This window comes from Pimephales promelas, chromosome 24 (genome assembly GCF_988280905.1).
Source record: "Pimephales promelas chromosome 24, fPimPro1.hap1.1, whole genome shotgun sequence".
Lineage (NCBI taxonomy): Eukaryota > Metazoa > Chordata > Actinopteri > Cypriniformes > Leuciscidae > Pimephales > Pimephales promelas.
In genome coordinates, this window is record NC_142792.1 from 19614505 (window position 1) to 19758683 (window position 144179).

The window sequence follows — 144179 nt, forward strand, 5'->3', positions numbered from 1 at the left end:
TTTGTGTTATTAGTGAAAGTCGACTATTTCTCTTGTTAAAACAAGCACACTGACAAGATAAATGACTACGGTCTAATCTTACCACAAAAAAAAATCTGTATTGACAATATGATACGTTTAGAAAAGCATCAGAAAACGCAGCTAAATGACCATTGATGAAACTCAAGAACAATAATACTGCAGACGTGTAACGTTACTTCAAAACAAAAACTAGGAAAGACAAAGGTACTGCTAAACCATGACCACCATGTGTTTTAAAAAAGTAAAGTACTTTATTTTTATTAACGATATTTACAGCTTATCGAAATGCTCTGTTCGTCGTCTCCAAAGATAGAAGGAATTTACCTCTCATTCAGACGAAGTCAATCGGCAAACCCTTCTTTATACTGGCGGAGGTTGTTGAAGTGGGAATCCTTGAAGTGCTTCACGTCACTAACGTACATCCACCACAACCGAACATTTTGACTTGCCCTCTCGTAACTTCTGCATCATTGAGCTCGGACTACAAAATCGGAGCGAGAAATAATAATGGCGGATTGCTCGAAGTTTTGGATCAGTAGTCAATGTCTTTATTTGGCAGTTCCGCTGCAAATACGGTGACGCACTTGCTCAAAAGACGTCATAGACAACAGAAAAATCTGAACAGGTTGAAAAATATGACCAAAACAGAATATAAAGATATAAACGAAGCACCTGAAGAGAATAATTTCATCTTTTCTGTACTTATAAACACTCCAAATATACAACAAAATGCATTTAAGGGCTAAAAAAGTGGATTTTGCATGATATGTCCCCTTTAAGATCACTAAATTCAAGGCTTCTGGTCATTCCTAGGATATCGAAGTCCAGTAAAGGAGGGAGGGCGTTCTCGCATTTAGCTCCAAAACTCTGGAATAGCCTTCCCAATACGGTCCGAGGCTCTGACTCGCTGACACAGTTTAAAACTAGATTAAAGACGCATCTCTTTAGTCAAGCATTCACATAATGCTTACCTTTTAGTCCTCTGTTATGCCATACGGAACCGTTTGCCTCTGAAACTGCTTAACGCACCAGTGGGGCTCGACAGCCTTTTAGACAAACGGGTCGGCGCGACGGCGCGTATGGTTGGGGGTCGGAGAGTTTGGGTTGCGGAGAGTTTGTGAGATACTGGTTTTCTAACACCGAGTCCCGTATAGTGGAAATCATTATGAACATCAGCTATGCTAATTATTTCCCATCTGCCAAAAATGGCGTTCGTCAGGTCTAGTTTTGTATCCAGCCTCTCACGGGGATTTCGGATGCCCCAACGCCTGTGATGAGAGGACCAGCGCCTGTGAAGAGACGACTCAACGTCTGCGATATGTTATGGCGCTGTTTTATACATAAACAATATTTATATTTAATATTTATATATAAACAATATAAATGTAAGCCAGAGGAGAACTGGCCCCTGACTGAGCCTGGGTTCTCCCAAGGTTTTTTCTCCATCCAATCTGATGGAGTTTTGGTTCCTTGCCACTGTCGCCTTGCTTTTGGCTTGCTTTTAGCTTGCTCAGTTGGGGTTATTTAATATTTAACAATATTATTGATCTGTGTTGTATTACTTTCATGGTATCACTGTGAAGCTGCTTTGATACAATCTGTATTGTGAAAAGCGCTATATGAATAAATGTGACTTGACTTGACTTGACTTTACCACTACATTGATGTAAATTGACAGTCACAGTTTAAAACTATCTGATCCATCCCTACGGATTGTAAAACAGTGCACACAATGCTTGTTTTCACCGGCCTGGTTTCTTATTTGTCTCTGCTCTGCTCTGCTTATTTGAACACTCTGTGAATATACAAATTACAACATGTAAATAGGAAAATGTTTGCATTATTTTGTCACTTATTATGGGATTAGTATGCTAGCTGTATCCATTTACATCCAGTCTTTGTGCGAGGCTAGGCTAGCGGTGGGTGCGTCAGACAGAGGTACAGCATGCACAGAGATGAAAGGTATGTATAGACTTATCTAACTCTGGGGGATATGGCGAATAAACTAATGTTTAAAAGGTCGGAGTGTTCCTTTAAAGCCACTTAATATAAAGTGGGACCGAACGAATTGCAGTTTAAAATTATTCAGTAGGACCCAGCAGACTGCTTTCGGACAATGTATCAATAATTTTGGGGCTGCTTTTACACCCGAATGTTAGGTCAATCAAAAGGTCAGATCACATCGCCTTTTCTATTTCTTTCCCCAGCAGTTCATCTACTGTTTGTGGGTCTTTGATAGCCGACTGAAGGTGAAGGATTGACAGGTGAAGGAAAATGTCGGCAGGTAGGAAAGACCAGCTAGAAAACCTTGCATGAGCCATAAAATAAGGTATGATCCGAAACAGCGGTTTGGTTTTGCTTTGACAGAGCTTCCCCTCTTTAGTGTTCACCGGGGTGTTTATTTCTTTTTTGGGGGAATTTTGCGTGGCTTGGACATAAAAACTTTGGGGGACTGTTCCTGCAATAGCTGCAAGCATGAAAGAATTTACAATTATTACGAGTACAGACATTCTCATTAAAATTAAAACAAAGGGGAGTTTCAGGCTTCAACTTAAGTGACATCATGTGATCAAAAATCACTACATCATCTGTGAATTGAGTGACATTGGGTTGGTCAATTGAAAGTCAAATTTCAATAACAAAGTCAATTGAAAAAGAAATTAATTTTAAAGGTGGAGCAAGTTGTCAGATTTTGAAGAAAGATGAAAACATTTTTATTTAGAATAATGTTCACTGGTAACGAATAAAATAGGATTGCTTTCATTTCATGTTGACTTTAAGCTTAGCGAATTTTCAGTCATTGACCCCCAATAACTTCCATTAGGCTATCTACAAACCTAAAAAATTCTGATAATCTTAGCACTCTCTTAGCTTTCCCAATTCCAATCCTCTACTGGCACTGTATTGATCAGTCATGTCTCAATCCTCTAAATCATGACTTTCTATATTCATTGAACAATATAAGCCAGAAATGGCAGGTAAGATGGTGCCTTAAGCTTTACCAGGGGATCTAAAAGACTATAAAATCCGCAAAGACCAAAATCTTCAACAATCCTCAGGCAAGGGGATTATGGAAGGAGAAAGAAACCAGGATCCATAGAGGTGTCAGGCAGGATCACTAATGTCAATAAAATGATGATAATTCATCTGCTGATAAACAGGATATTTGCGTGTCATGTTTCAGCTTGTGACTGGTTTTGTGCCACAGTCACAAATTCAGCAGAAAGAAATAATTGCATCCATGAGGGTGCATAAATTAGCTATTATTACTGCATATCCCAAGGAGAATCGCTCAGGCTTTGGTTTTGAATAAGTTTCTTCAGTCCTAAATTTGAGTAGAAGTCTCAGATGTGCAAGACTGATGATCAATCCAGGGATAAACTATCCTTTCCTTTTTATTCCTGTCAATGACCATATGATTATAATCGATAAAATTTCTGGATCTTACATGTTCATGATTGTTTTATTGAGTGTGAAAATTTTGTCTTCGGCATTAAATTAGTATTTTTTTAAGTCATATATATATATATACTCTTAGAAATCATGAGGGGTCTGAAATTGTCATCATAGGTGCATGTCATAGGTGCACTGTGAGAGACATAATCTAATAAAAAAAATTCAGAAATCACAATATATAATTTTTTTAACTATTTATTTCTATGATACAGCTGCAAATAAGTATTTAAACACCTGTCTATCAGCATTCTGTCTGTCAGAATTCTGACCCTCAAATACCTCAACAAGTATTTGTTGTAAACAAGTTAGGCCCTGTTTACACGAGAACGCTCGCGGGTGAAAACGTAAAAATATTTTATTGGATGTGCCTTTCATTTACACGGCAACGGCGTTTTTGAGGCTCAAAAACGCACAAAAAGTGAAACCACCCTCCAGAGTGGAAATCTTAAAAACGTTCCACCGCCACGTTCCCGTGTAAACGGTAAAAACGCAAAAGTCTGCTTGACGGTGAAAGTTGTACGCAGGCGCGTGGACTTGGTGTTGTTGTAGTATGCACTCCTAGCCGCCTGAAGTGCATACTACATTGAATTTCACACTTGTGCGTCTCCATTTGCACGCGGATTTCCCAACGCTCGTCTAAACGCAGAAAAAAAAATAAGATGACGCAACGCCACTTTTGCGTTTTCTCTTCAGAATCGTTTCCGTGTAAACATAGCCTTAGTCTACCTTTAAAATGTCCACCTCCACTCCATTTATTATCCTAAATTAGATGCACCTGTTTGAGTATGTTATCTGCATAAAGACACTGTCCAAAAAGAGCTGTCCAAAGACACTACAGACAAAATTGTACACCTCCACAAGGCTGGAAAGGGCTACGGGGAAATTGCCAAGCAGCTTGGTGAAAAAAGGTCCACTGTTGGACAGAAATCATTAGAAAATGGAAGAAGCTAAACATGACTGCCAATCTCCCTCGGACTGGGGCTCCATGCAAGATCTCACTTCGTGGGGTCTCAATGATCCTAAGAAAGGTGAGAAATCAGCCCAGAACTACACAGGAGAATGACCTGAAAAGAGCTGGGACCACCATTTCCATGGTTACTGTTGGTAATACACTAAGACATCATGGTTAGAAATCATGCATGTCACGGAAGGTTCCCCTGCTTAAACCAGCACATGTCAAGGCCGTTTTAAGTTTGCCAATGACCATTTGGATAATCCAGAGGAGTCATGGGAGAAAATCATGTGGTCAGATGAGACCAAGATGTAACTTTTTGGTCATAATTCCATTAACTGTGTTTGGAGGAAGAAGAATGATGAGTACCATCCCAAGAACACCATTCCTACTGTGAAGCATGTGAGTGGTAGCATCATGCTTTGGGGTTGTGCACATAGTAAAGGGTGACTGCACTGTATTAAGGAGAGGATGACCGGGGCCATGTATTGCAAGATTTTGGGGAAAAACCTCCTTCCCTCAGTTAGAGCAAGATGTGTCAAAGAGTGGCTACTAGCATATCAAGGTTCTGGCGTGGCCTAGCCAGTCTCCAGACCTAAACCCAATAGAGAATCTTTGGAGGGAGCTCAAACTCTCTGTTTCTCAGCAATAGCCCAGAAACCTGACTGATCTAGAGAAGATCTGTGTGAAGGAGAGGGCCAAAATCCCTCCTGCAGTGTGTGCAAACCTGGTGAAAAAGTACAGGAAACGTTTGACCTCTGTAATTGCAAACAAATGCTACTGTACCAAATATTAACATTGATTTTCTCAGGTGTTCACATACTTATTTGCAGCTGTATCATACAAAAAAATAGTTTAAAAAACATACATTGTGATTTCTGGATTTTCCCTCACAGTGGACATGCACCTATGATGACAATTGGCTTTATGCACAGCTGCACTACTTCCTGAACTTAAGCCAGCTCCTTGTTTCCTGTCTGCCATTATTGGACAAATTGATTAATTCAGGTGGGCCTGACCTCAGTAGTCAGGGCAACAAAAATCAGACACACCTGAATTAATCAAGTTCGGCCAATAATTGCAGACAGGAAACAAGCAGCTGGCTTAAGTTCAGGAAGTGAACTGTGCATAAAGCCAATTTCTGACCCCTCCATGATTTCTAAGTGGGAGAACTTGCAAAATAACAGGGTGTTCAAATACTTATTTTCCTCACTGTATATATAATTATTTTTATTTTATTTTTTACCTTCATTACAGAGGCATTTGGAATAAAATCTCAAAATAAGAAATTGTATTATCTGAGATAATTGCATATCCTTGGAGTTAGGCACCCCTCAGTAGTAAATTGTGGTGCATTATTCAACACGTTGTTATATAAATGATAGGCCAAAAGGAGTTTTTTTGTTTAGTTTAGTTATTTGTTGTTGTTTTTTTTTTTTTTTTTTTAAGGTGTGCTACCACTGTAACTGCCATTAAGAAACTAGATTTCACTTAATAGACAATAAACCCAAGCCATATCCAAGAATCAAAACTTCATAGAGATTTGGGTGTGGGCTCTTTTGACTCGAATCAATAAGCAACCACTCACCCTGGCATTGTAGCAGCAACTTTTGCTCACAAAAATCTATCACATTAGATAAGAGTAAAATCTACTTTGCAACTGTCTTCTACTGCCCAGCATTTGGCATCCATTCAGTAAAAATGTATTCAGTAGGATTTCATTTGCTGTGAGTTGCTTGCAGTCTTCCCTCTTAAGATAAAAACAAGCTTTATCCCGTGGCTTGCATGCCATTATCAGTAATCAGTGCATATTGACTGGTTTGTCCTTTCACATTTCTTAGTTAATCCACATTTCCCAAAGTAACTCTGCTTTGAGCCAACCATGCAGACAAAATCATTTTGGAATAAGAACAGTGCACAAAAGGCTCGCTATTCTTTAACATTTCACCAATGAATATGTTAAAAAAAAATTCGTTAGGGTGGCTCAGTGGGTAGCTGTAATGATGTTGTAGGAAGGAGCTAGGCGGGAACAGTCATCAACTTTAATAATAAATAAAACAAAACATTACCCACACAATAAAACAAAACATTAAATAAAATAGTCCAATGAGGCAGACCCTCACTGCCTTCAATCTCGTCCTGCTCGCCACATTAGCACTGTTGCCTCACAGCAAGGTCACCGGTTCAAGTTTGTATGTTCTCCTGGAGTCTTCATGGTTTTTGGTGCCATGATTCCCCCACAATTCAAAAACATGCAGTATGGGTGAATTGGAAAAGCTTAATTGGTCGTTGGTGTGTGAATGATATAATTTTATCAATCTGCACATCAAGCGATCAGTTTCTGATGGTTGCCTGGCACAAGTGACAATAGTATTTGGGATTATAAATTTAACAAAAATCCTTTACTGGAATAGTTGCAGTTAACCATTTGCTTTCAGCTTTCCTTGCCAGGCAACAGAGTTGCTTATTCCCTAGAAGTCATTCAAATAAGTCATTCATTTTCTCCTTTTCCGCTGATCCAACATTTGCTTGACAAAGGGCCTCATTTTCAGGTAATAATTTTAAATGAGAATAGGGTCTTTACTACCCAGTAGCCACCTTCACTTCTTTTAAATCAGGTATTTTGTACAAAAACAGCTTTCTTTCCTAATCCAACTCCCTCTCAATCCTAAATTCACACAATCAACTTTAGGGCATTGACGCATCGACGTAATCGGTTATGTCAATTATGCACTGTATTTGTTCATCCCTAATCCCCTTTATGTTTCACACAAAACAAAAGTAATTTTCATCCCTAATCTATACTCAATGGACACCAGCACATTTTCAGGAGGGGGGTGGGAGGGATTTATAATGTCGCACAAAATATTTGAACTACTTTACCAGAAGAACATGGCCATCTGGACCAATAATCTAGTGAAATGTCAGCAATCACATAGAAGAAGAGGAAGTGTGCCTATAGAAGAATCTTTACTAGAAGAAAAGTGCAACTTGGCTGTCCTCTGGCCAGCAAATAATTGCCTGCAAGTAGCAATACTGAGCCTTCTCCTAATTACCATTATTTTAATTGAGGTTGACAGATAGTGCTAATAATGCCAAGATAATCTTCTTCATCTGACTAATTCTAATTCCCATTAGCTGGTGATAATTCTCATTAAATTAACTTTCTACTGGAGAAATTTCAAATAATGGGAATGAGACAAGTTTGTGTTGTTCTCATGTCAGTGGGTCTGTTCTATGCTCAGATGTGTTGCAGAATTTTTTTTTTAAATAACTAGTGCAGTAGTAATCCAGTTTATGAGAGTGCGGAGCAAGCTGTAGGGCAACTAATGCAGTGCCCCCTTAAAAAGAATGGTAAATGGACTGCATTTATGTAACGCTTTCACAGGATGGCCAACAAAGCGCTTTACATTTTGCCTCACATTCACCCATTCATACACCAATGGCAGTGTCTGCCATATGTCACCAGGTGACAAATTGAGGCGGAGTCTGTCGCCATGGCAGCGGCCGCTGATTCAGCAACAGGTGTGGAGGATCTGCAGACAAATGGAGCACATAAAAGGGAAGTAAAGAGACAATTGTGGGGCGGCACTTCCCCCCGGAGCCGTCGTTTCTTGGCAGTGGCATGGAGTCGTGGAGATATCTGGAGAAGGCCGTGAGGATCTGGCTGGATTAAGGGGCAACGGTGATCGTGTGAATACAAGCTGGAAACGTGAACTGGAGGGGAAGTGAGTGAATTGTGGTGATCAAGTCAAGACTGGAGAACGCCATCATTCTTGGGAGGAAAATAAGTAGTGAAACACCGGATCTGTGTGAATGCATGTCCTACACTGAGTTGAATACGAAAGTGTGAAGTGTATTGATACAAGTGTAACTGTCACTTAAGAGTGTGGACTAAGTCATCATTGAAATCCTGATCTTCTTCTGAGTGTGAGAGAGAGTATTGAAGACGCTGTTTTCCGCGCTGTGAGAAGTCATCTGCATCTCTTCATCTTCTCATTGCTGATTCAGCGTAAACGTGTAAGGATTGATCATTGGGTGAGTGCTGGCCTTATTGCACTGAGAGTGGATATGCAGTGCCCGAGTTGAAGTGTCACACAGTAATGGACTTGATGTGAAGTGCCGTGTGTGGAAGTATATGTATATTTACCTGCCAGTATTCCCCAGTTCATATTCTAGCCCAGTGTTTGCTGGACCCAAAATCTCAGTGTTGAACGTGCATGTTCCAATCCAGCCACAAGCCCCTGTTTCGAGACTGAAGAGAAGTGTGCTTGCCCTGTATAACTTGTCTGTCTATTCAAAGGGAAGATTCTCCTGCTACTGTCTTCTGGTGTGATGCCCGTCTGAAGGAGGAACACACCCTAGCCTTAGTGTTGCTTGCTTGGAGCAACCCAGTCCAGCCGTAAGCCCGATTCTCCATCTCAAAGAGAGTGTGCCTGTACCTGTATAAATTGCTCTGTCTGTTTAAATAGATGATTATCCTGCTGCTGCCTTCTTGTGTGCTGCCTGCCTAAAGGAGAGACACACCCGGTAACATTGTTCTATGAACTGAGAGACTATAAGTTGTTGCTGACCCTCTGTTATGCAGAACATGGTAGAACCATTGAGCTGAGCTGGAGAACCCTGGAGCCGGTGAGCGAATGAGAAACTGTGAGCTGTTGCCGACCCTCTGTTATGCAGAGCATGGAGGAACCATTGAGCTGAGCTGGAGAACCCTGGAGCCGGTGAGCGAATGAGAAACTGTGAGCTGTTGCCGACCCTCTGTTATGCAGAGCATGGAGGAACCATTGAGCTGAGCTGGAGAACCCTGGAGCCGGTGAGCGAATGAGAAACTGTGAGCTGCTGACCCTCTGTTATGCAGAGCATGGAAGAACCACTGAGCCGAGCTGGAGAACCCTTGAGCCGATGAGCGAATGAGAAACTATGAGCTGTTGCTGACCCTCTGTTATGCAGAGCATGGAGGAACTGATGTTCAGAGCTGGAGGAGCCGCTGAGCCGGCAAGTGAGGAGCTGGGAGCGTTGCTGGTCCTGTGATGTCCAGAACTTTTATTTGGAACTTTCAAGTGACTTTTTATTAATAAAGTCTGTTAACTTTTTAATCTTGTCTGGTCTCTGGGTCCTCGGGGTGGTCCTGGGTGTTAGGGGTGGGTGCAGTCTGGCCATGACACACCCCGACCTGTGACGCATAAAAGGCACTGTCTGCCATACAAGGCACCATCCAGCTTGTCGGGAGCAGCTGGGGTTAGGTGTCTTGCTCATACCTCAACACTTGGTCAGGAGGAACCGGGAATTGAACCAGCAACCTTCTGGTTTGTAGACAACCTGCATGAACCACTTAGCCACTTGCCCCAAGAAGGCATTGATAGACAAATTTATTAAGACTGCAAAACAATTATTACAAACATGTGGAAAAAAAGGTTTATAAAGTATTGAAGTGACATGAAGACCAATTATGGTAACCCATACCCCAACTCTAAATTTGTCCTCTGCATCTAAATTTATATATTATATTTATAATTAATTTACAATGGCTATCAATATAAATTTATCCTACACAGACATCCACTACGCTGCACGGGGAGCAATTGGTCATTACCTGTCGGTACTGAGAATTGAACCAGCGTCCGTGGGTTACCAGTCTTGAATTTGATTAAATTATTTGATTGAATTACAGTATACATTTTAGTTTCTACCATTTTTTTTCTCATTACTGTAATTCCGTAAATTTCTACAGACTATTGAAGCAAACTGCTAATATTCATTTACCTTAAAGATTTTTTTTTTTTCTTTGATGAAAATAGTCACATTGTTCAAACTGTAAAGATGAAAAGTTTGTATTTTCTGTATTGTTGTTTGATGCTAGTGATTTTACTTTCAGGGAGTTATGAGTGAGAGTGTGTGTTATCTCAGTGAGGGTTGTGCCATGTTTGGCTGTTTTGAGCCATGTGTTATGAGTTGTGATGCTTGGAATGAGTTTTGCAGGTGATGTGAACTGTCATAGGTGATGTGAAATGTCATAGTGCACACTGTTGTAGAGTTTTGCACATCTGTGTTTTATTATTTGAACATTTGGATTTCATTGAAAAGGCTAAAAAATATTATGCTGTACAAGGCCAGTGCTGCTATAATTAACATAGTAAATCTAACTAAGAAATTGGGCTCTATGAGTTCAGTGATTCAGGTCAAATAATTGAGAAATAATGATTATGTTACAGTAAAAGATAACCAACACACATTTTATTGTTTGTTCATCTGGTTGTTATAACTCAGGTACAGTAGCCAAACAAAACTTAAAGTTACGGACCTATGGGTCAAGGGCTCTAAAACAAACACCTATCACCATAATGGTGACTTAAAATCGCGGTTTTCTCCTTCAGTGATTCTGCTTGTTTCTGCATCAGGTATCTTCAATATTAGCAATATAAAATAAAGCGTTCTTAATTCATCTTTGACATCTGTCTGTTATTCCGATATTTTTAAGTTTTAAAATTATTTTTAATTTAAAAACTGCTGTTTTGTGTTGTAAATTTTAAACTTTTAAGAAATTAATTTGATTAATTATTCCTCAATAATTAATGAATAATATCGCTTGTAATCTGTTGCCACAATTCTATTACAGTTTTTTTCAATTGCTAAACTACAGTGGAGCACAACTGGAGCTACATGTGCAAAACTCTAACTCCAGTCTGCACAGCAGCAGTTCATGCGGACCAAACTCTAGTTTGTTTTTCATTGCTTGAACACAGTTTTCTACACTCTACACACTTATCCCATGACTTTAAACACAACCTGCACAGCACTGTGGATTTATAGCACTTTTTTCAAATGCTAACACACTGCTGTCAAAACTGTGAACCACAAATTCAAAACAGAATAAATTTCAGCCTTGTGCCTTTCACACACTGCTGATTTTCAAACTATTTCAGCTAAACGGCTGAAAACTTGTGGCCTGATGCTTGAGAGAGGCAGAGTATTACAGTATGTACTTTTAGTTTCTACCTTTTTTCTCATTACTGTAATCGCTACTACAGACTATTGAAGCAAACTGCTAATTTTCAATTGTTATGTTCTAAAAATGTAAATATATCAAATGAAAGAATGTCACTCTTTTCTTTGAAGAAAATATTACTTTGTATGAAGTCACATAAATTGTTGAAACTGTAAAGATGAAAAGTTTGTATTTTCTGTATTGGTGTTTGATGCTAGTGTTTTTCCTCTCAGTGTGTTCTGAGAGACAGTGTGTGTTATCTCAGTGAGGCTTGTGCATAGTATTGTGCACACTGAGCCTGTTTTGAGCCATGTGTTAAGAGTTGTGCTCAGGTGACTATTCGTAGTGCAGACTGTAGTTAGAGTTTTGCACATTTAGCTCCAGTTGTACTCACTGTCATTTAGCAATCGAAAAAAAACTGTAATTAGATATAGCATATTCATTTTTACTGTGAAGAAGAAGGTGAATAATAATAAGAAGAATTTGGATAAAAGTCTTTAAATATTTTAAGGTAAAAAAAAAATTAAAAAAAAATAATTCTCTGACCACTCTAATCCGGTGAGAATTTTGTATGGACAAGGAGTCCTACAACAGAAGATATAGTCCACACAGAGATCTGATCTCAGCATCATTGAGTCAGAAAACGTCTCGGTTACGTATGTAACCCTCGTTCCCTGAGTACAGGGAACGGAGACGTGTCATCTCAATTCATCAGGGAACTCCCCGACGACACGTTGGAGTTCCCAGGACGAAAGAGAACTGAAGAGACTTGAAATTATGTCCTAAATCTCAATGGATAATATTTGCCAATTAAGGGATTTTAAACACTAAAGGGAACACTATCTTACTAACTAAACACTAACTGAAACAAAAGTTGTTGTGAAGCATCTAAATATTTTGTTTAACATGTTTCTATAAAATTCACTCTTCACACTCATATTCTATATTATATGTGGCACACATGTACACCTGAGCAGAATTTGTTATTTTTTCTTTTGCGTTGCCAGCCTCTTTTAACAGTAATACATCTAAATTATACTCAATCCACACTGTAGGCGATTGTTAAAATATATGAATGAATCAAGCTGTAAATTTATATCCACACAATTTGTTTACCCTGCTTTGCGGTGAAAAGACATGATTCTTCTTAGGACATGATTTAGTTACGTGAGCAAATTGACAAGTAATCCACCGTGGTTTTCCTTGTTGTCACCTTTAGGGTCGTGTTTGATTTCTGGAGAGCAAATGGACATTTTCACCCTGAAAACTACCCTCCATGGATGACTACAATACTCTACATCATAAAATTTTCGAATCAGGTTAACCAACATCAAGTGCTGCTGGAGCATCCAAAGGGTCTCTAGATTCAAGATGTCAAGCGTCTTCTCATGGTCGACAAAGTTGATATACAAGGAGGAATTCCACTCCAGCGACTGTTCTACTATTATGTGGAGCATTGTGATCTGGCCTGTGCCTGTTCTATTCTGCTGGAAATGTGCTTGTTAATCTCGGAGCTGTGGGTTGACAATGTCCCACTCATTCATTCATTCAAGATGAAAATTAAGTTGTTTGTCTCATCCTTATCCTGATTTATTGGATTAAATAGTTTGATTGGTTTCTTAGTTGGAAACATTTAATATTCAACAATATTATTGATCTGACTGCATTAACACTATAAGAAAGGGAACTGAACTGAGCTGAATTGACAATCTTTACAATGGGACTGAATCAACACTGAACTGACTTCAGCTGAACAATGACATTATTTTCTACTTTAGAGCTGTTTTACACCATAATTGAACTGCATCATTGAATCCTCCTGTTCATCACTGTACAGCTGCTTTGACGCAATCTGTATTGTATAAAGCACAATAAAAAATAAATGGGGGGGGGGGGGGGTTATGCATGTTTTTGCATGTTGGTTGCACCATATGACTTTGATTTGGCAAATATTTTAACAAAACTGCTTTTCTGTCTTTTTTCAAGAAATAATAATAAAAATACTATGCCAACTTAACTTTCACGCATTTATCACAGTGTACATTTTATAAGGTCATATACATTCCTGATGGTCAGTGAAACCAGGGGCCAGTTGCATAAACATAGCTATTATGTTAAGACAGTGTCTTAAGAACTATTTTGACCAACTAGCAGTTTAGTTAGGGGTAATCAGTCTTGCTGTTCGGTATCAAATTAGACCAGTTATGAACAGTCTTAAAGAAAAAAATTGGATGACTAACTTGTAAGACTAGTCTTGGCAGTTTATGCAACTCGCCCCAGTTATGATTTTGACACATAATATCTACATAAAACATAATCTCCATGCTTAAGTAAGTGACAACCCTGCATATGCAGAATAATGCATTATTCAGACCCAAGTGCACATGTTGATATCCATTAGTACATCTCAGAGACCTGTGCCATCAGAGGACGGCCACTGGGGGCCAGTAGCTTATTAGGGCACTTCAACTCTGTAAAAGTAATTTGATGACACTGATGTGAGAGATTGATATTCACGCTTCACCTCTCTCTCCATCCACTCTAGCGTGTTGTTTACCTCCCGAAGCAATTAAATACCAAACAAAGACAGCAACTTATTTGCATTGAAGATAAAATGCACCACCGTCAGTCTATCAGCACAATCAACAGCTTTCTAAACACATTCAACACATCAATAAAGGAGTTTGAATTCGCCATAGTTTCCTCTGAGCAGTGTTTATCTGGTGTTTTAGGGGAAACTCCATATGTAAAAGCTCTGTAAGTTATAAAAATCAGAAAATGGAAGTGTCATGATGACATTGTAACAGTGAAAATGTAGACTTGCTTTCTTTTTCTATTTTTCTTTCATAGAGTTACAGTGTCCTCTAGTGACAGAATAGGCTTTGGAACATTGGAAAGACATGACAATGTGTTTATATTAGACATCAAATAATCTGTTAGGTTATAAGTACTTCAAACAAAGTAGAAGTGCCATTGGTAACAGACAGTATAATGGTACTTTGCTCATACCATGTCATTACATGCTTATACCAGTGCATATTTACACTTAGAAAATGCATTACAAAAATGTAATATAAGCTTCTATACAGTATTGAAATTCATGTTCCATGGTTTTTAGAAGATACATACACGAATACAAAACATGTCCACCAAATCATGATACTACCTACTACAGAACATTTTAGTATTTTTCCGAAGCAATGAAATGCGATAGAGCATAAGCACCATAAGATTACTACCATAGTACCATCAAACCAACAATCTTTTTTTTTTAGGGTAAAAAAAATGCTGACCAACTCACTTTTTAAATTTGTTTAATGAATCAAGATCTGAAAATGCATTTATAAAATAATAAATAAATAAAAAACACTACCAAATACCATGATGGTAGTCAGTTGACAAAACCGAACTAATCCAATCAGGCTTTGTTGGAACTATGATGCTGATAATCAATTTACTCTGTCAACTCAGGCTTTGATCCTGAGTTTTGAAATAACATCAGTAGCGAAAAGCCAATCACATGTTGTGGAACAGTGAAACTGCCATTCACTTCTGAGAGAAGCAGCACTTCTCTCCTCTGCAGAATATTATGAGATTGAAAAAATAAATAAGAATTTAAACAAATTTACACAGCAAAATTATGTGTGTGTGTGTGTGTGTGTGTGTGTGTGTGTATATATATATATATGTCTATGAAACTAAAAAGGACATGACAACTAAAATATGAAAAAAAAAAATCAGTAAAATTTATAAAATTTTAGTCAAGTAAATCAAGTAAAATTTGTGAAGTTAGTTTATATAGTTTATATAGAGCGTATCGGACATTTAAAGGTGCTCTAAGCAATGTCGGGTGACGTGACTTCTTGTTGACGTTTAAAGTATTTTCAAACAAAACAGAGGCTAGATAGACCCTCCCTCCTCCTCATCTGCACTGACTGGGCCTTCTTGTCAGTTATTGGCTGGAACAGTTAGTTATGTTTCGAGGAAGAGGGTTGCCACAGTTTGGTTTTGTTGTCATTATAGGGGGAGCCGGCCTTTGTGGTGCCTGGGTTGTCTGCATAAACCGCGTTTTTTTACAGTGTGTTTAGGGGACAGGCAGCTAATGGATAGTGAGAAGATGTTTGCTGTATATGACAAAAAATGTTTGGGCCTAAAAAACGCGTGACAACGCTTAGAGCACCTTTAAGCTCACATGTAGTCATTTTCCTAGCTTTATTGATTCTAATGCTTATTACCTTCCAAGAGGATCAAAAATAAGAAGATCTACTCATCTTTATGGCCTTTCTGTATGCAATAGTGCAGTTTTTCCACAAAATGTAACAAAAAAAACCCTGTAAAAAATCTGACCATATCTCTCCTATCCTTCACTCTCTCCACTGTATTCCCATCTCATACAGGATTGACTATACAATCATGCTACTTACCCACCAATGCATCCACAGCAACGCACCACCCTACTCACTACTCACAGAACAAAACTCTTCACACAATCTCCACTCTGGAAACAAAGCCCTTACAACACGTTTTTAAAGTTTGTGTAGAGAGAACTTAAGAGTTTTGTGTTAAAAGGGTAAATAACTTATGATCGTTGCAAAGATCTGCCATAAAGCCAAAACAATCTGTTACTTTAATTTCATATTATCACTGTAAAGCCACTTTGGAACAATCTACATTTATAAAAGTGCTTTATAAATGAAGATGACAAAAAAAAATGGCTTATTTATGAATTTATTAGCAAAAAATAAAAAGGACAATATCATTAACAGTTCTATTACCAAGTAAATGATGTGGTATAGAAAAAAAAAAGATTTAAAAATCTAACCACTACAACCCAGAATAAACAAATAAATGAAGTCACTGTAAACAGTCATATGTACTAGGAGTGCCTTAAAAAAAAGTAAGAATCATAAAAAAAAGAATAATTCCTGAAGTTCTGTAAAAGAAATTAAAAAAAAATAATAATAATTCACTAGCGAATAGAATTCACAGATTTCTATTCCCCCCACCCCCAATAAATTAACACATCCTACAAGTACAACATCCTACAGAAATTATAGTTCCCACAAACAAAAAATACAAAACTTAAAAAAATAAAAACATACAGTTGAAACAAAGAAGTCGGGGCAGCATTTCTTTTGGTTTCATTAGAATTTTAGAATAACGCACTTGTGGCTTCAAAACAACAAGACCCTCTAATGTGAAAAACAGACAAATACAGTTATATAAATACATCAAAATATGTTAAAACTGTTGTAAAAACATTCTTAGATTATAAAAAAAATGAATGCCAAATAAAAGTCTGTGTAAAAACTTCAATAATTTAAACATAAAAAAGCAAGCATACTCACATTATGTTTCAGCCCTGATCACACAATTTTTCTCTATTTTTTCCTACAATTGATTCATTTTGTTCATTTGTTCCAGCATCGATGAGTAATTATGTAATTACACGGTATAATTCACTAAAAAGTATAAATACTATAAAAATGTATGTACAGTACCCATTATTGTAAATCTTCAGCTTTAAGTTAGTGTTAAGTAATTTACAATATTTACAGAATTGACTTCTGTGGAAATGAGACTGGAGTGGAAGATATAGAGTAGCAGAAACCACAGAAGTCACACAGCAGGTGCCAGTCAGGAATAACAGTTACTAAGGCTTTGAAATGTGCATGCATTTGCCAGTCTTAATCAATGTCACTGAGGTCACTAACAGGTTCATCTTGGACATGGGTCAGATGGTTCATGGCACGGTTGAATGCGGTCTGAACAGCTTTGCGGATGGCTGAGGTGCGTCCCTCCATCATCTTAATCTTGTCGATGGTTTTGTCAATACCGAGAGGAAACATCTTGGATTTAGAAAGCCACTGCCTGGAAAAAGGAAACAGCACACACCATCCTATTTTATAAAACTTCCCCAGACACAAGTTATTTCCTTGCCTTTTTATTATTTTTGTGCTTTAATGAAGTTGCATGTTCAGCCAAGTGGCGTAGGCAGAAATTGTATTTTGTGTGGGCCAGTGAAAATGTGAGTGGGCCTATAGGTTTTCATAGAAAAAAAAAATACTTCAATAATAATTAACTTTAGAAAGTAGAAAAATTAATAGACAAACTGCAAAAACAGTAACACCTTTATATTCGGCAAATCATCATGTTCAACCAACAGAGCTCAATAAAGGCTGGACAAACCAGTGTGTAGACAATAACTTGTCTATTTTATTCAGGCTAGTCAGTAGTGCAAAGACAGTCCACCCGAAAATAAAGTAAGCTAAAATAATAATATCGCAGTTAGATCGGCGGGTAAACCCGCGTCAGGCAGACCGGGAGAGAGAAGCGGCCGCCACCAGCACCTGACTAGTCTTCTTGTGGGTTAATGAGTCTGAAGAACTGGCTGGGTGGACTCGATAGTTGAAGGCAGTGGCGTGTCTTCTTCCTCAACTCTCGCTTTTTCCAAATAGCACATTAAAGAAAGTTGTTTAGCCATTATTATGGCACCGCCGAGAGTTTTCCTATCGGAACTCCCAGCAACCATAGCAACCAATAACGTTCCGGAGGGAGGCTTTCTACAACTTGCTTCGACAGTTGCATTTTATTCGGCAAAACGAATTAAAAATACACAGCAGTCAACAATAAATCAGGTATATATTAATATATTTTCTTAAATACATTTGAATTATAAAAATAAACTAAAAATGTATTTTTATCAAACTTGCCTGGGCGGGCCAGTGAGTAGTGTGGGTGGGCCAGTGCCGCCCTTGCCCAATACTGGCTACGCCCCTGGTTCAGCCTTTTAGGTTTTTTTTTAAAATTCTGTACAAATTATGAAAAAAGCTAACAACTCAGTGATTGGATCACTCTACCACAGTAAAAGCTAGATATATGAACTGTGACACACTGTTGTCCGATAATGATTAAGTAACTGAAACCACTTTAAGAGTTAAGGCCATTGCACACAGAGTCCGAAATTCGCATCCGAAATTTTCGCACGTTAAAGAAAATTAGACCTTACGTTATGTCAATCACGCTTGCACACTGCCTCCGAAACTTTCGTTCGTCATTAAAAAAATCGGATCGGGTTCAATTTTCTGCGTTTTCCGCATCCACAGCCAGCATTTTGACAATTCAGGGCCGGGGGTAGCTCATTCCGCACATCATTCCACATGCTTTCAGTTTTGGTTTTCAATTCGATCAAGTGTTTATATGTTCTCTCGAAAGGAATAAACCTCCCCTTTCAATCAGATTGAAATTTCAAATCGATTAAGGTGTGATTGAGCAGCCAATTCGATAACTAAAGTGGGTACAATATATAACCTGTAGCCTATAACGTACAACTGTTCTGTCTGCCCAGCGCATCGCCGGGCCGTGTGTGTGTGTGTGTGTAAATTTTGAATCGCTATAATTTTGAAATCGTATAAATTCGCAATTCCTTGATAAGGAGGTGCTTCCTCTCGACGCAATTTCGGGATTGGATGGACCCAATATATTCCCTTTCGCTTACACTTTATTTTGATAGTCACTTTAGACATTCTACTAATTATAAGTAACTTTTCAACTACATGCCAACTAACTCTCATTAAAGTATTAGCATATTATAGTAGACTGTCAGGTTAAGGTTATGTGTTAGGCTTTGGGTTAGGAGGATAAGTTTACTTGTAGTCGCCAAGTTACTTATAGTCAGTTGAATGTCTGTTGGGGGACCAACAAAATAAAGTGTTAGCAGATATTAAGCTGACAATCTACTAATACTCTAATGACAGTTAGTTGACATGTAGTTGAAAAGTTACTTATAGTAAGTAGAATGTATAAAGTGGACTATCGAAATAAAGTGTTACCTCTCTTTATCTCTTTTCAATAAGAGAGAGGGCAACAAAATCATCCTCACTGCTTGACGAATCCATTTAGTAATTTTGCGGGGGGGTTTCCGCAAAGGTTTAATAAATGCGCATCGCACTCATTGTGCAAGGTTTCTGTGCGTGACAAATTTTTAGGCTGACGAACACGAAAACACATACGAAAATTTCGTACTCAGTGTGCAATGGCCAAACACTAATAATGTGTTACTTTTCATAATGAATAATTTCAAATAACCTCTAAAAATCTTACCAGCTACGTTTGTTGTCAAAGAAGAGAACAAGGTAAAGTTTCTCTTCGGACTTGTACTGCAACTGTTCTCCGATCCGTAGCACATTCAGCGGGGGCATTGGGATAGAGACTCCATTGTGCTGGCACCCCACACGTGGCATATGAGGGTCTATGATCTGTAATGAAACCGTAACGTTAAAGAACATGATGACAATCCTGGAAACAGTAAAATGACTATGACTGTACCCTTAATGGTTGAACAAGCGTTACTTTGATGAGAAAAGGCTTGGTCGGCAAAATTTCAATTAGTCGATTGATCATAGAACAGAAAAGGCTCCACAGGAAGTGACAAAGTCATGCACGGATAAATCGTTCACACGGTTGTCCATGTAGTAATTATATCGGGTAGGAAATCTAAATTGTAGTAGTTTAACTACTTTAACCACTTGACATGGCCGCTCACTTTAATAATAGTGCACATTTATCTAGATCAATGTTAGACACATAAACAATTGCACCATCTATTGTAGTCATGGAGTTTCAGATTTAAAATTTGTTTAATATGTATTTATATGTACGTTGATAGGGGGCAGCAAAACAAAATAAGAACAATAGGTTACTTAGTTTATTGCGTAAGTAAGATTACAGGGAAAACTAAATGATTGGACAAAATGGATTAGCGCCTCAATACGTTGGATTAGCACTTCTTATCCAACATATTGAACGTAAAAAACAAAAAAACAGAAATTGCAGATGGAGGCCAGGTAACTGAGCAGACAAGTGTCACTCATTCAGAAGAAGATAATTCCTGATGTGAGCTGTCAGCTTCGCTGCAATTTGGAGAGAGATCCACGTGAATCCCATTGTTCAATGGTGCAAGCAAAATAAAATCACTGTTCAGAGGGTCAAAGCTAGTCAATGGTCTAGAAAATGTAGAGGATTTGGCATTTTCCAATTAATGCATTAAATTATTATTAGGCTACTTTTTAAATTAAATTAATATTATACTTAATTTAATGTGCTGCAAGGATAAATATAGCTGCGAGCAGCGATTGCGGGCCCAAGCCGGTGGCACCGCAACACCGGGATGGCGGTACCGCAGGCTTTGGCCCTTCATCGATATATATATATATATATAAATATATTTATATTTTTATATATATATATATATATATATATATATTTGTGTGCCTTTAGGGTTATTCTGCAAGACGTGCAAAAATGTAACCTCGCTTTAACTGAGAATGAGGTTAGTGTTTTAAAATTAAGGAAAACATATATATTGAAAAATATAGCACATGAATTTTTAATTCTTTCAGATTCAATTTCCAATTTGTAGTTTACAAATTTATCTTACTTTTATTTAAAGCAAACTATACATTTAAAAGATGGGGGTTATATGCATATTTTGTCATTTTAAAAAAATACAAAATTGTTATGCAAAAAGACAAGGACTTGCAGGAAAAATCTACAGCCAGCCACACACACACACACACACACACACACACACATAAACACAGACACCAGCAACAAAAGCATTCTCACTCTAATAGACACATCCCCCTCCTCCACAGACACAGAGGCACGCAGAGAGAGGGAAAGAAGGAAGAGAGATTAATCCAAAACATCCACATTCAACCTGAAATATCTGACTTCCTTTTGTTCGGAGCTAATGACATTACAGTCAATAGAAAGTTGCCCAGCTTGATCCGAACATTTTACGTACCTAGTTTTATGATTGCAGGGAAAACTATGAAACCAACCCTCTCACTTTTGTCAATAGGTGGCGCTACTTAGCCACACACCACGCCCATTTCTGAAACTTAGCACGTCTACTGGCTGATAAATGTGATGTGTCTGACGAGTTTCATGCAATGTTAAGGGCCCCAAAAGTGCCCAAAAGTTAGCAGAATAATAATAATACGTAAGAAGAAGAAGAAGAAGAAGAAGAAATAATCCTAAGGAAAACAATAGGGCCTTCGCCCTTTCAGGGCTTGGGCCCTAATAATAAATAATCCCAAGGAAAACAATAGGGCCTTCGCCCTTTCAGGGCTTGGGCCCTAAAAATAATCGGAAGGAAAACAATAGGGCCTTTGCCCTTTCAGGGCTTGGGCCCTAATAATCCCAAGGAAAACAATAGCGCTCTGCCCCCTTTCAGGGCTTGGGCCCTAATAAGAACCCTTAGGAAAACAATAGGGCCTTCGCCCTTTCAGGGCTTGGGCCCTAATAAGAATCTTAAGGAAAACAATAGGGCCTTCGCCCTTTCAGGGCTTGGGCCCTAAAAATAATCGGAAGGAAAACAATAGGGCCTTTGCCCTTTCAGGGCTTGGGCCCTAATAATCCCAAGGAAAACAATAGCGCTCTGCCCCCTTTCAGGGCTTGGGCCCTAATAAGAACCCTTAGGAAAACAATAGGGCCTTCGCCCTTTCAGGGCTTGGGCCCTAATAAGCAATCTCTGATGCTCTAACAGCAGAGATTTTATCCATAAAAAAAACTGCAAAAAAATTGTCACAAGTTCTGTCTGAATAATCGAAACCAATAGGGCATGCAGGATTTAAAACTGTATTAAATCACACAAAATAATATTTTAGGACTGTACTGATTCTTAGAGATTAAATCGGAGAAATGTCGCGCCTTAGCCGCTTTGACAAATTATTGACAAGACACCATACACTCTCTAAGCATCTCAGACCTGTAGTCTATCTATCTTCCATATCCTCTGTGCCTGCCTCTGTTTTTGTCTAAGCAGTCGACTCTCATCATTGCACCTGGGCAGAGATACAGTTTTTTTATTTTACCCGTTTCCAGGAGGCAATCCAATCCAAAATATGATTATAGCCCAAATTGAAATCAGATAACAGCTCCTCTAAACCCCGAATAGATGGATTGCACTCAATAACTGGCATAAGGGCAGAGTACTGGTCAGAAAACTTAAAGGGGTCATGAACTGGCTTTTTAAAAATTTTTATATTGTGGTCTAACTTATGACGTTCCGTGTCTGGCCGTGTTGAAGTAGGCGTTGATCATCTTCTGCGGGGGGTGGTGTTTTATCCTCTTTGACGTCATAGTTCCCCACTTTGAAAAACGAGTCGTTTGCTGAGCCTGGTGTCGATAAAAGCTTTTATTGGACTAACAGGGACGTTTTCAGTTCTGAAAATTACAGGATATTCTTATAATATGATGACCTCTTAGATGTCAAAAGCTCAAGGAAAATTTGATTTCTCAGTTCATCACCCCTTTAAGAGGCAGAACAAGCATTAATAGCTCGAGCTCGACGGTCAACTGACACAGGGTCAATAGGGAGCCCAGCAAATGTGACATTAGATATAATAACAAAATGATCTGAGAGCCCCATGTTCTTAATAGTCAGCTCACCACCCGGTACACCCCAGGACAAAACCAAATCAACAGTATGCTCCTGCTGTTATAAAAAGAAAAAAATCTTGTACCAAGTACTTCTCAGGGCAGCAAATACGAATATTAAAATCACCTAATAACAAAGCTATCACAACGAGTAATCGTAGAAGATAAAATCTCTAGATAAAAGACAAAATCTTGCACCTCAAAACTAACAAACTTATCCTCTGTAAACAGCCTGCATTTAAAACAATTCTTAATTTCCATAATCCCACTCCGCCCCCCATTCCTTGGAGAGTTCAGATAATTATAGTCTCTAGGTGATGCTTCAGAGAGGGAGATCCAGTTACAATCACTGTAAAATTCAGTCATTAAAAAAAAGTCTAAATCTCATGAAGAGATAAGATCATTCATTAAAAATGCTTTGTTACTAATAGATCTTGTATTGAAAAGGGCCATCTTCACATTAGTACAGGCCGATTTCTGTAACAATGGCACATACTCCAAAAAAACTAAGATTTAAGAAGGTTTAACCCCCCTCTTCTTAACACGACATAGAGAAACTTTGTAGTGACAAGAATGTCTCAAAAGCAACTCAGGTGTTTTGTTGTTGGATGTAAGAGTGAACAAAACATGTCTTAATTTACTCCCAACATCAGAGCCACTGAAGACACAGTGGATTCGTTTTAGTTTTTAAGGGAATGCACCCCCATATACCTAAATTTGTTTCTGTCTGCGCAAATCATTTTACACCAGACTGCTTTGTGAACGAGGGTCAATACAATGGGACAATACAAAACCGGTTTTGCTTAGTTGGAAGTTGTTACTCGAGGATGGATCAGTACCAACTGTTGGTGTTACAGATTAAAGTTTCTGGATAGATACTGGTCACGGCAGTAAAAAAGGGAGAGCAAGGACTTTATTACAGTTCATTGGAGGTGTTGGATATAAAGTTTACCAGTTTATTACGCATCAAAACGCATAAGGTTTGTATATATTTGTCTACTTTTAGTTGTAACGAGTTTTTATGTGTAATTCGCTGCGTATGTTGACAATAAAGCAAGAGAGAAAGAATGTGGATAGAATGTGGATAAGACTTTGTTGTGCACTTCTTGTATGGTGTATTCAGCTCTATGGTGATTTGCTGGAATGAAAATGGACACTTCATCTTTTATGTACTTCAAACTTCAACTCATCAGTTTAAGTTTTGCACATCATTCGGCCGGTGTCCACTAAAACAGGCTTGTACTAATAGTGGATTAAAGCAAGATGACCACAGTCAATAACTAATTAAACTAAATACCTGTTCTATCTCCATATATTCTCTGGTTCTGTAGGCATCTTTGTCTAAATCCGGTTTGAACTGAACACCGCTAATGACAGTTTCTGACATTTTCAGTGCACGATATTGTCCTGTTTTAATGAGCTCTCGAAGCTCCGCCCACTTCTTGAAAGGGGGCCGGGAGCACCAGCTCATTTGCATTTAAAAAAAATACAAGACAAAAGAATGGTGTGTTTTTTGCTCACCCCCAAAAAGTGACAATTTTAACATGCTGTAAAAAAAGACTTTTTAGCTAAAGAGTCCAGCCAAATTGGCATGTAATCCAGAACTAATAAGAACTGCAGGGCTCCAGACTAACTTTTCCACTGGTTGCACTGGTGCTGCCAACTTTCTCAGTTGGTCGCACCAGCATATGATTTGGTCGCATGCCATGGTATTAATCAATGCATGCTGATGAATAGTGGTTTTAATGGACCAAAGCTAGCAAAAGCTTTCTGGGTTGCAACATAAATACCTGTAATATATTAATTATCATTGCCAAATTTCAGGATTTTCATGGATTTTGGCCAGTAATTTTAATCTGGAATTTTAAGCATTTTACATTTTAATTATATACATTTTATATCTATTTACATTTAAATCATATTCAAACTATCTATCTATCTATCTATCTATCTATCTATCTATCTATCTATCTATCTATCTATCTATCTATCTATCTATCTATCTATCTATCTATCTATCTATCTATCTATCTATCTATCTATCTATCTATCTATCTATCAGCATCATCTTTCTATCTTTTAAAAATCATTAAAGAGCCCCTATCATAGCATTTAAAATTTTCCTATTTTTGTTTCACGAGTTCCCAAAAACAGTTTAACATGCATGCAAGGATAAAAAACACTTTATTTGTCTTATAATATGCATTTATTTTTAACTGATTTGCTCACCGACTCCCAAATGATTCGTACAACGACTCATTTTTCCAAACCACTCCTTTGCGTGACGCTAATCGGCGGTGATTGGTCAAATGACAGACTCAGTCAGTTATTGTTTGTTAGCATAACGCACAAACATATTGATAAAGCACATATTGGAAAACGGCACTCTTACTGATGTGAGATTCTAATATAACATGATATAAATATAAGGCAAAAACTAATTTTGGGGCATACCTATAACCATAGACATAATAAATACATGCCTATAACTGCTAACATCACGCAGTGAAAAACGAGAGACAAATGCGATGTCAGCTCACACTCACAGTGCCTCGTCCATCGTTAAAACAATAGAATATCATAATAGACAATACACATCGCACACCGACGCACATAAAGAATTAACTTACGACTGAACTGACATTTGCCAACTTTCTTCTCACCTCCTCTCCTCTCTCGCGTGCAGGAGACGGACGTTATTCTGCCGCTAATGTGACGCGAATTGTCACGTGAACAAGCAAATCCACAAAGATAGATAAAAGTTAATACGTACGCAAATTAGATGGTTTTAATTTGGAAAACATTAAGATATGACTGTCGAAGAGTCATCTAAAATTTAAGACCTTTCATACCTAAAAAAATAAGACTTTATAAGACTTTTAATGGCCTTAAATTTTAAATATCTAATTTAAGACTTTTTAAGACTTTTTAAGGACCCGCGGGAACCCTGGTAATTTACACACACATACACACAAGCGCACACACATACTTATTGCGCCTTCCCTCCTCGCGCCCCGACGCTACAAAACCGTTCAAAACCCATAAAAGCAACAATTATTAATAATACTTACAGGTTGTGATTCATAGGAGGAAGCTGATCCATATACACTGCGTAAGTAAGTTACTGAGGCCTCCTTCAGGAACAACCGCTTGCGAATCGTCATTTGAATTAATTTATGTTTTTGAACGATTCGTAATTAAAATGATGAGAACACAATCGGGCTATAGTATACTGTTGTGGTATCGTTGCAAATATGAACTCTAACCACCGATTCTTCACATGCTCGTCCCTGGTAAATGAAAACAAAGTGGCTAAACTATCTTTGCATTGTAGAACACAGCGTCTTCTCGACATGATGCTATGATGAAGTATTTGAATGTGTAGACTTCAAGTTTACACTTCCTTCTGCGCGCGGCTAATATGTATCTACGTCACGATGCAACAGCTCTCGCTTTTGAAAGACAATAACTTTATATACGGTGCACTTTCAGATATAAATATTTGCAGGGTGTTTTCATTCCCTTAGAGCTATATTCCACACCATATGAACAGTCATTTTCAAAAATCCATGATAGGGGCTCTTTAAACATTCAAATGTATGCATTCTATATCTCTACATCTATATCTGCATTTCCTTTTCCTCAGTCAAGCGATTACTCTCATCTAACCACTGAAAAGACGTAGGAAGGGGCACGCTGTTTCGTGAGACATTTTCATTTTTATATGCCTTCATTTGTGAATTCGTAATTGGCGCGTTCCACCATCAGTGTGCAATGCGCGTGATGTCTACGTTCGTCTAAAAATAAACTGCACGTGTCTTGCGGAAGAACACTGTAGCCGGAGCTACTTCTCTCCATTAATGTCTATAGCAAGTCACGCAGGCACTGGGCAACTCCGCATCCGAGTCGACCCGGGATAAAATAGTCTGAATATAAACACTTATTATAGGCGTACCGTAGTGATTCAGGATAAGTCAAAAACACGGTTTGGAAAATGGATTCATGATGTAGCCTAGTAGCCTACTCGTTCATTTTGAACGCAAGTTACAGACTGCAGCAGCTGATATAACGGCGTTCTGTTGCACGAGCGTACACTCGCACATATGCGACCACATAAAATTTTAACTCGCAGTCGCACATTCTCAAAAAATGATCGCATATGTGAACAATTTGATCGCAGTCTAGAACTCTTGATTACATGACAGCTGCCTAACAAGCTCAAAAAAATGTTCAAACTACAATTGTTATATTTTTAAATATTATAGAAAGCATGGGAGATGCATTAGTAATGACCCGAAATTTCATCCCACAGAAAAAAGGTCATCCAAAATTGGGAAAGAAAAAAAATTCTTGGCCGAAATTTAACAGAAACCATTTCTTTAAAAAAATCCAATAAAAAAAAAAGACAAATAAAGTATAATAATAGATAAAAAGTGTGAAGTTATATTTTGTATGTAAACAGTGACCAATGATGCATAGATGTTATATTGATAGCAATAAAGTTGAGCTTACAGTTGAGACACCCTCTCTCTATTTGTGTGTGGAGAGCGACTCATGGAGAAATCCAAACAAACAAGTTCATCAGGACAAAATTTCACTAAAGCTTATGGAAGCATAACTGTAGTAAAAATGTACTTTAGTCTCCATTCCCAATCGTTATTCCTAAGTTATTAGTGCATCAATAAAAAATACTGTAAGTGTTTACACTCTCTCTTGTGCAAAGAATTAACGCTATACGTGATAGAACAGAAACAATGTCACATTTTACTTGTGTCTGTAATGTCAAAACTTTGACAATTTTCAGTATTATATAGAATAAATAAAACATAACATGAAACGTTTTTAAAAGCAGATTTCTGTAGATGGGTTTCATGAGTATCTTTAGATAGAAAGATAGAAAGCTTACACGATGTGAATAAGGGAGGAAGAAAGGAAGATAATAGCTAGTGCACATGCACATGCACAGAAATAGCTAGTGCACATGCACATGCACACTCAAACTCACCAGGGCAGGGTAGGAGGGGTATCCACTACATTTAGCCCAAACTAGTTTGAGAGGTTCCAGCATAACTGTGGCAGCACTAGCGGGCATCCAAATGCTGCTGTTGCCAACTTCTATGAAAGCAGGAATATCAACAAAACATGTTATGACGGCGCAAACATTCAACCATGATACTGACAATTACTACACAGGGTCAAGACTATTAAATATCCATGAGGTCTTACTGATTGCCAGAAGAAAAAAAATCTCAATATTTTAGATATCGCATAGTATTTACACTGAAATGTCAAGACTTTTTTTAAACACTACCAAACTACGATAGACAATAAGATTCATAATGTTACATAAAGTTTTCATGGATTCATACATTTCTAATTAACTAGACAAGGAACTAATGCAAGTGTGTGTAGTTTATGTTGTAGAACAAATTATGTTTACCACAGGCTTTACTTTACTCAGAAAAAAAGAAAAGGAAAAAACATCTAAAACGGCATAGGAAAATCCCAAAGAGACCACTGGCGCATTAGTCTTCCGAGTTCTGACGTTATCCCTGAGCCACTCTATTTTCAGTTGCGATGATAAATAAAATAGCCGACTTGCTAATACAATACCAACTTGTTAATAGAATTATTGAATTAAAAACAATATTACTCACAATTGTGAAGATCAACACAGCTGTGATTACATTTTTCATTGATTGCAATGGACAATTTGCACAGGTGGCAAACACATCAGTAAAAAGAATAGAAATGAGGATACCTTACCAGCAGCTATTCTAGCAGCTTTGGCGAAATTTCTACTCTCGATACAAGCAATAATCTCACTCTTGTCCTCCACTGTGTTCCTCCGGATGAGGGCCGGCTTTCCCTTCCCACACTTCGGAAGATTAAGTGCAATACTGCTAAAGACAGAGAAAACATGATGGAGTGATGTGGGAGATGAGCTCAACAAAATGACAACAAAAAAACACACATGAAAATAAGAATAGTGCAGGGGATACAGGGGCTATTTAAGCACTTGATAGACACACACACACTCACCTAAAGGATTATAAGGAACACATGTTCAATTTCTCATTAATGCAATTATCTAATCAACCAATCACACTGCAGTTGCTTCAATGAATTGAGGGGTGTGGTCCTGGTCAAGAAAATCTCCTGAACTCCAAACTGAATGTCAGAATGGGAAAGAAAAGTGATTTAAGCAATTCACCTTTGGCTAAGCCCCGCCCCCCCCTTAGTTACTGTTGCTACATTTGCCTACAATTTGCTCACCAAAATTGGACAGTTGAAGACTGGAAAAATTGTTGTGACATTCAGATGGTAGAGTCAGAATTTGGTGTAAACAGAATGAGAACATTGATTCATGCCTTGTTACCAATGTGGTGGTGGTGTAATGGTGTGGGGGATGTTTTCTTTGCACACTAGGCCCCTTAGTGCCAATAGGGCATCGTTTAAATGCCACGGCCTACCTGAGCGTTGTTTCTGACCATGTCCATCCCCTTATGGCCACCAAACCAATAATCAAACATGAAAGGCACAAATATTTGGCAGAAAAAAAAACACATTTCATGTAGTCCATATTTATTTTTTGTCTAATCCTAATTCAATGGAAGGTGTAATTTTTGTGAATATTTTGAGAAACTGTTAAAAAAAACTCAAGTACAATTAGTAGACAATCTATTAGTAAAAAAAACTATTAGTAGACAATCCTTATATTATTATTGTGTATTGTAAATGACTTGTAAATGAAATGTAAATTCTTAAAAAGGGATCTCAAAAACATGGACAGAATGTGGCTGTCACATGACAAATATTCCCAGAACAGAGCACCCATGAGCCAAGATGGCAGTCTGCAGGTTGTATATTTTCAGGTATTCATGAACCAGTTAAACAACTGCCATTGAGTTTAGTCCCTTGGAAAGTATGAGATAATACCAATTCTTTTGTCTACACTAGTTCATGTAAAAAACAAAAAATAGACTACATTACATAAGCACAATGCTATTGAAAGGAAATGGAATGTCAGTAGCTGCGTTTCCATTACCCTTCAATTTGCGCAAATTGAAATTGCGAAATGAAAATACGCTCAATGGAAACACGTCAATTTCACAAAAACTCCCGTTTATCGCAAAAAAGTTTACACGCTCACATGAGGAGGTTTTTCAGGCAATTTGAAAAAGGATTTTTTCGCAAAACTGCAATGGAAACGGATTTTGCGCATTTACAGTCACCTGACTTAGAAGAAGGAGTGTGTTTTAGGTCCGTGTTTTAGGTCCGTGTCCGCAAATAATAATAATAATTATCATCATTAGCCTATTATAACATTTATTAGACTACATATGAGGAAGACGCTTTTATCCAAAAAAGGAACAAAGCAATTCATCACATCTCATTTATAGTACAGGTTGGACAATAATAGGGCTAAGATTATCACAAATAAACACTCGATTTTGTCCAATATCCAAGAGTGTGTGCGGAGTTTGGAGCACGCACTGGATGGCAGACAGGCGCTGGTGCGCCGTAAACACTTTCATTTTCCCATCAACAGTGGAATCAACTTAAATACACTATCATTTCTGGTTATACAGAAAATAATAATGCATATTCGCAACTTCTTTTATTTGTGTAATGTAACAATAACAAGAAAACGTTGTGCTTTTGTAAAATAACATAAAACAATCAGGCGCGCTTTATGACCTTTGTGAACTGGAGCACGAGAACTGAACTAATAGCCTTTATAGACTAAAGCTTTAAATGTCCACTTTAAAAAGAACAAATTCAAATCGTAAATTACCTTCTGATTATGTAATCCGTATGAAAGGTGCAGTTCTCTCTAAAGGTGCATCTGGAGATTATGTTTTTAGCTCGTTATTTTTTCAGATGCATTTTTAATAACTCACTCACTCACTCAGCCTACAGCACTGCGGGGAAAATATCATAAATATCCATGTTCTTCTAATTTGGCCTTAGAAAACCAGTAAAATCTACATTTTTCCCATATTAATTTGTGAATATTTTAAATGTTTTAAAGGGGGAAAAAAGTCATAAATAAATATCTGAAAATTCATTGAGATGTATATAGCGCAGCTATTGGTGTGGTCAAACTAAAATGTTGGTGTTCAACTTTGCGTTTTAAAAATACAACAACCATTCATTTTTCGTTTTGCAACGACCGTTCGGACATAATGAGATAAAGAGTTTTTATTAAATTCATTTAAAAAAAAAGAAACAATAATTACAGAAATAGCCTCTCTAAACCTCAAAGAAATGCCATCAAGACATCGAAGCAGAAATAAGGGAGAAACACCAGGAACTCCATGTCTTTCCCTGCCATTAATGCTTGGATAACACACCACGTCTCCTTCCATTAATAATAATAATGTCTAGAGCGGTGCATGGCTGTGAAATAGGTTATAAACCTACCAACGTCCGTTGCCATGATTTTTGTAATGACTTATTGCGAGAGGAAAAAAAAAGACGTTTTAGTCGCATAACATCGGTTAATGGAAACACCGTCATTTCGCAATAGTTTTTTATCGACATTTGATAAATATCGCAAAAGTTTTGCGCAAATCTTTAATGGAAACGCGCCTACTGTCACAACAGTAAATGTCATCCTCTCAAAAGTTCTCTTTCAACTACCCACCTGTTGCTGGAAGACATGCTTGATTCAGAAGCGCACCTGCGACGAGGCTCCAACTGCCTGCTAGAAGACAACTCCTCCTCCTGATTCAGGCCAAACCCGTTTGACAGCCCTAAAAGACACAAGGAAGAGTGAGAGGGAGCACTTTTACAAAAGTGCTAATGCTATTAAAGGGATAGTTCACCCAAAAATTAATTAGCCCATGATTACCCTCAAGTAATTCTAGGTTTACATGCCATTCTTCTTTCAGTCGAATACAGACGGAGAAAATTCCTGGCTCTTCTAAGCTTTATAAATGGCAGTGAATGGCTGTTTCTGTTTTGAAGTCCATAAAAGTGCATCTATCCATCATAAAAGTGCTCCACACGGTTAATAAAGGCCTTCTGAATCCATGCAATGCGTTTAAGAAAAATATCCATATTTAAAACTTTACATACTGTAATCATTTTTTAATATAACTCTGATTTTATTAGTCTGAATGAAAAATGTCATATACACCTAGGATGACTAAAGCCTAGTTCACACTACGTGATTTTAAGCCCGATTTAAGCCCGATTTGCAAATCGTTGAGTCGCCGACAAGTCAGGGTGTTATCGCGTGCAAATCGCGGGCGATTAGCGGACGATTAACGCTCGCCAATCCGTTAGTGTGAAAGAGCCAACAACGCACCAAAGACAGCTCGCAGACAGCTCGCAGACAGGTCACCGAGCTCAGAAAAATATCTAGCATGCTAGATATCTCGAGCAGTCGCGCGACTCAATCTCAGTGATGTCATGAGTACAGCCAATCATAGCAACGCATGGGTTGAGGACACCAGGTAAATCTTACTTTTTCTTTTTTGCATTTTTTTTCTCAGAGCAGATCGTCGAGCAAACAGTGTGCAGCACTAGTTTCTGTCTGACGTCCATATTCGCGTGTTATGTTCTTCTCTGTAGTTTCGCGTCATTTCTGGTTCGTTTTATTGCGTGGTTTTTCGTTACAAAACATGGTTTCTAGACCAGATAGAATCGTGTTGTTGTCAACTCGTTATTTGTTTGATTATTTTCAGGATTTAGACCGTACTATAGTACTGAAACAGCTCTCATTGAGTCACAAATGATATGCTCTTATCATCCGATCGTGGTTGTATCTCTATGCAGTGCGTTGTTAACTCGTGTAGTGAGTTACCTCCTGTTGTGGATCAATCACGTTGTGTTGTGTGGTGTGAACAGCTAAACAACTTGAACACTCATGATTTCACTGAGAGCAAGTCATGTAATGTGAACTGCACAGTTCAGCCCAACATTTTAAAATCATGTAGTGTGAACTAGGCTTTAAGGGTGAGTAAATCATGGGCTACTTTTCATTTTTGGATGAACTATCCCTTTACTTCGCATTTATATCAATTACAATGGCCTTGCCCTTTTTTAATCTTTTCCTGCAGATTCTACCTTTGTCCAGCCGTTTGATGGGCGATTGGTCCTTACAACTGTCTCCACTGGCACTCCGTGGCCTCTTCCTGGTGTGGAGCAGCGTCTCCAGGCGTGGTATGACGACTGACAGGAATGTTTTTGTACCTAACCGAGAACTGCCTTTGGGAGTTTCACCATCATCCACGGACTCATGAGGGCTTGTGCTTTTTGTTTTGCGGAAAAGCACAGAAGTCCGTCGGTTTACTGGGCTTGATAGCTCGGCCAGAGTTGATGTAGCTACCACACTAACATCGCTGTCCTCTATCTGCAGATGGGAGTGTCCATTGAGTGATTGGGAAACGCTATCCTTGCGGCGTCCGGGTTTGTCGGGGTCGGGGCAGGGTTCTATAGGTTTTAGGGTGGGTGGCTCAGAGTGACTTCCCACATTCATGAGGGGCAACAGTGAAACAGATGGCTCAAGCTTAGGTGGGACAGATTTATCACCTGCCATGAAACAAGGAGATACTGTCACACATTGTATTAACTGCCAATGCATGGCATTTTTACATTTTCTCAGAAAAACGCGAGCTGTATTGTAGGTGGTTGTTGAAAGGACGATGCTATCCAGTAGCTTATGTGTGTTTTCGGCACATGCAGTAGCTAGAACAGGGTTTCTTGCTCTTGGAAGGGCCAGGCATGCAAAGTTTAGCTTCAAGCCTGATCAAATTCATCTGCTTGTGATTTTCTAGGTATGTTTGATTAGGGTTGAAAGGACAATGGCACACCAGGAACATGATGTTCCAAAGGTGTTCCAAAGAGTGCTCCATAGTAGGGCTGCACAAAACCGGCAAAAACTTTTTCTGTGATGTACATATTGCAATATGAAACAGGTGACTTGAATAGCTCAATTTGGAAATAATCGTTCTGATTTTGTAGGTGATTGCATCTGCATTATATATATATATATATATATATATATAATTAAATATTATAAAACAGCTTTAAAAAATAAATTTATGAATTATTAAAATCTGATAAGAACACATAAAAAAGCCATATCCCAATAATGATTTTATTTCAATAAATCATGCATGCAGCCCTTTTCTAAAGAGTGTTTTTAGAGAATTGTTCATAGACCACAATCTTCGGTTCAGCTAAAAATGAAAATTTCCTAATTATTTACTCACCCATAAGCCATCCAAGATATCCATGACTTTCCTTCCTCACCCGAAGAGAAATTAAAGGAATAATTACCTTAAAAATGAAAATTCTGTCATTATTTAATCACCCTCAAGTTGTTTCAAACCACAATTGATGGACACCATTGACTTCCATAGTATTTTTTTTCCTACAATGGGAATCAATGGGGTCCATCAACTGTCTGTTTACCAATATTCTTCAAAATATTTACTTTTGTGTTCAACAGGAGAAAGAAATTCATACAGGTTTGAAGCAACTTGAGGCTGAGTAAATGATGACAGAACTTTAATTTAGAAGTGAACTATTCCTTTAAGGTTTTGAAGGAAAACATTTCAGTTTTTTTCTGCATGTAATGCAAGCAAATGGTGCAAAACGCAGTCTACATCACAAGTAACCATTTCCATGTGCTCATGTCACATGCGAGGCTGTGAACTCAACCCTCACGCCTTGAGGTGAGTAAATTACCAGGAAATTTTATTTTTTGGTTGAACCATTCCTTTAACTGATGCACGCACTTCAACTTGATTTCCTGTTAAAACTGGACACAAGAATAGAATTCACAGCAATGTGAATTAAAAAAAAAAAAACAAGTAGATTAAAAAAATAAATCAACAAACCTGAACTAGAGACAAAGAAACAAGGGGTCTGAAATATCTCTTTTCAAACCTCATCTATCCTGAGCTTTTCTTTCCCTCAAGTCCAATATGCTCAGCTCATTTAGAGTTTACTCACAGTGGCAAAAGTTAGAATTAGAATGCTTATATACCACATTTAATATAAAAATATTTCCAAGTGCGATTGGTAAAATTGTCTCAATTTCAAACGTTAAGTGCACTTAACAGAAACGCAAGAAAGAGACTTGCAAGCAGAATATGTTCAACCATGCTGATGGACTCCATTGTCGGGCCAACAGTTGGTTCATATAAGGTTTTGGGAGTCTCTATTAAGGAGTTCAGTCAGCGCAGTCTCATCCAAAGACGTCATACAACTGATGCTTTGACCATACGTCAACATCCCATGTTTTAGGGTACCCTTTAACGTCAGTTAGATGACGCTATCTAATCCTAACCCTACCCCAGACCTAAACCTACCCGCGTCATCTGACGTTAACTAACGTTAAAGGTAATGCGTCAGTTGGATGACACCCCAGGATTGTCATATAACTGACGTTAAATGGTACCCTAAAACATCGGATGTTGACGTATGGTCAAAAGCATCAGTTAGTTGACGCCTTGGGATGAGACTGTGTTAGTTTAATAAGGGGTGTTTGATATAGGATTCATACAAAACATGCAGTGTTCTCTAGTGTGAACTTCAAGACCAGGGTCTTGAAGAGTCTAATTGATTAGAAAAGCATTATCACATCTGGAGACAGACAGTGGGGCATGTTTAGCTTTTATTGTCCTGTCCAATGTGCTATCCAATTGGACGGAAGAGAGGGGGTAGGGATCAGAAAAGCTGGGACTCTAACTTGGGACAATGATGATATCTCAAAGTGTTGCCCACAAGGCTTTTGATTAATGTTTAACTGGTTAATAGCAAGAAAACATCAAACCAAGATATTTCAAACAAACCTTTTTGAAGGATATGGCCAGCTTGTTCCTCAGCAGGAAGAGCTTTCCTCAAACTCCGCTCCATCCTCACATCACCAATGATTTTCTTGAGCAGCTTCAGTCGTCTGCTCCGTGACGGGCTACATTTCATAGCTGTAGTTAGATCCAACTTTTCTAGTAGCTCCCTCAGCTGCTCTTCAAATGACATCTGCTCCCGATTGGCTGGAACCAATAACCGGTCCACTGAAAGAAGAAGAATTGTTTATTGATTGATTTGATAAAATCTAGGGATGGGAACAGGACTTTAATGGTTCTGATTCCACTTCAAGAATCACTAATGGAATTTTTAAATCAGAATGGGTTTTAAGGAAACAGTAAATTGACCAGACCAGTCAGTACATTTAGGAGTGATATTTATAAAGAAATGCCATTGCTTAGACACAAAGAGCCAGGCGGCGGCATAAGTGTTTTTTGCTGGGGGGGTTTTTTTTGTGTTTTTTTTTTTTTGTTATTTAAAGAGTGTGTGTTAGTAATATGTGGTTATAGGCAAATCCACAACGCGAGTACACTTTATCCCATAGATGGTCTGCTTGTGTGCTTCAACCTTGTGCACAAGCAGATCCTTTTCCTTGCTAGAGAAGTGTTAGTTTTTTCTGCTTGCAAATTCCGCCATGTAAAATAGCGCCGAGCACAACTGTCTTTTAAAGGGAATGGGAGATGAGACTCTGATTGGTTTATTGCACGTTACACCAAAAACACACCCATTACTCATTAAGAGAATAGGGACAATGCACCGGGAGCACCGACAAAAGAAAAACAGTGGGTGAGTGTTTGATTCACAATTTGTTTTACATGTTAATACAGAAAATTATTTTACACCCCCAAATAAGGTGCAGTGAGTTTGCTTTATGTCCATTAGTAATTCAATTTTACATGCAGTTCCACGTCATTTTGATATTGCAAAAACCTTGTGGCTATGATAAATTGCCACAAGCACAAATTGTCACTGTGGCTGGTGGCCAAAAAAGACATTTGTAGCCTGATCAAAATATTAGTAAGTTTGTGCATTTACCATCTTCCCAGGAGAAAGGTGCGGGTGGCTCAATCTTGGGTTGTTCAAGCAGGTGCATGCCAGTTTCAAAATCGAAGCCAATTGTCTGAACATCTCGACGAGTTTTTCTGAGCACAGCTCCACCCTGGTCTCTCAATCTAACAGCAGCCCTGTAGAAGTACGAATCCTTGCCATTGTACTTCATGCAGTTTTCAACAATGAGATTGAAGTCTGCTTCAAATTCATCCAGATATTTGTAGCCTTGTGCATCAATGCGTTTGCTCATGGTGGAAAAATCCATTGGGTGTATGATGTGGTCCATATAGTCAGGCACCTGTGAGCAACACACAAAATAAGGATGAAATTGAGATCAGTGAAAAAGACACTAAAGCCTCTTCTATTTACCTGTATTTTCAAGTCATTGATCAATAGAAGAAACTTCATAAAATTTTGCAAGTGCTCAAAAATCAGGTATGGGCTGAAATTCAGAATTAAATTTATCAGAATCAGATCAGAATCAGATAACCACTACTAATAATCGAATTCATCACACAGTGTTTGTCAGTGTGTGTTTCGGCACCAAAAAAAAAAAAAGCAAATGAAAGAAAGTGACGAAAGAGGAGAGAAATGGAAAAGGGTGGCAAAGCGAGATTAGGAGGGAGAAAAGGACATGAACGGTGTCAGACTGTATGGCAAAATATTTTTTTTTTTTTTCAATATTGGCTAGATTAATATTTGTCAAACAAAAATTCTGCTCATTTAGCTTTAATCCACAATGGTTAAATGGTTTGTTTAATTAAGAGAGTACACTAACCTGATCATGAAAAACTCCTGGTTTGCTAAAATAATTAAACTAAATATAATTAATTATGTATACAAAAATAAAAATATTTATTTTATCAGGATGAGGCCGTGAGGCACTGTACTTGATGCAACAAAGTGAATGTTGTAAAACAATTTGTACTTTGCAATTTGCAGGTAATACAGCTGGTTGGACGCTATGGGGTGCTATGGGGTAATTTTTGTTGTTCAATGGCTGCAATGATCCAAGACAACTCAAGTTCAAACTGACTTTTTTCATTTTTTTTTTTTTTCATTTTAAATACATTAAATAAACTTAAAATTAATTTATTCTAAAAAAAAATAAATAAATAAGTGCAACACGATTAAGTTTGGTCATCCCTTGAATGGTCTTCAATGCAGCTAGACTAATACCTTGACAGTGTATAGGTTCACTCACTGTATTATTAATTGTAACAGATCCGGTTACCTGAATGACCCACTGACTTTTCTTAAATGTGTCTCTGACCTCGCACAATCGTTAAAGTCAAATAAAAATATTTGTAATTTTGATATATTTCATAATTTTATCATTTTGATACATTGGTAAAGAAAATATGACTTTCAATGGATTAATTTAGCTGAATTTATCATGGGTTGTAGACTCTTTATTAGGCAACTATTCATTATTCAAGGCTTATTTATTCATTGAGCTATTGATGAGAGCTGTTATTTTAACTTCACATTTGTCCGCTTTTACCTGATATACAGTCAACCAAAATTTTATTCAGACACCTTCAACATTTCCCACATTATCACCTATATAAACACTATAGTTAAACTATGTAAATATGAGAACTCAAGTTTTCAAATCAGTTGATATTTCGCTGTTCGCTGGATTCATCTCACAAATGAATTAGGTTGAATACCTGTCGGCTATTAAATTTATGTACACAATTTGATAATACCAATTTAGGTCAACCAAATATGAAGCAATGCTTAATTTTGTTAAGCAATTAAAGAAAGAACACTTAAGAAAAACATGGCCAGGTCAAAGCCCACAGGTCACAGTTTATTTTTCTATTCTTTCTCATTTGCATTAAATTAACTATAGTGTATTGCACCCACGAGTAAAAAAAAAAAAAAAATATATATATATATATATATATATATATATCTCTGTGTGTGTGTGTGTGTGTGTGTGTGTGTGTGTGTGTGTGTGTGTCTGAATAATTTTTGGTTCGTCTGTATATTATACACCCTGATTTAGCTTATAAAATTCTCCAAGCAGGTGTTTTGCTTGAAAAGCGTGCTTGGGCTGTTTCTTCAAATACATTTCTATTAAATTTCGACACTTAAGTTACAATAAAATTTATAAAATACTTTTTATAAGTAGATTATGCAAAGTGAAATGCCTTCCAACTTCTTTTAAAGTTAAGGAAACAGCAGACCAACCTCTTTAATGCTGACAGGCTTTGCAAAAATGTGTGCCTGGTCTTTCTCCTGTAACTGATCAAGCACAGCCTTCAGAAGGACTGTGAAAGGAGTGAGTTGGAACTCCATTAAAGTCTCCTGAAGCTTTATCTGCAACAGAATCATGCGAGTCATCATCCAAGAACACACACATGCAAACATTAAACATTAGCAATACAAATGCTTATCTTGATCTCGTACCTCCTCTCTCTTGAGTTTCTCTCTCTTCCTGATGAGCTCCAGCAGGAGTCGTGCTCGCTCAAGGTCGTGTCTCAACCGTTGCCACTCTTTTAGCTGCTCCTTCAATGCTTGAGTCTCCTCCGATTGTTTCTGTCGTTACAATGGTTTAAAGTTTGATAATAAACTATTATCAATAGGGGAGTAACAATATCCTCATGTTACGATTTGATACTGAACTCACAACAGAATATTATCACGATTCTCCAAGACATATGGTAAAAGGTTAACATAACAATGTTCTGTTGATTCAAATGCTAAATCTGATATTAGATTGTGGGTGTAAATAAATAGGCTTGGACTATGGAAACCCAATGCACAAGAGAATTGATACACCAGAATAAAATTGTTCATGATTCTGAAGCTGAAAATACAGAATTATTTTAGACGAATATGCATGTACTCTGTCACTGACAAGATATATTTAAAAAAAAGAATACTCTTTACTGGTAACATAAGACATTTGGCATTATTAGGACCCACAAATATTCACCCATTGCATTATGGTACTGTGGCACTTTGTGGTACTGACACACTAAAACTTTTTCCTCACACAGTAATTTTTATTTTGGGTGTAACTATACACAAACAATAAATATTGTCAATATCCACTATTGATGCTTTTTTGTTTTGCAATATATTGGAACACAATATATTGTTACACCCATAATTATTAATATTCAAAATGTGCTTAGGCATTATTTACCGGCTGTGTGTTTCTCTGGGAATGTAGGCTAGTTTGGAGGCGTCTGTTGAGCGGCACACCATTCCTTGACTGTCTTTTAAGGGTCCAATACTTCAAGACAAGTTCGCCAAATGCCGCCACCTTATGTAAAGAAACTTGATTGAGGATTGTGTTTAACCTGTAGGAGAATGACAGTGTACAATGAAGTGAAATATTTGAAACAATCTTGCAATCTAGTAACTAATGTTAAAAAATAGCACTGAAATTTAAAAGGGCTTAAAAGGGTCTAAAATTTCAAACTCAACAGATTTGAACATACCTTTCAGATGAAAAGATGGGTATAGACACAGAGGGAACTGGGGCTACAACATCTAACTCATTGTTTTTTAGTCTCTTCTGCTTTTTTAATCCTGTCCTGCTCTTTTTGTCCACCGACTGACAAAGTCTGTAATTTGTCTTAATGTCATTATATATTGTAAGAGGTTTTTTAACAGAGCCGCTTGGGGTGTGGGCCCCACAGTAAGCGGTCTTTTTTACTGACAACGTTGGTAAACCTGAGTCAGTCAACTCTTTAATGGGCTCCATCTTCATAAAGAGACCGGCCTTCTGCGCACAGCTAACATGGAAAGCGGTGTAGCAGTTGGCTTTGTGGCACTGGATACAAGCCCCAACTCCTTTTTCTTTACAGAGGTAGCAGGTAAGCTTCCACCGAGCAGGTGGGATGTTTGAGACACCATCGATAGGCTCAATGAAGACCGTATTGGAGAACCCAACCTCCGGAACCCATAAAGCACAAACCACGTGTCCCCATCGGTCATCTTCCGTCTTTTTGACCGCTCCTCCTTTGTTAGGGCAGAGGATACAGTTAGCAGGTTGTGTTGGAGACTGAAGACAATGTCGGCAAAGCCACTGGCCCTCTGGAATATAAGGAACACCATAACAATCCTGATGAACGGCTAGGTTGCACATATCACAGAAGAGGATGGCATTGCTGTCCATGCAATCTCCATCCATACATATGCAGCAAACAGCATCTTCATCAATTAAGGACTGGAGGTTCTGTTGGCCCTGACTCTCTAAGAATGATTCTTTTTCAAAACGGTCAAGAAGGAATTCGAAGGCATTGGGGGAAACCTGGTTAAGGCCTTCGCACTTTCTTTTGTCGTTGACCAGCTCGAGCCAGGCATGGTCTTCTTCGTCCATATCATACTCCACCTCCTCGTTCAGCTCTTCTGAAGTTTTCTCCTCATACTTGTAGTATGTAGAAGGTCTGCGTGGGATTGGAGGGAGATTGTAATCCACTGTGCGGAATTTGGGCTCGGGAAGTGCGCAATCTTGTCCCGAAGCCTTTTGAACTGTGACAGCAGCGTTCTTTTTCTGCTGGTTGTTTCTGTGTCGTACAGGACTTACCAAAACCTGCTGGTGTTTTTCAGCATTCTCCTTATTGCTGGTGCACTCTATAATTTCCTGCGCAATGGGATCCTCATCAGTTATGATGTCGAGCTTGTCAAAGATGCTGATCCGGTGCAGCCGGCCATCGACTTCAAGTTCCACCATCATCTGGGCCTGTGCGCGAGTCAGTGTCTCGTGGTTTGGGGAATGTCTGATGGGACAAGGCAGCCGCTGGGGGGTGTAGTATACTTTGTTAGGCAGAGATTTTCTTTTCATTGGGAATCCTTACAAAGCTGAAAAGAGAGAACTACTGTTATTCCTAACACAAAACAGTGCAGCAGAATAAGTCAAACCACACTTATTTACTTGACTGCTTCTAAATAACTTAATGTTGAAGAGAAAGTTATTCAAGCCTGCAGGGTTGTCATGTTACAATGATAGCAATACCCTTTTACGTTCAATACATACCACAGCAGTGCAATGCATTTATAATTATACTGCAGTTTTACCACGATATTATTAAGGTACTACAAGAGAACATTGATAACTAATGCTTCAAGTGTAAGCATTTTCGGGAATTATAGGTGAGACTTTACAGATGTACGATTCCAAACATTCTGGTCATTATATGTGCGTTGCAAACATTCGATTAGAAGCTTCTTTTTTGAACATCAGGGTCGCGTTTAGGCATCGTCTATCCCTTTAAATGTGGTCTAGGCAGGCATTTCCTTATGTTTTGAGACACCATAACGAAGCACATTCAAACGTTATCGCTTTATACTCCCATGCATTATTAGAACAGGTGCACCCCTGCAAATCGTAAATCATTGACCGATATTTTAGGATCATATTACCTCTGATGGATAAAAAGAGGAGCAGCTTTCTAACGCGACGGCGAGATGGCCTGCAGTGATTCCGTACACAATGTTCTCATCCAAAGCCCACTGATTTAGTTCTGCATGGATAAATCTGGAATGCGGCAGAACCTTAAGCACAGCGGCCGCCAGGACTATAAAACTGGATTAATAATCACTAGGAGAAAACTTGGTTTAAGTGCCATTCTGTGTCGGCAGTGTCGTTTCCTTCCTTGCAACGGGCGGTGAGTCGATACGATTCTGCGCCTCCAACCAACAACAATGCGGATGGTTCACTACGAATGGACGTCCTACCCGCAACGCGCTACGTCATGACGTACAAGCTTGGGCAACATTACTTCATTGTTGTGAACATGATTTCATTGAGGAAATGTACTTTATTTATTGGGTTCTATTTCCAGACAACTTTTATTTTCGATAAAAAGTTCGTTGTAACTTTCCAAAGAAAGAAAGTGCAAGGAAGGATGATTATAAAATGTGTGACTTAGTTTTATTCAATTAGTTTATACTACTGCTCTTTTTTATTTGCACAATTTATTTATAATATAGTCATGATTGTTGTTTGTAATGTTATGCAACAACAACAACAACAAAATACCTCAAATCCCACGATTTATTTAATGTACATTTTTGTATCACTATCATACAGAGGACCGCTGATAGAGTATCTCTTAATCAGCAAAAAAAAAAAAAAAAAAATATATATATATATATATATATATATATATAATAAATACTGAAAAATATCACGTTGTTTTTTTAAACACAGCCTTAACATATTTAAATATCAAAGGATGTTTTGCCCACCCCTTCTGGTGCCTGACTGCCCCTGAGAGAGACCCTCGGGTCAAGAAACCCCGTATGAGTGAACAAGATCTGCTACTCTTGTCATTTTGTAGTTTTCGTTGCCTGTGTTTTGATTGTCTAGTGTCTAGTCTATTCATGAGCATGCAAAACGATGCATGCAGAAACGAAGAAAGCGCTTCGTAATTGTAATAAAAATATGATGACTTTTCATTAGTTGTGGAATAGAATGACTGTAGTTTTATTTATTTTGTAAACCCCACCCACCACATTGAAAGCCTCTATGACGCCATAGATCCCCAGTTTCTTCCGTCTGACGCCGTGTGGCGCTACTACTGCGCACTGTTTACGGCACAGGAGACAAAGCAGCCAACTCAATTACAACACTGGATCAACCATACGCTTTACTTAACCATTTCACAGCCGAAACTCACTTTAAGTAAACCTCAGGACACAAAGGTAAGCGATACTTAATCGAGAGTGTTTTATTTCGTCTCAGACGCGTCCATGATTCTGGTTTAGATCCAGTGATCCGGGTAGTTCGACGAGCTTCTCTGTTTTGTGCGACCAGGATCCGGTTCTGCCTCATCAGGTTATGTCCTGTGTGGCCTAACGACGTAGCCACACCATTGAGTTGTCACTAAGTCAAATATCCTCATTCTAGGTCTTTAAATGGTTCAGTGTAAGCATTGTAAATCACCAAACAGTCGTTTTTACTAAATAAAAAATAAGGAAATACAAGGAAATAAATCGTGTCGGTTATATCGTTATGGCAGGAGAGAAGTGTTTTCCTGTTGTTTTGTCTGCGAGCTAATGCACTAGCCGCTAGCATGTATTGCTAAGGCTAGCGCATACATCTCGTCAGGTCGCGAGAGCGTGTGAGTAATGCTAGCTCGAGCTTGCACTGCAACTTCCTCGATAGAAACGCCACAGATAAATGTAATATTTTAATGAAAACTATATGTACAAATAATTTAATTGCCGTTATTATTACAGTATATGGTTGCCCAAATATACAATTTTGGTTATTCGTTTATTTATACCTTAGTGTATCGTGACACCTGACAGGAAATGTAAACGTTATTTGTTAGATCCTTACATTAATTCGAATAGTAATAGTATATTCATATAAAATATAGCTATTGGGTTCCTCTTAAAGTCAAGAATATCAAGCTCCTAAAACAATAAACACTGTTGCAATTCAAGAAATGAGGTAACTTTTGTGTGAAAATCACAGTATAGCTTTCTCCTGTGTAGTACATAAATCATTACTGATGTTTTTTAGGCAGCCTTATGCAGGTCAATTTAGGGCAGCTATGGTGAAGAATTTTCCTTGCTGTCATTTTGAGTAGCTCAACAACTAGATATTTATCACCATTTTAAAATATATATATTTATAATTTGTATGATGTGGTCCGCAACCACAGAGGAGATTCAAAAACAAAACAGTCTTAAATCAAAATCTCTGGATGAACACGCAGGATAATAGCACAAACCACACAATGCATAAACGTGAACTGTCCAAGAACAACTGAAACACAGGGGTAAAACAAAGGAGAGTAAACTAGGCATCTAAAAGTAATATGTAACTATAGAAATAAACAAGGACATAATCAGTAACCACTGAAACTAAACAGAGTGGGAAAACAGCATAACAACATATACCTGACAACCTGCTCGTTGGGTATATTTTATTTTAACTGTTAGTGCCGATCCTCGGATCTGACTGGACGAGAGGCTTTCTAAGACTGCTGATATTTCCCAATAGTATCCAGCACTCTCATGTCGTTCGTCTTCTGGGAGAAATTTACACGTTTTTAATCTGACAGGCTCTGGTAGCACATACAGTAAGGAAAATAAGTATTTGAACACCCTGTTATTTTACAAGTTCTCCCACTTAGAAATCATGGAGGGGTCTGAAATTGTCATTGTAGGTGCATGTCCACTGTGAGAGACATAATCTAAGAAAAAAAAAATCCAGAAATCACCCCCAAAGCATGATGCTACCAACCCCATGCTTCACTGTGTTGCATGGTGTTCTTGGGATGGTACTCATCATTCTTCTTCCTCCAAACACAGTGGAATTACGACCAAAATGTTCTATTTTGGTCTCATCTGGGTTGATTTCTCACCCTTCTTAGGATCATTGAGACCCCACGAGGTGAGATCTTGCATGGAGCCCCAGTCCGAGGGAGATTGACAGTCATGTTTAGCTTCTTCCATTTTCTAATGATTGTTCCAACAGTGGATCTTTTTTTCACCAAGCTGCTTTGGCAATTTCCCAGTAACCCTTTCCAGCCTTGTGGGGGGGTACAATTTTGTCTCTAGTGTCTTTGGACAGCTCTTTGGTCTTGGCCATGTTAGTAGTTGGATTCTTACTGATTGTATGGGGTGGACATGTGTCTTTATGCAGCTAACAACCTCAAAAAGGTGCAATAGAAATAGAGAGAGACATGGAGACTGGGGGAGAGAAATGGAGACTGGGGTCCCATTAGTTCTAGATGTAAAGGAAGAGGAACACCCATCAACATACAAATGAGGGGAGGCGTCGCAACACCACGATTAAGTCATGTTGCAAAAGTGGATCTGTGTTGTGAATAAGGGGTCAAGCACGCTGCTGGCGTTGATACTACACGCTCACGTTTTCGGGTGTCGGAACATGGTGGTATTGTCACTTGCACAAACGGGCCAGCATTACGTTGTGATTAAAGTTTTATCATTAGCACGTCTTTTTAAAGAGCCCCTATCATAGCAGTTGAAATGTTCCTATTTTTGTTGGGGGTTCCCAAAAACATTTTCACGTGCATGCAAGGATAAAAAACACTTTATTTGTCTTATAATATGCATTTATTTTTACCTGATTTGCTCAGGCTCCCAAATGATTCGTTCGACGATTCATTTTCCCAAACACCTCCTTTGAGTGACGCGAATCTGCGGCGATTGGTCAAATGACCCAGTCAGTTGTTATTGGTAAACCGCAGGCAGAGATTGTCGGACAAGGAACACCCATCACCATTAATGGATTATAGCTTGTCAAGTGTTGAAAATTGTATACAGTGTTTGAACAAACGTGTACTTTCCACACGGTCCCTTATGCCTAGTTCACACTACATGATTTTAAAATGTCGGGCTGAACTGTGCAGTTCACACTACATGACTTGCTCTCAGTGAAATCATGAGTGTTCAAGTTGTTTAGCTGTTCACACCACACAACACAACGTGATTGATCCACAACAGGAGGTAACTCACTACACGAGTTAACAACGCACTACATAGAGATACAACCACGATTGGATGATAAGAGCATATCATTTGTGACTCAATGAGAGCTGTTTCAGTACTATAATACGGTCTAAATCCTGAAAATAATCAACCAAATAACGAGTTGACAACAACACGATTCTATCTGGTCTAGAAACCATGTTTTGTAACGAAAAACCATGCAATAAAACGAACCAGAAATGACGTGAAACTGCAGAGAAGAACACAACACGCGAATATGGACGTCAGACAGAAACTAGTGCTGCACACTGTTTGCTCGACGATATGCTCTGAGAAAAAAAATGCAAAAAAGAAAAAGTAAGATTTACCTGGTGTCCTCAACCCATGCGTTGCTATGATTGGCTGTACTCATGACATCACTGAGATTGAGTCGCGCGACTGCGCGAGATATCTAGCATGCTAGATATTTTTCTGAGCTCGGTGACCTGTCTGCGAGCTGTCTTTGATGCGTTGTTGGCTCTTTCACACTAACTGATTGGCGAGCGTTAATCGTCCGCTAATCGCCCGCGATTTGCACGCGATAACACCCTGACTTGTCGGCGACTCAACGATTTGCAAATCGGGCTTAAATCGGGCTTAAAATCACGTAGTGTGAACTAGGCTTAACTCGCATCTCCGTCAAGAGCGAGCTTTCCCGGCGAAACTCACCTTGTAGCAGCTTTTGAGGGGCAGTGCTTATTATATAGAGCGAAAACATGGAAAATTAAGCTTGTGAAACATTGTTAGCCCTGCCTTTTTAGCGGCAATGGGGTTTAAATAACTTTTGGCGAAGTCATTTAGGAGGTAATAGCCATTTTTTCAGCTAATATCTGGAGAATATCAAAAACAAAACTAACTTTACCCCGCGAACCAGCGCAAAGCGTACACAACACACACAACAAAATATCTATTGCGCATGCTACAGAAAACATAACAGCAAACATTATTAATAATACTTACAGATTGTGATTCAGAGGACGAACCTGATCCATATACACTGGATACTGAGCCTTCTTTCGGGAACAACCGACTTGCGAATCGTCATTTAAATTCATTTGTTTTTGAATGATTCATCATTAAAATGATGAGAACACAACACAAGGTTCGGGCAACTGTTGTGGTATTGTTGCAAATATGAACTCTAACCACTGATTCTTCACATGCTCGTCCCTGGGCAATGAAAACAAGTGGCTGAACTGTCTTTGCAATGTAGAACACAGCGTCTTCTCGACATGATGTTATTCAGCTGAAGTATTTGAATGTGTTGTAGACTTCAAGTTTACACTTCCTCTGCGCGCGCAGTAACTGGGCGTGGTCAATATGCCAATGTTTCGTATCTATGTGACTACGAAACAGCTAATGACTCGTTTCAAAAACAATTCATTTCATAGACTCAGAGTTGACTCTCACTTTTCAGATATAAATCCTTGCAGGCTGTTTTCATTCCCTTAGAGCTATATTCCACACTACATGAACAGTCATTTTCAAAAATCCATGATAGGGCCTCTTTAAAGGGTTGGTTCACCCCAAAATGAAAATTAAGTAATTAATTACTCACCCCCAACCCCATGCTGTACCAACCCTGTAAGACCTTCGTTCGTCTTCGGAACACAAATGAAGATCTTTTTGATTAAATTTGAGAGCTGTATAACTACCACATAGGCTCTTAAGGGACTGGCTCTTGACGGCCCAGAAAGTCAATGAAGAAAATATTCCATTAATTCAAAAATATTGTTTAAATATTCCATGTGACTACAGTGGCTCAACTATAAGTTTATCAAGCGACGAGAATACTTTTTGTGCGAAAAAACAAACAAAAATAACGACTTTATTCGACTATTCCTTTTCTTCCTTGTTGGACTGAAACAAGACTTCCATACGATTTCCACGACGCATGCGCGAGAACTGAACTGAAGTAGTTAAAGGAGATCGCAATTCTCGCGCATGCGTTGTGGAAATCGTATTGAAGTCTCGTTTCAGGCCAACAAGGAAGAAAAGGAATAGTCGAATAAAGTCGTTATTTTTGTTTGTTTTTTCGCACAAAAAGTATTCTCGTCGCTTGATAAACTTATAGTTGAGCCACTGTAGTCACATGGAATATTTAAACATTTTCTTCATTGACTTTCTGGGCCGTCAAGAGCCAGTCCCTTAGGCAGTCTATGTGGTGGTTATCAGCTCTCAAATTTAATCAAAAATATCTTCATTTGTGTTCTGAAGACGAACAAAGGTCTTACGGGGTTGGTACAGCATGGGGGTGAGTAATTAATGACTTAATTTTCAATTTTGGGTGAACTAACCCTTTAAGTCTTGCCAGTTTAAACATTCAAACGATTTTAAACTATTCAGTACTCGCGTGCTCCTTGATAGAGGTTTTTCTCTGTGTGCACACATGCAGTAAAGCCACCTTATTTTTCACTGATTATATCGGTTTTACAGGGAAAACACACAAAATTGTATAAATTTCGGTCTTGGTTAGTGTGCTCGTAAACACAGTCGGTTATGTCTTAAATATATCTCATTAAATATGCACAATTTTGCATAGATTTTCGGTAGATAGATCTGAACATGTGATGCCAGGTGCAAAATTCTTTTCATTTTGTTTATTCACAAGATGAAAGGCTGAGATATTTGTACTGGAGAATGACAAAAAAAATAGAATTTAAAAATATTTTAAAATTAGGCATTTAAAGATTTAAGTTGGGCATTTAAAGGGATTCTATGCAGTATTTTTAGCTTAACTGAACAGCTTCAGAGTTATTGAAATGATTACCGCCGACCTCAGCGTCAGGAAGTATCGCGTGATGTAACATATTCCTTTACGGCACTGCACCCCCTTCCAGGAACAAGGTAGAGAGGGATGGAGTTTGTCACACTATCGTCATGGCTGAGCTGGCATATTAGATGCAGAAAGCTAGGAAAGCATTGTCGGAGGAACAGAGAAAGAGGAAACAGCAGACTGACCGAGCGAGGAGTCAGACACTAGCTTAGGCATAATTTGCGGGTGTAATATGCCCCCATTGAAACATCTTGCGGCACGGATGTACCAATACAAACAAATAAAACATCTCCAGTTAACTCTAGTAGAGCATTTATTACGTTCGTTTGTTAAATAAGAGGCGATCTGAAATGTGTTGTTTTTGAAATCAAATGCCAAAGTTCTTGCCGCTACGATCAGTGGCGCGAATACAGTGTTCTGTTGTGGGACAGAACACTGTATGCACAGTCTTCACACAGACGCACGCTTCAATCCGTTGCGGGGACAGAGAGACTCTCTATATCTGCTTGATATACAATCACTAATAAACAATCGGTTTTGAGGAGGAAAATAAACTATACTACTAGTACGGATTAGAACCCAGAACCTCTGACACACTTGGCAAAAGTTCTGCCACTGGACCATTAAAGTTCATGGGGATAATTGTCTTATCTATGTATTTAATCATGTGAAAATTCTCACCACTAACAACATATATTAGATCTCATTAAACAACAAATTAAACGATGTACTACTGTATAATACGTGGCACGTGTCACACTCTGCGTGAGTGGTATTTACGACAGTAACGTTAAATACAAGTACTCCACAGCGACTCTAGGGGTCGTGGTTTGACAAAAACGGGATTCCTGCCTAGTGTCCCTTTACATTTCTATTGGAAAAAAATTGTCTAAAACAGAATAAATGCTCAGGCCCTTAGCAATAATAATGTATAATATTTCAAGCTCATGGAAACTGATTATTTAAAAACATGGCAGGCATATAAGGCCTACAACTGCCTAGGAGTTATTTTTATATTTATATGTTAATGTGTATATGTGTATATGTAATGTCTATATGTAATGTGTATTTATATTTAGTACTTAATACTTAATTGTAATACTTAAGAGTACTTAATTGTATTTTTAGTTATCCTAATGTTTTTTTTTCTATTTCTTATCTAATTTTGCAGATTCTACAAATGAACACAAGTGATTTACACTATCCTAAATGGAGATCAATATGTCTGTTGCATCTGGGCTCAGATATAACATGTTAAGGTAAACAACTGGATGGAAGGAAGAGCCACACCCATGACACTTGAACAGTTAAAAAGCTGCTTTGAATAGAGAGAGATTTTCTTTCACTGCAGAAATTCTTTCTGCAATAATGGACGGAGAGGACAGCCTCTCACAGAAGACCGAGGATGCAAGCCACGAGCATAATGGCTCCAAAGATAACAAGAGAATAGAGGCCAAAGGAACCTGTTTAAAAATCGAAGGGAAAGATGGTTATGTGTTCAAATCATACAGAATTACTCCTCAAGAGATATTGGAAGCAAAACCCCATACTTGTCCCTCTGAGACACTGGCAAAAGACTCTTCTTTGGTGTCTTTGTCATTTGAGGCCGCAGAGGAAGATGGGTCTTCTGAGGTCGATGGCCTTTCAGCAGAGGATTCAGCAGCAGAAATTTGTGAAAAACATGACTCTCAAACATCTCCAGCTATTTCAAATGAGAGCCAGAACATTGAAATAAATAATTCAGAAATTGAAACAAGTGTCTGTATCAAAGCTGAACCAAATGAAACCGGTGAAATCTCTCAGGATGATGAAAAGTTATCATTTGATGGGGCCTTTGGCCCCTTTGCCACTAGAAGTTATGACGACGATTATGGTAACTTGTTCAGTGGGTACTCCAGTACCCTTTATGACGTTGCAATGGATGCTGTCACACAAAGCCTTCTATCATCTATAAGAAGTCCCCTTAACCCTAGAAAAAAATCTCCTGCTTGGAACCATTTTTTCATATCACCGCGTGATAGTACCAAAGCAATCTGTATGTACTGTATGAAAGAGTTCAGCAGGGGTAAAAATGAGAAAGACCTCAGTACTAGTTGTTTAATGAGGCATGTCCGAAGGGCTCATCCCACTGTTCTTCTGCAAGATGGTGAATCATTAAATAATTTGTCCAATTCCTCATCTTTAATACCTCCCAATATATCACCAAACAATGGAGACCTGTCAGTCGGCATCAAACAACCAACAGACAACCATACTCCACTGTCCTCCAGTCTAGCTGAGACCACAGACATAGTGTCCAAAGACTCTTTACAAAAGGTCAAACCAAAAGCAGAAAAGAGTGTCAAGAATGACTCTAGTGCGGTTCCTTCCCCACATTCCTTTAACCACCATAATGACGATGCCACGGACTTGATGACTGAATGCCCTGGATCAGCCCCTAAGAGCTCAAGTTCTCGGCGGCGCTCAGCAGTGTGGAAACACTTTTATTTATCCCCTGCTGACAGCTCAAAAGCAGTGTGTATTCACTGCATGAATGAGTTCAGTCGTGGCAAAAATGGGAAAGACTTGGGGACGAGCTGCCTTATTCGCCACATGTGGAGGGCCCATCGAGACATAGTCATTGAAGAAAACGGACAGGGCTCAAGCATTCCTCCGCCTTACACCACTCCACCAACATTGCTGTCCCGCACACAGGACTCCACAGAGGTCAAAAAGGAATTCCTCTGTATCTCACATCGCCCTGATACCATATCAGATGAAGTGCCCAATGATGACAGTGAGCACATGAGTCTTGAAGATGAGGCAAATGATTCTACATATCAATCTGGACAAGAGTCCTCACTTGATGCATCTTTTAGACTGAAAGGTGAAAATATATCTCTGTCGTCCTCCCCGGAGGAACACACAGAGGGGCATAGCGTATCCCAAGATCAGAGCTCAGTTTTTCAACAAAACAAGAAAATAATGAAACGGGTGAAATCAGAAGTATGGCATCATTTCATTGTCTCTCCTGTTGACCAACTCAAAGCTTTGTGTCGATATTGTCCCTGTGTGATAAGTCGTGGTAAACGAGGGGACTTTGGCACAAGCTGTTTAATGAGACATTTGATGCGACGGCATCCTGATGTTCTCAAAACCCAAAAAAGCACAAGTGACACGGTTTCCTCGCCTCGGTCACCTCATTCAACTCCTGCTGCAGAGGATGACATGACGAATGCAATGGACAGCCCTGTTGTTGAGAACAAACCCCACACCCTGCCTGTTTTCAGCAAAAAGACTTCAAAGCTATGGAATCACTTTTCTATTTCCACTGCGGACCCAACAAAGGTGGTCTGTTTGCACTGTAGCCGCACAATTAGCAGGGGCAAAAAGACAACCAATTTAGGCACTAGTTGCTTATTTAGGCACATGCAGAGATTTCATGGGCATGTGCTTGAAAATAATAGTAATATCTCAGGTGATGTGTCATCTGCTGAAATTCAAGTTAAGCAGGAGCTCATGGACATTTCTACTTATGGGGATAATGCAGAAAAGTTCAGTGAATGCCACCCAGCTGCCAAAAAAATTACCAAACTCATTGCAGAGATGCTTGCACTGGATCTTCAGCCATCAACTGTAGTGGAAAACCTTGGCCTGAACCGGTTACTCGAATACCTCCAACCACAGTATTCTTTACCTTCCTCATCCTTCTTCACCAGCACCGCAATCCCAGAAATGTATGAACGTGTGAAAGAAGTAGTTCTGACCCACCTAAAGGAGGCCGAAGGTGGAATCATCCATTTCACCACAAGTGTTTGGGTGAGCAGCCAAACTCAAGAGTACTTAATTCTTACAGCCCACTGGGTTTCATTTGAGTCTCAAGTTCTGCCTCAGGGTCAAGATTTCCACTGCTCGGCCCTCCTTGGTGTTTCCTCAATTGACTGTGACTACAATATGCTGAATATACAGAAGCAGCTTGAATACCTTTGGGACACCTGGATTGGTTCCTCAGGCCTTAAAATTGGATTTACTGTAACAGATAATCAAACAATTGGCAGCATACTAGAGAGCAGTGACCACACCACCATGCAGTGTTTTGGTCATAACATAGACCTCATTGTTAACGAAGCCATAAAAAGTCAGAGGATGGTTCAGAACCTGCTTAGTATTGCCCGAAAAATCTGTGAAAGAGTGCATCGCTCTGCTAAAGCAAAGGAGAAGTTGGCAGAACTGCAAAAAGCTTATCAGTTACCTGAAAACCAGCTGGTTCAGGATGTTCCTTCTAAGTGGAAAACATCATATTTCATGCTTGAGCGATTAGTAGAGCAAAAGAAAGCCATTGATGAGATGTCAATAGAATGCAATTTCAGGGAACTGATAAGCTGTGACCAGTGGGAAGTCATGCAATCGGTCTGCAATGCTCTTAAGCCTTTTGAGGTAGCCTGCATGGAGATGAGCAATCGCACTGCAACACTAGGTCAGGTCATTCCACTCATTCACATTCTCAACCGAAAGATAGACATGCTTTTTGATGAGACAATGGGTATTGATAATATGCTGAAGTCTTTAAAAGAGGCAATGGTGACTAGAATGTCCCCTACACTTCATGACCCTAGGTACATATGGGCAACCATGTTGGACCCAAGGTATAAGACCTCCCTCTTTACTGAGGAAGAAGCAGATCAGTGTAAGCATGACCTCATACAAGAGCTCGAGGTGTCTGCATCTAGTTCTGTGGAGACTAAGCCACCACTGTCAAATGGATGTAGTGAAATACCAGCTTCATCAAACAGCTTGGCCTCAAACAAAGAGAACCTCTGGGCTCTTATGGATGACATTAGACAAAAAATCAAGCAAGAGGAGAGACCAAAATCATTGGAGCTTGCTGTGCTGGAGTATTTGGAGGAAGACATTCTTGACCAGAGTTGTGATCCTTTGGATTATTGGAACCTGAAGAAGTTACTGTGGCCTGACCTTGCCAAAGTAGCTGTACGCTATGTGGGTTGTCCACCCAGCATTGTACCAGCAGACACACTTTTTAGCACATCAAGTGTCAACTGCGCTCTGAATCAGTCCAGACCATTGCTAGAAAATCTTGAAGGACTTCTATTTTTAAAGGTCAACCTTCCTTTGATATATTTTCAGTACTGATGATCATGTATTTATATTTGCAAGGATGTTTCTTAGACTCTGATGAACTCTGATGACCACTCAAGTTACTTTTCTGAGAAGGCCTAATTAACCACAATTAATTTTACTGCAGTTCATTTTCAATACACAAGAGCATCTGAATATTTAACTGAATAAAAGACTGCTTTGAGTACTACTGTTGAGTACACTTGATAACTGGAGTCTTATTCCTGGTGAAAAGTGTTTTCAGGGAGGGAGGGTTATTTAGTTATAGGGGTAGTTATTGTTTGTTGCTGTACTGATTCTTTTTATTTTATAAAATGTATCTTTGTCTTCTCTCTCCTTGTGCCTTATACAAACTACTTCAGGTCAACATGCTGTAAATATTAATTGATGTGCAAAAGCAAGTCGTAGTCTTCTGATTTTAATGATTTTATAAAATTGAAACTACATGCTGAATACTGTTTTTATCAAAAAAATACATGGCCCAAAATAAATGCTGTGACAGATGTTTTAAATTTATTTTATTTAATTCTTTTATTGTGATTTTTGTGGCTTATGGTACTGTTAGAATTAGTTTTTTTATTATTATATATATTTTTTTTTTTGCTGATCGTTTTGTTTGTATTTGTTAAAAAAATGTACATAATGCTGTACTTTCAGGTTGAAATCTATTTGAAAATGTGTCTCAAGCACAAATCTTTTTTTATATAAATCTAAAGGGTTAAATTATGGGACATCAAGGAAGTGTACTGTACATTTTATAAATAATTACCAAAATATAATTTGATAGAGGAAAAATTCAAACTGGAATAATTTAGTTTTTGTTTTTTGTTTTTTTCTTTTGTGGTAATTTGTAAATAAAACTTTACACTTTGAAACCATCTTGCAACTTATTGTTTCAGGTCTTTTTTTTTTTCTTGTATTTTTCACTGGATGCATAATTTCCATATCAGGATGATCTTGCAAAATCTATTCTAATTCTTATCATAACTGGGAAAAAAGTGGCATGTAATAGGGGGAGGGAAAGGGGTATATTGTTGGCCTTGTTGCAGAGGAGTCTAAACATTAAAAATATATTTTTAAAATGGTCTCCAAAATGGTTTTGTTGCTAACTATATTTTAAAAAATATATTTTGTGTTCCACAGAAGAAATTAATGCATGTTTGGAATGACAATAGGGCTAGGAAATTATGTAAATGAGGAACTATTCCTATAAATGTATTTATGAATCCAGATTTACATTATAATTCATGCAAAAGATTTTGAGAGAAACCACTGAGGCATAGTAATTGCATGTAAAAAAAAAAAAAAAAAAAAAAAAAACATTGAGCAGATAAATGCCATTGCAAAAACCTAGCTTGAGCAGCCTCAATAAATATCAGAAAAACCTTTTTTGGGGGGCAGTTAAAAATGTCTATGTGAAATTAAGCCACAGTGAAGAGTGTTAAACTGCACTTGCAATAAACTAAGGGAATGTTCCCCTCTCAGTAAAACAGACTAGCAATAGAGTTCAGATAACCACTTTTGTAAACATTTATTGGTCTTTTGGAAACATTTAATACAGTTTATTTGTCAATTTCACTCCCAAGCTTTCATTATCTAGGTTTGTTATTTAAATGTCTTTTTAGAAGCACAAGTCTGTCGTTTAGCTTGATTTTGAGAGGTGGAAAGTGGGACATCTCAAATGCAAGGCTTTGGTATCCTGGAATGAAGACCAAAGGGTTGTGAGAGTTTTTGAGCAGCAATATCTTGGTTGCATTCACTTCCATTAACAGGTGTGTATACGTTTTCATGACTGGATCTTCAAGGGTCAAATCCTCCTTTTTGTCATATCTAGGAAATTAAAGGAAAAACATTGACAAATCACTCATTGCACATAATTATCACATTATCTTTGATAGTTTGATTGTCACACACCTCCAGTTACTATTAAGCTCCAGAAACCGTGATACTCCCGTTTGTGCAGCAAGTACGTCGATGTGTAATGACACACCTGTGTGGCAAGTATGCAACTTAATGAGATGCTTGGATAGCAATAATACTTCAATATTAAATGAGCAATCAAAATCAACTTACTTTCAGTTGCTGGCATTAATCTATGTAGCTCCTGCATTGCTTTCCCTCCTGGGTAGTTGTGATGGGAAACATACAGAGAAACACTTGTGTATACTCCATTTAACATCAAATGTCCTACCACAACTATGGAGCCAATTTTATACATCCATGACTTGTGGTAGTTCTTTAAACTGTAACAAAACACAAGAGAAAGTATAAACATTTGTTTAAATGAAATAGTGTGAAGACATTTGCACTTCCATTCCAAAAGAAGAGGGTCTGCTAATTATAACAAGTTTAATACAGCAACAGCAGTTTAAATGTCTCAGATTTTAATCACATTGTCAAAGAAAGGGAAAAAAATAAGATTGCAACCAATGATCTGGTCTCTCTTCTCAGTGCTCTGCTCTTCCTGTAAAACTGGGTTTTAAGGCCAATTTTTTCTTTTCCTAATAAATTTCTATTGCCAGAGGATGGTTATGTAAACAGTATGAGCAAAATGCTGTCTTGGCATTATATACATATTCATTGTACTTTAGACTATCCTGTAATCCATGAAAAGTCACTAATATCAACCTTTGCCATTAAAGGCATATTTATTGAAAATAAGCTGAATATGCAGCGCAGGACCAATAAGAGCAAAACAGCCTAATCTAAAAAGAATATCAAGTAAAATAAAAACATTATAACATATAAAGGTCTTTCTCAAAAAAATAGCATATTTTGGTAAAGTTCATTATTTTCCATAATGTAATGATAAAAATTAAACTTTCATATATTTTAGATTCATTGCACACCAACTAAAATATTTAAGGTCTTTTATTGTTTTAATGATTTTGGCATACAGCTCATGAAAACCCCAAATTCCTATCTCAAAAAATTAGCATATCATGAAAAGGTTCTCAAAAGGAGCTATTAACCTAATCATTGGAATCAACTAATTAACTCTAAACACCTGCAAAAGATTCCAGAGGCTTTTAAAAACTCCCAGCCTGTTTCATTACTCAAAACCGCAATCATGGGTAAGACTGCCGAGTGCCGACCTGACTGCTGTCCAGAAGGCCATCATTAGCTGCGTTTCCATTACCCTTCAATTTGCGCAAATTGAAATTGCGAAATGAATACGCTCAATGGAAACACGTCAATTTCACAAAAACTCTCGTTTATCGCAAAAAAAGTTTTTACGCTCTCATGAGGAGGTTTTTCAGGCAATTCGAAAAAGGATTTTTTCGCAAAACTGCAATGGAAAAGGATTTTGTGCATTTACAGTCACCTGACTTGGAAGACGGAGTGTGTTTTAGGTCCGTGTCCGCAAATAATAATAATAATTATCATCATTAGCCTATTATAACATTTATTAGTCTACATAGCCAGAAGACGCCTTTATCCAAAAACAGACTGATCTCATGAAGTAGCGTGTGTATGACACGCCAATTCGTATTTCCATTTTTGGTGTGCTATCAAGACGCATAATTGCTTTTCAGCGCGTTTATGAACGCCGCTGACTTAACGTTATATAAATATATGACTTACCTCAACCCCGTGCCTAAACCTAACCGTCACTGGGGTTAATGGCATTTATGACTCTTACCTTACCATCCTAGGAAAGAAAAAGATATGACTTACCTCAACCCCATCCCTAAACTTAACCGTCACTGGGGTTAATGGCATTTATGACAGGAGATTTGACGTCGTGTACAGACACGCGGAATGACGCGGACGTTAATGGCATAGAAATACACGCAAACACGCGGATAGCTCAAAATGCGTAGAGATAACACGCCACTTGACTCGAAAGTGGCGTGTATGTTTACGCAAAAGCCATGATGTCATGTTGCCAAAAAAGGAACAAAGCAATTCGTCACCACAACCCGGAAGCTAGCGGCGCATGGGTTCCCTCGGTCGAAAAGCAATGCATTTTCCCCATAGACTTTTGGAAAATCGCAAAAAATAAGATCTGTGTTTAACAAAGGGTTATGACCCTTACACGTTTTGTCTAGTAAGATAATCTTTATAAGGTAATCCAAAATTTATAAATTTTGCAGCCTATATAAAGATTTTAAAAAACACAATCAGACACAATAAAGTTAAATAAAAAAACACAAGCAGGTTATAACTGTGTGTTCTATGTCATAGATCAAAACGTGAAAATATTTAGAGGCTTTGTTCACCACAGACCTTCAGGCGATTTAGCAAAAACCCATTCAAAAATCCCATAGGCTTCAGAGCAAGGGAACCGTAATGCTAAAATCCTAACTCACTTCCGCGTTTTAGCCTACAGAGTGACGTCGTAACTTCGGCACTCTATAGCGCAGCTATTGGTGTGGTCAAACTAAAATGTTGGTGTTCAACTTTGCATTTTAAAAATACAACAACCATTCATTTTTCGTTTTGCAATGATCGTTTGGACATAATAGTGCTGCTTCTCTGTAGCCCAGGTCAGGCGCTTCTGCCGCTGTTTCTGGTTCAAAAGTGGCTTGACCTGGGGAATGCGGCACCTGTAGCCCATTTCCTGCACATGCCTGTGCACGGTGGCTCACGGTTTCTACTCCAGACTCAGTCCACTGCTTCAGCAGGTCCCCCAAGGTCTGGAATCGGTCCTTCTCTAAAATCTTCCTCAGGGTCCGTCACCTCTTCTCGTTGCGCAGCGTTTTTTGCCACACTTTTTCCTTCACACTGAGGTGCCTTGATGGAGTGCCCTGAGGAGCACTCTGGGAACAGCCTATTTGTTCAGAAATTTCTTTCTGTGTCTTACCCTCTAGCTTGAGGGTGTCAATGATGGCCTTCTGGACAGCAGTCAGGTCGGCAGTCTTACCCATGATTGCGGTTTTGAGTAATGAAACAGGCTGGGAGGTTTTGAAAGCCTCAGGAATCTTTTGCAGGTGTTTAGAGTTAATTAGTTGATTCAGATGTTTAGGTTAATAACTCATTTTGAGAACCTTTTCATGATATGCTAATTTTTTTAGATAGGAATTTTGGGTTTTCATGAGCTGTATGCCAAAATCATCAGTAATAAAACAATAAAACACCTGAAATATTTCAGTTGGTGTGCAATGAATCTAAAATATATTAAAGTTTAATTTTTATCATTAAATTATGGAAAATAATTAACTTTATCACAATATGCTAATTTTTTTAGTTTTGTTAAAGGAACACTCCGACTTTTTGAGACTTTGGCTTATTCAGCATATCCCCCAGAGTTAGATAAGTCCATACATACCTTTTTCATCTCCGTGGTTGCTATAACTCTTTCTGACGCACCCACCGCTAGCCTAGCTTAGCACAAAGGCTGGATGTAAACGGTTGCAGTAGCATACTAATCCAAAATATTAAGTGACAAAATAACACAAACATTTTCCTATTTACATGTTGTGATTTGTATAGTCACATAGTGTACAAATAACAAGGTCATATGAGACAAAGCCATCTTTTAACTGTATAAATATTGGGAACTATATTCTCAGAAGGCGAAGCACGTGACGCTACTTGGGCGGAGTGATTACCGCAGCACCGAGACGCACCGTGGTTAGGAGCAGAGAGATCGTTCGGGAGTAATAGTCAGCAATTAGAATATAAAAGCATAGTTTACAATCATGGGTGTTAGTTGTATTGTAGCTGCAACAATAAACAGGGGAGACCGGGTAATACCATGCTTTTTCATAGAATTCCAACCAAAAACGCATCCTGACTAATAAATATCACATAACATGAATAAAGAATTATTACAGTAATCGATATATTTTAAATGCAATTTAAAATATATCTATTACCATATATCGATCCTCACACTTGTCCAAAATTTTCAGCACCTTAAAATAAAGGACAAAAACAGTAAAAAAATAAAAAATAAAAACATTTTATTAGTTCATGCCCAAATACATGGAGACCGGGAACAACTGCAATATTAGTGACCTATTATTCATATAATAGTGTCACTAACATTACATTATATCCTGGCTAATGGCACTGTTACAGTAGGCTAGTCATCTAAATATAGCTATAACGGAACACTTACTGCTGCCGCAGGTGATCCACTTTGTCCTGTCTGTGCTATCGATGGGATGGCCGCAAATTCCATTTTTTCAAAACAGTCGTCCTCAGTGAAATGTACTGAGCAAACACGATGGTCCTTGATGATCTCTTCAGGTGTGTTTGGACATTATCCAGAGCAAGTAACTCCATTGATTCATCAGGTCAGCGTTTTTGGTTGGAATTCTATGAGACATCATGGTATTACCCAGTCTCCCCTGTTTATTGTTGCAGTTACAATACAAGAAACATACATGATTGTAAACTATGCTTGTATTATCTAAAAATCCTCTGAACGATCTCGCTGCTCCTAACCACGGTGCGTCTCGGTGCTGCGGTTATCACTCCACCCAAGTAGCAGTGCTTCGCCTTCTGAGAATATAGTTCCCAATATATATATTGTTAAAAGATGGCTTTGTCTCATATGACCTTGTTATTTGTACACTCTGTGACTATACAAATCACAACATGTAAATAGGAAAATGTTTGCGTTATTTTGTCACTTATTTGGGATTAGTATGCTACTGCAACCATTTACATCCAGCCTTTGTGCTAAAAGTATTGTCTGGGAAAAATCTAACCAAATGTGGCAAGAAAGATGGGACAGAGAGGAGAAAGGAAGGCATTTATCAAATTCAAAAGAGTATAAAAATAACTAGATTAGGTGGTGGGCACAGAAGAGAGGAAACTGTAATGACAAGGTTAAGGTTGGGCCACTGTGCTTTAAACAAATCACTGTAATTGATAGGAAAACATGAAACTGGCTTGTGTGAGTGGTGTCAGGAAGTGGAGTCAGTGGAGCACATAATAATAAGATGTAGGAGGTATGAGGCACAGAGAGTGATAATGAGAAATAAATTTAGGGAGTTAGGGGTACAAGAGTTAACATTAAAAGGAGTGTTGAATATAAGTGACAGAGCACAGGTTAGAATATTGTTAACTTTTTTAAGGGAAACAGGTTTGTATGATCGGTTATGAGGATAAATAGGGACATAGGAAAATGTGTAGGGAATTAGTGAATGTGAGTAATATGGTGGGAGTTTTTTTGTTTTTGTTTTTTTTTTAAATGTGGAAATTAGATTGTAAGCCTAATGTCTGATTCACACTCTGGAGCAGAAGGTTGCCAACCTCTGTTAAAAACAAAGAAGAAGAAGAAGAAGAAGTCTTTGTGCTAAGCTAGGCTAGCGGTGGGTGCATCAGACAGAGTTACAGCACGCACAGAGATGAAAAAGGTATGTGTGGTCTTATCTAACTCTGGGGGACATGCTGAATAGTGTTATAGTGTATAGTTATAGTGTATAGAATAGTGAATAGTGAGTGTTCCTTTAACAGAAAATTGTCCATAATTTACTGAAATATAAAAAACACTGATGAATGTAAGAAAAACTGATGGATCATTTCAAATGCTTTCTTGACAAAAACAGTAAAAAAAAACTAAGTAACACTTTACATTAATGTATTAACTAAAATAAACTAATAGTGAGCAATACATTTGTTACAGTATTTATTCATTGCTGTTAACAAAAATCGAACTGTTCATTGTGTGTTTAGAGCATTAACTAATGTTAGCAAATACAACTTTTGATTTTAATAATGTATCAGTAAATGTTGATATTAAAATTAGCTAAGATTAACAAATGCTGTAAAAGTATTGATCATTCTGAGTTAATATAACTAATGCAGCTAACTAATGAAGCCTTATTGTAAAGTGTTACCAAACGAACAAAACATCTTTTTTATTTGTCATCTTTACGAGGTGCATAGGCTTTTGTATTTAATTTTAATAACCAGTATTGCAACAGGTTTTTTTTTTATCAGAAAAGGTTCTGGTGGTTATTAAAGTCATTAAAGTTTTTAATGACTGGATCGCATGATTGGATCTGCTCCATCTACAATGATCCTTTTGAAATCAGATTTTAAATTAAAATATCACTGTAACCGGATCATCATGATGACACTACATTGATAATAAATTCGAGCAAAACTCAAGTGGTGGTTATGTGAAGCCATACGCATGTTGTATTAAGTGCAAGAAAGAGATTTTCTTTTCCCTGTGAAGCTGCTTTGATACTATTATGTGATGTACAAAGCACTATAAGTAAAAATGGATTGAATGAGTATGAAATAAATGCACTTTAATGAGGTCATGAAATGCAGTTTCAGATTTTTACTGTTTCTCAAGCTCAGCGTTTTAAGTTTTCAAAGAAGACAAAATGCTTGGCACTGCCATCTTTCAATAAAAGATATTTTGAAAAAAAACATGTTGAGAATAATCGATTCCATTTTTTGATTTTGAGAAACCGATTTCATATCCATGTGTTTCAGAGGGGTAGAAAAGAATAATTAAAATTTTAAACTGGAGAGTTAGTTTCGAGTTCTGAAAATTGCAGTTTGTTTGTAGAGTAAGCAATTAAACGTGTAATTACCGAGAAAATTGATGCTCCACTTCATGACCCCTTTAGCAACTACTATGTGAAGTACAACTACTTACATGAAGGAACAACCGCAGGCAGCAATCACGTTAAACACAGGGAAGGTGTAGATGATAAAGCGGAGCTCCTTGTGGGGCAGAAGAGAGTACAACAGAATGAAGCCTACGGTTACTACGAGCAGTTTTCTTGTCCGTCTGTCCAATAGGCCGAGTGGGATAAAAAGTGTTGTGCTGCCGAGAGCTCGAGGGAGAGCAGAGTAAAAGTACCACAGAAAAGGAGAGGTTTGAGGGACAGAAGAAGTCAAGGAAAGATAAAACTTTTTAACTGGAGACGAGAATCAGAAATACTTTTTTTGTGTGTGAAATATTACTAAGGTGAAAAAAACCTACACCAAAAAGCATTTGTTTCAAACTAAGTATACTACAAAGCCATTAACATATTTACTGACTTATCGCTTGAGACTAAAAGATATAAATATTATATTTAAACTTTATTTGGAGTACTTATTTAATGCCCATTCATTAATATTAAGTCTAAAATGTGTTTAATGTCACTATTAGTAAGGACAGTATGATCTCTTGTATAATATCAGTCTTTAAATTCAAGATATTTAATGTGTACCTAAAGTATACTTGCAATAGTTCCACTTTAGCACAAACATAAAAACTTAAGTATATCTTAAGTTGGACCTCACTACTATTTCTAGACTTTAAGTATACCAATTTAGTGTACAATTGCAAAGTATTTATATTATGTACATGAATATGTAAATGTATTTGTAGTATACTTAGCATTAAATACATTTCAAATGCATTTTAGTATATTTCTTTTTTTACTAGGGAAGGCCCAGAAATGAACATTCTGTGTAAATGGTGACAATCTCACATTACTCCATGCTGCAGTTTGCAAAAGGATATTCCCCAGTTGGAGCTTTTATTCATAATTGTGTTGTACCACAGTACCTGACCCTCAGGCCAGACTAGCTTATTCCAGAAAACTGTGTCAACCATGACAGTGAGACCTATAAAAGAAAGCAAGCACACTTTAGTCTGTGTCCACATTTGCTGAGAAATACAACATCCTGAAGACAGAAAATCTAAATTTGGTGTATAAAGGCCAATTTATACTTCTGCGTCGAGGGTACGCCGTAGTGCACGGCGTTGGCTACGCACGTAGGCGACGCCGTTGTGAGCATTTATACTTCTGCGTTCAGGTCTTGGTTGCTCTGCAGTACTGCTCCGAAACGCTAGTTGGCGGCGGAGGGTTTTAATGTTCCACTGTGTTTAGATTCCTCACGGCTAGGTTACTACAAGCAATATCGACTGAAAGAGAGTGGATCATGTTGGAGTTGGAGCTTATTGAGGTGGAAAAACAGTTCACTTTAGTGAAATTACTAAAACTGAAAGGCAGAAATGACAGAAGACGTCGGAGGAGATGGTACGTGTGGAAATCATAGACAGTGGTGGAAATGCGTGAGAAGGTACGTGCGGAAATGCGTAGGAGGAAATGCGATGCTACCAAGCCGACCAATCACGATCTTGCGGTCCGCGTCGCCGCGACGTGTAGTTACATTTTTGAAGAGGTGCGCGTCAGGCGACGGCGAAGGGTACGCGGTATGGGACGCGTCTGTGCGTATGCTACGCCGTCCCTACTGCGCGCACCCTACGCAGAAGTATAAATTGGCCTTTAGGCTACTAAAAAGTAGACAAAATATTGATAGAAGGAACAGGATTTATGCATCACTGACCCAGAGATAAAACACCAGCAGGTATGGCATGGTAAAGCAGCTGCAGGAAATGGAGTTTCCTGCTCAGAAGTGACATCAACAACATCAGGCCAAAGAGGAGACACAATTCAGAGCGGAACACGATGATGGCCAAAGCAGAGAGCCAAATGAAGGAACCGTGTCTCTGGGCCAGCCAAGATGTGAACGCCAGCAGAACTATTCAATAAAACACAATTGGGAGAAACTTTGGTATGTAAATTGGTATGCTTACAAAGTGCAGAATAATGCACACATATTAATAGAAAAGGATGTCGTTACAAAGCCATTTTAATGAATATGATTCCTATGTTGTGTTGTGACTCCTATATAAAAAAATGTCCTGGCTCTTCCAAGCTTTATAATGGCAGTGACTGGCCGTTTTTGTTTTGAAGTCCATAAAAGTGCATCTATCCATCATAAAAGTGCATCTATCTATCCATCATAAAAGTGTTCCACACGACGAGGGGGTTTGGGTATTAAAGTCCTTCTTAAGTGAACGATGCATTTGTGTGAGAAAAATAACATGTTACAAAGCAAAATTCTAGCTCTCTGCCATACACAGTTTACTTGCATCTAAAGCCCAACTTATGACATCAGAAGTAGCGTAGTGTGTCATGGTGTAGCGTAAATATCAGCAATACATCACATTACTCGTCTAAGTTGTGCTTAAACTTAAGTCGAATCTGTATATTCATTTGGCCGGAAACTAGTTATTTTTATAAAGTTTTAAAGGTGGAATACCTAAGATTTTTGCATTAAAATATCCCAAAATCACAAGGCCAGTGTTATATATTTAGTTATGATGATAACTCACAATATTCCAAATGTTTCAAACAATGTTTAAATCGCGAGAAAATTGAGATTTTAACCAAGGAAACAGGGCGTATGAGCAGGGGTGCACTTTCTCATCAGTGTATGGCCAGCAATATTGTTATGTTTAATGACATGAAATGAAGATAATGTCTGTTCTATGTTATGATTGTACTGTACAATTAAATACAATCGTTGCTGAGTTTGCATTCTGAAAACTTTACCTCAGAGCATCTGTTCACTGAGTGAATTGAGAATCTCACCTGAAAATTCTAATAATAACATCAGCAATTGTCATTCAAGCAGCGGATTTCTGTAAATTACTGCAAAACTAAATGCATATTGCAGCATAGGGTGAAGTCAGGATCCATTAGCAACGATTTGAGACAAAAATAATTAAAATTTTATATAAAACTATGTACATTAAATTGATTTTTTATTTTTATAAAGTTACCAAGGAGGACCAGCCACGTCAACTCCTTGCAAGAGACCTGCCCCTTCAAACCCTCTCCACCATAGCTTCGTCTAGTGACTCGTACAGTAACTAATTTACCTTTAAACCTGACTTTTCTTGCGGTTATTTCAGTTTAATGAAAAACAAGCATGTCATTAAACGCAACGTTTATAGAAATCGAACTTTACCTCATCCATGACAACTAATTTTCGATTCCCGTCTGACTGATTTATCCACGGTGGAGTTGAAAACAACAGTTCCCATCATTCCGCGTTCCTCCACGTCGTCATCAAGCAAAGCCATTGTTGTTGTTTTCAATGTAGCGCCCTCTAGCGGCATCTAAATCTTAGGTATTGCAGCTTTAAATATAGATATTTGTCTTACACAAACTCATTGCTTCACTTCATAAGGCTTTCATTAACCCCCCAGAGCCGTGTGGAGCACTTATAATGGAACGGCCATTCACAAAGCTTGGAAGAGCCAGGACATTTTTTTAAATAACTCAAGATTGTATTTATCTGAAAGAAGGATGTCATATACACCTAGGATGACTTGAGGGCGAGTAAATCATGGGCTAGCCTAATTTTCATAATTTTTCACTTTCTATTTACTGGCTGTGTTGTATGCCGGACTGTACCTAAAGGCAAAACGATCACATTTGGGAGGGTTCTGGAACTGTAAAACATCAGATGGAACTGAGTAGCGCAGATGAAGCAGAACAGACTGGCCACCATTGACCCAAACTGCCTCCGGACCTCTCTCTGCATCTGCCATAGTGACAGAATCACACATAGTCCAAGAACTCCTCTCACTGCGGAACAGAGAACAACAAAGATGATGAAACAAACAAAAACAATGTTAAGCAACAAATTGTGATATTAGATCTACCTAGGATTTGAGTGTAAAACTTTGGTGCTTGCAGGAGGGTAAGCACACACTTCATTGGTGAACTGAGTCCTGATATGAACAGGGGTCCAAGAAACGTCCGTGGAACCACACCAGGAAACTCATGATGATCATACTGGAGAAACCGTAATAACAAGGAATTAATCGAGACTTGATGACTTAGGTAAAGTTGGTTTTATATTCGCACATTCGTGTTAGAGAACTTTTTCAATTAAATAGTCAATGAAGCAATTTTTTTTTAGATTCAAAGCAGCTACATGATATTGACAACAAAGATAGTGAACTACAACCTTTACTACAATCGATCAAAATGGGCAAGTATATTTTTGATGCATGCATAATTTAGCGAATATTCAAAGTAGTGTGGAAACCAAGATAGGGACCGTCTAAAAATTTAACATTGTTTTTCATCGTGTGCAAACAGACAATTACATTCTAGCCAACTACAGCTGCACCAGAAAATATCTCTCACATTATGTGTTCTAATGCAATAAAATGTCCTTTAGCAACAATAAAACTGCATTATAATGATGGTGTTTAAAAAGCTGTTTAGGAAATAATAAAGAATGTACATGTCAGCTACATGAACTGTAATCTGGTAACAATCCAGACTGTAGAAAGTGGAAAATCATGTGTAATCTCCTGAACATAGTTAATTGCTTCATTTTACATCTGTTTAAATTTGTTTATCTATTTATTTGAATTTAAAATGAACAAGAACACAAGAACAGTGTTGGTGTTGGTTTTAATAATAACATATGATTTATTTCAATAGGTTTTGAAAGGATGGGCTGACTGTTCCTAAGCAAGTTGGATCGTCTTATCTGGACCCTACAGAACATACTACTACAGCCCATGTCTTTCTGTTTTATCCACCTCTGTTTTTCTGTTTTTAAGTGTAATAAAGACTTATAAAGACTTAATATAAAGACTCAATAAAGACAGTGTGACAGTGTTCTCCAGGCGCTGAATAAAAAGAATGGCCCAACATTTTTTATTCTTTCCTGTTGTATAGCATCTTCAGTTAACGTTAAACTCACAATAACACAATTCGTTTGCATTGATTGATGTTTACAGTCCTGCAGAAATATCACTGTCCATGGTACTGAATCCATCAGATTATTGACAAGTACTCAGAAAGCATGAAAGCAAACATGATGTTTTGGGTGTGAAGGGTGTGGATTTTGGAATAAACTGCTGCTTCATGTATATTTTGACTAATTATAATCAAGGTTTTCTTTCTAAATATCACATGAGTGGAATGACTTACATAGGCATGTGAGATTTTACTTAGTTATAGAAGTTACCAGTATGATTACTTAAATGTTTGTTTCATGTTTTTTTTTGTCTGTATTTGATATCTGAATGTAGTAACAGTGCTTGCTCATTTAGTGATTCTGTGATCTTTGTAATGGCCTACAAACTCCTGTGAGGGTCTTGAAGCTGACTTCTGTTGATGAAATTAAAAACTATCTTAAGTAAATCTTTAATTTATTATAATTCTGACTCCTGCTCTTCATTCATCATATCTGGTTCTGGGTCTTTGACTGTGCACCCCTAACAGGTGAACATTTAAAAAATATCATAACTCCTATGGGGTTCTTCAATAGCACATCTTCCATCAAAAAAAATATTACATTATCTAAATATATCTATTACTGTAATGGCTGAAAACAGTAACTTCTTTACTTCATGGATCATGGATGTATTTAAAGAAGAATGATTTCCTTTAAAAGAACATTGAAACAAAAGTACAGTTTGACAATATCTCCCTTACTGTTTGTACAATTATCAAATGTTTATTAAAAAAATACTGTAATTCCACTAACGTATTTTTTCCCATTTCAAAGGCTGTAGTCCTTTCCTTCTCACCACACTGACCTACTACAGGTGAAATTTGGACAATAACTCCTTTACTGTACGTACAATAAACTAATAAGCTCAAGAAAAAATAGCTGTAATTCACCGCAAGTATTTTTTCCTGTTCCAAATGCTTTAGTCCTTTCCTAGTGACCACACTGACCTACTACAGGTGCAATTTTGACAATAACTCCCTTACTGAACAATTATCAAATATATTTATGTAATAAACATTATTACATGTGTTTATTACATAGGTTTATGTAATAAACTGTAATTGACCTATAGTGTTTTATATATATATATAGCTTTTTATTTTCACTTTGCATGTTTTCGGAGTTCCATGTTCAATATCTCGTGAGCCGAATATTGTTACTACACAAATAACATTGTTTTAATCTCCTCAAAACTTGTTTTCCTTCAAGTTTGCACTTTGCAGATGGTCCCTTCTTAGCAGCCTGCGCATAGAGATCAATGTATTTTGTCCAGTGCGAAGGAAAGGTCGTTTTGAGAAAATTAATGTTGTAGCTTCTGGTGTTTTATCTGTAGTTATATGTGATGTGTTGTGTGTAGCAACAACGTTTAGTTCGCGAGTTATTGAACGCGGAAGTCCGCGAATGTGCGAATATAAAACCAACTTTACCTAAGTGACTTGATGCACGTGCCAATTATGCACTATTCTACACCCTTTTGAGGTATAAATAGAGTGAGTAGTTAAGTATAAATAGAGTTGTAGTACTTGTTTGTATTATATACATGTCCAAACATACTTAGACCCACGAGGAAAGTATAAAGTTATGTCATTTTGGACATAACGTTAGTCAGTCCTCATGTGGGTCTAATAAGTCTAATGTTAAACAACACAGAACTGTCAATGCACTACATTGCAATAGTTCTTTGGACATGTAACGTTATACAAACAAACAAGTCTGTGGACATGTTCCACTCATAGGGTTCCACTAATAGGTTTTCAAATATATCACTTACCTTTTCAAATTCTAATCCGTGATACAGAACATCGTGAATTGCTTGTAAATTAAAACTTTCTTCAACTTTAGTGTAGGGACAGGTAAACAAATGTAGAAATACAATACTGATCATAAAAATTAGAAGACGATGCTCATTCACAGCTTCCTTCCGCGCCATCATTAATACGCGTCTTTCAGCGCGTGCGCAAACGTCTGAGTTTAGAAATGAGTGAGTAGTAGAACAAAATTTTGACAAGAAAGAAGTTCTGAAATGGGCGGGGCTTAGTAGACCGAATGTTTTAAAACATGTTAATATATTAGTATGTATAATAAATTCATAAATACTTGCTCTATATAGCTTAATGTCAATTCATATAAGCTTAGTTTAAGAAATATAGACTAAGTTACTGCTTCAGACATGTTCTTTGAGAAGGAATGAAAGTTGTCTTAATCGATTTTACAAACAGGAAAATAACGATTAAATGATGCAAACAGAATTCAGTTAATTTCAGTAGTGTCATTGGTCAATTTAGTGTTGATTCAATTCAATTCTTGTAAGAGAAAAGAGTGATCTCATTTGTGTGCTTATATGATTCCAGAAGCCATCACAATTCAGAATATAACATCTCCAGCTCTTTCTGCTTGAAAACCGGGATACATCAGCATTGTAATGTAGTAAGTTGAGTAATGAAGTTTGTGATAAGTGGTAAGTATTGTGATTCCAAATGAAGACTTGCCTGAGACAGTCATAGAGCCTCAACGCTAGACGGCGAAAGTGAATAGGAAAAAAGCGAGGAAATGGAAGTAGAAGAAGAGCGGTACCATAGAAGTTTTTTTTTTGTTTGTTTGTTTGTTTGTTTGTTTGTTTTTTATTGAACACACTTATTTACAAAAAAAAACAATTTACAAAATCTCTCGTTGGGAGACACATGTGCATGACATACACAGTTACATTGAACAAAATTCAATAAGCAAAATAAAAACAAATAAACCTAAAATGAAATCAATTAAGCAAAGGCATTTCAGTCCATAAGGCATGTCAAAGTTATTCACATATAAACATTATCTTCAGTCTTCATATAATCATAAAAATAAAGTTACATGGAAGCTTTACAAATTATAATGACAAATATTTTGTGACATCTTCACATAGAGAATACATTTTTTCACTGGAGTCTTTCAGAAGTTTCAAAGACAAAAAAATATTCCCTCAATTTAATTTTAAACACTATTATGGATGGATTTTTATTTTTCCATTTGCATTTATGAATATGGTATTTTGGGTACCATAGAAGTGTTACGGCGGAGTTTCCATCGTCATCACCGGCGGCCATCTTGTCCAATAATATCTGTCTGCAGAGCCGCAGAGCCACAGTTTCACCCCAGCATATCTGTCTGCAGAGCCGCAGAGCCACAGTTTCACCCCAGCAGTTTTACACCAGCAGTTTTACCCCGCGCATGCGCCGTTTCACCACAACAGTTTGAACCAGTTTTATCCGCGCATTCGCAGTTTCAATATAGAAGTTTTACCCGCGCATATTGTTCAGTATTAAAACGATCTAATGGTTATTGCTACCAATTATTTTTGCTTATTAGTCTGCAGAGCCACAGTTTCACCCCAGCAGTTTCAACCCGCACATGCGCAGTTTCACCTCAACAGTTTTACCCGTGCACGCGCAGTTGCAAAATAGTTTTTGTTACCAATTATTTTTGCTTATTAGTTGTTGTTGTTTTTTTTGTTTTGTTTTTTTGCTGTTGCTCGCAGGCCTTCAGGTTCCTTTACTGAAATAAAACAGTGCTTGTATCAGGAACACACTAATCTTTTACATTTTTCCTCCAAAAAATAAATAGCCTGGCCTACATACACTTAATTGCTCAATGCCTGATATTACACAAACTTCTGATTAGACATTCAAAGGCTAACTATTAGTCTAAATCAATATATGTCTAATTATTCTTAAATTAATTAAATCTGCCTGATGAAACAAATGACTTGAACACAAATTATTAACAATAATTTCAAAAAATTTATTAATTTTGGAGACATTACCAAGAATACAATTATATTTCATTTCAATTACCAGAGAGACATACTAATACAGACAGACAGGCATACGATTCAGACAGACAGGCACACTGATACACATACACAGTGATACAGACAGACATATTGATACACAGCCATACATAGTGATACAGACAAACTAATATACATACACAGACATACTGATACAGACAGACAGCAAGTCTGTCACCAATTAGAAAATAAATAATAATAATTAAATGTCAGGGTTTTAAAATGATGACACTCTAACATTTTTCTTGTCCTTAACCTCAGACATGAAAAAGAGCATGTCCTCTCTTGTTTTTAAATGTAAAATAGAATAGGGCTCTTAATTTATCATCCTCATCCAAAGTTGTGGCACAATGTGAATGTAGTGGAGAAAGGGCTTTCTTCCTCCTCCATGCTGTCAATGCGTGGTGGCAAGTACTTGCTCTTCATCAGCGGGTGATTGTCCTTCAACCATTCCACACCTTTCCTGATGCTGCTCATCATATTGGCATTCTTTATGAAAAATATTTGAAAATAAACAGCAATCAACAATTTTATATTTTCAGATAAATAAAACTTGAAGTCTAAATATATTTTATACATTACAGAATTCTACAAAATACCTCAAGATTGTGTGGTGTTGTGTCCCCCTCAGTGCTCCTATGCCATATTTAATTTCTCCTGGTCCATTCATCTGTTGTAGAAGAGCACAGTGATGTAATGTATTTCAATTGTCCACTACAAAATGTTTCATTTAATAAAATGTATAATTTCATACATATGCAATGCAGAACCAAACTAAGGTTTGATTTACTTCGAATTTACATGAGAGAATTCAGCTATTTGAATCAATTCACTTTACAAAAACAAACAAAAATAACAAAGGTCAATGTCCCTCCCCTAATACAGGATGTCCACCAGTTAAGACTTTTAAGCCCTTTTTTAATACTGCATCATAAAACTACAACATTACATTTAGCAAGAACATATATTTAAAGTAGTGCATGATCAGACTAGCTCTAAGACCATTTGGCTTGGGGCACATGTGTGTTCACAGGGGGTCTTTTAGGGTCTTTCAAGGATCAACCCTGCAACAATGGGACTTGGTGTGTAAACCCTAGAAACAAAATTCTCCACGAGGAGAAGGCACCACTTATTGTGTCATGAATGTCATGCTGAGAAAAAAGCAATACTTTCATGAATACTATTAACAACAATATTATTTATATAACGTAGAAATAAGACTTACAGCAGTGAAATCAACGGATTCATTCAATACGATCTGTAGGGCATACTGAAACATTCATTTTACAATATATTTTTGATATAACAGAGTGGAGACAGACTGATAAAAGTCCAGTAACTTACCATAATCATGAAGACCCCACAGGATGTACCGAGTTGATGGGAGATATGCTATAACATTGAAGGAATGTAAATGATTTAGAAACGCACAACGGCAGCTACATATAGAAATACAATATAGCCTGGCTATATATATATATATTTTTTTACCATCGATTTGGCGCCCCCCATTGGGCTGCGCCGCTATGCGCCGCATATAGCGCATACCAACTTTTTGCGCCACTGAGCTACACACACACACACACACACACACACACAGTTTCACACACACAGAACGCAGCCAGCCACCGAATCCACCGAACGCAGCCACCTGTAATAAAAATTGAGAAGAAGCTTTTCAACGTGTTTGCATGAGTAATTTCTATTAATTTCTAGTTAATGTAATTTTACCACAGGACCTAGGCTATGTAATATCAATAGCCAAATCGCATGTGATAAGATATAGGTTATTAATAAAACTAGAAGTTGGAGGGGTAAATCAATCAATTTGCGCATCGCTGTCATGCGTGTAGCCTATATTACGTTGCTTCCTGATGTGCGCAAACACAAACAACCTATACAACAGGGCAGTTGAATGCTTATCTGATAACCTAGAAGCTCTTGTAATTATTACTTTAACACCTCTCCATGCCGGGTGAACACCGGCTGATGCAGTAAACAGCAGTTCACAACGATTTCTGTACAGTAATAGCAAATATCCTTGCTCCTTCTCGATTATCTCGTAATATTCTATTCACAAAATACAACCAATAGTACGGTAATGTTAAGACTTACTTGTGAAAAGCACTATTTTCGGTGGTCCGGCGATTAGAACAGGAAAATGCTCCACAGTGCTCTGGCATCTTATCCGCTGCCACGCAACGAGACTAGGACTAGGAATACGCCCGGTTCAAGATGGCGGCTGGATTTCTCGTTTTCCAGCGGCCAATAGGGTATCTAGCCTCTATATGATATCTATGCAAGTGACTTCAGCGATTTCGTTGGAGGGGGCGTAACTTTTAGGGGCGTGGTTTGGAGTGCTGCTTGCTGAAGGCTCTTGCTGAACTTAGTCGGATACGCTTGAGCGTGGAGGCAGTTCATTGGTTCGTACGTTGATGGGCAGGAAAACTCTCCAATTAGATAAAGACACAATGTTACCGAAGGGCTGACGCGGAAATCTGAATCGAATGTCTAGCTGGTGTAGCGGCATGGAAATATGTAAAAGTGACATTCTACACATTTGTATTATTAACGTGTAATCATTTCAGGCACTAGATGTTAATACAGGACATCTTAACTAGCAGGAGACAAGCCCATAAAAAACAGCGTTTTATTACTGGACAGCATATGAGCTAGACCACACACTTGATGAAGCCATGTTACTCTCATATAGTATTTGTTACCTGATGTTTGTTATTTTGTGTCTATCTTTTGGATCTACCTATACAAAGGACTTTAACGCATTGTGCTCAACATGCAGACAGTTAGTCGACAATTTTGACAAGGTATGTACTATCTATTTCCATATATAAAGGTAGAACCTTTAAAGCGACACATTTCATTAAATAAAGTTTCTTTTAAAATGATTAAGCAATCCATACTCTTCAGAAAAGTGTTAGTTCGTAGAAGAAAGTCTGGTATCAGAGATACTTCATTATTTGACATAGCATTCAGATATGTTAAAATGGGATGCATGCAAGTGTCCAAATATTTTTTTAGGTTCACTTTAGATGTTAAGTGTTAACCTATGCAATTTTTGCAGGGTCTTGAAAAAACAGCGAATCAAAATTTTGGTGGTGGAAACACAGCATGGGAAGAGCGAAAACTCTCCAGATACGAGTCGAGGTAAGAAGTATAACATTACTGACAAAACAACATTTAACTTGTGTGCACTAATGAGAATGCCCTAAGGTAAGTGTAATTGACTAAAATGTGTGTTTTCTGCAGTGAGATTAGGCTGATGGAGATCCTGGAGGGCGCCTGTGTCAGCAGCAGTTTTGAGTGCAACCTCATGTTGGAGGAAAACGAGGAACACTTTGAGACATGGTGGTTCAAGAGGTCAGGAACTCAGATGGAGAATTTGTGCCATAATAACTGAAGACTTCATTCTCAAAACTGAGGTATACTGCGTGCCGTCACGTCTCGTGCACTGTTGAGTAGGCAAGCCTTTCTGAGCGCTCTTCATTTGACCTGTTTGCACTACAGCTGTTTTGTGATGCTACAGCTGTTGTCAAGTATAGGTCTACCGCTCTCTGAAAGACAAAGCAGCAGGATCATCGCGTACTTGGCTACGGTGACCAGCTGTCTTACATTTTGTGGGACAGGCTAGAAATTAGGAGCCTGCATTTCAATTAGGCTTGTATTTCTTTTTCTTCCCTGAAATGTAATTTGTAATTTGTGCAGTCGTTATCAGTCTTTCTAAGGCTTCTAGGCCTCCTCAGTATTGAATGAGATGGTCTAGGAAGGGTGGATGCTGTGCCATAAAGCTTTTCTTCCTCTGCAGTCACGATACAAAAAAAAACCACCTATAAAAATAAACTTAGGATTTTTTATGTATTTATTAATAATAAATAAATATTTTAAGCACATTCCTTCAACAAATTCTAAATAAATCATATTTTCATGCATAAGTTTTAATTCAGCTCAAAATATCTTGCATTGGGTGTCTTTGACGACCTCTTGTGGAAAAAAAAAACGTTACACGATATTTCATGACTCTTGCCACTAGATGGCCTTATAGCTCTATTTTGGAGCAAATGAGCTGTTCCGGTCGGTCCTAGAGTCAGTTCTTTTCAGATGCATATGTAGACATTATAAAATATTTTTTGGTAAAGTTTTAGCTTTTTTAGTTTGAATTTTGAGCAATTTTAGGATTTTTAGTGTGTATTGAAGCATTCCATTCATTCCTAAGAGGGTCAAATTGACTCGCAAGGGAAGGATTTGTTAGTTTTTAAATTTCAAATACAAAACTCCTGAATGCCATTCAATTTGTTTTGTGTATTTGTGGTTCAAGTGCGACAAAAGTCCTCGGGTCGTGTTCATCATTTGTTTAAAAATAAAAAGAGTTTCGAGACAAAATTAACTGACTTTCTATTATACTATAATGAAACTTCCTAAATGCTGATTCATTTTCCTATAATTCTTTTTCATGAATTGGAATGTGTGCAAAGGATTGTGGGTGATTGGAGGAGCCTTTGTTTCACATCCTTCATTCTCTGAATGATGTGAAACAAAGACTGCCTTCAAAGGATCTTTTGAATTGAGACTGCCTTCTGTGTCGCTTGAGGATGTTGTAACCCAGAAATGAGGCTTTCTAGGATGCAGCCTTCCGATTGAGAATCATAAATTAAATTTCTTTTAACACGAATGTATTTCTATTGCAGGAAAACTAAACACCCAGATCTGTTTAAATGGTTTTGTGTAGAGACCATCAAAGTGTGCTGCCCTAAAGGCTCATTTGGTCCTGACTGCAACAGTAAGTGAATTAAGCCTGACTGTGTTGGGCTACAAACACATTTAATGCAATTGTAATGCAATAATACAAATGCTTGGCCAATCCATTGCAAGTGCACAGTAAATCGTACACTGCCATTCAAAAGATTGGGATCTTCTGCTCACCAAGGTTGCATTTATTTAAAAATTCAAACAAACAGTGATATTTTGAAATATAGTGACAATTTAAAATAACTGTTTTCTGTTTGAATATATTTAAAGTGTAATATATTCTTGTGATCAAAGCTGAATTTTCAGCATCATTACTTCAGTCTTCAGTGTCACATGATTCTTCAGAAATCATTCTAATATGATGATTTGCTGCTCAATAAACATTTCTGATTATTATCAATTTTGAAAACTGTTATGTACATTTTTTTTATTTCAGATAAATGCTGTTCTTTGAACTTTCTATTCATCAAATAATGCTGAAAAAACATTGTACACAACTGTTTTCTACATTGATAATAATAATGATAATTATAAATGTTTTGAGCAGCAAATCATGATATTTGAATGATTTCTGAAGGACCATGTGACACTGAAGTAATGACGATGAAAATTCAACTTTACCATCACAGGAATACATTTAAATATATTAAATATTTTCAAACAGAAAACAGTTATTTTAAATTGTCATAATATTTAACAGTATTGCTCTTTGTTTGTTTTTCAATTGAATAAATGCAACCGAAGATACTTATTTTAAAAACATTAAAAATCTTACTGATCCTAACCTTTTGAATGGCAGTGAATACACTAAAAATGTTCTTGGATAACTGTAATCTCAGTACTGAAGAGGGACAAAAGTGTAACTTTCAAATCTGTGGTCCATTAAACTTGATACAGGTAGCTATAAGCTGATGGAAATGGGAGGGGAAACAATGTTTCAGACGCATACAATTGAGTTTGTGGAGCTAGAAGAGTTTTCATTGATGGAATTTAATGCTCCCCTCTTGAGAGGATGAAAGCTTATCTTGTAAAATTGTTGCTTATTTTGCATTATTTTAAGCTTGTGTTGGAGGAGCTGAAAGACCATGCCATGGGAACGGCAAATGTGATGGAGACGGAACAAGGGCTGGAAATGGAAAGTGCAGTTGTGATAAAGGATATGAAGGAGAGTTTTGTCTGGACTGCAGTGACGGATATTTTAGTGAGCTGAGGAACCATACATTCTCCTTATGCAAAGGTACACAAAATAACTTTATTACCCTCATATGCAGTGGCTATAAAAAGTATACACACCCCTACTAAAAAAAAATGAAACAGATAAATCATATCAGAACCTTTGGACCTTTAATGTAAAAATTGCAACCTATGCAATGCCACTGATAACCAAAGTGACACGTTTCTGAGAAAAAAAAGGCAAAAGAGATTTGCAGTAGAGTTTTTCTCTCTCAGATATTACACACAAGTTTTATTACATGCATTTAAACCTCACTCTGATATCCATACCAACACACAAAATATACAGAAGCAGGAAAAGGGAATAAAGCTAGTATTTGCTTTATACTGTAGGCCAAACCTACAGAGCCCCTAAAGGGGCCTTTGCAAAAATAAAAATATACAGACTTTTCACATGCTCACGAGAAATGTATCTTGTGTTCACGTGAAAGTATGTGTATTTTTATTTATGTGTAGTCCCTTTAGGGGCTCTGTACTAACCTGAGAAAATGGCTCAATCTGTAAAAAAAAAAAATTTGAAAAAAATATGATCAAATGTATTCACAAATGTATTTACAAATTAATCAATTAACAAAGACTGCACCATTTTATAGTTAAATGGCCCTGGGATTAAAAATTGGCGTTTCAATGGGGACCTTCTTGTCTTTAGTGTAATGATTGTGTGTACCTATTGTAAAATAGATTTATTAAAGGAAATTGGGATGAAATAGTAAAACTCTTACAAAAATTCACACTTGTGCCAAAATTGATGCAATTGACTAACACAGGCAAAATGATAAAAAAAAAAAAAAAATGAAAAAGAAAAATGTCCATAAGGTCGCACAAAGGTTAAAAGACTGGCGTGTAAAAAATAAATAAAAAAAATGACACTGTTAAGCTGTTTTTTTCTACAGAATGTCATGCTCTAAAACACCGACACAGCCATGATTTTACACACTACAATATAGTAGGTGATGGTATACACCTTTTACATGCAAGTGTTCTTTGAATTGTCATCTTAATTTGTGTTCGCTGCTTGTAGAAAGTGAGTTGCTTGGAGCCAATCATCCTCTGTGCGAGGAGAGCATGTACACATAAAAAAAAATACGATCTACTCCACTTTACTCCAAAAAGTTTGTTTTAATTCAGCTAAGAGGTCAGGCTGTGGTGTATCAATCTTCTATTGGTCACGTCTTCATGTTATATGAATTTGCAGGTCCGAGTTAGCCAAACTTGAACTTTGGAACGCAAAAACTTTTGCACAATCTTGTGTTTCCAACATTCGCATGCGTTTGAATGTAATGAGCTATTGGCAATAATATGGTGACTTCCCATGACTAATCATTAGTCTTAATTTTGACTATACTTTCTTGTTGATGACCAATAATGAGATGCCATTGATGCTTTAAAGCTCATTTTGGCCCATGGATCTTAGTTGCATGCAACCAAGAAGATGCCAGAAAAATCTTACAAGAAAAACTGACGTTCATTAGTATACATGTCTTCACCTGAAGTGACTTTCACGAGGTTGATGATTTGTGTAAAGTTAAAGTTCTGATATGATTTATTTTTCATTTTTACAAACTAGCTATTTTAACAAAGAAAAGTAGACTTCTTATATCCACACCACAGTATGTTCTATTATATGTTCTAGTCACAATATTTGTAAAATTGAGTTTATCCATTTACTTTGGGTTCCAAAAGTGAGATTTAAAATCTAAAATCTGGAAAGTTTAGAAAAATCATTATCAAATACAAAACAAGGTGAATAGAGTGCTGATGTTATGACATCACTTTGTAGGCCAAAACGCGCAAGGGAGCATTTTAGCACTTCCGGTTCCCTCGCCCTAAAGTCTTCTTTTTTTTTTTTTTTTTTTTTAATGGGTTTTGCTAAATTGCCTGAAATAAGGTCTGTGGTTAACAAAGCCTCTAAATATTTTCACGTTTTGATCTTTGACATAAAACACAGTTATAACCTGCTTGTGGGTTGTTGTTGTTTTTTTACTTTATTGTGTGCTTGTGTTTTTTTTTATTTTATTTTTTTTGTTTTTTTTTACTTACTTTATATAGGCTTCAAAATGTATACACTTTTGGATTAACTTACACACAATTCTCACACAAGACTCACAATTCTTTGTTGAACACAGATCTTTTCCACAGTGCTTTTCCAAAAGTGTATGGGGAAAATGCATAGCTTTCTGATCGAGGGAACCCATGCGCCGTTTTAATTCCAAGCTACCCAAGTTTTACAGCATGTAACAAAAGTGATGTCATAACTTCGGCACACTATTGGTGCTTGCTGTTATTAAAGCAAATGGTAATTATGATGTAAATTTGTCAAGGCATATTTTTATGCTGATGATATTTGAGATTATTTGACTTTTTTGCAGTTATGTATTTGTAATTTGATTTAATTTATTTTTTGAGAATGCCATGAGTCTTGTGTTGCCTGCACTGGCGGAACCAATCAGGATTGTAAAGAGTGTAGGAATGGTTGGGAGGAAGGCCAAGGAGGAGCATGCATCGGTAAGAAAGCTTCTCATGGCTAGCTACAGTGAACCCATGACTCAGGAATTTTAGTTTTTACTTTATTTAATGCCTGCAAAATGCATGGAAACCTGTGCATGTGCATTTTTCTTGTTCTGTTTTAAAATATTTGATTGATTTAGAGTATGGTGGTGTACTGTCATCTGTTTATTATTCTGACCCATTTATATATATATATATATATATATTATTATTTATTTATTTTTATTTTTAATTGGAGACCTTTGTAAAGTAATATGATAAATTGTAATACTAAGAAATAAACTAAAAATGCTGCACTGCCCTAAACCCGCCCTTAAAGGGTCATGAAACCCTGAACCCAATTTTCTGAGATTTTAACAGAGGTATGCGTGTTGAACACCAATGAAGACAATGTTAGCATCTTTAGTTTTAACAGTAGGGGGAAAATGCTTAAATTGTAGTTTGTTTGTTTTTTCCGCTATTTTTGTCTTCAGGGTTTAAAATCTTCAACGCTGTGACGTGGCACTGCACTGCTTTGACTCATCAGTGTTTTATAATTATTCACGAGACTGAGTTTTCTTATTGTATGAGAAGACACCATGTGGATCTTTCCGATGACAAACATGTCAAACTGTGATATTGCACAGTAGATGAGAGAGGCAATCATGGAACGCAAGTGTTTGTTTTCGTGGTGCAAAAGTTCCAGTGTGTTGCATATCTTTCCCCACAATGCTGCCAATGCTAGAGATCAACCACGGACACAGCTAAACAGCTAAAGTTTGAGTCACTTTTAACGTGTGTTTGTAGCAAGCATTTTTGTAGCGAGAGAGCTTCGAGAACTAGAGATTGGTGAACTTCGGCCTTGTTCACCAATCCAGGTTGCGTCTTGCGAGTGATGTGATACCAAGTCCCAAGGACTTTTCTATCCCTTATTTACTCTGTGTGTGTGTGTGTGTGTGTGTGTGTGTGTGTGTGTGTGTGTGTGTGTGTGTGTGTGTGTGTGTGTGTGTGTGTGTGTGTGTGTGTCTACAATGTTACGCCATCCGTTTTACTTGCCTTAGTTTTGTTAAACCTCTGGGGTCAACAAATGCGCCGGCATGATTTGCTGGATTTTTTTTTTTTTCACATAGGAGAAATTTATTTAAAATACTATGGAAGTAAAATAATGTCAAATGTTTTTGAAACAAAAAGCATGTTGAATTGCACCAATTTGCCTTTGGCTAAGCCACACCCTAGAATATAGATTGACCAATCACAGCGCAGCCAAGAACGAGCTCCCACAGAGGTCAGACGCTTTTTCACAGCGCTCCATTGACTTTCAACACAGGCGTCTCATAATTTTGGTCTCTATTACTGTCGTAGTTCAAAAATATGGTTAAACGTTCTGCCATTTGTAACACAGATACGCGTTTCCCAGAGAGGTTGGAGGGGGGTGTCCGTTTTTTTTCCCTTCCCAAAACTGAAGTCAAATCTGACAAGTGTCGTCTTTGGATTAAACTGTGTGGGCGTCCTCACTCAGCTAAACCCCTCAAAGGTCAACAAGCACATCTTTTTTGCTTCTAACCTTACTATGAAGTTAGACTAACGGTCGAACGACCGTTTTATAATGTTTTAGGTTATGATTTCGGTTCTCATACCGGTTGTTGATACGCTAGCACACGCTGCTAATAAATACAACATTATACTCGTGTAGTCCGTTTGCTTTGTAATAACGATTATAGAAGTGAATAGAGACCTACCCAGCTTTGCATGAACAGTGTTGCTCCTATATTGTTAGTCATAGCCTCCGTCTCGATTAGTAGGATATGCAGTGGTTCATTTTTTGACTGTGACCGGTAACATTATGCTTTTACCTCTATTTGGATGCCTTGTTTCTTGCGTTTCACCTGTATGTCTTGAATATAGCCTTCGAACTAATATTGCAGCCCCTTTTGCCTACTTAATAATAATAATAATAATAATAATAATAATTCATTACATTTATATAGTGCTTTTTCTGGACACTCAAAGCGCTTCACATGGGGGTGGGGGGGGGGGGGATCTCAACCACCACCACCAATACTTCTATCGGACACTTTATTTGCTGCTTTATAAAAGTTTGATAACATTTCAGCTGGAAGAGCTGTCACAGCATAAGCCATGTTGATACCAAACCAGAGCCCAGATGAAGTTTGATGGATGTAGCAACAGTAACTAAGGGGGGCGGGGCTTAGCCAAAGGTGAGTTTAAAAAAAATATGCATTGTCCATGCATGAATTTTAATCCATGGTATTTTAAGGCTTGCATTTATATGGGCTAAAATTCAACATGGTTGAATATTTAAGCTGAATATTTCAATTAAAAACATTTTAAACACATTTTCATTATTAAAAAATAAATAATCCATATTCACCTTTCATTTCACATCCAAACTTTTCAAACTGTTTAAAAATACAACTTATAATATTCAACAGGCAATTTGGTCCGTGTACTTTTTCGTTCATTCATTATTCTATTTCGGAATGAAAGGTGAAATGTAAAAAAGGGTGCAACTTGGTTTTTTGTTTAAAAAAAAAAATCAGAAATGGCTATTTTGTTTTCCAAATGTATTGTGGTCATCAAATAATAGTATTAGAAAATTGGACAACATTTCCGATCGTTTTTTTAATCTGTAATATTTATTTGTATGTTTATTGTATTTCAAATGACTCCGGCGCCAGCTGATGAGGGGGCGTTCACATTAACGCATGTCACCACTCTTTTGCCATGTTCAATATTCTCCCCAACACTTTTTAAAACATCTTTGTGGCACGGATGTACCAATGCAAATTAATTAAACATCTCCAGTTAACTTTCAGACCATTCAATTTGTTCGTTTGTCAAATTAGAGTCGTTCTAGCCTCTGAAATGTGGTGTTTTTTCAAATCAACTGATCAAAGTGCTCGTTGCCGAAGTAATGATTATGAATGTCTAATATAACAAGGAGACATTTGAATTGTTTTTGTGTCAGTGTTGCCTGCAAAGATAAAGTCGACAATGCTGATCGTGATCTTCACAGTAGTGAACACGCCAAAGAGAAATGCACATTTCATATGGATTACAGAAACAGAGAGCAGTCTGTTTTCTTTCGTTTTGAAATGTTCTTTTTAGAAGTTAACATTTTAGATATTTCTCAGGTCTGGTGTCGCTTTCAGAGCACTCACACCCGTAACAGATTCCCCAATTATAAAGAATTGATCTATTATCCACTTATCAAATGGATATAGCACATAATAAAATATTCATTTGATGCAAACCAACAGGAATCCTTGCCTTTTCTGCAGAGGCTTCAATCACTTTTTGACAGGTGAAATACTGCATTATAATGGTTGTATTGGCCCTTTACAGGTATTTTAATAGGTAAAAAGGACAGAGCGAGTTATAATCAGTCAGATTTAACCCTCATGGATATAAGCAGCACATTTCATGGCAGTAATAACCTTTCAATCAATAAGTAGAGGCTTCAATTACTGAAGATTGGTTGTAATAATGGTTGTATTGGCCCTTTACATGTATTTTAATAGGTAAAAAGTACTGGGTGAGTGATGTTTATTTGCATGTTATGTCTGCTTGATCCACATAAAAGCAACTGCATTCGTAAAGAGAATGGGCGATTAGGCCTACACCTTTAACAAGGTGCGCGCGCTCCCACGGCCGGCCAGCAATTTTCGGCGGAACATCACTTTTCGGCACAACACCGGCTCTGAGTCATTTGAAGTTCAATAAAATAAATATTACAGATTAAAAAACGATCGGGACCGAATGTCGTCCAATTTTCTAATGCTAATATTTGATGACAACAATAGACCCCTTTTGCGCCGACGTCACAGTTACGTCACGGCGCTAGCTGGAGCCAAAACAAAGTGAAAACTGGAGGCGGCCAATATAAAACAGCACAGATTCGGCTACATAATAAGGAGCTTAAATAATTGTTACTATTATTAAATGTCATCTTGTTGTGTTTGCGATATTGTGATCTATTTACGATTGGTTTCTCTATAAGGTAGGTGTAGAAGTCAGGCCACTCAACCGAGGTAACGTACGTTAATCCTGTCAGATCATCCATGAGTGAGCATGTAGGCGGCTACAGGTCGGCCAATCTGGTTCCGTCCGTTAAAAATAACTTTTGGAAATATCAATTGCGGTCCTGGACACTGAGTGATTAAGATAATATCGGATTTTCTCCAGTCATTGTTAAAAACAAGCTAACAATCCTTGCTAACTAGCGTTAGTGAAGCGGGCAGAGGGATCTTTCTGCCTCCACCTAAGCTCCGCCCACAAAAAAATGTCACCATGTTTACCAACTGTAAAAGGGTCTATAGGCCCTTACATACAATTCGCCTTTGGCTAAGCCACGCCCCAGAATGTAGCTGGACCAATCACAGCGCAGCCAAGAACGAGCTCCCACAGAGGTCGGACACTTTTTCACAGCGCTCCATTGACTTTCAACACAGGCGTCTCATGTTTTTGGTCTCGGCAGGCTATCACCGTCGTAGATTTATAAAAAATATGGTTAAACGTTGTGCCTGGGGCATTTGTAACACAGATGCGCGTTTCCCAGAGAGGTTAGAGGGGGGTGTCCATTTTTTCCCTTCCCAAAACCAAAACCAAATTCTGACAAGTGTCCTTTTTGTTAAACTGTATGGACGTCCCCGGTCAGCTAAACCCCTCGCGGATTAATTGATTAATCGTGCAGCTCTAAAACCTTGTAAGAAGCCCAGTTTATTAAAGACATTTAATTTTTAGATGTTTAATATTTGTGATTATGTGATTTCAACGTCTCATATTTGTCTTTAATGAAAGTGAATTTTCCTAATTTTTAAAATTTTCCATTACAGACATCAATGAGTGCACCAAAGATTCATCTCCATGCGCAGATAACCAATTCTGCTTAAACACTGATGGTTCATTCTCCTGTAAAGGTTTGTTGAAATAATAATGTACCCTGTATTTTAGCTTTATCATTAATCAAATCACTAAAGTAGGGTGTTACTGTTCTTACTGTATTTACTGTTACTGTATTTCCCAGCATGCAATACCGGATGCTCCGGATGCAAAGGACCTGGTGCCGATAGCTGCCTCACCTGTGCGGATGGCTATAAGGATGATGAAGGCACCTGCACGGGTATCACTAATCTTCATGCTCAAACAGTGTAACTTATCTTACCTGGATTTGCTTTCTCACATGGTAGAACTTTAATGGCAATGATTGGAGTTGGACCATTACTGGGGAAAAATTACTGGGGAAATTAAGCACTCACAGTCCAAATGGTTAACACGTCACCAAGCTGCCCCACCCGTTTAATGACGTGGGGAATGGCGTCTTCAGAGTAGCAAGCAAACTGAGAAGTTGAGCAAAATGGTTGCCTTCTCTAAAGTTCTTTCTGCTTTTTCTACACTCTCTGCTCCAGTGTCCCGGCTGACCACAGTAATAACACCTGCCCTCTCTCTTAGGACATTTATGTTTCTGTGGGTTCTCTGTGCTGACCTTAAATGATGCTGCTGCAATTTTTACTCTTGCATCCGCATCTTTTTCCCATGCTGCCAACCTATCCAGATTACTTCTTAGAGTTCTGTTAGACCTAGGCTGAATCCCAGTTCTCTGTCTTACCCCTTTCCCGTTCCCCTTTCTTTTGCGCGTTCACATGAGAGGAAGGACTATCCCAATTCTCATTTTGATCTAGGGGTAGGGGTAAGGTGAAGGGGTATATACCCCTTAAGACCAAGAATTTTCGCGAGCTTACTTGAAACCAAAGGGTAAGAAATGCACAAGTTTTTTTGCTTAAATGATTGATAAAAAAAAATATGCTGATTTGTACAATCACTCCCACATTTCAAGATCACCCAAAATGTCTGGGATTCAGCTTTTGCTTTCTACAGTCGCCTTTCATTATGTGTACATTGTTTGACACAGACACGTACGTGATCAGCTTCTCAGATGATGCATTCAGCTTCCAACGGATCCCGACTGAGACGAAAACACGGGAATATTAGATCAACAATACATTCAGATTCACCGATTTAAATGAAAGAATTCAGTCCTATTGAAACAACACCTTGTGCATGTAAACATAATAACACTTGTTGCCCTGGGTGACACAGACGCCAGTTAAAGGGATAGTTCACTTTGAAATTAATTTTTTATATGTTTTAGCTTACCTCAAGGGGATCCAAGATGTAGGTGTCTGTTTCCACAACATTTTCAATTTTGACATTTTTTGGTTAAACCGTTGTTGTCTATCAGTCATACACTGGAGGCTAAGGGGGTCCTCAATTGGTTCACCTCAAAGAGCATGCACAGAGAAGTCAAAATTAAACATGATTTAATGACTCGTACATGTAAGTACACATTGATGGCCTAAGACACGAAACGAGTGGTTTGTGTGAGAAAACGAACGGTATTTATACGTTTTACCTCTTGTAATCATAGCCATGACAAAATGATCTAACGGCATGGGCGCTTCGGTCTGCGCATGCGCTTGAAGTGATCGCTTGTGTGCCTACGTCACTCTTTGTTTATACAGAGATTTCGGAAGTTTTACCTTTCACTAAACATATTTAGATATACGGGAAACCGCAATGGACGATTTCAGTATATCTAAATATGTTTAGTAAAAGGTAAAACTTCCGAAATCTCCACGTAAATATTGAGTGACGTCACACGCAAGCGATCACTTCCGGCGTAACATTGAATTGATTCAGTTCGGTTCAGTTGGACATTGAACAACTGATTCAGATCACTTGGATTACACAAGGTAAAAACGATATAAATACTGTTCATTTTCTCACAAAAACCGCTCGTTTCAGGTCTTAGGCCATCAATGTGTACTTACATTTACTAGTAATTAAATTATGTTTAATTTTGACTTCTCTGTGCATGCTTTTTGGTGGACCCCCTTTGCCTCCAGTGTATGACTGATAGACAACAACGGTTTGACTGAAAAATGTCAAAATTGAAAATACTGTGGAAACAAAAACACCTACATCTTGGATTCCCTTGAGGTAAGCTAAAACATATCAAAAAATAATTTCAAAGTGAACTATCCCTTTAAGGACGATGCAAGATGACGTAACCGAGTGGTGTCTCATTTCATAGGGGTATGTTTGCACTAGCGCTTACCTCTCGGTTTCGAGGGACAAGGGCTAGGGGTAAGACGAAAGGGCAGGGGGAAGGGGGAAGACAGAGAATTGGGATTCCCAATTCAGATCTAAAAATGGCAAAGCTCTTCTGTAGTCAACTATAAGTCCATCTGACCAGATACGGACTAGCGGTCCTTTGTCATCGAGTATACTTTCAGAATCATCCACTATTCCACTGTATTACAGCTGACTGACAAAACCTCTCAGTATATTCATTCACAGTTTCTTCTTTCTTTTGTACACAGTTAGTAATTCTAGACCAATCTATCTTTTTTACTATCTAGCACTTTTTTACTATCTTTAATAGACCATACGCATTCTGGGTGAATGGCAAATTCCTTTGTCAAATTCAATCTGACTGACTGAGTCACTATGGAGTCCATGTGCTCTCCTAACAATTACTTAAATTCGCTATCTGACCACAATGGAGTGGCAAGGCCACTTTTCTCAGTTGTAGGAACCAACCTAGCATTTGTCACAACCATTTTGTAAGTTTCTTTGTTACCACACAAAACAACTAAAAACTAAAAGTTAGACGAGGAGACCAGGAGACAATGGACGTTTTCCATGCAGAAGTTATTTATTGCTTGTAGCTGCAGTCATGTCAACATCGTCTAACTAACTTAGAATACAGAACTATTCTTATGCATTTAAAAAGGGGGCGGGATTACATTGAGGAGGAGACTCTTGAAACAAAGCAAATGTAAATGATTCAACAGGCACCTCAGTTCATCAGCATAGCAGTTTTCTGTGCCTTGAGATGCTAATCTGGAGGAGTTATATTCAGGAGGAGACTCTTGAAACAAAGCAAATGTAAATGATTCAGCAGGAACACACCCTACTCTGAGGGCATTACCAATCCAATTGAATCAGCATAACTATTCAAATGCTGATAGTGGCCAGGAACTCTGGTTCCGAAGAGCCATCCCAGACCCATTAAAGACAAAAGATGGAAGTCTCCCCTATAGCTAATCCAATCAACCTAAATGATTCAATCTCTAGGCTGAAAGGTGAGAAAACAGATAGGAGACTCTTGCTGGAGACTTTATCAGTTTTTATACCATTGGAGTGGAAACCTAAATTAAACATATAATAAAATTTGTAATACCACACTAGTGTGCTACTGGTTTTAGACCAAGTCCACAGTGAATGTTCACTCTTGGTGTGAATAGTTTCTTGCATTGTTCTTTACTTCCCCTCAAGTTATTGCGGAATACAAAATGTGTATTGAATTTATCCAAAAGGATATTGATTAAATGATCATGGCATTATGGTGCCTTAACTTAACACCTTTAAAAAAGTAATCATGAGTGTATTGATATCAGGCTGTTTTCAACCAAATGTGATGGAAATGGAAACCATGCACATGGAAAACCATAAACTGCATATTTACTTTATTGACGCCTGTGAATGTACTGTCATTGGATTGAATTCACCCAAATAAATGCAAAAACATACCATATTCCTTAAAGATGAAAAAAAAATTGCAGAAATTGTCAGTTTTATAGTATTCGTTTTTGGGTGAGCAATTCCATGAGCATTTGGCTATACCACCACTGAGTTTTTCAAAAGAAAAGCAACATTTCTACAGTGATTTCGACAGACATAGACACTAAAAGCATGTTAAGAATGAGACTAGGTTTTACACAAACTCGTACTTTATAATTTTGCTCTTTCATTTCAGAAGAGAACAAGGATGTGCCTGAATTGAAATCTGAAGGTGTCCAAACTGGTGACTCACCTGAAAAACATGAGGACCTCTGATGTCGCATGGCTTGGATGCAGAAAAGACCACCAGGACACAAAAAGAGCCAAGTGACCAATAGTATCTGCACTAGTTGATGTGCTGTTCGCTCTTCATCTGCAATAATCAAGACTGAAAGGCACTTACTTCTTAATGAGCATGGTTTAATCATGATGTGTTTATAGATACAACTGGTTTTTTAACTTGTATGCTGATTTGGATGTTGTATTTTTCTTTTTGTTTGTTTGTCTTGAAAGTGAAATAAAGTCAAACTAAATCATCCATTTTTTCTTATTTAAGCAGACTTTTTTTAAAAATTATAAACCACATACGAAGTGTTTACATAGTTGTGAACTGAGCTATTAGCATATACTAACTTTAAAAATGGTGTATTGTTTTAAATCATTAAAAATGTGGAAGGTTTATTTTCAGTCTAAATGAAGTGAACATTTCTGCATCAGTAAAAACTTTTGGGCTGTCCAGTGTCTTGGCCAAAGGCAGGAAAACACTGGACAGGTAGCCAGTCAATCACAACACATTTAGACAGACTACAGGCAATTTGATGACTCCAATTCACCTGACTTGCATGTCTCTTGGAATGTGGGCGAAACCAGAGTACCTGGAAATATTAAAAAGTTGGAAAATGTATTGAACAAAGAAACATGCACTAACTATTTAAAATTTGCTACAGAATGTTTTTAAATTTGTTTCATTTATAATTGTTTCATATATTTATATTGTTTTGTGGTCTGGATCAGCACGCATTGTTCAACTGATAGGTAACAGTGCCATGGGAGGATCATGCGGTAGATGAGGCATGCAGTGTGCTCATCTGGCCACTGAAGCAGAACAGTGAGGATGGAGAGTTTATCCAGTGGAAGTGGGTTGTCGAGGTTTTGTGGCACACTCTACAACCCAGTTCCTCAGAGACGTTGGATTCAATGGCCAGAGTTGCGTCGCACAGTAAATAACTTATCTGAAGGAGCTGGCTGTGGTGGTTGACGGAAAGATTCTAGCTGGCTGTGTACAGGCCACCAGGCTACAGTTTCGTAGAATACTTGAAGAGTCTGTTGGTTTATTTACATAGGTTGCATAGTATTTAGTCAGTACGTTCCTGTGCATATTGAGTGAATTACGGATGGTTGAGATATTGTGTTTTGCGGTAGGTGGGATGCCGTACGGAACCGTTGCCACTGAAACTGCATTAACGCACCAGTGGGGCTCGACAGCCTAGTCAAACATATAGTATCCAGCTGCAGACCCGCAGCACACCAGTTTCAGAACCCCAATGCCAGAACCCCAGCACCAGGGCCGTAAGTGAGGGGCGGAGCTTAGGTTCGAAACACATGAAACAGCTTTTATTGAAATGAAACCAGTGAAGATATACATACGTATATACATATGTATATCTCCACTGAGGACGGAAGGTGACCACTTGAAGACCCCAGAGATGTCCCCTCCTCGGCTCAATACAGACGGTTGTGGTGCTGGTCCACTGGGGAGACCACACTGTAGTTGCAGCCGTTGTCTGGGCTGACGCACCAAGTAGCCTACACTGCAGCCGTTAACGCCGGACAGAAGGGGAGTCACACCACCATATGGAAAGAAGTTAGCCTAGAAATCTAGACGCACCATAGCGGCAGCAAAAATTATTTTGCACCAAAGCAACTGAGTTGAAGCAACTAGCAACGCTTTAGCTGGAAAACCCCAACTCTGTAAGGGCCAATCACATCGTGTATAGAGTCGGCGGGCGGGCTTAACAAAATGACGACAGAGTTGCGACGGTCAGAGCCAGCTCGGATATATTCGGTTTTAAGTCGTTCATCCTCGGATGGGGCCGGCGCCGCGCGCGCTGTTACAAAAAAGCTGTAAAAAATGCTGCAATATTTGTGGGTCCAGTAACTTAGAAGTAAATATAATATATGTAAATTTTATATAACAGAAGAAATTAATACAATGGTGTGTCACCCAACAACATCTCATGTGGTGGTCATGTATGATAGTGATTTCACCCTACATACAAAATTTCTACACTGAGTCGGAGAAAGAAAGGAGGGAGGCTGGGAGTGTGTATAGGTTGCGCTATCCTTGTGAGGGCCAAATGTCCTCATATAGTGAAATATTATGACAACTGACTAGTTTTGACTGACCTTTTTTTTACTCACTATAGTTAAAAATTATCATAAAATAATTAAATTGTAAATCTTATAAACCAAGTTTTGGTTTTGCATGTTTCTGAGTGAGGTAGTTGTACAGTTATAAATGGAAAGCCATAACACACGGAAGCCCAACACGTGGAACTGTTTCTTTACAAAGCTGGATTCAAAGAAGCAGAAAGCAAACAGGTGAATCATTATGAAAATATGGAATAAAAAAATCCCCCCCAAAAAATAAAACAAATCTGAAAAACTGTGTTTTCAGTAAAGTATTATTTCCTCAAAATGATGTTTTCACTACTGTTACTAACATCTATCTATCTATCTATCTATCTATCTATCTATCTATCTATCTATCTATCTATCTATCTATCCATCCATCCATCCATCCATCCATCCATCCATCCATCCATCCATCCATCCATCCATCCATCCATCCATCCATCCATCCATCCATCCATCCATCCATCCATCCATCCATCCATCCATCCATCCATCCATCCATCCATCCATCCATCCATCCATCCATCCATCCATCCATCCATCCATCCATCTGATGATCATTCCATCTATACTCTAAAAAATGCTGGGTTGTTTTAACCCAATTTTGGGTAAAATATGGACAAACCCAGCCATTGGGTTACATTTTTTTAAATGACATTTTTCACCCAATGGCATGGATTTGTCCATTGGGTTAAGACAACCCAGCATTTTTTAGAATGAGAAAGATCCTATAGCTATGTATCTATATCCTATATCATTACTGGGTAGTAATTAGCCTATGCATGGAAGTATATGTATATGCGAGTGTTTATAGGTGTGTCTGCATGCAGCGAGTGTATGTAGGAGTGTTGATTGGTGTATGTGTAAGTTTTATAGCTATGTAGGCTAAATGCGAGTAGGCGCATGTGTGCGTCAAGTTTATGTATATGCAAGTTATTCACATGTTTATATGCATTCATTTCTAAAATAATATGTATTGCTATGGATTTCATATTAGTGTTCACGTGTATTTCATATATGGATTTTGAACATCCAATAGTGCATGTATATGCGAGTAATTTATAGGTGTATATGCACGCGTGTGTTATGTATGTGTTGATAAGCGAAGTCTGATTTAAATACGTGGCACCTCATATTCCAGCGTCTAACTTCAATACAAATTACTGTACTTTTTATAATGCATATTACATGTCACACCTCATTCTTACATACATAATTTCATATGCACAATTTGTCCAATCCTAGATTTTTAATCAAGTTTAACCCTCAGGTGCTCTTCGTTTCGGAGTCACACTTGTTATCCTCCCGGTCAAAAGTGACCGGACACCTAAAAATCAAATGTCCTCCATCCCAGTAAAACCAATGCAATTTATTTTTGTTCTATAATGCAAAAGTCTTTAGACTGAAGCATGTGAATTCCCCAGATGTTTATGAACACATTTTTTTTTTTTTTTGGTGGATTTGAATATATAGTTGAAACAATCTCAAAAAAATGTAAAAAAATAAAAATAAAAAAAAAATTGTGAATTTTTGTAAATTTCCCATTCATTTCCTATGGGGGTCATTTTTGACCAAAGACCACAAGTGTGACTTGTGTCATTTTTTTTGTGTGTTCACATACGTAATGCCATAAAAGTCACCAAGTTTCGTAACATTCAGATGAAGCTGTGATTTTTAAAAATTCAAAACATACTTTTTGTAATCAAATTTTATTGGTGTGTATGTATATAAAAGTGTGTTTGTGTGTGTGTGTGTGTGTGTGTGTGTGTGTGTGTGTGTGTGTGTGTGTGTGTGTGTGTGTGTGTGTGTGTGTGTGTGTGTGTGTGTGTGTGTGTGTGTGTGTGTGTGTGTGTGTGTGTGTGTGTTTTCTGTTTTGCACTCTAGATGTTGTAGAGTGTCACCCCTTTCCTGCGGTGTAATTTTTTTTTTTAGAATTGTGGCCGATTTGTAGATTGCACGTACAAAAATTCAGAGAATTTTTTTTTGTCAATTTCCCATTCATTTCCTATTCTGTCATTTTTGACCGAAGACCACAAAAGTGTGACTATTTTTTTTTACGACCACATAGCATGCTCGGATCATGACCTCAATTTTTTTTTGTATTCACATACATAATGTCATAAAAGTCATCAAGTTTCATAACATTCCGATGAAGCTGTGATTTTTAGAAATTCAAAACAGAACATTTTTCGGTCAGAAATGACCGAAGAGCACCTGAGGGTTAATTTCAGTCCTTTCACAATTTTCTTATAAGAAGCTTTATTCCTCCTGGTCTTCCTTTTCTGTGCGTGGCCTCTCAGCATCCTCCTCCTTTTGGTCTGGAACACAACACTAAGGTAGGCTAATACATGCTTTTCCCTTATATGAATGCATAATATTTGTTTCTTAATACTGGTTACATTTTACTTACTCATTTCATCAATAAAACATTTTTAGTACAACATGTTTCTGTGTATTCATTTGTTTGCATGCCTGAATAATTTCATTATCACTCTTGTAATTTCATAGTTGTAATACAAGACTTTTTATTTTTATTTACTCTTTATTTCAGACCAATGGGTCCATATCAAAAACAAACAGAGTAGAACAAGAACAATACAGACATCAATTTACAGACAACATACACATTTCTCTTAAAAAACATATAAGCTTTCATTCCACTGCCTCCAGAAACAGGAAAAATACCTTGTATCACTTAATGTGATATTATTTAGCACCATTATGATGCTATTTTTTGAGTCACTCAGCCGACACATAAAACTGTACATATACCTCCGTAATAAAGCATGTAGAGTGGGAACACTGTTGGAGACAAACATCTGGCTTGCGCTTGTCCACCTCGGGACCCTAAGCAAAATTCTAAGCGCATCATTATATGCCACCTGGAGCTTTTTCATTTTAGCTCTAGAATATTTACACCAAGACTATTTTAAGACTATTTATAAAGTCTTATAAACCGTTTAAAAGCTATATAGGCTAACATATCAAAGACTACATATAAACAGTCTTATAAACAGTTTACACATAAAAACTGTATGACATATATAAAAGACTGTATAAAGTCTTATAAACAGTATACCTATAAAAACTGTATAACATATCAAGTCAAGTCACATTTATTTATATAGTGCTTTTTACAATACAGATTGCATCAGCTTCACAGTGATATCAAAGACAAGTCTTATAAAAAGTATAGCTTTTATGAGTAAACACTCATAAAAGCTGTAATACATTTTCAAGACTGTCTATAAAGTCTTTCAAGCAGTTTACACATAAAAGCTGTAATATATTTTCAAGACTATAAAGTCTTATAATTAAGCAGTTTCGGCACCAGAGGTATACGTCCTTTTTTGTGTCATGACTTAGCTGTTTCCTTACAATACATACAATTAACTCATTCTGTTGTTCAACGAAAAAACAAAATCCAACGTCTATCGTTGTGCATTAAAGAATATGCACGCAATATCTCAGTGCAATGCACGCAATAACTTTCTCTGTGCAATGATGAAAACACATAATATGTTTCATTGGATTGCATAACATATCTAACTTGTTCTTCGTTGCAATGAAAAGACATACGTAATTTTGCATGCATTTCTATTTTTCAAACTAATTTGTTTGTGCACAGACGAGAAAACATCACATGAGCTGTCGCTTACAGTGCATACAATACTCGCGAAAGCACGTGCATTTATTTTCTTTTCATTGCAAAGATTACAAAGTTAGATATTTTATACATTGCAATAAAACAACACCCATTGCTTTTGTGCAATGAAGAGAGGATTGTGCATTGAAGAACGTTGTGAATTGAAGAATAACATATTATGTAAAATGCTCTTTATTGCATTCAAGAACTAAACCCTTAGTGCATTGACTAGATAACGTGTGTTGTTTCCAACACAGTCTCATGAAGATGCGTATCTATACCACGAGTGTCATTTCTCGTGGCATTTATACGCCAAAAGTGTTTTTTTCGTCATAACTTACTCGTTCCTTTGTGCAATGAAGAGATGTGTAATGCATGTGTTTTGAAACTGAAGGGAAATAATGGCATTAGTTGTTACATTTGTGATGAAGAAGAGAAATCGTTGCATTATCTGTTTCCTTAAAATGCATACAATAACTAACTCATTCCGTTGTTCAAACAAAACACAACATCCAACGTCTGACGTTCAGTGTTGTGCAAGTTACTTCCAAACTGTAATACATTAAGTATTACTTGTTACTATTATTTAAAAGTAATTCATTACCTTACAATATTACTGTCTCAGAATTGTAATGCGTTACATTACTCATGTATTACTTTCACCAAAATAACTAAGTAGAACTTAACTTTTGGGCTGTAACGATATGCAATATGAAACTGAAATCGCGATTCGCCACACGACTCAGATCTACGAACCTACAGAATCGCAACACACCTCTTAACTCCCAGCGTTATTCTCCTTACCGTCCAGATCTAATGCTGCCTTATCTTTAAATTAGGCTATTAGTAGTATTTGAAGTTAACATTATAAAATACGTAGACCTACACCACAAAACTAGTTGAGGATAAATTATTTAAAATTGGGGAAGTCCAGCATTATGGACATGACATTTGCAGTCAAAACTTGAAATAAAAATTCTCAAAAAATACATGTATTGAAACGTATATAGGCTACTTCCTTAAAGGACTCCAGACATTTGACAAATATCAGTCTGTTTTATTTTTAATATTAGGGAAAAGACACACATTCATGCATGACAAAAAAATAGGAGGCAAAATATATTTTTTGTAATTATGTTAATTACACTGCGCAAATCGGATGAGGAAGGGTTGGCTCTGCAGTCTCCATAGAACTTAAAATATTCATTTTATTTTAGTTTTCGTGTTCGCATTAATGAGGAAAAAACAATGATACAGACGCGACCGCTCTGAACTGGCACTAAAAGACTGCTTTAAAACTTTCACATAGTCTGTTGCCTTTAAGAAGTAAAAGCAGACAATACACTGTAATACAACTGTAATACAAGCCTCACTGAACATGTAACGAGTAAAATATTACTGAAAATTGATTAGTAATGCCTTACACTACTGCGTTACAGCAAAAAGTAATATGTTACTGTAATGTATTACTTTTGTAATGCGTTACTCCCAACACTGCTGACGTTGTGCATTAAAGAATATGCACTCAATAACTATCTCTGTTCAATGCACGCAATAACTTTCTCTGTGCAATGAAAACACATTTGTTTCATTAGATTGCATAACATATCTAACTTGTTCTTCGTTGCAATGAAAAGACATAACGTGATTTTGCATGCATTTCTATTTTACAAACTAATTTGTTTGTGCACAGATGAGAAAACATCACATGAGCTGTCGCTTTACAGTGGATACGATACTCGCGAAGGCACAAGCATATATTATCTTTTCATTGCAAAGAGGAACAAGTTAGATATTTTATGCATTGCAATAAAACAACACCCGTTGCTTTTGTGCACAATGAAGAGATGTGGATTGTGCATAGACGAACGTTGTGAATGGAAGAATAACATATATGTAAAATGCACTTTACTGCATTAAAGAGCTAAACCCTTTGGTGCATTGACTAGATAACGTGTGTTGTTTCATTGCAATGCTTAAAATTTCTAACTTAGTCTTTTTTGCAATGAAAAGAAAAGATAAAACACGTGTGCTTTTCCATGCATTTCCATACTACAACTAATTCGTGTATTGACGAGAACACATCACTTGAGCGGTAGCTTTTATGCATTCAATAACTTACTCGTTCCTTTGTGCAATGAAGAGATATGTAATTAATGTGATTTGTAATTGAAGGGAAATAATTGCATTAGCTGTTACATTTCTGTGATGAAGAGAAATCGTTGCATTAGCTGTTTCCTTACAATGCACACAATAACTAACTCATTCCGTTGTTCAACGAAGACACAACATCCAACGTCTAACGTTGTGCATTAAATAATATGCACGCAATAACTATCTCTGTGCAATGCACGCAATAACTTTCTCTTGTGCAATGAAAAGAAAACACATACTATTTTTCATTGGATTGCATAACATATTTAACACTTTAGAATACTGTATCTTACTTACTGCAGAATTAATAAGGAATTATTGAAGAAGTAATCTTCCGTAACTACTTCTTCACTACTGTTAACTAAGGAAGATGTGTTAACTAATCAGTATGTAATATAATTTTATGATTGTGTTAAGTATCAGTTAGTTAATCAATAACTAATGAATTCTGTCATACCTCCTGAAGAACTATACTAATTATCTACTAATTAAGGTTCAAGAAAAATAACTAAGAAGTAACTACTGAACAGTCATACAAAACTAACCTCAGATTATTTGTATATTTTATATACAGTACTGTGTGTGTCTGTTTTCCTCAGCATAGAATGCCACTGAGTAAATTCATGTATTTGAGGCAACGACTAAAGGAAACTGAAAATATAGGGAACTTATTAGTAATTAATAAATAAGTATCAAATAATTCTGCAGGAATTACTTAGAAGCTGGAACAGTATTCTAAAGTGAAAATATAGGGAACCCATTAGTAATTAATAAAGAATTATCAAATAATTATCCAGGAATTAGGCGACTTATAATCTGAAACAGTCTTCTAAAGTGAAATATAAGGAACTTATTAGTAATTGATAAATAACTTTTAAATAGTTCTTCAGGAATTACTTAGAACCTGGAACAGAATTCTAAAGTGACAATACAGAGAAACAATTAGTAATTAATAAATAGTTATCAAATAATTATCTAGGAATTAGGCTAATTATAACCTGAAACAGTCTTCGAAAGTAAAAATATAAGGAACTTATTAGTAATTAATAAATAATTATTAGATAGTCCTTCAGGAAATACTTAGAACCTGAAACAGTATTCTAAAGTGACAATATGGGGAACCCATTAGTAATTAATAAAGAATTACCACATATATATATATATACATATATATATATATATATTAACGTAATCATCTAAACCTTTGTAAAATACACGACAATTACTTGTTTACATGATATCTTCCTTTATTTCAGATGAGAAGATTTTTTAATACAGCAACATTTTTATTTCGTTTTAACATGTATAATACTGTTTACATTTAAACTCATTTAACAAACATTTAAGAAGAAAAAAAAATACTTGACTCCATAACCTGCCCAAAACAGTGCACAGGTCTGAGAACAGATTTTAACATCTGATGTAAATAGATTTAGCTAGCTATAGGGTAACTGACATCGTGTCCTTGTATGTTGCCTTGAATAAAACAAAATGATTTAAAGCACAGTAATGATTTTATGGATTAAATGCACCAAATCAGCGGCGCTGAGAACTCTCCAGAGGAGGATGCAAATGCCCGCGCTCTTGCGTCACCAAATCACTGTCAAGTCAAGTCAAGTCACCTTTATTTATATAGCGCTTTTTACAATACAAATTGTTTCAAAGCAGCTTCACATAGATAACAGGAAAACAATGTTGTAATAGTATTGTTAAATTCAAAATTTGGCTAAATGTTAAATGTCCCCAACTAAGCAAGCCAAAAGCCAATGGCGACAAAGGCGAAGAGAGGTGAAAAAGGCAACAGTGGCAAGGAACCAAAACTCCATCAGGTGACAGAATGGAGAAAAAAACCTTGGGAGAACCCAGGCTCAGTGTATCGCGATATTGCCGGAACTTGAATGGTGCAAAGGAAGTTTAAAATGTGTAAGAACTAAGTATAATATTAAGGTGTAATATACATGATATGTTTTTGCTTATTTGCAGATCATAGCCTATAGGTAAATGTCTGCACTTATCTTTCTTATTAGTGCTGAAGAATGACAAACTGACTACTGTGTATGACTGTTAATTAATAGTTACTTCATAGTTATTTTTCTTGAACCTTAATTAATAGATAATTAATAGTAGTTCTTCAGGAGGTATGACAGAAATCATTATCTATTGATTAACTAACTGATACTTAACACAATCATAAAATTATATTACATTTACATACTGATTAGTTAACACATCTTCCTTAGTAGTTAACAGTAGTGACTTAAGTGTTAATAAAGAATTACCTATTAGTTCTTCATTAATTCCTTATTAGTTATGCAGTAAGATACAGTATTCTAAAGTGTTACCTTAACTTGTTCTTCGTTGCAATGAAAATACATAACGTGATTTTGCATGCATTTCTTTTTTTTTTTTTTTTTTTAATGTTTGCCCACAATAGAAAATAATTTACATTTACAGAATCAAAACAAAGTTCTATTTGTATTACAAGGTGTACACAACATAAAAGACAGTAATAATTGAAAAAAAATTAAAATAACTACACATAAACAAGGTCACATTGACTTAGCATCCTTTAGATTGGAAGTTAAGGGAGTTCCTTTATATAATCCCAAAGGGAGGACCATATGGACCAAAATCTGTCAGATTTTTTATGTTTATCGTAAGTGAGCTTTTCAAGTGGTAACCATGCAGCGATTTGTAATATCCACATTTTGAAGGATGGAGCCTGCGATGCAGACCAAAGTAACAAAATGCATTTTTTAGCAAAGTATACCAGTATCACAAATAGTGTTACTGCATCTTTTTTAAACAGAATGTTCACATTGAGATTTAATAGATACAAAGCTGGGGTCATATCGAAATGTAGTCCAAGAAGGTCTTCCATTACACTATGTACTTTCTTCCAGTATGACAAAATTATGTCACAGTGCCAAAAACAATGCATGAATGTACCTTTATCCTTATTGCACTTGAAACACAAGCCTGTAGCGTTGGTAAACATCTTCTTAATACGCATCGGCGTAAGATATATTCTATTAAAGAATTGGAAATTGAGCTCATGGATCCCAAGGGAGGTGCATTTAGGGTACACATTCTCACATACAACAGTCCAGTCATTCTCTTCAATGTTTTGACCAATGTCCTTCTCCCAGACTTCCTTCAGTCCCAGTAAGGTAGAGGTGCAATTACTAGACAAGATGTCATATGTCCTTGATATCGATCCCTTTAGACAGATGGGATTTAATAAAATGTCTTCAATCTCTGTTATGTCCATTCTTTACTCTCCTTTGTCTGTCTTTAGATTAAGAAAATGTCGCAACTGAAGATATTTGTAAAAATTTGACTTTGATAATTTATATTGCTCCACAATCTGTTGGAAAGACTTTAGAGTTCCCTCTGAGTATAGACAAGAAATCTGAGAGATTCCCAGTTTCAGCCATGACGAAAGCCCAATATTTTGTAATGTTAAAGGGAAATCAGGGTTGAAAGATAGTGGAGAAGATAGGGAAAGAAAGGCTGGTATTCTAAAATATGACTTAATATCTATCCAGGCTCGAAGAGTGTTTGATATGGTATAGTGTTCCGAAATATTTTTAAGCTTTGTATAGTTCTTAACAAATGGTAAAAATCTAATTGGTAGTGGAGAGCAAGTTGCTGCTTCTATATTATACCAGATAGAATTGGTCCTCTCACTACACCAACTAATCATATTTTTAATCTGGGCTGCCCAAAAATATAACTGAAGATTTGGCAAAGCAATTCCACCTTTGTCCTTTGGCTTCATAAGTTTGGACAAGTTGATCCGAGGCATTTTATTGTTCCAAATAAACTTTAAAAGGTGCTTATTGAAGTCTTTGAAAAATGAACTTTTTAAATAACTAGGAATAGATTGAAATAAATATAAAAGCTTGGGAAGGATATTCATTTTAATTACATTTATTCTCCCTAGAAATGAAATCGGAAGTGAACACCACGTTTTCAAATTGACCTTGATTTTTTCTATAAGAGGGTTATAATTATTTTTTACAAGATCGTTAAGTGAAGCTGTGATAAAAATACCAAGATATCTAAAGCCGTCGTGTGAAATTTGGAAAGGGGAGATTAATTTTAGGTGGTCTAAAGAGGGGATATTTAAAGGTAATGCAATGGATTTCGATAGATTTATTTTATAGCCAGAGAGACTACTATAGTAAGAAATACATTCCAACAATACAGGAATAGACTGGTCTGGTTTAAACATAAATATTAATACGTCGTCAGCATACAATGACACGCGATGATCTTGTCCTCCCACTGTAATGCCATGGAAATGTTTGCTCTGTCTAATAAGTTCTGCTAGAGGTTCAATGACTAGAGCGAAGAGCAAGGGTGAAAGGGGGCAACCCTGTCTTGTGCCTCTCCCTATACAGAATGGAGCTGATGTGAGACTGTTTGCAACGATTGCAGCCTTAGGATTGGAATAAAGCAACTTGACCCATCTGATAAAATTATCCCCGAAATTAAATTTCCCAAGAGTGGCAAACAAAAAGTCCCACTCAACTCTGTCGAAAGCTTTTTCAGCATCGAGGGAGAGAACAAGTGAAGGGTGTCTTTCCTTTTGAACAAAGTTAATAATATTTAACAGTCTGCGTATATTATCAGTGCCGTAACGCGATTTCACAAACCGCGCCTGATCTGGTTTAACAATCTTAGGTATTATGCTCTCCAGCCTACATGCCAGAACTTTAGCCAGTATTTTTGAGTCTGTATTGAGGAGACTTATTGGCCTATATGATGTACAGTCTTGTGGGTCTTTGTCCTTCTTTAGTATTAGGCAGATATTTGCAGTTTTCCATGTTTCAGGCATTATACCTTGATCTAACGCAGCACGTAAAGCAGGCATAAAAATATTAGAAAGCTCAGGCCAAAATAATTTATAAAATTCCGGGGGGAAACCGTCAGGCCCTGGTGATTTATTAGATGGCATTGAATGTATTGCTGCCAAGACCTCTTCTGAAGTTATAGAAGAGTTAAGATAAATTTGGTCTTCATCTGAAATAACTGGGAGAGAAATATTATTAAAAAAGGTTTCAAAATCTAATTGTGTAGCATTGTTTTGTGAACAATATAGTGATTCATAATAAGTTCGAAATGCATCATTTATAAGCGCAGGATCAAATGTAGTGATGCCATCTGACATTCTTAGAGATTTAATTATTCTCTCAGAATTATTCTTTTTTATCTGATATGCTAACAGTCTACTCGATTTGTTTGCATACTCATGATAATTTTGTTTGGAAAGAAAAAGTAATTTTTTTATATGATTGGTATGATCAAGATTGAGTTCAGCTCTAGCATGGCATAAAGCAGACCAGTTGGTTTGAGTGGGAGTTGTGCTATGTAAACGTTCTAATTTTTTTACTTCCCCTTCCAATTCTTGTCGTTTAGATATCATGGCTTTTTTATGTGCAGCTGTGTAGGAAATAATGTATCCCCGGATTGTAGCCTTAGCTGCATCCCATAATACAGCAGGGGTAACGGGTGAGTTTTTATTATCTGACCAATAGTTTTTTATTGAATCTCTAACTACATTACAAAATTTGGGGTCCGACAACATAGACGAATTCAGTTTCCATTCCTTACTTCTTGTTGTCGGAGTTCCTAATGTAATATCTATCTGAACGGGAGCATGATCTGAAATAGCAATTGAGCCAATTTTACTGAAAGATGTAAGATTCAAAGAAGTGTTTGGGATGAAAATATAATCAATTCTAGAGTACGAACCATGGGGGTTGGAGTAAAATGTATAGTCTCTACTAAGAGGGTTCATTTCTCTCCAGCTATCAATCAAACCAGTCTCTTTGCACAATTTTTTAAGAACCAATGAGGATCTAGGGTTGACTAGAGTGCCTGATGAGGATTTATCCAATTTCTCATCCATCACGCAATTAAAGTCTCCAGCGCAGACTCCCAGTCCTTTACAGTGTTCATTGAATAACAAAATCATTTTGGATATAAATTTGGGAGAATCTTCATTTGGCGCGTAAACATTTAACATAGTAATATGCTGACCAAATATTAATCCTGTGACCAAAATAAATCTACCTTCTGGGTCTCTAATTTGATCTTCAAGGATAAATGGCAAGTGTTTACTAATTAAAATAATCGTTCCTCTTTTCCTGGGGTTAGCTGCGCATGAAGAATAATATACTTGACCCACCCAATCCCGATTCAATTTCAGATGTTCACTATCCGATAGATGCGTTTCTTGAAGCATGGCAATTGTGGTTCTTTCTTTTTTAAGGAATGTCAGTATTTTTTTCCTTTTAACCACATGTCCTAATCCCTTAACATTCCATGTCATAAATCTAATTGGGCTCTGCATGATAGTAAGGTGTGACCAAATAATAAGCTGAGCATGCATTTCTTTTTTAAAAAACTAATTTGTTTGTGCAAAGACGAGAAAACATCACATGAGCTGTCGCTTTACAGTGCATATAATACTTGCGAAAGCGCATGCATATATTTTCTTTTCATTGCAAAGAGGAACAAGTTAGATATTTTATGCTTTGCAATAAAACAACACCCGTTGCTTTTGTGCAATGAAGAGATGTGGATTGAACGTTTCATGAAGCATAAAACAACTACCTCATTCCGATGTGCATTGAAGAGATAGCCTTTTAAAAAGTTGCAAGAAAGAACTAACATCTGTACAAAGAAAAAAGATAACATATGCTTTTCGCTTAACATTATATATTACTCAGACATCAGAAGACATTATGCATTGTAACACCTGCTTTCGCATGCTTTTCGACACTACAACTAACTTTAAAAGCAGCCCATTCTCACTCCCAAGGCGTCACCTAACTGACGCCTTGGGAAGCATTTGGACATGCTTCAATATCTGACGCTTTAGGCGGAAGGGCGCCTAAAACGTCAAATATTGAAGCATGGTCAAAGGTGACGCCTTGGGGTGAGAATGCGTTGTTAAAAGTTGTGTGACTGAAAGAAAATCATTGCATTAGTTGTGGCCCACGAGTGCTAGGTCTCGAACTTTCTCATAGACTTCTGGTGTCTGAGTCAAATCCTAAGCCATATAGAATGTCCACATCTGACCAACTGAACTCATTTCTGGTCAAAGGGTCCTCAAAAGGTTTTAAAACATAGAAACTTTTAGACTCCTGATGTTATATAAGCTATAGATAGGTCCCTTTAACATACTGAACATAGTTCTGCCCCTCAAGTACTAGATCTTAAACTTTCTTAACATACTCACTGACTCCTTTTGATGTTACTGAAGCCATACAAGACCTTATTCCACCTACTGAACATATGGCTATATGGATTGTTTGTACCTGTCCTATGTAACTCGTTTCTGGTCAAAGGGTACTTGATCATCAGGTGACTATACATTGATATTTACTAATGATGTTTTATGAGCAAGAAGATATTTGACCGACATATTTCTGGCCCACGATGTTACTGAAGCCATAGTTCAATAGTCCTTATTTTACCTAATGAACCATATTTTCCATATTTACCTAATTAGCCATATGGATTGTTTATATCTGACCTATTGCTCCATTCTGGTCATAAAACATTGATATGTACTAATGATGTTTTATGAGCAGGAAGATATTTACCTCCTGAACATACCTGTTCATAGGGCCCACGAGTACCTGATTTTGAAATTTCTATACATACTAATAGACTACTTCTGATGCTTTCTAGGCCATATAGAATGTCCATATCTGAACTATTGAGCTCATTTCTGGTAAAAGGGTCCTCAAAAGTTTTTAAACAAGAGACACTTTTAGACTCCTTCTGCAACCACCCGGTTGCATACCATAGTAACCACCTAAAACAACCTAGCAACCACCCAGAATACACTAGCAACTACCTAGCAACCACCCAGAACATCATAGCAACCGCCTAGCAACCACCCGGAACACCGTTGCAACCACCCAGAAAACCCTAGTAACCTGAATGTGAGATTTGCCACTGCAAGCACCACTTCACATTTTCTTCTAGAACTGTATCATAAATGTGTATCATACATTTTCCTTTGAAAATTGACCTATGTATAGCTAATATAACATCAGAAGGAGTCTATACGTTTATATTGTTATGGTAAAAGGTTCCTCAAAAGGTTTCAAACAATATAAACTGATAGACTCAACAGCTATAAATCAATGTTATATTAATTATACATAGGTCAAATTTTGACCTCCAGGAACACATTTATGTGAAGTGGTGACTGAAGTGGCAAATCTCACCACCCGGTTTTTAGGGTGTTCTGGATTGTTGCTACGGTGTTCTGGGTGGTTAATAGGCAGTTGTTATGGTATTCTGGGTGGTTGCTGGGGTGTTGCTAGGTGTTGCTAGGGTGTTGCTAAGGTGTTCTGGGTGGTTGATATGAGGTTGCCAGGGTGTTCTGAGTGGTTGCTAAGTGGTTGCTAGGGTGTTCTGGTTTGTTGCTATTGTGTTCTGGGTGGTTGCTAGGCGGTTGATAGGGTGTTGCTAGGGTGTTCTTGGTGGTTGCTATGGTGTTGCTAGGGTATTATGGATGGTTTCTTGGTTGTTTTAGGTGGTTGCTATGGTATTCTGGGTGGTTGCTATGGTGTTACTAGGTGGTTGGTACTGTTCACATATTGTTACTATAGAGTTTTTATAATTTTTTTGGCATGATTTAGCACTTAACTAATCGATTATTGTATTACATTATATAAGTTTATATTGTTTGAAACCTTTTGAAGAACCTTTGACCAGAAATGAGTTCAATAGGTCAGATATGGACTTCTCTTTGGCTTAGGAAGACATAGGTCAATTTCTGACCTCCAGGAACACATTCATGGCCCACAGGTACTTGATCTGTGGGTTAATATACCGAGAGATTTACTTCTCATGATGTCATTTCAGGCAGACAGATATTTGACCTACTGAACATATTTCTGGCCCAAAAGTACTTGATCTTGAACTTTCCATACATACTCATAGACTCCAACAGATGATTCCTAAGCCATAGAGAAGTCCATATCTGACCTGTTGAACTCATTTCTGGTCAAAGGTTCCTCAAAAGGTTTTAAACAATATAAACTTATAGACTCCTTATGTTATATTAGCTATACATAGGTCAATTTTTGACCTCCAGGAACACATTTATGGCACACTTCCAGAAAAAAATGTGAAGTTGTGCTTGAAGTGGCAAATCTCACCACCCGGTTGCTAGGGTGTTCTGGATTGTTGCTACGGTGTTCTGGGTGGTTGCTATGCAGTTGTTAGGGTATTCTTGGTGGTTTCTGTGGTGTTGCTAGGCAGTTGCCAGGGTGTTCTGGGGGGTTGCTAGGGTGTTGGTAGGTGGTTGACCTGGTTGCTAGGTGGTGTTCTGGTTTGTTGCTATTGTGTTCTGGGTGGTTGCTACGGTGTTGGTAGGTGGTTGCTAGGGTGTTCTGAGTGGTTGCTAGGGTGTTGCTAAGGTGTTGTGGGTGGTTGCAAGGCGGTTGCTATTGTGTTGCTAGGGTGTTCTGGGTGGTAGCTATGGTGTTGCTAGGGTATTCTGGGTGGTTGCTAGGTTGTTTTAAGTTACTATGGTATTCTGGGTGGTTGCTATGGTGTTACTTAGTTGTTGGTAGTGTTCACATATTACTATAGAGTTTTTATAATGTTTTTGGCATGATGAGTTCAATGAGTTCAATATATCAGATAAGGACTTCTCTATGGCTTAGGAAGACATAGCTACATTTTTGATCTCCAGGAAAATTTTCTGGCCCAAAAGTACTTGATCTTGAACTTTCCATACATACTCATAGACTCCAACAGATGCTTCCTAAGCCATGGAGAAGTCCATATCTGACCTATTGAACTCATTTCTCGTCAAGGGATCCTCAAAAGGTTTCAAACAATATAAACTTCCTTCTGATGTTATTTTAGCTAAACATAGGTCTATTTTTGACCTCCAGGAACACATTTATTGCCCACGAATACTTATTCGTGGGTTATATAATGAGAGATTTACTAGCAACCACCTAGCAACACCCTAGCAACCACCCAGAACACCTTAGCAACCACCCAGAATTCCCTAGCAACCGCATAGCAACACCAGAGCAATCAACCAGAATACCCTAACAACCGCCTAGCAACCACCCAGAACACCTTAACAACCCAGAACACCGTAGCAACCGGGTGGTGAGATTTGCAACTTCAAGCACCACTTCAAGGAAATGTGCCATAATATGTTCCTGGTGGTCAAAAATTGACCTATGTATAGCTAATATAACATAAAAGTCTATATTATATTGTTTAAAAACTTTTGAGGAACCTTTGACCTGAAATGAGTTCAATAGGTCAGATATGGACTTCTCTATGGCTTAGGAAGCATCTGTTGGAGTCTATGAGTATGTATGGAAAGTTCGAGATCAAGTACTTTTGAGCCAAAAATATGTTCAGTGGGTCGAATATCTGTCTGGCTGAAATGACATCATGAGTAGTAAATCTCTCTGAATATTAACCCACAGATCAAGTACCCGTAGGCCATAAATGTGTTCCTGGAGGTCAAAAATTTACCTAGCTAATATAACATCAGAAGGAGTCTATAAGTTTTATTGTTATGGTAAAAGGGTCCTCAAAAGGTTATAAACAATATAAACTTGTGAACTGTAATACAATAATCGATTAGTTAAGTGCTAAATCATGCCAAAAACATTATAAAAACTCTGTAGTTAGAATATGTGAACACTACCAACCACCTAATAACCCCATTGCAACCACCCAGTAACTAGTAACCACCTAAAACACCCTAGCAACCACCCAGAACACCCCGGCAACCGCCTAGAAACACCCTAGCAACCACCCAGAACACCTTAGCAACCACCCAGAATACCCTAGCAACCGCATAGCAACACCATAGCAACCACCAAAAATAGTGCTATGTATTTTTGCCATGTAATAGCACAAATTGATCTATGTATAGCTAATGTAACATCAGGAGTCTATAAGTTTATATTAATTAAAACCTTTTGAGGAACCTTTGACCAGAATTGAGTTCAATAGGTCATATATGTACTTCTCTATGGCTTAGGAAGCATCTGTTGGAGTCTGTTTGGAGTATATATGGAAAGTTCAAGATCAAGTACTTTTGGGCCAGAAACATGTTCAGTAGGTCAAATATTTGTCTGGCTGAAATGACATCATGAGAAGTAAATCTCTCGGTATATTAACCCACAGATCAAGGACCCGTGGGCCATAAAAGTGTTCCTGGAGGTCAAAAATTGACCTATGTAATATAACATCGGAAGGGGTCTATAAGTTTATATCGTTTTAAACTTTTTGAGGAACCTTTGACCAGAAATTAGTTCAAAAGGTCAGATATGCACTTTTCCATGGCTTAGGAAGCATCTATTGGAGTCTATGAGTATGTATGGAAAGTTCAAGATCAAGTACTTTTGGGCCAGAAACATGTTCAGTAGGTCAAATATCTGTCTGGCTGAAATAACATCATGAGAAGGATCAATTAATTACCCATAGGCTAGAAATATGTTCAGTAGGTCAAAAAGGAACCTATGAATCAGATTGAGTCTATCAGTTGATATTATTTAAAAACTTTTGAGGAAACATAGCCCAGAAATTTGTTCAATAGGTCAGATATGGACTTTTCTATGGCTTAGAATCAAGAGCCAGAAATATGTTCACTAGGACAAAAAGGAACCTATCTATAGCTTATAAATCATCAAAAGTCAATAAGTTAATATTTATTAAAACCTTTGAGGACCCTTTGACTCTTTCGCATGGATTCTACTACTAATTCTTTTGTGCACTGATGAAAAAACATCACTTGAGCGGTCGTGCAATGCAGTAACTTACTCGTTCCTTTGTGCAACAAAGAGATGTGTAATGCATGTGTTTTGTAACAAGGGAAATAATTGCATTAGTTGTTGCATTTCTGTGATGAAGAGAAATCGTTGCCATTAGCTGTTTCCTTACAACGCATGCAATAACTAACTCATTCGGTTGTTCAACGAAAACACATCTAACGTCTAACGTTGTGCATTAAAGAATATGCACGCAATAACTAACATGTTTCTCTGTGCAATGAAAAGAAAACACCTAATATGTTTCATTTGATTGCATCTAACTTGTTCTTCGTGCGATGAAAAGACATAACGTGATATTTTCTCGTCTGTGCACAACTAGTTTGTAAAGTAAAAATGCATGCGAAAGCACATGCATACATTTTCTTTTCATTGCAAAGAGGAACAAGCTCGATGTTTCATACATTGCAATAAAACAACACGCGTTGCTTTGTGCAATGAAGAAATGTTGATTGTGCATGAAGAACGTTGTGCATTCAAAAATAATGTAAATATATGTCAAAAATATATGTAATTTGCACTTTATGGCATTGAAGAACTAAACCCTTCCTGATTGCTTTGACTGGATAACGTGTGTTGTTTCATTACAATGCTTACATTTTCTAAATTATTCTTCTTTGCAATGAAAAGAAAAGATAAAACACGCGTGCTTTTCCATGCATTTCCATTCTACAACCAATTAATTTGTGTTTTGACGAGAAAACATCACAAGAGCGATCGCTTTACAATGCATACACTAACTTGTTCCTTTGTTCAACGAAGAGATTTGCAATTCTTGTGCTTTATGATTGCATTGCACATGCACGCAATAACTAACCTCTGTCCAATGAAAAGAAAACTCCTAAGATGTGTTTCATGGTTTCATTGCATTGCATGACATATCTAACTTGTTCCTCGTTATGCATATGCACGCAATAACTAACCTCTGTGCAATGAAAAGAAAACAACTAAGATGTGTTTCATCGCATTGCATGACATATCTAACTTGTTCCTCGTTATGCATATGCACGCAATAACTAACCTCTGTGCAATGAAAAGAAAACGCATAAGATGTGTTTCATTGCATTGCATGATAGATATAACTTGTTTCTCGTTATGCTTATGCACGCAATAACTAACTCTGTGCAATGAAAAGAAAACACCTAACACGTATTTCAGTGCATTGCATGACATATCTAACTTGTTCCTCGTTATGCATATGCACGCAATAACTAAACTCTTTGCAAATAAAAGAAAACACCTAAGATGTGTTTCATTGCATCGCATGATAGATATAACTTTTTTCTCGTTATGCACATGCATGCAATAACTAATGACATATTATGATGAGCATGATATGATGTGCATGACATATCTAACTTGTTCCTCGTTATGCTTATGCACGCAAAAACTAACCTCTGTGCAGTGAAAAGCAAACACCTAAAATGTGTTTCAGTGCATTGCATGACATATCTAACTTGTTTCTCGTTATGCATATGCACGCAATAACTAACCTCTATGCAATGAAAAGAAAACACCTAAGATGTATTTCAGTGCATTGCATGACATATCTAACTTGTTCCTCGTTATGCATATGCACGCAATAACTAACTCTGCGCAGTGAAAAGAAAACACCTAAGATGTATTTCAGTGCATTGCATGACATATCTAACTTGTTCCTCGTTATGCTTATGCACGCAAAAACTAACCTCTGTGCAGTGAAAAGGAAACACCTAAGATGTGTTTCAGTGCATTGCATGACATATCTAACTTGTTTCTCGTTCTGCATATGCACGCAATAACTAACCTCTATGCAATGAAAAGAAAACACCTAAGATGTATTTCAGTGCATTGCATGACATATCTAACTTGTTCCTCGTTATGCATATGCACGCAATAACTTATTCTGTGCAATGAAAAGATAACACCTAAGATGTGTTTCATTGCATTGCATGACCTGTCTAACTTGTTCCTCGTTATGCATTTGCACGCAATAACTAACCTCTGTGCAATGAAAAGATAACACCTAAGATGTGTTTCATTGCATTGCATGACCTATCTAACTTGTTCCTCGTTATGCATATGCACGCAATAACTAACCTCTGTGCAAATAAAAGAAAACACCTAAGATGTGTTTCATTGCATTGCATGATAGATATAACTTGTTTCTCGTTATGCATATGCACGCAATAACTAACTCTGTGCAATGAAAAGAAAACACCTAACACGTGTTTCAGTGCCTTGCATGACATATCTAACTTGTTCCTCGTTATGCATATGCACGCAATAACTAACCTCTGTGCAAATAAAAGAAAACACCTAAGATGTGTTTCATTGCATTGCATGATAGATATAACTTGTTTCTCGTTATGCATATGCACGCAATAACTAACTCTGTGCAATGAAAAGATAATACCTAAGATGTGTTTCATTGCATTGCATGACCTATCTAACTTGTTCCTCGTTATGCATATGCACGCAATAACTAACCTCTGTGCAAATAAAAGAAAACACCTAAGATGTGTTTCATTGCATTGCATGATAGATATAACTTGTTTCTCGTTATGCATATGCACGCAATAACTAACTCTGTGCAATGAAAAGATAATACCTAAGATGTGTTTCATTGCATTGCATGACCTATCTAACTTGTTCCTCGTTATGCATTTGCACGCAATAACTTATTCTGTGCAATGAAAAGATAACACCTAAGATGTGTTTCATTGCATTGCATGACCTGTCTAACTTGTTCCTCGTTATGCATTTGCACGCAATAACTAACCTCTGTGCAATGAAAAGATAACACCTAAGATGTGTTTCATTGCATTGCATGACCTATCTAACTTGTTCCTCGTTATGCATATGCACGCAATAACTAACCTCTGTGCAAATAAAAGAAAACACCTAAGATGTGTTTCATTGCATTGCATGATAGATATAACTTGTTTCTCGTTATGCATATGCACGCAATAACTAACTTTGTGCAATGAAAAGAAAACACCTAACACGTGTTTCAGTGCCTTGCATGACATATCTAACTTGTTCCTCGTTATGCATATGCACGCAATAACTAACCTCTTTGCAAATAAAAGAAAACACCTAAGATGTGTTTCATTGCATTGCATGATAGATATAACTTGTTTCTCGTTATGCATATGCACGCAATAACTAACCTCTATGCAATGAAAAGAAAACACCTAAGATGTATTTCAGTGCATTGCATGACATATCTAACTTGTTCCTCGTTATGCATATGCACGCAATAACTAACTCTGCGCAGTGAAAAGAAAACACCTAAGATGTATTTCAGTGCATTGCATGACATATCTAACTTGTTCCTCGTTATGCTTATGCACGCAAAAACTAACCTCTGTGCAGTGAAAAGGAAACACCTAAGATGTGTTTCAGTGCATTGCATGACATATCTAACTTGTTCCTCGTTCTGCATATGCACGCAATAACTAACTCTGTGCAATGAAAAGAAAAGACCTAAGATGTATTTCAGTGAATTGCATGACATATCTAACTTGTTCCTCGTTATGCATATGCACGCAATAACTAACTCTGTGCAATGAAAAGATAACACCTAAGATGTGTTTCATTGCATTGCATGACCTGTCTAACTTGTTCCTCGTTATGCATTTGCACGCAATAACTAACCTCTGTGCAATGAAAAGATAATACCTAAGATGTGTTTCATTGCATTGCATGACCTATCTAACTTGTTCCTCGTTATGCATATGCACGCAATAACTAACCTCTGTGCAAATAAAAGAAAACCCCTAAGATGTGTTTCATTGCATTGCATGATAGATATAACTTGTTTCTCGTTATGCATATGCACGCAATAACTAACTCTGTGCAATGAAAAGAAAACACCTAACACGTGTTTCAGTGCCTTGCATGACATATCTAACTTGTTCCTCGTTATGCATATGCACGCAATAACTAACATCTGTGCAATGAAAAGAAAACACCTAAGATGTGTTTCATCGCATTGCATGGTAGATATAACTTGTTTCTCGTTATGCATATGCACGCAATAACTAACGTAAGTGCAATGAAAAGAAAACACCTAAGATGTGTTTCATCGCATTGCATGACATATCTAACTTGTTCATCGTTATGCATATGCACGCAATAACTAACCTCTGTGCAAATAAAAGAAAACACCTAAGATGTGTTTCATTGCATTGCATGATAGATATAACTTGTTTCTCGTTATGCATATGCACGCAATAACTAACTCTGTGCAATGAAAAGATAATACCTAAGATGTGTTTCATTGCATTGCATGACCTATCTAACTTGTTCCTCGTTATGCATATGCACGCAATAACTAACCTCTGTGCAAATAAAAGAAAACACCTAAGATGTGTTTCATTGCATTGCATGATAGATATAACTTGTTTCTCGTTATGCATATGCACGCAATAACTAACTCTGTGCAATGAAAAGATAATACCTAAGATGTGTTTCATTGCATTGCATGACCTATCTAACTTGTTCCTCGTTATGCATATGCACGCAATAACTAACCTCTGTGCAAATAAAAGAAAACACCTAAGATGTGTTTCATCGCATTGCATGGTAGATATAACTTGTTTCTCGTTATGCATATGCACGCAATAACTAACTCTGTGCAATGAAAAGAAAAGACCTAAGATGTATTTCAGTGCATTGCATGACATATCTAACTTGTTCCTCGTTATGCATATGCACGCAATAACTAACTCTGTGCAATGAAAAGATAACACCTAAGATGTGTTTCATTGCATTGCATGACCTGTCTAACTTGTTCCTCGTTATGCATTTGCACGCAATAACTAACCTCTGTGCAATGAAAAGATAATACCTAAGATGTGTTTCATTGCATTGCATGACCTATCTAACTTGTTCCTCGTTATGTATATGCACGCAATAACTAACCTCTGTGCAAATAAAAGAAAACCCCTAAGATGTGTTTCATTGCATTGCATGATAGATATAACTTGTTTCTCGTTATGCATATGCACGCAATAACTAACTCTGTGCAATGAAAAGAAAACACCTAACACGTGTTTCAGTGCCTTGCATGACATATCTAACTTGTTCCTCGTTATGCATATGCACGCAATAACTAACATCTGTGCAATGAAAAGAAAACACCTAAGATGTGTTTCATCGCATTGCATGGTAGATATAACTTGTTCCTCGTTATGCATATGCACGCAATAACTAACCTCTGTGCAAATAAAAGAAAACACCTAAGATGTGTTTCATCGCATTGCATGGTAGATATAACTTGTTTCTCGTTATGCATATGCACGCAATAACTAACGTAAGTGCAATGAAAAGAAAACACCTAAGATGTGTTTCATCGCATTGCATGACCTGTCTAACTTGTTCCTCGTTATGCATATGCACGCAATAACTTATTCTGTGCAATGAAAAGATAACACCTAAGATGTGTTTCATTGCATTGCATGACCTGTCTAACTTGTTCCTCGTTATGCATTTGCACGCAATAACTAACCTCTGTGCAATGATAACACCTAAGATGTGTTTCATTGCATTGCATGACCTATCTAACTTGTTCCTCGTTATGCATATGCACGCAATAACTAACCTCTGTGCAAATAAAAGAAAACACCTAAGATGTGTTTCATTGCATTGCATGATAGATATAACTTGTTTCTCGTTATGCATATGCACGCAATAACTAACATCTGTGCAATGAAAGAAAACACCTAAGATGTGTTTCATCGCATTGCATGGTAGATATAACTTGTTTCTCGTTATGAATATGCACGCAATAACTAACATCTGTGCATTGAAAAGAAAACACCTAAGATGTGTTTCAGTGCATTACATAACTTATCTAACTTGTTCCTCGTTATGCTTATGCACGCAAAAACTAACCTCTGTGCAATGAAAAGAAAACACCTAAGATGTGTTTCATTGCATTGCATGGTAGATATAACTTGTTTCTCGTTATGCATATGCACACAATTACTAACTTCTTTGCAATGAAAAGAAAACACCTAAGATGTGTTTCCTTGCATTACATAACTTATCTAACTTGTTCCTTGTTGCAATGAAAAGATAGAACGTGATTTTGCATGCATTTCTATTTTACAAACTAATTTATTTGTGCACAGACAAGAAAACATCACATGAGCTGTCGCTTTACAGTGCATAGTATAGCTATTGAGCTCATTTCTGGTAAAAGGGTCCTTAAAGGTTTTTAAACAATAAAAGCTTATAGACACCTGTTGATGACATATAAGCTATATATTTTCAAATAGGAATATATTCCTATTTGACCTACTGAGCATAGTTCTGGCCCACGAGTACTAGATCTTAAACTTTCTAAACATGCTCATTGGCTCCTTTTGATGTTACTGAAGTCATACAAGAGTCCTTATTTTACCTAATGAACACATTAGCCATATGGATTGTTTATATCTGACCCATTGAACTCATTTTTGGTCAAAGGGTACTTGATCATTAGGTTACTAAACATTGATATTTACTACTTATGACGTAATATATAAAATATGAGCAGGAAGACATTTGACCGACTGAACATGTATCTGTCCCACGAGTAACTGATATTATATAGACTACTTCTTATGCTACTTCTTAGACTACTTCCTAGGCCTAGAGGTTCCTCTTTGACCCTCAAACATAGTCCTGGCCGACGAGTACTAGGTCCTGAACTTTTTATAAATTCTCATAGACTCCTTTTGATGCTTCTTAAGCCATATAGAATGTCCATATCTTAAGTATTTAACTCATGTCTGGTCAAAGGGTCCTCAAAAGTTTTTAAACAAGAAAAACTTTTAGACTTCTTCTGATATCACATGAGCTATAGATAGGTTCCTTTTTGACCTACTGAACATTTGAACGTTCTAAACATACTTATTAACTCCTTTTGATGTTACTGAAGCCACACAAGAGTCCTACTGAACATATTTCTGGCTAAAGTGTTCTTTGAAAATCAGGATGACCTCTTATCATGTTATTTTAGCCAGACAGATATTTGACCTACAGACTACATTTCTTGCCCATGTGTACTTGATCTTGAACTTTCTACATACTCTACATAGACTCCTTATGATGGTTCAAAGGCCATATAGAATTGTCCACATCTGACCTATTGAAATTATTTCTGAAAAACTTATGGACTCCTTTTGATGATATATAAATCAATTGCCAAAAACATTGTAAAAACTCTATGGTAATTTGGACACTACCAACCACCTAGAAACACCATAGGAACCACACAGACTACCATAGTAACCACCTAAAAAACCCTAGCAACCACCCAGAACACCCTAGCAACACTATAGCAACCGCTTAGCAATCACCCAGAACACCTTAGCAACAACCTAGCAACCAACCAGACCACCCTAGCAACCACCTAGCAACACCATAGCAACCATCCAGAACACCCTAGCAACCACCTAGCAACACCCTAATAACCACCCAGAACACCTTAGCAACACCCTAGCAACCACCCAGAATTACAAAGGAGTCTAAAAGTAGTATAACATGCACCTAGCAACCACCCAGAACACTGTAGCAACCACCGGGAACTTCCTAGCAACCACATAAAACACCATAGCAACCACCCAGAATACCCTAACAACCACCTAGCAACCACCCAAAACACCCTAGCAACCGGGTGGTGAGATTTGCCACTTCAGGCTCAACTTCACATTTTCTTCTGGAAATGTGCCATAAATGTGTTCCTGGTGGTCAAAAATTGACCTATGTATCTAATATAACATCAGAAGGAGTCTAAAAGTTTATATTGTTTTAAACTTTTTGAGGAACCTTTGACCAGAAATTAGTTAAATGATATCATGAGAAGTAAATCTATCGGTATATTAACCCACAGATCAAGTACCCGTGGGACATAAATGTGTTCCTGGAGGTCAAAAATTGACCTATGTATATCTAATATAATTGACCAATGTATATCTTATATAACATCAGAAGGAGGTCAAATATTTGTCTGGCTGAAATGACATCATGAGAAGTAAATCTCTCGGTTTACTCAACCACAGATCAAGTACCCGTGGGCCATAAATATGTTCCTGGAGGTCAAAAATTGAAAAATTGATGCTAATATAACATCAGAAGGAATCTATAAGTTTATATTGTTTTAAACTATTTTGAGGAACCTTTGACCAGAAATGAGTTCAATAGGTCAGATATGGACTTCTCTATGGCTTAGGAATATAATATCAGAAGGAATCTATAAGTTTATATTGTTTTAAACTATTTTGAGGAACTTTTGACCAGAAATGAGTTCAATAGGTCAGATATGGACTTCTCTATGGCTTAGGAAGCATCTATTGGGGTCTATGAGTCTGTATGGAAAGTTCAAGATCAAGAACTTTTGGGATAGAAACATGTTCAGTAGGTAAAATATTTTTCTGCCTTAAATGACATCATGAGAAAAAAATTCTCCAATCAACCAGAACACCCTAGCAACCACCTAGCAACAACCTAGCAACAAACCAGAACAACCCAGAACACACAGAACAACCCGGCAACACCCTAGCAACTACCCAGAACACCTTAGCAACCACCCAGAATACCCTAGCAACGGTATAGCAACACATATATCAACCACCCAGAAATGAATCTATAAGTTTATATTGTTTTAAACTATTTTGAGGAAGTTTTGACCAGAAATGAGTTCAATAGGTCAGATATGGACTTTTCTATGGCTTAGGAAGCATCTATTGGGGTCTATGAGTCTGTATCGAAAGTTCATAAAGAACTTTTGGGACAGAAACATGTTCAGTAGGTAAAATATTTTTCTGCCTTAAATGACATCATGAGAAGTAAATCTCCAATCAACCAGAACACCCTAGCAACCACCTAGCAACAACCTAGCAACAAACCAGAACACCCCAGCAACCAGCCAGCAACACCCTAGCAACCACGCAGAACACCCCGGCAACCGCCTAGCAAAACCCTAGCAACCACCCAGAACAACTTAGCAACCACCCAGAATACCCTAGCAACGGTATAGCAACACATATATCAACCACCCCGAATACCCTAAAAAGCCACCTAGCAACCACCCAGAACACCGTAGCAACAACCCAGAACACCCTAGCAACCGGGTGGTGAGATTTGCCGCTTCAAGCTCCACTTCACATTTTCTTCTGGAAATGTGCCATAAATGTGTTCCTGGAGGTCAAAAATGTATCTATGTATCTATTTTATCTGATGTTATAGTTATCTATGTATCTATTTTATCTGATTGTTATAGTCAGACTCCTTCTGACTATAACATCAGAAGGAGTCTAAAAGTTTATATTGTTTTAAACTTTTTGAGGAACCTTTGATCAGAAATGAGTTCAATATGTCAGATATGGACTTCTCTATGGCTTAGGAAGCATCTGTTGGAGTCTATGAGTATGAATGGAAAGTACAAGGTCAAGTACTTTTGGGCCAGAAACATTTTCAGTAGGTCAAATATTTGTCTGGCTGAAATGACATCATGAGATGAAAATCTCTCGGTATATTAACCCACAGATCAAGTACCCGTGGGCCATCAACGTGTTCATGGAGGTCAAAAATTGACCTATGTAATATAACATCAGAATGTTATATTACATAGTCTATGAGTATGAATGGAAAGTACAAGGTCAAGTACTTTTGGGCCAGAAACATGTTCAGTAGGTAAAATATTTTTCTGGCTCAAATGACATCATGAGAAGTAAATCTCCAACCAACCACAACACCCTAGCAACCACCAAGCAACATCCTAGCAACCCCCAGAACACCCAAGAAACAAACCAGAACACCCCAGCAACCCTCTGGCAACACCCTAGCAACCACCCAGAAAACCGAGGCAACCACCTAGCAACACCCTAGCAACCACCGAGAACACCTTCGCAAACATAGAGCATACCCTAGCAACCGCATATCAACACCATAGCAACCACCCAGAATACCCTAAAAAAAACCTAGCAACACACCCAGAACACTGTAGCAACCTCCCAGAACACCCTAACAACCGGGTGTTGAGATTTGGCGCTTCAAGATCCTCTTCACATTTTCTTCTGGAAATGTGCCATAAATGTGTTCCTGGAGGTCAAAATTGACCTATGTATATCTAATATAACATCAGAAGGAGTCTAAAAGTTTATATTGTTTTAAACTTTTTGAGGAACCTTTGATCAGAAATGAGTTCAATATGTCAGATATGGACTTCTCTATGGCTTAGGAAGCATCTGTTGGAGTCTATGAGTATGAATGGAAAATACAAGGTCAAGTACTTTTGGGCCAGAAACATTTTCAGTAGGTCAAACATTTGTATGGCTGAAATGACATCATGAGATGTAAATCTCTCGGTATATTAACCCACAGATCAAGTACCCGTGGGCCACAAAAGTGTTCATGGAGGTCAAAAATTGACCTATGTAATATAACATCAGAATGTTATATTACATAGTCTATGAGTATGTATGGAAAGTTCAAGATCAAGTACTTTTGGGCCAGAAACATGTTCAGTAGGTAAAATATTTTTCTGGCTCAAATGACATCATGAGAAGTAAATCTCCAACCAACAAGAACACCCTAGCAACCTACTAAGCAACAGCTTAGCAACCACCCAGAACACCCTAGAAACAAACAAGAACACCCCAGCAACGATCTGGCAACACGCTAGCAACCACCCAGAACACCCCGGCAACCGCCTAGCAACACCCTAGCAACCACCGAGAACATCAAGTACTTTTGGGCCAGAAACATGTTCAGTAGGTAAAATATTTTTCTGGCTCAAATGACATCATGAGAAGTAAATCTCCAACCAACTAGAACACCCTAGCAACCTACTAAGCAACAGCTTAGCAACCACCCAGAACACCCTAGAAACAAACAAGAACACCCCAGCAACGATCTGGCAACACGCTAGCAACCACCCAGAACACCCCGGCAACCGCCTAGCAACACCCTAGCAACCACCGAGAACACCTTCGCAAACACCCAGAATACCCTAGCAACCGCATAGCAACACCATAGAAAACACCCAGAATACCCTAAAAAAACACCTAGCAACACACCCAGAACACCGTAGCAACATCCCAGAACACCCTAGCAACCGGGTGTTGAGATTTGGTGCTTCAAGCTCCTCTTCACATTTTCTTCTGGAAATGTGCCATATATGTGTACCTGGAGGTCAAAATTGACCTATGTATATCTAATATAACATCAGAAGGAGTCTAAAAGTTTAAATTGTTTTAAACTTTTTGAGGAACCTTTGATCAGAAATGAGTTCAATATGTCAGATATGGACTTTTCTATGGCTTAGGAAGCATCTGTTGGAGTCTATGAGTATGAATTTAAAGTACAAGGTCAAGTACTTTTGGGCCAGAAACATTTTCAGAAGGTCAAATATTTGTATGGCTGAAATGACATCATGAGATGTAAATCTCTCAGTATATTATCCCACAGATCAAGTACCCGTGGGCCATGAAAGTGTTCATGGAGGTCAAATATTGACCTATGTAATATAACATCAGAATGTTATATTACATAGTCTATGAGTATGTATGGAAAGTTCAAGATCAAGTACTTTTGGGCCAGAAACATGTTCAGTAGGTAAAATATTTTTCTGGCTCTGACATCATGAGAAGTAAATCTCCAACCAACTAGAACACCCTAGCAACCTACCAAGCAACAGCCTAGCAACCACCCAGAACACCCTAGAAACAAACCAGAACATCCCAGCAACAATCTGGCAACACCCTAGCAACCACCCAGAACACCCCGGCAACCGCCTAGCAACACCCTAGCAACCACCGAGAACATCAAGTACTTTTGGGCCAGAAACATGTTCAGTAGGTAAAATATTTTTCTGGCTCAAATGACATCATGAGAAGTAAATCTCCAACCAACTAGAACACCCTAGCAACCTACTAAGCAACAGCTTAGCAACCACCCAGAACACCCTAGAAACAAACAAGAACACCCCAGCAACGATCTGGCAACACGCTAGCAACCACCCAGAACACCCCGGCAACCGCCTAGCAACACCCTAGCAACCACCGAGAACACCTTCGCAAACACCCAGAATACCCTAGCAACCGCATAGCAACACCATAGAAAACACCCAGAATACCCTAAAAAAACACCTAGCAACACATCCAGAACACCGTAGCAACATCCCAGAACACCCTAGCAACCGGGTGTTGAGATTTGGTGCTTCAAGCTCCTCTTCACATTTTCTTCTGGAAATGTGCCATATATGTGTACCTGGAGGTCAAAATTGACCTATGTATATCTAATATAACATCAGAAGGAGTCTAAAAGTTTAAATTGTTTTAAACTTTTTGAGGAACCTTTGATCAGAAATGAGTTCAATATGTCAGATATGGACTTTTCTATGGCTTAGGAAGCATCTGTTGGAGTCTATGAGTATGAATTTAAAGTACAAGGTCAAGTACTTTTGGGCCAGAAACATTTTCAGAAGGTCAAATATTTGTATGGCTGAAATGACATCATGAGATGTAAATCTCTCAGTATATTATCCCACAGATCAAGTACCCGTGGGCCATGAAAGTGTTCATGGAGGTCAAATATTGACCTATGTAATATAACATCAGAATGTTATATTACATAGTCTATGAGTATGTATGGAAAGTTCAAGATCAAGTACTTTTGGGCCAGAAACATGTTCAGTAGGTAAAATATTTTTCTGGCTCTGACATCATGAGAAGTAAATCTCCAACCAACTAGAACACCCTAGCAACCTACCAAGCAACAGCCTAGCAACCACCCAGAACACCCTAGAAACAAACCAGAACATCCCAGCAACAATCTGGCAACACCCTAGCAACCACCCAGAACACCCCGGCAACCGCCTAGCAACACCCTAGCAACCACCCAGAACACCTTCGCAAACACCCAGAATACCCTAGCAACCGCATAGCAACACCATAGAAAACACCCAGAACACCCTAAAAAAAACACCTAGCAACACACCCAGAACACCGTAGCAACATCCCAGAACACGCTAGCAACCGGGTGTTGAGATTTGGCGCTTCAAGCTCCTCTTCACATTTTCTTCTGGAAGTGTGCCATAAATGTGTTCCTGGAGGTCAAAATTGACCTAGGTATACTGACATCAGAATGTTTCCTTTGACCAGAAATGAGTTCAATATGTCAGACATGGACTTCTCTATGGCTTATCTGTTGGAGTCTATGAGCATGAATGGAAAGTACAAGGTCAAGTACTTTTGGGCCAGAAATATGTTCATTGGTGCATAGTCTGGCTGAAATGACATCAAGAGAAGTAAAGCTCTCGGTATATTAACCCAAACATTAAATACCCGTGGGCCATAAATGTGTTTCTGGAGGTCAAAAATTGACCTATGTATGTTGAAGACTAACTTGCTTGTACATACGCACACTAACTTATACACTATACACTAACTTATACACTAACTTGTTCCTTTGTGCAACGAAGAGATTTGCAATGCTTGTGCTTTAGGATTGCATTGCACATGCACGCAACACCTAAGATGTGTTTCATTGCATTGCATGACATATTTAGCTTGTTCTTCGTTATGCATATTCACGCAATAACTAACCTCTGTGCAATGAAAAGAAAACAACTAAGATGTGTATCATTGCATTGCAAGACATATCTAACTTGTTTCTCGTTATGCGTATGCATGCAATAACTAACCTCTGTGCAGTGAAAAGAAAACACCTAAGATTTTTTTCAATGCATTGCATGACATATCTAACTTGTTCCTCGTTATGCATATGCACGCAATAACTAACTCTGTGCAATGAAAAGATAACACCTAAGATGTGTTTCATTGCATTGCATGGCCTGTCTAACTTGTTCCTCGTTATGCATTTGCACGCAATAACTAACCTCTGTGCAGTGAAAAGAAAACACCTAAGATGTTTTTCAGTGCATTGCAAGATAGATATAACTTGTTTCTCGTTATGCATATGCACGCAATAACTAACTCTGTGCAATGAAAAGAAAACACCTAACACGTGTTTCAGTGCCTTGTATGACATATCTAACTTGTTCCTCGTTATGCATATGCACGCAATAACTAACATCTGTGCAATTAAAAGAAAACACCTAAGATGTGTTTCAACGCATCGCATGACATATCTAACTTGTTCCTCGTGATACATGTGCACGCAATAACTAACGTCTGTGCAATGAAAAGAAAACACCTAAGATGTGTTTCTTCGCATTGCATGACATATCTAACTTGTTCCTCGTTATGCTTATCTACGCAAAAATTAACCTCTGTGCAATGAAAAGAAAACACCTAAGATGTGTTTCATTGCATTGCATGGTAGATATAACTTGTTTCTCGTTATGCATATGCACGCAATAACTAACGTCTTCTGTGCAATGAAAAGAAAAAACCTAAGATGTGTTTCATCGCATTGCATGACATATCTAACTTGTTCCTCGTTATGCTTATGCACGCAAAAAATAACCTCTGTGCAGTGAAAAGGAAACACCTAAGATTTGTTTCAGTGCATTGCATGACATATCTAACTTGTTCCTCGTTCTGCATATGCACGCAATAACTAACCTCTATGCAATGAAAAGAAAACACCTAAGATGTATTTCAGTGCATTGTATGACATATCTAACTTGTTCCTCGTTATGCATATGCACGCAATAACTAACTCTGTGCAGTGAAAAGAAAACACCTAAGATGTTTTTCAGTGCATTGCATGACATATCTAACTTGTTCCTCGTTATGCATATGCACGCAATAACTAACTCTGTGCAATGAAAAGATAACGCCTAAGATGTGTTTCATTGCATTGCATGACCTGTCTAACTTGTTCCTCGTTATGCATTTGCACGCAATAACTAACCTCTGTGCAATGAAAAGATAACACCTAAGATGTGTTTCATTGCATTGCAAGACCTATCTAACTTGTTCCTCGTTATGCATATGCACGCAATAACTAACCTCTGTGCAAATAAAAGAAAACACCTAAGATGTGTTTCATTGCATTGCATGATAGATAAAACTTGTTTCTCGTTATGCATATGCACGCAATAACTAACTCTGTGCAATGAAAAGAAAGCACCTAAGATGTTTTTCAGTGCATTGCATGACATATCTAACTTGTTCCTCGTTATGCATATGCACGCAATAACTTATTCTGTGCAATGAAAAGATAACACCTAAGATGTGTTTCATTGCATTGCATGACCTGTCTAACTTGTTCCTCGTTATGCATTTGCACACAATAACTAACCTCTGTGCAATGAAAAGATAACACCCTAAAATGTGTTTCATTGCATTGCATGACCTATCTAACTTGTTCCTCGTTATGCATATGCACGCAATAACTAACCTCTTTGCAAATAAAAGAAAACACCTAAGATGTGTTTCATTGCATTGCATGATAGATATAACTTGTTTCTCGTTATGCATATGCACGCAATAACTAACTCTGTGCAATGAAAAGAAAACACCTAACACGTGTTTCAGTGCCTTGCATGACATATCTAACTTGTTCCTCGTTATATGCACGCAATAACTAACATCTGTGCAATGAAAAGAAAACACCTAAGATGTGTTTCATCGCATTGCATGGTAGATATGACTTGTTTCTCGTTATGCATATGCACGCAATAACTAACGTAAGTGCAATGAAAAGAAAACACCTAAGATGTGTTTTGCATGACATATCTAACTTGTTCCTCGTTATGCTTATCTACGCAAAAATTAACCTCTGTGCAATGAAAAGAAAACACCTAAGATGTGTTTCATTGCATTGCATGGTAGATATAACTTGTTTCTCGTTATGCATATGCACGCAACAACTAACGTCTGTGCAATGAAAAGAAAACACCTAAGATGTGTTTCATCGCATTGCATGACATATCTAACTTGTTCCTCGTTATGCTTATGCACGCAAAAAATAACCTCTGTGCAGTGAAAAGGAAACACCTAAGATTTGTTTCAGTGCATTGCATGACATATATAACTTGTTCCTCGTTCTGCATATGCACGCAATAACTAACCTCTATGCAATGAAAAGAAAACACCTAAGATGTATTTCAGTGCATTGTATGACATATCTAACTTGTTCCTCGTTATGCATATGCACGCAATAACTAACTCTGTGCAGTGAAAAGAAAGCACCTAAGATGTTTTTCAGTGCATTGCATGACATATCTAACTTGTTCCTCGTTATGCATATGCACGCAATAACTTATTCTGTGCAATGAAAAGATAACACCTAAGATGTGTTTCATTGCATTGCATGACCTGTCTAACTTGTTCCTCGTTATGCATTTGCACGCAATAACTAACCTCTGTGCAATGAAAAGATAACACCTAAAATGTGTTTCATTGCATTGCATGACCTATCTAACTTGTTCCTCGTTATGCATATGCACGCAATAACTAACCTCTTTCCAAATAAAAGAAAACACCTAAGATGTGTTTCATTGCATTGCATGATAGATATAACTTGTTTCTCGTTATGCATATGCACGCAATAACTAACTCTGTGCAATGAAAAGAAAACACCTAACACGTGTTTCAGTGCCTTGCATGACATATCTAACTTGTTCCTCGTTATATGCAAGCAATAACTAACATCTGTGCAATGAAAAGAAAACACCTAAGATGTGTTTCATCGCATTGCATGGTAGATATAACTTGTTTCTCGTTATGCATATGCACCCAATAACTAACATAAGTGCAATGAAAAGAAAACACCTAAGATGTGTTTCATCGCATTGCATGACATATCTAACTTGTTCCTCGTTATGCTTATGCACGCAAAAACTAACCTTTGTGAAATGAAAAGAAAACACCTAAGATGTGTTTCATTGCATTGCATGGTAGATGTAACTTGTGTCTCGTTATGCACGCAATTACTTAACCTCTGTGCAGTGAAAAGAAAACACCTAACATGTGTTTCAGTGCATTGCATGACATATCTAACTTGTTCCTCGTTATGCATATGCACGCAAAAAGTAACCTCTGTGCAATGAAAAGAAAACACCTAAGATGTGTTTCATTGCATTGCATGGTAGATATAACTTGTTTCTCGTTATGCATATGCACACAATTACTAACCTCTGTGCAGTGAAAAGAAAACACCTAACATGTGTTTCACTGCATTGCATGACATATCTAACTTGTTCCTCTTTATGCATATGCACACAATAACTAACCTCTTTGCAATGAAAAGAAAACACCTAAGATGTGTTTCCTTGCATTACATAACTTATCTAACTTGTTCCTTGTTGCAATGAAAAGATAGAACGTGATTTTGCATGCATTTCTATTTTACAAACTAATTTATTTGTGCACAGACAAGAAAACATCACATGAGCTGTCGCTTTACAGTGCATAGTATAGCTATTGAGCTCATTTCTGGTAAAAGGGTCCTTAAAGGTTTTTAAACAATATAAGCTTATAGACACCTTTTGATGACATATAAGCTATATATTTTCAAATAGGAATATATTCCTATTTGACCTACTGAGCATAGTTCTGGCCCACGAGTACTAGATCTTAAACTTTCTAAACATGCTCATTGGCTCCTTTTGATGTTACTGAAGTCATACAAGAGTCCTTATTTTACCTAATGAACACATTAGCCATATGGATTGTTTATATCTGACCCATTGAACTAATTTTTGGTCAAAGGGTACTTGATCATTAGGTCACTAAACATTGATATTTATTACTTATGACGTAATATATAAAATATGAGCAGGAAGACATTTGACCGACTGAACATGTATCTGTCCCACGAGTACCTAATATTGATCTTTCTATACATACTAAATAGACTACTTCTTATGCTACTTCTTAGACTACTTCCTAGGCCTAGAGGTTCCTCTTTGACCCTCAAACATAGTCCTGGCCGACGAGTACTAGGTCCTGAACTTTTTATAAATTCTCATAGACTCCTTTTGATGCTTCTTAAGCCATATAGAATGTCCATATCTTAAGTATTTAACTCATGTCTGGTCAAAGGGTCCTCAAAAGTTTTTAAACAAGAAAAACTTTTAGACTTCTTCTGATATCACATGAGCTATAGATAGGTTCCTTTTTGACCTACTGAACATTTGAACGTTCTAAACATACTCATTAACTCCTTTTGATGTTACTGAAGCCACACAAGAGTCCTTATTTTAACTACTGAACATATTTCTGGCTAAAGTGTTCTTTGAAAATCAGGATGACCTCTTATCATGTTATTTTAGCCAGACAGATATTTGACCTACAGACTACATTTCTTGCCCATGTGTACTTGATCTTGAACTTTCTACATACTCATAGACTCCTTATGATGGTTCAAAGGCCATATAGAATTGTCCACATCTGACCTATTGAAATTATTTCTGAAAAACATATGGACTCCTTTTGATGATATATAAATCCATTGCCAAAAACACTGTAAAAACTCTATGGTAATTTGGACTCTACCAACCACATAGAAACACCATAGGAACCACACAGACTACCATAGTAACCACCTAAAAAACCCTAGCAACCACCCAGAACACCCTAGCAACACTCTAGCAACCGCCTAGCAACCACCCAGAACACCTTAGCAACAACCTAGCAACCAACCAGACCACCCTAGCAACCACCTAGCAACACCCTAGCAACCATCCAGAACACCCTAGCAACACCCTAGCAACACCCTAGTAACCACCCAGAACACCTTAGCAACACCCTAGCAACCACCCAGAATTACAAAGGAGTCTAAAAGTAGTATAACAAGCACCTAGCAACCACCCAGAACACTGTAGCAACCACCGGGAACACCCTAGCAACCACATAAAACACCATAGCAACCACCCAGAATACCCTAACAACCACCTAGCAACCACCCAAAACACCCTAGCAACCGGGTGGTGAGATTTGCCACTTCAGGCTCAACTTCACATTTTCTTCTGGAAATGTGCCATAAATGTGTTCCTGGTGGTCAAAAATTGACCTATGTATCTAATATAACATCAGAAGGAGTCTAAAAGTTTATATTGTTTTAAACTTTTTGAGGAACCTTTGACCAGAAATTAGTTCAATGATATCATGAGAAGTAAATCTATCGGTATATTAACCCACAGATCAAGTACCCGTGGGACATAAATGTGTTCCTGGAGGTCAAAAATTGACCTATGTATATCTAATATAATTGACCAATGTATATCTTATATAACATCAGAAGGAGGTCAAATATTTGTCTGGCTGAAATGACATCATGAGAAGTAAATCTCTCGGTTTACTCAACCACAGATCCCGTGGGCCATAAATATGTTCCTGGAGGTCAAAAATTTACCTATGTATAAGCTAATATAACATCAGAAGGAATCTATAAGTTTATATTGTTTTAAACTCTTTTGAGGAACCTTTGACCAGAAATGAGTTCAATAGGTCAGATATGGACTTCTCTATGGGTTAGGAATATAATATCAGAAGGAATCTATAAGTTTATATTGTTTTAAACTATTTTGAGGAACTTTTGACCAGAAATGAGTTCAATAGGTCAGATATGGACTTCTCTATGGCTTAGAAAGCATCTATTGGGGTCTATGAGTCTGTATGGAAAGTTCAAGATCAAGAACTTTTGGGATAGAAATATGTTCAGTAGGTAAAATATTTTTCTGCCTTAAATGACATCATGAGAAAAAAATTCTCCAATCAACCAGAACACCCTAGCAACCACCTAGCAACAACCTAGCAACAAACCAGAACAACCCAGAACACACAGAACAACCCGGCAACACCCTAGCAACCACCCAGAACAGCTTAGCAACCACCCAGAATACCCTAGCAACGGTATAGCAACACTTCATGAGATGAGATGATGAAATCATGAGATGAAAATCTCTCGGTATATTAACCCACAGATCAAGTACCCGTGGGCCATCAAAGTGTTCATGGAGGTCAAAAATTGACCTATGTAATAAAACATTAGAATGTTATATTACATAGTCTATGAGTATGAATGGAAAGTACAAGGTCAAGTACTTTTGGGCCAGAAACATGTTCAGTAGGTAAAATATTTTTCTGGCTCAAATGACATCATGAGAAGTAAAATCTCCAACCAACCACAACACCCTAGCAACCACCAAGCAACAGCCTAGCAACCCCCAGAACACCCAAGAAACAAACCAGAACACCCCAGCAACCATCTGGCAACACCCTAGCAACCACCCAGAAAACCCAGGCAACCGCCTAGCAACACCCTAGCAACCACCGAGAACACCTTCGCAAACATAGAGAATACCCTAGCAAACGCATATCAACACCATAGCAACCACCCAGAATACCCTAAAAAAAACCTAGCAACACACCCAGAACACCGTAGCAACCTCCCAGAACACCCTAACAACCGGGTGTTGAGATTTGGCGCTTCAAGCTCCTCTTCACATTTTCTTCTTGAAATGTGCCATAAATGTGTTCCTGGAGGTCAAAATTGACCTATGTATATCTAATATAACATCAGAAGGAGTCTAAAAGTTTATATTGTTTTAAAATTTTTGAGGAACCTTTGATCAGAAATGAGTTCAATATGTCAGATATGGACTTTTCTATGGCTTAGGAAGCATATGTTGGAGTCTATGAGTATGAATTTAAAGTACAAGGTCAAGTACTTTTGGGCCAGAAACATTTTCAGTAGGTCAAATATTTGTATGGCTGAAATGACATCATGAGATGTAAATCTCTCAGTATATTATCCCACAGATCAAGTACCCGTGGGCCATAAAAGTGTTCATGGAGGTCAAAAATTGACCTATGTAATATAACATCAGAATGTTATATTACATAGTCTATGAGTATGTATGGAAAGTTCAAGATCAAGTACTTTTGGGCCAGAAACATGTTCAGTAGGTAAAATATTTTTCTGGCTCTGACATCATGAGAAGTAAATCTCCAACCAACCAGAACACCCTAGCAACCTACCAAGCAACAGCTTAGCAACCACCCAGAACACCCTAGAAACAAACAAGAACACCCCAGCAACGATCTGGCAACACGCTAGCAACCACCCAGAACACCCCGGCAACCGCCTAGCAACACCCTAGCAACCACCGAGAACATCAAGTACTTTTGGGCCAGAAACATGTTCAGTAGGTAAAAATATTTTTCTGGCTCAAATGACATCATGAGAAGTAAATCTCCAACCAACTAGAACACCCTAGCAACCTACTAAGCAACAGCTTAGCAACCACCCAGAACACCCTAGAAACAAACAAGAACACCCCAGCAACGATCTGGCAACACGCTAGCAACCACCCAGAACACCCCGGCAACCGCCTAGCAACACCCTAGCAACCACCGAGAACATCAAGTACTTTTAGGCCAGAAACATGTTCAGTAGGTAAAATATTTTTCTGGCTCAAATGACATCATGAGAAGTAAATCTCCAACCAACTAGAACACCCTAGCAACCTACTAAGCAACAGCTTAGCAACCACCCAGAACACCCTAGAAACAAACAAGAACACCCCAGCAGCGATCTGGCAACACGCTAGCAACCACCCAGAACACCCCGGCAACCGCCTAGCAACACCCTAGCAACCACCGAGAACACCTTCGCAAACACCCAGAATACCCTAGCAACCGCATAGCAACACCATAGAAAACACCCAGAATACTCTAAAAAAACACCTAGCAACACACCCAGAACACCGTAGCAACATCCCAGAACACCCTAGCAAGTGTTGAGATTTGGTGCTTCAAGCTCCTCTTCACATTTTCTTCTGGAAATGTGCCATAAATGTGTACCTGGAGGTCAAAATTGACCTATGTATATCTAATATAACATCAGAAGGAGTCTAAAAGTTTATATTGTTTTAAACTTTTTGAGGAACCTTTGATCAGAAATGAGTTCAATATGTCAGATATGGACTTTTCTATGGTTTAGGAAGCATCTGTTGGAGTCTATGAGTATGAATTTAAAGTACAAGGTCAAGTACTTTTGGGCCAGAAACATTTTCAGTAGGTCAAATATTTGTATGGCTGAAATGACATCATGAAATGTAAATCTCTCAGTATCCCACAGATCAAGTACCCGTGGGCCATAAAAGTGTTCATGGAGGTCAAATATTGACCTATGTAATATAACATCAGAATGTTTATATTACATAGTCTATGAGTATGTATGGAAAGTTCAAGATCAAGTACTTTTGGGCCAGAAACATGTTCAGTAGGTAAAATATTTTTCTGGCTCAAATGACATCATGAGAAGTAAATCTCCAACCAACTAGAACACCCTAGCAACCTACTAAGCAACAGCTTAGCAACCACCCAGAACACCCTAGAAACAAACAAGAACACCCCAGCAGCGATCTGGCAACACGCTAGCAACCACCCAGAACACCCCGGCAACCGCCTAGCAACACCCTAGCAACCACCGAGAACACCTTCGCAAACACCCAGAATACCCTAGCAACCGCATAGCAACACCATAGAAAACACCCAGAATACTCTAAAAAAACACCTAGCAACACACCCAGAACACCGTAGCAACATCCCAGAACACCCTAGCAAGTGTTGAGATTTGGTGCTTCAAGCTCCTCTTCACATTTTCTTCTGGAAATGTGCCATAAATGTGTACCTGGAGGTCAAAATTGACCTATGTATATCTAATATAACATCAGAAGGAGTCTAAAAGTTTATATTGTTTTAAACTTTTTGAGGAACCTTTGATCAGAAATGAGTTCAATATGTCAGATATGGACTTTTCTATGGTTTAGGAAGCATCTGTTGGAGTCTATGAGTATGAATTTAAAGTACAAGGTCAAGTACTTTTGGGCCAGAAACATTTTCAGTAGGTCAAATATTTGTATGGCTGAAATGACATCATGAGATGTAAATCTCTCAGTATCCCACAGATCAAGTACCCGTGGGCCATAAAAGTGTTCATGGAGGTCAAATATTGACCTATGTAATATAACATCAGAATGTTTATATTACATAGTCTATGAGTATGTATGGAAAGTTCAAGATCAAGTACTTTTGGGGCAGAAACATGTTCAGTAGGTAAAATATTTTTCTGGCTCAAATGACATCATGAGAAGTAAATCTCCAACCAACTAGAACACCCTAGCAACCTACTAAGCAACAGCTTAGCAACCACCCAGAACACCCTAGAAACAAACAAGAACACCCCAGCAGCGATCTGGCAACACGCTAGCAACCACCCAGAACACCCCGGCAACCGCCTAGCAACACCCTAGCAACCACCGAGAACACCTTCTCAAACACCCAGAATACCCTAGCAACCGCATAGCAACACCATAGAAAACACCCAGAATACTCTAAAAAAAACACCTAGCAACACACCCAGAACACCGTAGCAACATCCCAGAACACCCTAGCAAGTGTTGAGATTTGGTGCTTCAAGCTCCTCTTCACATTTTCTTCTGGAAATGTGCCATAAATGTGTACCTGGAGGTCAAAATTGACCTATGTATATCTAATATAACATCAGAAGGAGTCTAAAAGTTTATATTGTTTTAAACTTTTTGAGGAACCTTTGATCAGAAATGAGTTCAATATGTCAGATATGGACTTTTCTATGGTATAGGAAGCATCTGTTGGAGTCTATGAGTATGAATTTAAAGTACAAGGTCAAGTACTTTTGGGCCAGAAACATTTTCAGTAGGTCAAATATTTGTATGGCTGAAATGACATCATGAGATGTAAATCTCTCAGTATCCCACAGATCAAGTACCCGTGGGCCATAAAAGTGTTCATGGAGGTCAAATGTTGACCTATGTAATATAAAATCAGAATGTTTATATTACATAGTCTATGAGTATGTATGGAAAGTTCAAGATCAAGTACTTTTGGGCCAGAAACATGTTCAGTAGGTAAAATATTTTTCTGGCTCTGACATCATGAGAAGTAAATCTCCAACCAACTAGAACACCCTAGCAACCTACAAAGCAACAGCCTAGCAACCACCCAGAACACCCTAGAAACAAACCAGAACATCCCAGCAACAATCTGGCAACACCCTAGCAACCACCCAGAACACCCCGGCAACCGCCTAGCAACACCCTAGCAACCACCCAGAACACCTTCGCAAACACCCAGAATACCCTAGCTACCGCATAGCAACACCATAGAAAACACCCAGAATACTCTAAAAAAACACCTAACAACACACCCAGAACACCGTAGCAACATCACAGAACACCCTAGCAAGTGTTGAGATTTGGTGCTTCAAGCTCCTCTTCACATTTTCTTCTGGAAATGTGCCATAAATGTGTACCTGGAGGTCAAAATTGACCTATGTATATCTAATATAACATCAGAAGGAGTCTAAAAGTTTATATTGTTTTAAACTTTTTGAGGAACCTTTGATCAGAAATGAGTTCAATATATCAGATATGGACTTTTCTATGGCTTAGGAAGCATCTGTTGGAGTCTATGAGTATGAATGGAAAGTACAAGGTCAAGTACTTTTGGGCCAGAAACATTTTCAGTAGGTCAAATATTTGTATGGCTGAATGTGTATGTAAATCTCTCAGTATATTATCCCACAGATCAAGTACCCGTGGGCCATAAAAGTGTTCATGGAGGTCAAAAATTCTGGATCTGACATCATGAGAAGTAAATCTCCAACCAACCAGAACACCCTAGCAACCTACCAAGCAACAGCCTAGCAACCACCCAGAACACCCTAGAAACAAGCCAGAACACCCCAGCAACCATCTGGCAATACCCTAGCAACCACCCAGAACACCCTGGCAACTGCCTAGCAACACCCTAGCAACCACCGAGAACACCTTCGCAAACACCCAGAATACCCCAGCAACCGCATAGCAACACAATAGAAAACACCCAGAATACCCTAAAAAAAACATCTAGCAACACACCCAGGACACCATAGCAACATCCCAGAACACCCTAGCAACCGGGTGTTGAGATTTGGCGCTTCAAGCTCCTCTTCACATTTTCTTCTGGAAGTGTGCCATAAATGTGTTCCTGGAGGTCAAAATTGACCTAGGTATAATGACATCAGAATGTTACCTTTGACCAGAAATGAGTTCAATATGTCAGACATGGACTTCTCTATGGCTTATCTGTTGGAGTCTATGAGCATGAATGGAAAGTACAAGGTCAAGTACTTTTGGGCCAGAAATATGTTCATTGGTGCATAGTCTGGCTGAAATGACATCAAGAGAAGTAAAGCTCTCGGTATATTAACCCAAACATTAAATACCCGTGGGCCATAAATGTGTTTCTGGAGGTCAAAAATTGACCTATGTATGTTGAGGACTAACTTGCTTGTACATACACACACTAACTTATACACAATACACTAACTTATACACTAACTTGTTCCTTTGTGCAAAGAAGAGATTTTGCAATGCTTGTGCTTTAGGATTGCATTGCACATGCACGCAACACCTAAGATGTGTTTCATTGCATTGCATGACATATTTAGCTTGTTCTTCGTTACGCATATGCACGCAATAACTAACCTCTGTGCAATGAAAAGAAAACAACTAAGATGTGTATCATTGCATTGCAAGACATATCTAACTTGTTTCTCGTTATAAGTATGCATGCAATAACTAACCTCTGTGCAGTGAAAAGAAATCACCTAAGATTTTTTTCAGTGCATTGCATGATATATGTAACTTGTTCCTCGTTATGCATATGCACGCAATAACTAACTCTGTGCAATGAAAAGATGACACCTAAGATGTGTTTCATTGCATTGCATGGCCTGTCTAACTTGTTCCTCGTTATGCATTTGCACGCAATAACTAACCTCTGTGCAGTGAAAAGAAAACACCTAAGATGTTTTTCAGTGCATTGCAAGATAGATATAACTTGTTTCTCGTTATGCATATGCACGCAATAACTAACTCTGTGCAATGAAAAGAAAACACCTAACACGTTTTTCAGTGCCTTGTATGACATATCTAACTTGTTCCTCGTTATGCATATGCACGCAATAACTAACATCTGTGCAATTAAAAGAAAACACCTAAGATGTGTTTCATCGCATCGCATGACATATCTAACTTGTTCCTCGTTATACATGTGCACGCAATAACTAACGTCTGTGCAATGAAAAGAAAACACCTAAGATGTGTTTCAGTGCATTGCATGACATATCTAACTTGTTCCTCGTTCTGCATATGCACGCAATAACTAACCTCTATGCAATGAAAAGAAAACACCTAAGATGTATTTCAGTGCATTGCATGACATATCTAACTTGTTCCTCGTTATGCATATGCACGCAATAACTAACTCTGTGCAGTGAAAAGAAAACGCCTAAGATGTGTTTCATTGCATTGCATGACCTGTCTAACTTGTTCCTCGTTATGCATTTGCACGCAATAACTAACCTATGTGCAATGAAAAGATAACACCTAAGATGTGTTTCATTGCATTGCATTTCCTATCTAACTTGTTCCTCGTTATGAATATGCACGCAATAACGAACCTCTGTACAAATAAAAGAAAACACCTAAGATGTGTTTCATCGCATTGCATGGTAGATATAACTTGTTTCTCGTTATGCATATTCACGCAATAACTAACTCTGTGCAGTGAAAAGAAAGCACCTAAGATGTTTTTCAGTGCATTGCATGACATATCTAACTTGTTCCTCGTTATGCATATGCACGCAATAACTTATTCTGTGCAATGAAAAGATAACACCTAAGATGTGTTTCATTGCATTGCATGACCTGTCTAACTTGTTCCTCGTTATGCATTTGCACGCAATAACTAACCTCTGTGCAATGAAAAGATAACACCTAAAATGTGTTTCATTGCATTGCATGACCTATCTAACTTGTTCCTCGTTATGCATATGCACGCAATAACTAACCTCTTTGCAAATAAAAGAAAACACCTAAGATGTGTTTCATTGCATTGCATGATAGATATAACTTGTTTCTCGTTATGCATATGCACGCAATAACTAACTCTGTGCAATGAAAAGAAAACACCTAACACGTGTTTCAGTGCCTTGCATGACATATCTAACTTGTTCCTCGTTATATGCAAGCAATAACTAACATCTGTGCAATGAAAAGAAAACACCTAAGATGTGTTTCATCGCATTGCATGGTAGATATAACTTGTTTCTCGTTATGCATATGCACCCAATAACTAACGTAAGTGCAATGAAAAGAAAACACCTAAGATGTGTTTCATCGCATTGCATGACATATCTAACTTGTTCCTCGTTATGCTTATGCACGCAAAAACTAACCTTTGTGAAATGAAAAGAAAACACCTAAGATGTGTTTCATTGCATTGCATGGTAGATGTAACTTGTGTCTCGTTATGCACGCAATTACTTAACCTCTGTGCAGTGAAAAGAAAACACCTAACATGTGTTTCAGTGCATTGCATGACATATCTAACTTGTTCCTCGTTATGCATATGCACGCAAAAAGTAACCTCTGTGCAATGAAAAGAAAACACCTAAGATGTGTTTCATTGCATTGCATGGTAGATATAACTTGTTTCTCGTTATGCATATGCACACAATTACTAACCTCTGTGCAGTGAAAAGAAAACACCTAACATGTGTTTCACTGCATTGCATGACATATCTAACTTGTTCCTCTTTATGCATATGCACACAATAACTAACCTCTTTGCAATGAAAAGAAAACACCTAAGATGTGTTTCCTTGCATTACATAACTTATCTAACTTGTTCCTTGTTGCAATGAAAAGATAGAACGTGATTTTGCATGCATTTCTATTTTACAAACTAATTTATTTGTGCACAGACAAGAAAACATCACATGAGCTGTCGCTTTACAGTGCATAGTATAGCTATTGAGCTCATTTCTGGTAAAAGGGTCCTTAAAGGTTTTTAAACAATATAAGCTTATAGACACCTTTTGATGACATATAAGCTATATATTTTCAAATAGGAATATATTCCTATTTGACCTACTGAGCATAGTTCTGGCCCACGAGTACTAGATCTTAAACTTTCTAAACATGCTCATTGGCTCCTTTTGATGTTACTGAAGTCATACAAGAGTCCTTATTTTACCTAATGAACACATTAGCCATATGGATTGTTTATATCTGACCCATTGAACTCATTTTTGGTCAAAGGGTACTTGATCATTAGGTCACTAAACATTGATATTTATTACTTATGACGTAATATATAAAATATGAGCAGGAAGACATTTGACCGACTGAACATGTATCTGTCCCACGAGTACCTAATATTGATCTTTCTATACATACTAAATAGACTACTTCTTATGCTACTTCTTAGACTACTTCCTAGGCCTAGAGGTTCCTCTTTGACCCTCAAACATAGTCCTGGCCGACGAGTACTAGGTCCTGAACTTTTTATAAATTCTCATAGACTCCTTTTGATGCTTCTTAAGCCATATAGAATGTCCATATCTTAAGTATTTAACTCATGTCTGGTCAAAGGGTCCTCAAAAGTTTTTAAACAAGAAAAACTTTTAGACTTCTTCTGATATCACATGAGCTATAGATAGGTTCCTTTTTGACCTACTGAACATTTGAACGTTCTAAACATACTCATTAACTCCTTTTGATGTTACTGAAGCCACACAAGAGTCCTTATTTTAACTACTGAACATATTTCTGGCTAAAGTGTTCTTTGAAAATCAGGATGACCTCTTATCATGTTATTTTAGCCAAACAGATATTTGACCTACAGACTACATTTCTTGCCCATGTGTACTTGATCTTGAACTTTCTACATACTCATAGACTCCTTATGATGGTTCAAAGGCCATATAGAATTGTCCACATCTGACCTATTGAAATTATTTCTGAAAAACATATGGACTCCTTTTGATGATATATAAATCAATTGCCAAAAACACTGTAAAAACTCTATGGTAATTTGGACTCTACCAACCACCTAGAAACACAATAGGAACCACACAGACTACCATAGTAACCACCTAAAAAACCCTAGCAACCACCCAGAACACCCTAGCAACACTCTAGCAACCGCCTAGCAACCACCCAGAACACCTTAGCAACAACCTAGCAACCAACCAGACCACCCTAGCAACCACCTAGCAACACCCTAGCAACCATCCAGAACACCCTAGCAACACCCTAGAAACACCCTAGTAACCACCCAGAACACCTTAGCAACACCCTAGCAACCACCCAGAATTACAAAGGAGTCTAAAAGTAGTATAACAAGCACCTAGCAACCACCCAGAACACTGTAGCAACCACCGGGAACACCCTAGCAGCCACATAAAACACCATAGCAACCACCCAGAATACCCTAACAACCACCTAGCAACCACCCAAAACACCCTAGCAACCGGGTGGTGAGATTTGCCACTTCAGGCTCAACTTCACATTTTCTTCTGGAAATGTGCCATAAATGTGTTCCTGGTGGTCAAAAATTGACCTATGTATCTAATATAACATCAGAAGGAGTCTAAAAGTTTATATTGTTTTAAACTTTTTGAGGAACCTTTGACCAGAAATTAGTTCAATGATATCATGAGAAGTAAATCTATCGGTATATTAACCCACAGATCAAGTACCCGTGGGACATAAATGTGTTCCTGGAGGTCAAAAATTGACCTATGTATATCTAATATAATTGACCAATGTATATCTTATATAACATCAGAAGGAGGTCAAATATTTGTCTGGCTGAAATGACATCATGAGAAGTAAATCTCTCGGTTTACTCAACCACAGATCCCGTGGGCCATAAATATGTTCCTGGAGGTCAAAAATTGACCTATGTATAAGCTAATATAACATCAGAAGGAATCTATAAGTTTATATTGTTTTAAACTCTTTTGAGGAACCTTTGACCAGAAATGAGTTCAATAGGTCAGATATGGACTTCTCTATGGCTTAGGAATATAATATCAGAAGGAATCTATAAGTTTATATTGTTTTAAACTATTTTGAGGAACTTTTGACCAGAAATGAGTTCAATAGGTCAGATATGGACTTCTCTATGGCTTAGAAAGCATCTATTGGGGTCTATGAGTCTGTATGGAAAGTTCAAGATCAAGAACTTTTGGGATAGAAACATGTTCAGTAGGTAAAATATTTTTCTGCCTTAAATGACATCATGAGAAAAAAATTCTCCAATCAACCAGAACACCCTAGCAACCACCTAGCAACAACCTAGCAACAAACCAGAACAACCCAGAACACACAGAACAACCCGGCAACACCCTAGCAACCACCCAGAACAGCTTAGCAACCACCCAGAATACCCTAGCAACGGTATAGCAACACACATATCAACCACCCAGAAAGGAATCTATACGTTTATATTGTTTTAAACTATTTTGAGGAACTTTTGACCAGAAATGAGTTCAATAGGTCAGATATGGACTTCTCTATGGCTTAGGAAGCATCTATTGGGGTCTATGAGTCTGTATCGAAAGTTCATAAAGAACTTTTGGGACAGAAACATGTTCAGTAGGTAAAATATTTTTCTGCCTTAAATGACATCATGAGAAGTAAATCTCCAATCAACCAGAACACCCTAGCAACCACCTAGCAACAACCTGGCAACAAACCAGAACACCCCAGCAACCAGCCAGCAACACCCTAGCAACCACCCAGAACACCCCGGCAACCGCCTAGCAAAACCCTAGCAACCACCCAGAACAACTTAGCAACCACCCAGAATACCCTAGCAACGGTATAGCAACACATATATCAACCACCCCGAATACCCTAAAAAGCCACCTAGCAACCACCCAGAACACCGTAGCAACAACCCAGAACACCCTAGCAACCGGGTGGTGAGATTTGCCGCTTCAAGCTCCACTTCACATTTTCTTCTGGAAATGTGCCATAAATGTGTTCCTGGAGGTCAAAAATGTATCTATGTATCTATTTTATCTGATGTTATAGTTATCTATGTATCTATTTTATCTGATTATTATAGTCAGACTCCTTCTGACTATAACATCAGAAGGAGTCTAAAAGTTTATATTGTTTTAAACTTTTTGAGGAACCTTTGATCAGAAATGAGTTCAAAATGTCAGATATGGACTTCTCTATGGCTTAGGAAGCATCTGTTGGAGTCTATGAGTATGAATGGAAAGTACAAGGTCAAGTACTTTTGGGCCAGAAACATTTTCAGTAGGTCAAATATTTGTCTGGCTGAAATGACATCATGAGATGAAAATCTCTCGGTATATTAACCCACAGATCAAGTACCCGTGGGCCACCATGGAGGTCAAAAATTGACCTATGTAATATAACATCAGAATGTTATATTACATAGTCTATGAGTATGAATGGAAAGTACAAGGTCAAGTACTTTTGGGCCAGAAACATGTTCAGTAGGTAAAATATTTTTCTGGCTCAAATGACATCATGAGAAGTAAATCTCCAACCAACCACAACACCCTAGCAACCACCAAGCAACAGCCTAGCAACCCCCAGAACACCCAAGAAACAAACCAGAACACCCCAGCAACCATCTGGCAACACCCTAGCAACCACCCAGAAAACCCAGGCAACCGCCTAGCAACACCCTAGCAACCACCGAGAACACCTTCGCAAACATAGAGAATACCCTAGCAACCGCATATCAACACCATAGCAACCACCCAGAATACCCTAAAAAAAACCCTAGCAACACACCCAGAACACCGTAGCAACCTCCCAGAACACCCTAACAACCGGGTGTTGAGATTTGGCGCTTCAAGCTCCTCTTCACATTTTCTTCTGGAAATGTGCCATAAATGTGTTCCTGGAGGTCAAAATTGACCTATGTATATCTAATATAACATCAGAAGGAGTCTAAAAGTTTATATTGTTTTAAAATTTTTGAGGAACCTTTGATCAGAAATGAGTTCAATATGTCAGATATGGACTTTTCTATGGCTTAGGAAGCATCTGTTGGAGTCTATGAGTATGAATTTAACGTACAAGGTCAAGTACTTTTGTGCCAGAAACATTTTCAGTAGGTCAAATATTTGTATGGCTGAAATGACATCATGAGATGTAAATCTCTCAGTATATTATCCCACAGATCAAGTACCCGTGGGCCATAAAAGTGTTCATGGAGGTCAAAAATTGACCTATGTAATATAACATCAGAATGTTATATTACATAGTCTATGAGTATGTATGGAAAGTTCAAGATCAAGTACTTTTGGGCCAGAACCATGTTCAGTAGGTAAAATATTTTTCTGGCTCTGACATCATGAGAAGTAAATCTCCAACCAACCAGAACACCCTAGCAACCTACCAAGCAACAGCTTAGCAACCACCCAGAACACCCTAGAAACAAACAAGAACACCCCAGCAACGATCTGGCAACACGCTAGCAACCACAACAGAACACCCCGGCAACCGCCTAGCAACACCCTAGCAACCACCGAGAACATCAAGTACTTTTGGGCCAGAAACATGTTCAGTAGGTAAAAATATTTTTCTGGCTCAAATGACATCATGAGAAGTAAATCTCCAACCAACTAGAACACCCTAGCAACCTACTAAGCAACAGCTTAGCAACCACCCAGAACACCCTAGAAACAAACAAGAACACCCCAGCAACGATCTGGCAACATGCTAGCAACCACCCAGAACACCCCGGCAACCGCCTAGCAACACCCTAGCAACCACCGAGAACATCAAGTACTTTTGGGCCAGAAACATGTTCAGTAGGTAAAATATTTTTCTGGCTCAAATGACATCATGAGAAGTAAATCTCCAACCAACTAGAACACCCTAGCAACCTACTAAGCAACAGCTTAGCAACCACCCAGAACACCCTAGAAACAAACAAGAACACCCCAGCAACGATCTGGCAACACGCTAGCAACCACCCAGAACACCCCGGCAACCGCCTAGCAACACCCTAGCAACCACGAGAACACCTTCGCAAACACCCAGAATACCCTAGCAACCGCATAGCAACACCATAGAAAACACCCAGAATACCCTAAAAAAACACCTAGCAACACACCCAGAACACCGTAGCAACATCCCAGAACACCCTAGCAACCGGGTGTTGAGATTTGGTGCTTCAAGCTCCTCTTCACATTTTCTTCTGGAAATGTGCCATAAATGTGTACCTGAAGGTCAAAATTGACCTATGTATATCTAATATAACATCAGAAGGAGTCTAAAAGTTTATATTGTTTTAAACTTTTTGAGGAACCTTTGATCAGAAATGAGTTCAATATGTCAGATATGGACTTTTCTATGGCTTAGGAAGCATCTGTTGGAGTCTATGAGTATGAATTTAAAGTACAAGGTCAAGTACTTTTTGGGCCAGAAACATTTTCAGTAGGTCAAATATTTGTATGGCTGAAATGACATCATGAGATGTAAATCTCTCAGTATATTATCCCACAGATCAAGTACCCGTGGGCCATAAAAGTGTTCATGGAGGTCAAAAATTGACCTATGTAATATAACATCAGATTGTTATATTACATAGTCTATGAGTATGTATGGAAAGTTCAAGATCAAGTACTTTTGGGCCAGAAACATGTTCAGTAGGTAAAATATTTTTCTGGCTCTGACATCATGAGAAGTAAATCTCCAACCAACCAGAACACCCTAGCAACCTACCAAGCAACAGCTTAGCAACCACCCAGAACACCCTAGAAACAAACAAGAACACCCCAGCAACGATCTGGCAACACGCTAGCAACCACCCAGAACACCCCGGCAACCGCCTAGCAACACCCTAGCAACCACCGAGAACATCAAGTACTTTTGGGCCAGAAACATGTTCAGTAGGTAAAATATTTTTCTGGCTCAAATGACATCATGAGAAGTAAATCTCCAACCAACTAGAACACCCTAGCAACCTACTAAGCAACAGCTTAGCAACCACCCAGAACACCCTAGAAACAAACAAGAACACCCCAGCAACGATCTGGCAACACGCTAGCAACCACCCAGAACACCCCGGCAACCGCCTAGCAACACCCTAGCAACCACCGAGAACACCTTCGCAAACACCCAGAATACCCTAGCAACCGCATAGCAACACCATAGAAAACACCCAGAATACCCTAAAAAAAACACCTAGCAACACACCCAGAACACCGTAGCAACATCCCAGAACACCCTAGCAAGTGTTGAGATTTGGTGCTTCAAGCTCCTCTTCACATTTTCTTCTGGAAATGTGCCATAAATGTGTACCTGGAGGTCAAAATTGACCTATGTATATCTAATATAACATCAGAAGGAGTCTAAAAGTTTATATTGTTTTAAACTTTTTGAGGAACCTTTGATCAGAAATGAGTTCAATATGTCAGATATGGACTTTTCTATGGCTTAGGAAGCATCTGTTGGAGTCTATGAGTATGAATTTAAAGTACAAGGTCAAGTACTTTTGGGCCAGAAACATTTTCAGTAGGTCAAATATTTGTATGGCTGAAATGACATCATGAGATGTAAATCTCTCAGTATCCCACAGATCAAGTACCCGTGGGCCATAAAAGTGTTCATGGAGGTCAAATATTGACCTATGTAATATAACATCAGAATGTTTATATTACATAGTCTATGAGTATGTATGGAAAGTTCAAGATCAAGTACTTTTGGGCCAGAAACATGTTCAGTAGGTAAAATATTTTTCTGGCTCTGACATCATGAGAAGTAAATCTCCAACCAACTAGAACACCCTAGCAACCTACAAAGCAACAGCCTAGCAACCACCCAGAACACCCTAGAAACAAACCAGAACATCCCAGCAACAATCTGGCAACACCCTAGCAACCACCCAGAACACCCCGGCAACCGCCTAGCAACACCCTAGCAACCACCCAGAACACCTTCGCAAACACCCAGAATACCCTAGCTACCGCATAGCAACACCATAGAAAACACCCAGAATACTCTAAAAAAACACCTAGCAACACACCCAGAACACCGTAGCAACATCACAGAACACCCTAGCAAGTGTTGAGATTTGGTGCTTCAAGCTCCTCTTCACATTTTCTTCTGGAAATGTGCCATAAATGTGTACCTGGAGGTCAAAATTGACCTATGTATATCTAATATAACATCAGAAGGAGTCTAAAAGTTTATATTGTTTTACACTTTTTGAGGAACCTTTGATCAGAAATGAGTTCAATATATCAGATATGGACTTTTCTATGGCTTAGGAAGCATCTGTTGGAGTCTATGAGTATGAATGGAAAGTACAAGGTCAAGTACTTTTGGGCCAGAAACATTTTCAGTAGGTCAAATATTTGTATGGCTGAATGTGTATGTAAATCTCTCAGTATATTATCCCACAGATCAAGTACCCGTGGGCCATAAAAGTGTTCATGGAGGTCAAAAATTCTGGATCTGACATCATGAGAAGTAAATCTCCAACCAACCAGAACACCCTAGCAACCTACCAAGCAACAGCCTAGCAACCACCCAGAACACCCTAGAAACAAACCAGAACACCCCAGCAACCATCTGGCAATACCCTAGCAACCACCCAGAACACCCCGGCAACTGCCTAGCAACACCCTAGCAACCACCGAGAACACCTTCGCAAACACCCAGAATACCCTAGCAACCGCATAGCAACACAATAGAAAACACCCAGAATAC

At 37.8% G+C, this 144179-nt stretch overlaps 4 protein-coding genes and 3 long non-coding RNA genes across 12 annotated transcripts; 4 read left to right on the forward strand and 3 right to left on the reverse strand.

Annotated features, from left to right (window-relative positions):
- The first annotated feature begins 6652 nt into the window (after nt 1-6652).
- LOC148965226 (uncharacterized) lies at nt 6653-13424 on the forward strand. The gene is made up of 3 exons (XR_016150057.1): nt 6653-8831; nt 9018-9245; nt 12637-13424. It is a non-coding gene; the product is annotated as an uncharacterized LOC148965226 (long non-coding RNA).
- A 2705-nt stretch (nt 13425-16129) lies between these two features.
- Nucleotides 16130-42425, reverse strand: brd1a (bromodomain containing 1a). 3 transcript variants are annotated; one of them, XM_039660229.2, is made up of 13 exons: nt 42126-42424; nt 40199-41564; nt 39901-40057; nt 39159-39287; nt 38940-39068; nt 36726-37038; nt 35675-35896; nt 32940-33404; nt 31513-31621; nt 28629-28762; nt 27868-27977; nt 19521-19675; nt 16130-17288 (listed from the first exon to the last, which is right to left on the reverse strand). In XM_039660229.2, the coding sequence occupies exons 2-13, from the start codon at nt 41545-41547 to the stop codon at nt 17105-17107; spliced, it is 3456 nt and encodes a 1151-aa protein (XP_039516163.1). In that variant the 5' UTR covers nt 41548-41564; nt 42126-42424; the 3' UTR covers nt 16130-17104. The 3 variants fall into 3 exon arrangements, with proteins under 3 accessions (XP_039516163.1, XP_039516162.1, XP_039516164.1); XM_039660228.2 differs by having other exon boundaries at nt 28629-28765; XM_039660230.2 differs by lacking the exon at nt 32940-33404 and having other exon boundaries at nt 28629-28765; nt 42126-42425.
- Nucleotides 42426-43249: 824 nt separating this feature from the next.
- On the forward strand, nt 43250-54981 carry zbed4 (zinc finger, BED-type containing 4). The gene is made up of 2 exons (XM_039660222.2): nt 43250-43409; nt 50159-54981. Exon 2 carries the CDS (start codon nt 50356-50358, stop codon nt 54115-54117), a length of 3762 nt encoding a protein of 1253 aa, XP_039516156.1. The 5' UTR covers nt 43250-43409; nt 50159-50355; the 3' UTR covers nt 54118-54981.
- Nucleotides 54982-55608: 627 nt separating this feature from the next.
- Nucleotides 55609-69582, reverse strand: alg12 (ALG12 alpha-1,6-mannosyltransferase). The gene is made up of 9 exons (XM_089127297.1): nt 69398-69582; nt 66533-66665; nt 66282-66455; nt 64363-64557; nt 63532-63636; nt 62675-62897; nt 56176-56345; nt 56017-56092; nt 55609-55932 (listed from the first exon to the last, which is right to left on the reverse strand). Exons 1-9 carry the CDS (start codon nt 69557-69559, stop codon nt 55695-55697), a joined length of 1476 nt encoding a protein of 491 aa, XP_088983423.1. The 5' UTR covers nt 69560-69582; the 3' UTR covers nt 55609-55694.
- LOC148965227 (uncharacterized) lies at nt 66626-68050 on the forward strand. Its single transcript, XR_016150167.1, has 2 exons — nt 66626-66713; nt 67326-68050. It is a non-coding gene; the product is annotated as an uncharacterized LOC148965227 (long non-coding RNA).
- Nucleotides 69583-71382: 1800 nt separating the features above from the next.
- On the reverse strand, nt 71383-73743 carry LOC120470634 (uncharacterized). 2 transcript variants are annotated; one of them, XR_016149767.1, is made up of 6 exons: nt 73571-73743; nt 72947-73106; nt 72800-72847; nt 72681-72725; nt 72055-72125; nt 71383-71944 (listed from the first exon to the last, which is right to left on the reverse strand). It is a non-coding gene; the product is annotated as an uncharacterized LOC120470634 (long non-coding RNA). The 2 variants fall into 2 exon arrangements; XR_016149766.1 differs by lacking the exon at nt 72681-72725 and having other exon boundaries at nt 73571-73740.
- A 164-nt stretch (nt 73744-73907) lies between these two features.
- creld2 (CRELD disulfide isomerase 2) lies at nt 73908-89123 on the forward strand. Of its 3 annotated transcripts, none has more exons than XM_089126675.1 (9): nt 73908-74280; nt 74538-74620; nt 74723-74833; nt 76159-76250; nt 77280-77456; nt 79859-79957; nt 84796-84879; nt 84987-85110; nt 88782-89123. In XM_089126675.1, exons 1-9 carry the CDS (start codon nt 74152-74154, stop codon nt 88801-88803), a joined length of 921 nt encoding a protein of 306 aa, XP_088982801.1. In that variant the 5' UTR covers nt 73908-74151; the 3' UTR covers nt 88804-89123. The 3 variants fall into 3 exon arrangements, with proteins under 3 accessions (XP_088982801.1, XP_039516166.2, XP_039516165.2); XM_039660231.2 differs by having other exon boundaries at nt 73915-74280; nt 84987-85082; XM_039660232.2 differs by lacking the exon at nt 79859-79957 and having other exon boundaries at nt 73909-74280; nt 84987-85082.
- The last annotated feature ends 55056 nt before the right edge of the window (nt 89124-144179 follow it).

Bases quoted from the DNA above. Each gene is read 5' to 3' on its own strand.
- creld2 (XM_039660231.2), top strand. From the start codon at position 74,152: ATGTTACTCTCATATAGTATTTGTTACCTGATGTTTGTTATTTTGTGT. The intron at 77,457-79,858 runs GTACACAAAATA...TTATTTTTTGAG, and splicing joins TACATTCTCCTTATGCAAAG to AATGCCATGAGTCTTGTGTT. The intron at 84,880-84,986 runs GTTTGTTGAAAT...TGTATTTCCCAG, and splicing joins TGGTTCATTCTCCTGTAAAG to CATGCAATACCGGATGCTCC.
- brd1a (XM_039660228.2), bottom strand. From the start codon at position 41,547: ATGAAAAGAAAATCTCTGCCTAACAAAGTATACTACACCCCCCAGCGG. The intron at 40,058-40,198 runs GTATGTTCAAAT...ATTCTCCTACAG, and splicing joins CCCATCTTTTCATCTGAAAG to GTTAAACACAATCCTCAATC. The intron at 39,069-39,158 runs GTACGAGATCAA...ATTCTGTTGCAG, and splicing joins AGAAACTCAAGAGAGAGGAG to ATAAAGCTTCAGGAGACTTT.
- alg12 (XM_089127297.1), bottom strand. From the start codon at position 69,559: ATGATGGCGCGGAAGGAAGCTGTGAATGAGCATCGTCTTCTAATTTTT. The intron at 66,456-66,532 runs GTAGATCTAATA...TCTGTTCCGCAG, and splicing joins GTTTTACACTCAAATCCTAG to TGAGAGGAGTTCTTGGACTA. The intron at 56,346-62,674 runs GTAAGTAGTTGT...GTTTTGTTACAG, and splicing joins GCCTGCGGTTGTTCCTTCAT to TTTAAAGAACTACCACAAGT.
- zbed4 (XM_039660222.2), top strand. From the start codon at position 50,356: ATGGACGGAGAGGACAGCCTCTCACAGAAGACCGAGGATGCAAGCCAC.